Source organism: Gorilla gorilla, chromosome 20 (genome assembly GCF_029281585.2).
Source record: "Gorilla gorilla gorilla isolate KB3781 chromosome 20, NHGRI_mGorGor1-v2.1_pri, whole genome shotgun sequence".
NCBI classification, from domain to species: Eukaryota; Metazoa; Chordata; class Mammalia; order Primates; family Hominidae; genus Gorilla; species Gorilla gorilla.
The window spans coordinates 18330001-18469318 of NC_073244.2; the positions used below are offsets into that span (position 1 = coordinate 18330001).

At 44.0% G+C, this 139318-nt stretch overlaps 4 protein-coding genes and 2 pseudogenes across 13 annotated transcripts in view; 1 reads left to right on the forward strand and 5 right to left on the reverse strand.

The window, feature by feature from the left end:
* Positions 1-3933, reverse strand: part of LOC101154200 (zinc finger protein 44) — a 24523-nt gene extending 20590 nt beyond the window's left edge. The window contains exon 1 of one of the 2 annotated variants that reach the window (XM_019016078.4): positions 3678-3933. In XM_019016078.4, coding sequence (XP_018871623.2) covers positions 3678-3680 — 3 coding nt within the window. In that variant the 5' untranslated portion in view covers positions 3681-3933. Of the gene's footprint in view, positions 1-2219; positions 2389-3677 lie in introns of those variants that run through there. The other variant, XM_055371742.2, reaches the window with a different exon arrangement.
* A 22723-nt stretch (positions 3934-26656) lies between these two features.
* Positions 26657-56412, reverse strand: ZNF563 (zinc finger protein 563). 6 transcript variants are annotated; one of them, XM_031003879.3, is made up of 5 exons: positions 42587-42795; positions 31681-31807; positions 30439-30499; positions 28593-28996; positions 26657-28474 (listed from the first exon to the last, which is right to left on the reverse strand). In XM_031003879.3, exons 1-5 carry the CDS (start codon positions 42587-42589, stop codon positions 28380-28382), a joined length of 690 nt encoding a protein of 229 aa, XP_030859739.2. In that variant the 5' UTR covers positions 42590-42795; the 3' UTR covers positions 26657-28379. The 6 variants fall into 6 exon arrangements, with proteins under 6 accessions (XP_030859739.2, XP_030859738.2, XP_004060123.2 ...); XM_031003878.3 differs by lacking the exon at positions 42587-42795 and adding an exon at positions 56307-56412 and having other exon boundaries at positions 26657-28996; XM_004060075.5 differs by having other exon boundaries at positions 26657-28996; positions 42587-42776.
* LOC101133657 (zinc finger protein 442) lies at positions 55813-82453 on the reverse strand. Of its 3 annotated transcripts, none has more exons than XM_019014881.4 (4): positions 73605-73816; positions 61000-61126; positions 60023-60083; positions 55813-59330 (listed from the first exon to the last, which is right to left on the reverse strand). In XM_019014881.4, the coding sequence occupies exons 1-4, from the start codon at positions 73605-73607 to the stop codon at positions 57713-57715; spliced, it is 1809 nt and encodes a 602-aa protein (XP_018870426.3). In that variant the 5' UTR covers positions 73608-73816; the 3' UTR covers positions 55813-57712. The 3 variants fall into 3 exon arrangements, with proteins under 3 accessions (XP_018870426.3, XP_055227721.1, XP_055227723.1); XM_055371746.2 differs by lacking the exon at positions 73605-73816 and adding an exon at positions 81962-82453 and having other exon boundaries at positions 57387-59330; XM_055371748.2 differs by lacking the exon at positions 73605-73816 and adding an exon at positions 71615-72435 and having other exon boundaries at positions 57387-59330.
* On the forward strand, positions 81973-82123 carry LOC109024117 (small ribosomal subunit protein uS14-like; annotated as a pseudogene).
* A 5700-nt stretch (positions 82454-88153) lies between the features above and the next one.
* Positions 88154-95502, reverse strand: LOC101133966 (zinc finger protein 799-like; annotated as a pseudogene).
* Positions 95503-98862: 3360 nt separating this feature from the next.
* Positions 98863-110676, reverse strand: LOC101133993 (zinc finger protein 799). 2 transcript variants are annotated; one of them, XM_031004505.3, is made up of 4 exons: positions 110291-110676; positions 102443-102569; positions 101749-101809; positions 98863-101352 (listed from the first exon to the last, which is right to left on the reverse strand). In XM_031004505.3, exons 1-4 carry the CDS (start codon positions 110291-110293, stop codon positions 99711-99713), a joined length of 1833 nt encoding a protein of 610 aa, XP_030860365.1. In that variant the 5' UTR covers positions 110294-110676; the 3' UTR covers positions 98863-99710. The 2 variants fall into 2 exon arrangements, with proteins under 2 accessions (XP_030860365.1, XP_004060125.2); XM_004060077.4 differs by lacking the exon at positions 110291-110676 and having other exon boundaries at positions 102443-102593.
* Positions 110677-139318: the final 28642 nt, after the last annotated feature.

Genomic DNA, 139318 nt, shown 5'->3' on the forward strand with positions numbered 1-139318 from the left:
TTACAGGAGGGAAGGAAATTGTAAGTCCGTTCTATTTTATAGCTCAACAAGAAAAGCACAAGTATCCATCCATCTCAGATAATAAACATCAGTTACTACTTCCATAATAATGAAGCCTTTAGTAAACAAAGGATATTTAAGTTCTTTAGCTATTGCAAAGTCCCACAGAATGTTGCATTAATCTGCCAAGTCCAGATAACAGGAACAGACCAGACTTATCCACTGTCCCAAGTTCTCCAGCCTAAAAAGAAGAGAAACTAAAGTTTTGGTAAAGCTTTATAATTCAATCAAATACCTACCACACATTCTTGTGAAAATATATTCATTTTTCTGCAGCCAAAATGGAAGAGTTTTCCCAAATTTTTCCCTTGGTAGTATTTACACTGCTAAGCCCTGAAATTCCATTTGAAATCATCCAATAAAAGACCTGAGAAACCTATTACATGGTCTCTGGGGTAATAAAAGTAAATAAAAGTTTTTTTAAAATGCTCCAGCCTGGGCGACACAGTGAAACCCCGTCTCTACCAAAAATACAAAAATTAGCCAGGTGTGGTGGTGCACGCCTGTAGTCCCAGCTACTTGGGAGGCTGAGGTGGGAGGATCTCTTGAGCCCTGGAGGCAGAGGTTGCAGCAAGCTGAGATCGTACCACAGCACTCCTGGGTGATAGAGGGAGACCCTGTCTCAAAAAAAAAAAAAAAAGAAAAAGGCTGGGTGCAGTGGCTCACACCTGTAATCCCAGAACTTTCATTGGCTGAGGAGGGAGGATCACCTGAGGTCAGGAGTTCAAGACCAGCCTGGCCAACAAGGTGAAACCCTGTCTCTACTTAAAAATACAAAATTAGCCAGGCATGGTGGCATGTTCCTGTAATCCCAGCTATTTGGGAGGCTGAGGAAGGAGAATTGCTTCAACCTGGGAGGCAGAGGTTGCAGTGAACCAAGATAGTACCATTGCACTCCAGCCTGGGCAATATAGTGAAACTCCATCTCAGGAAAAAAAAAAAAAGAAAAGAAAAGAAAAAAAGTTTTTAACAAATGGAATAGGGCCTGGGTCCAGTGGCTCATGCCTGTAATCCCAGCACTTTGGGAGGCCAAGGCAGGAGGATTGCTTGAGCCCGGGACTTCAAGACCAGCCTAGCAACATGAGGAAACCCCATCACTACAAAATACTCAAAAATTAGTAGGGCATGGTGGGCATTCCCAGCTACTCCGGAGGCTGAGCCCAGGCAGTCTAGGCTGCCTAAGCTGCAGTGAGCCATGATGGTGCCACTACACTCCAGCCTGGGCAACAGAGGGAGACCCTGTCTTATAAAAAATAAAAATAATTTAAAAAAAGGAATAGAAAACTACATATATATAATTTGTTTTCTGAATTCCAACTCTTTCTGGCCTCTTTAGAAACACTTTATCTTCTCTATCAATCTCTAATGATAGGATGCCCTTTACCGTTAATAAAAAATTAAATTTGAAATAACTGAACAAATCTTTTCAGGGTAACTAACCCAGGGTGGGGCAGAACTGACTGGAACACAGACAAGTCTCACTCAACTGTCAGGTCAGGTCGTTCTATCGCCTGGCACATCCGCCAGCCCCACGGTGCTCATTGAAGTGCTCAGCAACCACATTCCTAGGAGACACTGCCTTATGTCTTTTTCAGGCTCATGCAAAACCTCATTGGGTGGGTTTTCCAGTTTTTAGATACAGTTTTCTAGCTTCACACTCGGAGAGAGTCCAGAAGGCAGAAATCATTTGTCTTGTCCCCTGAATAACACCATCCAATTTTCTGATAAGCCATGTGTCACCAAGGAATGGAAACTAGGCTTGGGGAAAAAAATGTCAATGTCCCAGAGGTTAGGTTTTTTTTTTTTTGGAGACAGAGTTTCCCTCTTGTCGCCCAGGCTGGAGTGCAATGGCGTCATTGTGATTTCGGCTCACTGCAACCTCCACCTCCCAGGTTCAAGTGATTCTCCTGCCTCAGCCTCCCATGTAGCTGGGATTACAGGCACCTGCCACCATGCCCGGCTAATTTTTGTATTTTCAGTAGAGATGGGGTTTCACCATGTTGGCCAGGGTGGTCTTGAACCCCTGACCACAGGTGATCCGCCCGCCTCGGCTTCCCAAAGTGCTGGGATTACAGGCGTGATCCACCGCGCCCAGCCCAGGGGTTAGCTTTTTATAGGAATGATATACCAGAAGATTCCTCCCACCCCAGTGCATCCACCTGATCCTTTGGGAGGCCCCACTCCAACACCTCAGGCTGTCCTCTGGGAAGAGTGACCCAAGGGCCGATATCCACTAGGCCCTCCATGAGATTGGCAGCTGCCAGCATCTTAGGGTAGCCCCAGAAAGTTCCATAACACAGGGCATGGAAAAGATACAGGGTGGGCTGAGGTCACATCACCCTGTAAAGGACATTCTGAGAAGGCATCTGTGCCTAGGGGAGATAAAAGAGGCACAAAGGTTTGGTTTTTCTTACAGCAGAGTGTCAGGTGGTTATTCTCTTCTTCCTCACATGTGAAATGTTAAGGAAAACAAAATAAATCCGTTTAAAAAGAGCCATACATTGCCATCTGAAAACAAACGACAAAATTCTGTGTCTATTTGAAATATCGTCTTGCTGACAAAGGGTTCATAACGTTACTGGGAATTGAGGAGTGAAGTTAGCATATGGAAGGCTCTGGAAACCAAATGATTTACTGTTAGCCCCAAGAGGAGTTAGGATGAAGGGACAGGTCTCAAAGACCCTGATGCCCATATCTTTGAAAGCCTCGGAGGGGAAATGGTCGCCCTTGGAAAGAAAGGACTGAAGAGCACAGAGACCACAGCTCCTTCCACACACAAACCCCACACACGAGTCTGGTTTGTGCCTAGTGACCCTCCCATCGTCACCGTGCAGCCTCCTCACTGGGCTCACAGAACTGCGAGCCAGGCTGGAGGCGAGATTGCAGTTAGATATTCACCAGGTGCCCTCAGCCCCGCTGCCTCACGGGGCCGCCTCCCTGAGAGTCAGGTCACAGCAGACGCTGACCGCCAGCTTCCCCATTGTGCCTGGGGATAAGATCTCTGAGAGTTGCTCAAGAGTCGTCTAAGTTCTTTCTCAGATCTTGAATTCCAGCGGAAAGGCTGGCGCCAAGCAGGCTGAAGACCCCACAAGGAAGCCCACTCAGCAGCAGAATGCGGTTTCTTCACCTCCAGTCCCAGGATTCACCCCTCACTTCCCCACCAACCAGCGACCCCACATCCCAACCACCCCCGTCCAGACCCCTAAACACCCCATCCCCAAACCTCTCACGGAGGCGGATCTAGGGTGTCCTCTCCTATTAAACCGTTTCTGCTGCAGCCCTCGGCGTCCGGGTGCAGTGACTTGGGCTGCGAACCTGTACTGGTTCCGCCGCACAATCGGGAGAAGCGGGGCTGCGGGCGCGGAGCTGCCCAGAGAGGGTCGCCGGGGCCGGGGCCGCAGTCGCAGCTCAGGGACGGGACAGGACGCCCGGGGTCTCGGCTGCCGGCCCAGCCCCACCCTGCGGCCAAACGGACCGAGGACCGAGGTGCGCAGGGGGGGCTCAAGTCCTAGACCCCAAAGACGCTGCGGCGAGGCCCGGGTCCCGCCACAGCCGGTTCCGACTGGTTCCGACCAGCCATTCGCCCTGCCTCAGGACGCCGGGCCCCGCACACTCACCATTTCCCGGCTGTGCGGTGTCCCGGGTCCTCCAAACTCCCGTAGCCAGGGTAGGTCCCAGCGCGACAAAAGCCACCACAGATGTCCCAGGGCGTCTCTCAGTGACAGAATACGGAACAGAGGTCACCAGGGTGAAGAGGCCACTAGCTCCTGGAACGTCACACCCTCCTCTCTGCCGCGCGCCTGATTGACAATTCTCAGGAACCCGCCCACGACTTTGATTGGATAGCCCTCCAGGTCCCGCCTCCTGGGCACTGAGTGACAGAAGAAGCGATCTCACAGTGCTGAGTGCAGCCGGATGAACAGGTTCCAGACCCGGCCCCTGGCAGGGCGGGCTTCCTCCCTGCGTTGTGACGCGACCCGTCCCGGGAAACGTTTGCCTTAAAGCGGAATTTCCTACCTGTACGCAGTGGCCCCTTTTTGCTTCTTTCTCCTGAACAGTTGTGTGCAAGGAATCCCAGACTCACTGTCCACTGGAGCCATCCCTTGGCCTCAGAGCAGGAGGGCAGCCGAGGCCACACAGGCCACACTGCAGCAGCGGGGGACAGGGGGTGGGTGGGTGGAGGGGGGCTGCTGATGTCCTCCAGGGACCAGGAATTTGGGATGAGGCTTTTGCCTGCAAGGTGAAGCCTTTCTTCCACTATAAGCGCTGGATGGGTTCTTTCTGCGCGCTACGCAAATAAAGACCACGGTATTGCAGTTAAAAAAAAAAAGTTTAATAAACACTAGGCCAGCTACGATACGTGAGAGACGGAGTTACTACTCAAATTATTCTCATCCAAGGTCCGTAGGTAGGGGTTTTTCAAGGGCAGTTTGGGGGAAAGGGTGGAGGTAGCTAGGCTTGCTACTGACTGGTTGGGGTGGGGATGAAATCACTGGGGATGGAATCTGTCCTCTTGGCAGGGCGTGGTGGCTCACCGCTGTAATCCCAATACTTTGGGAGGCCTAGGTGGGAGGATCGCTTGAGGCCAGTAGTTCAAGACCAGCCTGGACACAGAGTGAAACTCCGTCTCTATACTATATTTAAGGGAGGAGACCACCCCTCATATTGTCTTATGCCCAATTTCTGCCTCCAAAGAAGAAGTAAAAACTAAAAGGCAGAAATGAAATCCACAGGCAGATAACCCGGCTTGTGCCCTGGGCTGGGTAGTTAAAAATCAACCTCTGACCTAACTGTGTTATCTATGATTCCAGACATTGTATGGAAAAGCACTGTGAAAATCCCTGTCCTGTTCTGTTCAATTCTGGTTACCGGTGTATGCAGCCGCCAGTCACGTATCTACTGTCTCCATCAATCACGACCCTCTCACGCGGACTCCTAGTTGTAAGCCCTTAAAAGGGACAAGAATTGCTCGCTCGGGGAGCTCGGTTTTTGGAGACGTGAGTCCGCCAATGCTCCCAGCCCAGCTGGATAAAGCCCTTTCCTTCCACAACTCGGTGTCTGAGGGGTTCTTGTCTTCGGCTCGTACTGCTACATATTTAAAAAAGAAAAAAAGAGGCCGGGCGCGGTGGCTCACACCTGTAATCCCAGAATTTTGGGAGGCCCAGGCGGGCGGATCACCTGAGGTCGGGAGTTTGAGACCAGCCTGACCAACATGGAGAAAGCTCGTCTCTACTAAAAATACAAAATTAGCTGGGCATGGTGGCACATGTCTGTAATCCCAGCTACCTGGGAGGCTGAGGCGGGAGAATCACTTGAACCCGGGAGGTGGAGGTTGCGGTGAGCTGAGATCGCGCCAAAGCCAAGATCGTGCCTTTGCACTCCAGCCTGGGCAACAAGAGCGAAACTCCGTCTCAAAAAAAAAAAAAACAAAAAAAAGACCAAAAAAAAAAAAACCTGTCCTGTTATGCTGAATCACTTTTGGTTGGGGCCACAGGAGCAGAGTTGGCAGGTGCAGGTGGTGTCAGACATGCAAAAAAAAAAAAAACAAAAAAACAAAAAACTGAAAATACGTCTAAAAATGCTAATCTACAATAGTGGTATCTGCAGAAGTAGCTGGCAATCTATGTCTACACTTTAGCAGCATTCCGATTCCTTTCATCCCTCAGCCTGATGGCCATTCATTGGTTTTTCAAAGGCAGTTGAGTTTTGGGGAAGGCTTATTATCGTTTAAGCTATCTTCCAAAGTTAGCTGGGCCTAAGAGCCCAGGATTAAGGGAAAGAGAAGACAGAGGGTTGGCAGGGGTGGGGGGCGGGGCGGGGCAGAACGGGTGTTGGCTCAGATCTCTTCCACTGCCATAATTTTCTCACTGATATAATTTTTTTGCGATCTATTCATTTTCATCCCAGAAAATAAAAACACATCAACAATGAAATGAAATGTGTGAAAAAACTGGAATTATAGGGCAGCATGGTTGTTTTTTGTTTTATTTTGTTGTTTTTGTTGTTGTTGTTGTTGTTGTTGTTGTTGAGATAGAGTCTCACTCTGTTGCCCAGGCTTGAGTGTAGTGGCGCGATCTCGGCTCACTGCAACCTCCGACTCCCAGGTTCAAGCGATTCTCCTGCCTCAGCCTCCCGAGTAGCTGAGACTACAGGTGCACACCACCATGCCCAGCTAATTTTTGTTTTTTTAGTAGAGACAGTGTTTCACCATGTTGGCCTGGCTGGTGTTGAACTCCTTACCTCAGGTTATTTGCTTGCCTCTGCCTCCCAAAGTGCTGGGATTCCAGGCATGAGCCACCACACCTGGCCTGACAGCATGTATTCTATTAAAGGAATCAGAAGAGAAGAAAAGAAAAAATATCTCGTTCAGGGACGTAAGCAGGAAACCCCCTTTCAGGAAGTTAAACAGATTCCCAAGCTTGAGAGCCAGACTCTTGACTCCTGAAATGGAGCCCCAGAGTGGATCAGCACCTGATGATGAGGGAGAGACACTGAAGGATTTAACTCTGGGAGCTCAACTTGCCCTCCTGTACCCTCTGCACAGTGTAGAAACACTCTTTCCTTCAAGACTTTAAACGTTAATGACTTAAAAGCTCCAATCGGAAGCCGAAACATTAGGGAATGAATTTGAAAACATGAGGGTTTCCCCATATTTCTATGAAGCAAAAGTAGAAAACCTAAAACCACCATGAACTGGAAGCTGGAACTAATGGCTAAAAAAGAAAGGAGTCAAACATCAGGTGTCATTCGATGAAATAAAATCTTTATTCAATTTGTAAAAATGGTAGTGTTTCCAGACAGGAAAAATGGGCATGTTTGGAAAATAAGGAAAAGAAATGATATCTGATTATAACTAACGAATAAATGATACTCTTGCCTTCAAAAATCACACACAGACACACACACACACAGACACACACACACACAGAGAGAGAGAGAGAGAGAGAGAAAGAGAGATATCCTATCACCTAGCACTTTGGGAGGCCGAGGCAGGTGGATCACAAGTTCAGGAGTTGGAGATCAGCCTGGCCAGTATGGGGAAACTCCGTCTCTACTAAAAATACAAAAATTAGCTGGGCATGGTGGGGCGCGGTGGCTCACGCCTGTAATCCCAGCACTTTGGGAGGCCAAGGCGGGCAGATCACGAGGTCAGGAGATTGAGACCATCCTGGCCAACACGGGGAAACCCCATCTCTACTAAAAATACAAAAAAATTAGCTGGGCGTGATGGCGGGCGCCTGTAGTCCCAGCTACTCGGGAGGCTGAGGCAGGAGAATGGCGTGAACCCAGGAAGCACAGCTTGCAGTGAGCTGAGATCATGCCACTGCAATCCAGCCTGGGTGACAGAGCGAGACTCCGTCTCAAAAAAAAAAAAAAAAGAAATGCAGAGGATCAGGTCTTATTCATGACCTGCTTAATGAGAAGCTGGATTTGAAGGTCTGTAGTTTCCTGTGAAAGTTTGAGAAGTGCATCTGACAGTGATTAGTGATTCAGCCCAAAGGGTATTTCATACTCCTCACCGGTGAGATAATTGAATCCACAGAGTATCTGAGGTAGGGGAGATCCAGTGGGCTGTGAGGGGCTGGGGCTGGAACTGAAAGCGAAGACTGGCGAGACATCCCCAAGAAGACAATGTGGGCCGGGCGCGGTGGCTCACACCTGTAATCCCAGCACTTTGGAAGGCTGAGGTGGGTGGATCACAAGGTCAGGATTTGAGACCAGGCTGGCCAACATGGTGAAACCCCATCTCTACTAAAAATACAAAAATTAGCTGGGCATGGTGGTGCGCACCTGTAGTCCCAGCTACTAGGGAGGCTGAGGCAGGAGAATCGCTTGTACCTGGGAGGTGGAGGTTGCACTCCAGCCTGGGTGACAGAGCGAGACTCCGTCTCAAAAAAAAAAAAAGAAAAGAAAAAAAAGAAGACAATGTGGATGAAAGCGAGGCCACTTTACCAACACTGGTATGGCCTGGCTCGCTGATCCTCACTATGGGAACGACCACTCATGATAACTGACCAGGAGTGTCTGTGGGCCATTGATCACCACACTCAGGCCCCAGAGCATGCGCACTCCAACCAATCCTCGCAACCTGGAATGAGAGAAAATAGGCACACAGAGAAGTGAGGAAATGGAGGCCCTGTTTGTTGAGCTGGGGATGAATGGGATATGATGGAGGTGAAATGTTTCTGCTTCCCTTCAGGGCCAAAAGACATTATAGGCCATGTGAGACAGAGATGGGCCACACTGTTCAGTTTGGCAGGGATGTTCAGTTTGGCAAGGATATTCAGTACCTGCCATACTGTCAGTGGAAAGTCACAACAAATACCAAAATGTCATCTTTCAAAGGATCCTTGCTTGCACAATTTTAAAACCAGGCCAGGGGTGGTGGCTCATGCCTGTAATCCCAGCACTTTGGGAGGCTGAGTCGGGTGGATCACCTGAGGTCAGGAGCTCCAGACCAGCCTGGCCAACGTGGTGAAACCCAGTCTCTACTAAAAGTACAAAAATTAGCTGGGCGTGGTGGCACACACCTAAAGTCCCAGCTACTCAGGAGGCTGAGGCAGGAGAGTCGCTTGAACCTGGGAGGCAGAGGTTGCAGTGAACCGAGATCATGCCACTGCACACCAGCCTGGGTGATAAAGAGAGACTCTGTCTCAAAAACAAAACAAAACAAAATACCCGTATGAAAACTAAACCTGGCCGGGCGCGGTGGTTCATGCCTGTAATCCCGGCACTTTGGGAGGCCGAGGCGGACGGATCGCGAGGTCTGGAGATCGAGACCATCCTGGCTAACATGGTGAAACCCCGTCTCTACTAAGAATACAAAAAATTAGCCAGACATTGTGGCAGGTGCCTTTAGTACCAGCTACTGGGGAGGCTGAGGCAGGAGAATGGTGTGAACCCGGGAGGTGGAGCTTGCAGTGAGCCAAGATCATGCCACTGCATTCCAGCCTGGGCGACAGAGCAACACTCCGTCTCAAAAAAGAAAAAAAAAATATTCTGTCTGGCCAGACGCGGTGGCTCATGCCTGTAATCCTAGCACTTTGGGAGGTCTAGGTAGGCGGATCACCTGAGGTTAGGAGTTTGAGACCAGGCTGACCAACATGGAGAAACCTCATCTCTACTAAAAATACAAAATTAGCCGGTCGTGGTGGCACATGCCTGTAATCCCAGCTACTCAGGAGGCTGAGGCAGGAGAATCGCTTGAACCTGGGAGGCGGAGGTTGTGGTGAGCCAAGATTGCACCATTGCACCATTGCACACCAGCCTGGGCAACAAGAGCGAAACTCTGTCTCAAAAAAAAAAAAAATCTGTCTATATTTTCAATAAGCAGGTAGTGTGACAGGTTAAGGAGGACAGAAAAAAATAAAAATGGATGCGGAACTTACCCATGATATCACAGCCTTACGCTGGAAGATGGTGGTTTCTTTTTCTTTTTTCTCTTTTTTTTTTTTTTTTTTTTTTTGAGACAGGGTCTCATTCCCACACCTAGGCTGGAGTGCAGTGGTATGATCCTGGCTCACTGCGGCCTTGACCTCTGGAGCACAGGTGATCCTCCCACTTCAGCCTCCTGAGTAGCTGGGACTACAGGTGCCTGTCACCACACCCAGCTACTTTTTGTATTTTTTGTAGAGCCAGGGTTTTGCCACGTTACCCAGGCTGGCAGGCTGGTCTTGAACTCCTAGCCTCAAGGGATCCACCCACCTCGGCCTCCCAAAGTGCTGGGATTACGGGCATGAACCACCACGCCCAGACTGGAAGATGGTTTCTTTCTTTTTTTTTTTTTTTTTGAGATGGAGTCTCGCTCTGTCACCCAGGCTGGAGTGCAGTGGCGCAATCTCAGCTCACTGCACGCTCCGCCTCCCAGGTTCACACCATTCTCCTGCCTCAGCCTCCCGAACAAAATAAAAAATAAATAAATAAATAAATAAAATAAAATAAAATAAAATAAAATAAAATAAAATAAATAAAATAAAATAAAATAAAATATAAAATAAAATAAATAAAATAAAATAAAATAAATAAAATAAAATAAAATAAAAAAAAATAAAATAAAATATAAAATAAAATAAAATAAAATAAAATAAAATAAAATACTGGAGGTCTCAGCACAACCCTGAGAAATCCACACCCTAGAAACAATGTGTGAATGTTAATGCCACCCTTACTACAACATGGAACTTTTTATTTTTCTTACTGGAAAATGGCTAAAAACAGTTTATTGGAGGACTTTATTTTTAAAGAGTTGGGGTCTCACTCTGTGGCCCAGGCTGGAGTGCAGTTGTGTGATCATAGCTTACCGTAACCTGAAACTCCTGAGCTCAAGTGATTTTTCCCAACTCAGCCTCCCAAACAGCTGGAGGACTTTTATACAGGAGAATATAGATAGAAGTAAAGGAAACTCAGTTTGGTTTCATTTATATAATTTAACTTTTCCTAGGTTAAGAAAGCAATAAAGTCTATAAACCTTAAATGGATTTCCCTGAATATGAAAAGTGCAAGAAATAAATTCTACAAATGGAAAGACATAGGAGTAATTTAAGTGGTACGAAGAAGTCTCCTTGAGAAGGTGACATTTAATGTGAGACCTGAAATGTATATTAGTGTAAAAACTCAGGGCACAGCCGGGGAGGGTGGCTCACACCTGTAATCCCAGCACTTTGAGATGCTGAAACAGGAGGATCACTGGAGGCCAGGAGTTTGAGACCGCCCTGGGTAACATAGCAAAACCACTTCTCTACAAAATAATGAAAAAATTAGGTAGGCAAAGCAACACAAGCCTGGGCATGATAGTCACAGATCAGGAGGCTAACGTGGTTAGAATGTTTGCACCCAGAAGGTCAAGGCTGCAGTGAGCCATCATCAGGCCACTGCACTCCATCCTGGGCAACAGAGCCAGAAACGGTCTCAAAACAAAAACAAAAACAGTCAACCAAGAAGTCAATATCTGGCAACAGTGTCTTTCAAAAGTGAGGAAGAGGCAGGGCACGGTGGCTCACAGCTGTAATCCCAACACTTTGGGAGGCCGAGGCTGGCGGATCACCTGAGGTCAGGAGTTTGAAACCAGCCTGGCCACCATGGTGAAACCCCATCTCTACTAAAAATACAAAAATTAGGCAGGCATGGTGGCGCACACCTGTATTCTCAGCTACTCAGGGGGCTGAGGCAAGAGAATAGCTTGAACCCGGGAGGCAGGGGTTTCTGTGAGCCGAGATCACGCCACTGTACTTCAGCCTGGGCGACAAAGGGAGACTCCATTTCAGAAAAAAAAAAAAAACAGGAAGAAATTAAGAAATTTTCACATAAACAAAAACAAGTAGTTTTTTTTGTTTTTTTTTTTAATTTTGTTTTGTTTTTTCAATCATTAGAGGTGTTCTGCATGAAATGCAAAGGGTGCCCTGGAGGTTGAAATTGAAGTACACTAGACACTATTGGGAGGCCTTATGTGAAAATAAAAATCTCAGTAAAAACAAATACATGGACAATGATAAAAGCTAGTATTATTGTACAATAATTTTGAACTTCAGGTTTTGTTTTCTACATAACTTAAGAGCCTAATGTATATAAAATATATTTGTCTAAAAGTGAGTATTATTGTAAGTTGGACTTGGAACTCCATATTTTTTATATAGTTTAAGAGACATGGCCAGGCGTGGTAGCTCACGCCTGTAATCCCAGCACTTTGGGAGACCGAGGCAGGTGGATCACCTGAGGTCACGAGTTCGAGACCAGCCTGACCAATATGGTGAAACCCTGTCTGTACTAAAAATACAAAAATTAGCTGGGCGTGGTGGCAGGCACCTATAATCCCAGCTACTTGGGAGGCTGAGGCAGAAGAATTGCTTGAACCCGGGAGGCAGAGGTGGCAGTGAGCCGAGATTGTACCACTGCACTCCAGTCTGGATGACAGAGCAGGACTCCATCTCAAAAAAAGAAAAAAGGAACGAATGCATTAAAAATATCCTTTTTTTGACACACAAAGTAGAAGGATGCAAATTTATGACATCAACTTAAAAGAGGTGTGAATGAACCTATAATGGTGTAGCATTTTGGTATGTTATTGAAGTTAAATTGGCATCAATTTAGAGTGTTGTAACTTTAGGATAGTAAATGTAATCTCCATGGCAATTATAAACAATACAGCAAGAGCATACACACAAAACAAAATAAGAAGGAAATTTAAATGTTTCACTACAAAAAGCAACTAAAAGCAAAAGAACACAGTAATACAGGAAATGAGGGACAAAAAAGCTATAAGGAATACAGAAAACAAACAGCAGAATGCCGGAAGATCCTCCTTATCAGAAATTACTTTAAATGTTAATGCGTTAAACTCTTCAATCAAAGGATAAGACACCTGACTTTTAATTTGAAAACATGAGGATTTCCCCATATTTTTATAAAGTGGAAGTACCAGATATAAAAGCATTATGAACTGGAAGCCGGAAGCCACGGCTAAGAAGAAAGGAGCCAAACATCAGATGTCATTAGATGAAACAAAATCTTTAGTCAACTTGTAAAAACTGTAATGTTTTCTGCCGCGACATGTGGGCATGTTAGGAAAATAAGAAAAAAAAAAATGATGTCTGACTATAACTAATGAATAAATGATACTATTTCCTTAGGGAACTACACACAGACACAGACACACACAGACACACACACACACACACACACACACAAACACACACAGTCTAAGATCACAGGGCGTTGTTCCTTCCCTGAAAAATAAACTACTGCTCTGTAAGATGCTCCACTCCTCACTCCTCACATTAACTGCTCCTGGAATAATGTCATATTTTGTTGTTTGCAGATAGGCATTAAAAGAGGGTGTAGCGGGCTGGGTGCAGTGGCTCATGCCTGTAATCCAAGCACTTTGGGAGGCCAAGGCGGGTGGATCACAAGGTCAGGAGATCGAGACCATCCTGGCTAACATGGTGAAACTCTGTCTCTCTAAAAATACAAAAAATTAGCCAGGCATGGTGGCGGGCGCCTGTAGTCCCAGCTACTTGGGAGGCTGAGGCAGGAGAATGGCATGAACCCAGGAAGCGGAGCTTGCAGTGAGCCGAGACAGCGCCACTGCACTCCAGCCTGGGCAACAGAGCAAGACTCCATCTCAAAAAAAAAAAAAAAAGGAGGGTGTAGGGCCAGGCGCAGTGGCTCACCCCTGTAATCCCAGCACTTTGGGAGGCCAAGGTGGGTGGATCACGAGATCAAGAGATCGAGACATGGTGAAACCCCATCTCTACTAAAAATACAAAAATTACCTGGGCATGGTGGCACATGCCTGTAGTCCCAGCTACTAGGGAGGCTAAGGCAGGAGAATTGCTTGAACCCGGGAGGCAGAGGCTGCAGTGAGCCGAGATTGCACCATTGCACTCCAGCCTGGTGACAGAGTGAGACTCCGTCTCAGGCCGGGTGTGGTGGCTCATGCCTATAATCCCAGCACTTTGGGAGGCCAAGGCAGGCGGATCACGAGGTCAGGAGTTCAAGACCAGCCTGGCCAACATGGAGAAACCCCATCTCTACTAAAACTATAAAAATTTGCCGGGTATAGTGGTGCATACCTGTAATCCCAGCTACTCGGGAGGCTGAGGCAGGAGAATCACTTGAACCCAGGAGGCGGAGGTTGCAGTGAGCCGAGATCGTGCCATGGCACTCAAGCCTGAGCGACAGAGCAAGACTCCATCTCAAAAAGAAAAAAAGAAAAAAAGAAAAAGAAGGGGGTGTAGTGTGTCAAACTAAGTGGGTGTCAGGGGTTCACTTACAGACTTTGTATATTTTTACAAACTGCAGCAATTAAGTCGTCAATTACTGTGTTGATTTAAATACATATAAAAACTTTCAGACAAAAACAGACGTTCACATTACCATGATGAAAAAAAGTCAGTAATGGTGATTCCTCTGTGAAACTAGAAAAGAAATCCAGTGGTTAAACTTGGCAGCTCCAAGGGTATCATTGCCCCCTAGGACAGTGGTCCCCAATCTTTTTGGTACCAGGGACCGGTTTCACGGAAGACAACTTTTCCACAGACTGAGGGGGAGGGGTGCGGTTTTGGAAGGATTCAGGTGCATTAAATCTATTGTGCACTTTATTTCTATTATTATTACATTGTAATATATGATGAAATAATTATACAACTCACCATAACGTAGAATCAGTGAGAGCCCTGAGCTTGTTTTCCTACAACTAGATGGTCTCATCTGGAGGTGACGGGAGACACTGACAGATCATCAGGCATTAGATTCTCATAAGGGGCGTGCAACCTAAATCCCTCACATGCACAGTTCACAACAGGGTTCGTGCTCCTATGAGAATCTAATGCTACTGCTGATCTGACAGGAGGCAGAGTTCAGGCAGTAACGTGAGTGGCCCAGTTCCTAACAGGCCATGGACCTGTTACTGATCCGTTGCCCAGGGGTTAGGGACCCCTGCCCTAGGCAACATCCTGAAGATCTATTTGAAATACACTTCTTGACTTTTCTTTTTTCTTTTTGAGACAGAGTCTTGCTGTGCTGCCCAGGCTGGAGTGTAGTGGTGCGATCTCAGCTCATTGCACCCTCTGCCTCCTGGGTTCAAGAGATTCTCCCACCTCAGCCTCTTGAGTAGCTGGGATTACAGGCACGTGCCACCACGCTGGCTAATTTTTAGTATTTTTAGAAGAGATAAGGTTTTGCCACGTTGGCCAGGCTGGTCTCAAACTCCTGGCCTCAAGTGATCTGCCCGCCTCAGCCTCCCAAAGTGCTGGGACTACAGGTGTGAGGCACCGTGCCCAGCCTGAAATACATTTCAATACAAGTTATTCCCCTGAATAAAGAATCAGCTCTTATCAAGGCCTAAAGTGATTAAATGCTTGCCAAAAGCTGCCATTGATCTGGTTTTTTTTTCTGCTTTTTTTTTTTTTTTTTTTTTTGAGAGAAGTCTCACTCTTATCCCCCAGGTTTGAGTGCAATGGCTTGATCTTGGCTCACTGCAACCTCTGCCTCCTGGGTTCAAACGATTCTCCTGCCTCTGCCTCTCAAGTAACTGGGATTAAGTCGCCTGCCACCACACCTGGCTAATTTTTGTATATTTTAGTAGAGATGGGGTTTCACCATGTTGGCCAGGCAGGTTTTGAACTCCTGACCACAAGTGATCCGTCCGCCTCGGCCTCGCAAAGTGCTGGGATTACAGGCATGAGCCACTGCACCTGGCAATCCAGTTTTGTTTCATTCAAACTCTCTGTGGCCTGTGACATAGGTGACCACTCTCCCATCTTGAAATACCTTCTCCTGGAGGATTCCAGGAAGGGACACCCAATTCATTCTCCTCCTAAGTCACTGGCCTGCCCAGTCTCTTGCAGGCTTCTCCTCCTGCTAACCTCAGAGGTGGACAGCCATTGGTCTCCTCCTGAGCACTTGTCTTCTGCTATACTTTGCCCCTTACCCTGAAACAAGGTGGCTTCTGCTGGACCCAGGGCATCAAATAGCATCCATATGATAATGTTCTCCAAATTTCATTTAGATCTTTCTCTCAGGCTCCAGATCCAATACCCTGGTCAACACTTCGCTTGTTTGACTCAAACATGCCATGAGTGATTACAAAACATAACCCTTCATTTCCCCTCCAATCATCTCCCCTGGCCTTGCTCCTCTGAGTGAGGGGCAGCACCCAGGGGCTCTGAAAATAGGACTCATCCTTGCCTCTCTTCTCTCCTTCACTCCAACAGAAATCCTACGGGAGCTGCCCCTGCCTGTGTAACTCCCAGTCAACCTTCAGGATTTTTTTTTTTTTTTGAGATGAGTCTCGCTCTCTCGCCCAGGCTGGAGTCCAGTGGCGTGATCTCGGCTCACTGCAACCTCTGCCTCCCAGATTCAAGCAATTCTCCTGCCTCAGCCTCCCATGTAGCTGGGATTACAAGCATGTGCCACCACACCTGGCTAATTTTTGTATTTTTAAGTACAGGCAGGGTTTCACCATGTTGGCCAGGTTGGTCTAGTCTGGAATTCCTGACCTCAAGTGATCAGCCCACCTCAGCCTTCAAAAGCGTTGGAATTACAGGCGTGAGCCATTGTGCCCGGCCACCTTCAGGCTTTGAGAATTAGTCTCACCGGGGAAGCCTCCCTTAACCTCTCAGACTAGTGTGAGAACCCTCTCTACCATCATATTTTAGAGCCACACACTCTTCTCTACTGCGCTGAAGACGATCACCACTGATCCTTTGTTTATGTCCAGAACTGCTAAACAGTGGGATTGATGGGGCCTTTCCCCACCCTGGAACCTGGCTCCAAAAACGCAGCTTGGATTCATAACTAGACTTCTCAATACACAACCTTCTGTCAATATCCACTAACATTACCCAAACCCACGCCAGCACAGCCTCTCTTCAAACTACAACTATGGCTTTTAAGCTGGTCTCCCAGGTCCCCTCTACCGTCTGTTCTCTGCCCACCAGCAGGAGTAAGCTTCTTCAAACACAAGCCAAACATCACTTCTTTGTTCAAAATCCTATAAAAGGCCGGGCGCGATGGCTCACGCCTATAATCCCAGCACTTTAGGAGGCCGAGGTGGGTGGATCACAAGGTCAGGAGTTTGAGACCAGCCTGGCCAATATGGTAAAACCCGATCTCTACTAAAAATACAAAAATGAGCCGCGCATGGTGGCAGGAACCTGTAGTCCCAGCTACTCGGGAAGCTGAAGCAGGAGAATCACTTGAACCCGGGAGGCGGAGGTCGCAGTGAGCCGAGATCGTGCCATTGCACTCCAGACTGGATGACAGAGCGAGACTCTGTCTCAAAAAAAAAAACAACTATAAAAGTGTAACCTATCTTTAAAAGTGTAACTTATCCTATAAAAGTGTAATTTTACTGCCTATCTAACCACGTCTTTTATTACCTCAGCACTCTAACTATGTTCCATGGACCAACACGATGACACGTGGGAGCGAGTTAGAAATGTGGACTCTCACACTCTGTCCCTAACCTGCTGAACCAGAAGCTGAATTTGAAGATCCATAGTTCCCTGTGAAATTTCAGAAGTGCGTCTTACAAGTTTCCCCCTTAACCTGACCCAGCCATAAGGGTATTGCATATTCCTCACCACTGGGGTATTTGAATTAACAGAACATCTCAGGTGGGGGCAGCAAGAGGCTGGGGCTGGGGCTGGGAGAGGAGACAAGTAGACATCCTTAAGAAGATGATGTGGCGAGGGCGAGGCCGCCTTCCCAGCACTGCTATGTCCTGGCCCACTGCTCTTGAAGTGCACGAATGGCCACTCACGGGAACTGATCAGGAGGATGCATGTATGGTCAGCAATGTGCTGAGGCTGTAGCGCTTGCACATGGCAACCAATGTGCTCAGTCTGGGATTCAGGGAAGCGTGTGCACCAGCAGGCGGCAAAAGTATGTGGGTCCTCCTTGCCAGCCAGCCCATACTGCTCGGGGATGGGCTGAAAGTGATGGAGAAGAAGGGTTTTCTTTGCTCTAAGAGGCCAGTGGTAAAGTCACAACAAATAACAAAATGTCATGTTTCATAAGCTCTTTAGCTATACAGCAATTTTAAAACCATCTAAGAATTAAACATATTTCTGGGCACAGTGGCTCACACTTGCAATCCCAGCACTTTCAGAGGCTTAGGTTGGAGGATCGCTTGAGGCCAGGAGCTAGAGGCCAGCCTGGGCAACAAAGTGAGACCCCCATCTCTAATATATATATATACACACACACAAACACACACATATATACACATATATATACACACACATATATATACACACACATATATACACACACATATATATACATACATATATACACACACATATATATACACACATATATATACACACACACATATATACACACACACACACACACACACATATATATATATTAGCAAGTAATGGCAGGATGTGCCTCTAGTTCCAGTTACTTGGGAGGCTGAGGCAAGAGGATGCCCTGAGCCCAGGTTCGAGGTTACAGTGAGCTATGATCATGCCACTGTACTCTATCCTGGTGAGACAAAATGAGACCCTATCTCTAAACAGAAAAATAAAAGAAGAGGCAATTAAACCTACGTGTCTATTAGAAATACACTTCAATGCTGGGCGCGGTGGCTCACGCCTGTAATCCCAACAGTTTGGGAGGCCAAAGCGGGTGGATCACCTGAGGTCACGAGTTTAAGACCAGCCTGGCCAACATGGTGAAATCGTGTCTCTACTAAAAATACAAAAATTAGCTGGGCATGGTGGTGGGCACCTGTAATCCCAGCTACTCAGGAGGCTGAGGCAGGAGAATCACTTGAACCCGGGAGGCAGAGGTTTCAGTGAGCCGAGATCACGCCACTGCCCTCCAGCCTGGGCGACAGAGTGAGACTCTGTCTCGAAAAAAAAAAAAAAAGAAAAAAAAAGAAAGAAAGAAATATACTTCAAGCAACTCAAGAATCCCAGAGAATGCAAAATGGAAAGAAAAATTTTATTAACTGCTTCTATTAAGAAAACACTATTCAACTTATGAACTTTTATGTGAAGAAAATCTGTAAAATATCTCACATCAATTTTTATATGAAAGTAAGAAGTAGGAATCCATAGTGTAGATTCATGTTAAGAATGAGGCACTGGTAAAGAGAAAGAGAATAGAGTTATACATTTTCATTTCTTTCCTATTGCAAATTCTCTGGAGCATTATACATGTCTTAATCTTAATCAGATTTTCCTAAATGACTTACATTTATAGCATTTCTAGACAGCAGGGGTTGGGATGAAGAAACTTCAATCCAGCAAAGTTTGTATATATACGTTCATGGAGGTGACATTTAAGTCATTTCATGAGGAAACTCTTTTTTTGTTTGTTTGTTTTTTTGAGATGCAGTCTTGCTCTGTCACCCAGGCTAGAGTGCAGTGGCACTATCTCGGCTCATCACAACCTCCGCCTCCCGGGTTCAAGCAATTCTCCTGCCTCAGCCTCCCGAGTAACCTCCCGAGTACAGGCACCCACTACTCCGCCCAGCTAATTTTTGTATTTTTAGTAGAGATGGGGTTTCGCCATGTTGGCCGGGCTGGTCTCGAACTCCTGACCTCATGATCTACCCACCTCGGCCTCCCAAAGTGCTGAGATTACAGGCGCTAGCCACCGTACCTGGCCCATTAGGAAACTCTTAAAGTTGTCTGCAGATAGATACTGCACATGGAATTAGTCCTAGTCCTTGGAAAGTTATATGATTTTAATTCAATAGTGTATATTACTGTGAATACGGTATATGTTTCATCTCTAAGCAGGAAATAGAATCCATTAACAGTGTTAATAGTTTTGGGGTTTTGTTTTTCGTTTTTTTTTTTTTTTTAGACAGGGTCTCACTCTGTCACTCAGGCTAGAGTGCAGTGGTGCAATCTTGGCTCACTGCAGCATCGACTTCCCAGGCTCAAGCAATCCTCCCATCTCAGCCTCCTGAGTAGCTGGGACTACAGGAACACACCACCAGACCTGGGTAATTTTTTGTATTTTTTGTAGAGATGAGGTTTCGCCATGTTGCCCAGGCTGGTCTCGAACTCCTGGGCTCAAGCGATCCATCCACCTCAGCCTCCCAAAGTGCTGGGATGACAGGCATGAGCCACCACACCTGGCCAACAGTGTTAATAGTTTTCCAGTTGTTTTGTTTTTAGTTTCCCAGGCAATGAATGCTATTATGGTCAAACATCATATTTGCTTCTTCCATCCCTTTCAACATATTGATCATTGCTTTTTTTTGATATTAAGTAATAGAGGCTATTGTAATAAGTGATTGGAGTGAAACAGACATATTTGCTTTTGCTAGGTTCTGTTCCTCCTTTCACTGGGAAGCCCTTCACTCAGTCCCTCATCATGCTCTGCTCCAAAACACACCTTAACCAGAATCCAACAATGTTCATGTTCAAAATGAAAGACGAAACAAATATTTTCCTAGGCTTAAAAATATGAACATTGAAAGAATTTTTCCTGGCACACCAGCCCTACAAGACCAAAGTCGCCAGGTGCAGTGGCTCGCGTCTGTAATCTCAGCACTTTGGGAGGCCGAGGCTGGTGGATCACCAGAGGTCAGGAGTTTGAGAGCAGCCTGGCAAACATGGCAAAACCCTGTCTCTACAAAAAAAAAAAAAAAATACAAAAATTAGCTGGGTGTGGTGGCACACGCCTGTAGTCCCAGCTACTTGGGGGGCTGAGGCAGGACAATCATTTGAACCCGGGAGGTGGAGGTTGCAGTGGCCAAGATAGAGCCACTGCACTCCAGCCTGGGACAATAGAGGAAGACTCCATCTCAAAAAAAAAAAAAAAATTATTGAGTCTGTCAAAATCCACAGGAAAAAGCAGAGAGCACCATGCAAGACTATATAAGTGGAAAAGACAAACTGAATATGTGTTTCTTCACCTTTCTCCTTGTTATGGATTTACAAGTCAATTGTGTAAAGTAATAAGTAGTAATGGATTGTTAGGCCTACAACATAGAAAAATATAACATACATGTATTATATTTATAAATAACACCATAAAAACTGAACTAAATGACTACCAGTGGAAAAGTAATAATTATAAGAATATATTGTTGAATGTGGAACACTGAGTTGTTACATATGCAACAAAGTACCCCAGAAAGGCAAAAACATAATAGAGCTATAGAGGATAAATATGTGTGTACATCACTGAAATTTAACCACATATTACTGGAGAACTGAGCCTGATTTTGATAAAGTAACATTTACATGACAAACACTAGAGTAATCACTACAAAATCTTAGAACAAATGTAATGAAAAATAAATCATCCTACATTGGAAAGATATACTGGGTGAAGGCAGAATTTACTGTGCTTCCTTAATTAAAAATTGACTTGGGCCAGGTGCAGTGGCTCACGCCTGTAATCCCAGCACTTTGGGAGGCCAAGGTGGGCGGATCATCTGAGGTCAGGAGTTTGAGACCAGCTTAGCTGACATGGTGAAACCCCGTTTCTACTAAAAAAATACAAAAATTAGCTGGGCGTGGTGGCATGCGCCTGTAATCCCAGCTACTCAGGAGGCTGAGGCAGGAGAAATGCTTGAACCCGGGAGGCAGAGGTTGCAGTGAGTCGAGATCACGCCACTGCACTCCAGCCTGGGCAACAAGAGTTAAACTCCGTTTCAAAAACAAACAAAACAAAAAATTGACTCTACATTCATTCCTTCTAACCTCTAACACAGGTAAAACCTCTAACACAGGTACATTCATTCCATAACATATGGGGAGAAGATTTCCCTCATTCATCTAACGTGGAAATTTCCATGTTATACCATATATTTCCACTTCAACCTTGACTCTACTACTAAAATCAGGAAATTCTTGTGCATGTCATGATCTCTTTCTATCCATTTCTTCAACCTCTAACACAGGTACAGAATTACAGGTTAATCATCTCTTTTTCTGCATTGCATTTTCTCAATTTTCTATTATTAGGGAGATCTTTTCCACTTTATTATTTTTAGTTTGTGCTACTTAACTTTCTCATATTTTGGAAGATTTAGTCAGGAACAAAACTTTTAAGTGGCTCAATTATGTGTTTGTTTTGTTTTGTGTGTTTGTTTTGTTTTGTTTGTTTGTTTTTGAAACAGGGTCTCATTCTCTCACCCAGGCTGGAGTGCAGTGAAACAATCTCAGCTCACTGCAGCCTCTGCCTCCTGGGCTCAAACGATTCTCATGCCTTAGCCTCCTGAGCAGCTGGGACCACAGGCATGCGCCACCACGCCCCGCTTTTTCTTTTTTTTTCTTTGAGATGGAGTCTCACTCTGTCGCCCAGGCTGGAGTGCAGTGGCACGATCTCGGCTCACTGCAAGCTCTGCCTCCCGGGTTCACGCCATTCTCCTGTCTCAGCCTCCTGAGTAGCTGGGACTACAGGCGCCCACCACCATGCCCAGCTAATTTTTTGTATTTTTTTTAGTGGAGATGGGATTTCACCGTGTTGGCCAGGATGGTCTCGATCTCCTCACCTCGTGATCTGCCCGCCTCGGCCTCCCAAAAGTGCTGGGATTACAGGTGTGAGACACCACACCCGGCCTTTTTTTTTTTTTTTTTTTTTTTTTTTTGAGATAGAGTCTCGCTCTGTCACCCAGACTGGAGTGTAGTGGTGCGATCTCAGCTCACTGCAAGTTCTGCCTCCCGGGTTCAAGGGATTCTCCTGCCTCAGCCTCCTGAGTAGCTGGGATTATAGGCACCCGCCACCACACCTGGCTAATTTTTGGATTTTTAGTAGACAGGGTTTCGCCATGTTGGCCAGGCTGGTCTCGAACTCCTGACCTCGTGATCTGCCCTCCTCAGCCTCCCAAAGTGCTGGGATTACAGGCGAGAGCCACTGCGCCCGGCCTTTTGTTGTTGTTGTTGTTTTGGTAGAGACAGGCTTTCACCATGTTGCCCAGGCTGGTCTTGAACTCATGAACTCAAGCGATCCACCCGGCTTGGCCTCCCAAAGTGTTGGGATTACAGGCGTGGGCCACCGCCTCGCCTGGCCTCAATTATGTTTATGAATGTTGTGAAGTGGAAATTAATATTACCCCTTCAAATAAACAGGAAGGTGTCAGCATACCACATGGGTCCAAAGTGAGTATGGTTCAGATTGGGAACAAAGCTGTGTGGCAGTAGCTGACCTAAGCCTGGGATCAAATCTAAAGGTTGCCTGAGAGAAACAGGGACTGCATAGGAACAGGTCTTCCATGAACACAGGAAAATGAACAAACTTAGTGCTGCAGACAAGGAGGAATGTGGCCCAGCGCTGCTTGGTAAGTTCATGGTCCAAGGGAGTCTTTGCACTTCTGTGGCTTTTTTTTTTTGAGACGGAGTCTCGCTCCTGTCACCCGGGCTGGAGTGCAGTGGCAGGATCTCGGCTCACTGTAAGCTCCGCCTCCTGGGTTCACGCCATTCTCCTGCCTCAGCCTCCCTAGTAGCTGGGACTACATGCACCGGCCACCACGCCCGGCTAATTTTTTGTATTCTTTTAGTAGAGACGGGTTTCACCATGTTAGCCAGGATGGTCTCGATCTCCTGACCTCGTGATCCGCCCGCCTTGGCCTCCCGAAGTGCTGGGATTACAGGCGTGAGCCACCGCACCCGGCCCACTTCTGTGGCTTCCCCCCCACCCCCCCATTTTCTCATGGTGCCAAAATTCACATAAGATAGAATTTACCTTGGCTGGGCACGGTGGCTCACACCTGTAATCCCAGCACTTTGGGAGGCCAAGGCGGGAGGATCACCGGGGTTCGAGACCAACCTGACCAATATGGAGAAACCCTGTCTCTACTAAAAATACAAAATCAGCTGGGTGTGGTGGCACATGTCTGTAATCCCAGCTACTCAGGAGGCTGAGGAAGGAGAAATCACTTGAACCTGGGAGGCAGAGATTGTGGTGAGCCAAGATAGCGCCATTGCACTCCAGCCTGGGCAACAAGAGCAAAACTCCATCTCAAAAAAGAAAAGATCTACAGGAAGGAGTTTCAGGCCAGCAAGGTCTGGCTTAGCTAGCTACACAATGCATTAGAGCTTCAAGAACTTGAAGAACATGGGAGAATTGGCCTTGGCTGATGCAAAGGAAACATCAGCATTCCTAGAAAAGCTCATGAAACTCATTAAAAAAAAAAAAAAAAAAAGAGGCTAACTTCCAGAGCAAATCCTCCATTGTAATGAATCAGGCATATTCTGGAAGAGGATGCCCAATTGTACCTTCATCACAAGAGTACAAAGAAAGCCTTGGGGTTCATGGCTTGGAAAGATTGCCTTACTCTGGTGCTACGTGGCAATGCAGCAGGTCATAAGATCAAACAAAGCCTCCTCTACTAAGTAAACAATCCGTGGGTCCTTGAAAACAAAAACGAAACTTGCCTGCCCGTGTCCTGACAAAAATACACGAAGACTTGGTTCTACCACTGCTTCATTCCTGATGTGAATTAATACCTTGAAAAGAAGTGGCTGCCACTCAAGGCCCTCCTCATAACTGACAACGCTCCTGGCATCTCTCTTCTCTCTGTTATGCCGATAAAAATGGGGAAGTGATGTTCCTGCCTCCTAAAACTACATCACTGCTACAATTACTTGATCAAAGCATCATCAAGTGCCTCAAGGTGTCTTACACCCACTGGACTTTTGGAAGGATTTATGCTGTCTTGATAATAACCCTCACCATGTCATACAGGATTTATGGAAGAGCTTCCCAACTGCAGAAACGATTGTGTTTATTGCGGAGGCTGTAAATGCCCTACAGCTCAAGACAGCCAAAGTGTGTTGGAAGCCATTATGGAGTGAGGAAGTCAATGATTTCAGGCGCTTTTGCACGATTGATATGATAGTCAGAAATATTTAAATGTTGTAAGGAAAGTTGGTGGGGAAGGCTATCTCTGACACGAGTGAAGACAATGTTGAGGAACACACAGAAGAGCAAAGAAGAAACCCTTACTAACAAGGAACTAGAAGATATGCTGAAATCCTCTATAGATGATGATGATGATGATGTAGATTTAGAAGAGGCAGTGCTGCCAGGCGCGGTGGCTCACGCCTGTAATCCCAACAGTTTGGGAGGCCGAAGCGGGTGAATCACCTGAGGTCACGAGTTTAAGACCAGCCTGGCCAATATGGTGAAACCCCGTCTCTACCAAAAATACAAAAATTAGCTGGGTGTGGTGGCGGGCACCTGTAATCCCAGCTACTTGGGAGGCTGAGGCATGAGAATCGCTTGAACCCAGGAGGCAGTGTTTGCAGTGAGCCGAGATCGCGCCACTGCACTCCAGCCTGGGCGACAGAGTGAGACTCAGTCTCAATAAATAAATAAATAGAAGAGGCAGTGCCATAAGTGGTGGCTCATGCCTGTAATCCCAGCATTCTGAGAGGCCAAGGCAGGCAGATCACTTGAAGTCACAGGGAGTTCAAAACCAGCTTGGCAAACATGGCGAAACCCTGTCTCTACTAAAAATACAAAAATTAGCTGGGCATGGTGGTGCACGCCTGTATTCCCAGCTACTCGGGTGGCTGAGGCAGGAGGATCACTTGAACTTGGGAGGTGGAGGTTGCAGTGAGCTGAGATTGTAATCCCAGCTCCTCAGGTGGCTGATGCAGGAGGATCACTTGAACCTGGGAGGTGGAGGCTGCAGTGAGCTGAGATTGCACCACTGCACTTCAGCCTCGGCGACAGAGTGAGACTCTGTCTGAAAAAAAAAAAAAAAGAAGCAGTGCTATAGATTTTGATACTTGAAAAATCTGAAGGCTGGGTGTGGTGGCTCACCCTGTAATCCTAGTAATTTGGGAGGCCAAGGCAGGCAGATCTCTTGATTCCAGGAGTTCAAGACCAGCCTGGGAAACATGGTGAAACCTTGTCTCCACAAAAAACACAAAAAGTAGCCAGGCATCATGATGTGTGCCTGTAATCCCAGCTACTTGGGAGGCTGAGGTGGGAAGATCACTTGAGCCCAGGAAGTTGAGGCTGCAGTGAGCCATGCACTGTAGGTGACAGAGTGAGATCTTGTCTTAAAAAAAAAAAAAAAAGAAAAGAAAAAGAAAAAAAAAGAAAAATTGGAAGCAGTTTTAGGGCACCTACAGCTTCTACAAGGTGCAAGTGTTAAAGATTATCATCCTCAATTAAGATTCTTCCATGGAACAAAGCCTCCATGTCACCCCAGAGATTACATGCTCACAAACATTGCAAAGTTTAAAAAAAAAAAAAAAACTAGCTTCCTACAATGTTTCTAATTAAATATCTGCAAATATGAAGACAGCCTTCAATGCTTAAAGATCTTCAGTCCTCAAATTGAACAGGTTCTGACATTAGTATTATTTAGACTGCTCCAAAAATTCAGTATCTGCAGTCAGAATCTGTTTCTTCCAATAGAGTTGATCACATTGACATCCTGTCAAGATTCGAGTTAGCCTGAGGTCTCACTGCTTATCTATGGTGTCACACATCTAGCTGACTCAACACATCACAACATTAGGCACGATATTGCAATAATCATCATTACACTTTTGTTGGGTGAATGTTGACACATTTTCAGGTCATTAAACAAAAGCAATCTATGAGTGTTGAAAGAAAGGGTTTATAATGCTCTAGGTGACATGTATTATGTGGGTGGGTCTGTACTGAGTATGTGTAGGGTCTTTCTCATATCATGATTCACTAAACAATATAATAACACAACTATTTACATAGCTTCTATGATGCATGATGTATTTTAACTAATCTACAGATGATTTAGAGTATACAGGAGGATGTGGGTAGGTTACATGCAAATTTTTTTATTGTTATTATTTTTTTGAGACAGGGTCTCATTCTGTTGCCCATGCTAGAATGCAGTGATGTGATTTTGACTCACCGCAACCTCAACCTCCCAGGCTCAAGCGATCCTCCCACCTCAGCTTCCCTAGTAGCTGGGACTACAGGTACATGTCACCACACCTGGCTAATTTGTGTATCTTCTGTAGAGACAGGGTTTTGCCACATTACCCAGGCTGGCCTCTAACTCCTGGGCTCAAGTGATCCACCTGTCTTGGGCTCCTAAGGTGCTAGGATTACAGAGGTGAGTAACTGTGTCTAACCCAAATATGTCTTTTCTTTCTTTCCTTTTTTTTGGTGGGGGGTGGTGTGTGACAGAGGTTTTGCTCTTGCTGCCCAGGCTGGAGTGCAGTGGCGCGATCTCGGCTCACCGCAACCTCCGCCTCCCAGATTCAAGTGATTATCCTGCCTCAGCCTCCTGAGTAGCTGGGATTACAGGCATGTGCCATCACATCCGGGTAATTTTGTACCAAAGATGTCATTTTTAAAAAAGGACTTGGCATGTGTCGATTTATGTATGCCCAGGGGGTGGTAGAACCACGCTCCTGCAAATATTAAGGAATAACTGTATTTGAAAGAAACTGAGGCTTAAAATTAAGGCTTTACTATGTGTTTACATTCATATGGTTTATCTCCAATGAGAATTATTTCTATCTGAAATGAAATAACATTAAAGAATATTTCCCTACATTTCACACATTTATAGAGTATCTCTCCAGTGAGTCCTTTTATGTCTATGCAAGGACCTGAGAGAACTCAATGCTTTTCTACATTTCTTACATTCATATGACTTCTCTCCAGAGTGAATCCTTTCATGTACTTTTTTTTTTTTTTTTTGAGACAGGGTCTGGCTCTGTCGCCCAGGCTGGGGTACAGTGCATCTTGGCTCACTGCAACCCCCACCCCTTGGGCTCAAGAGATCTTCCCACCTCAGCCTCCCAAGTAGCTGGGACTACAGGGACATACCACCACACCTGCTACTTTTTCTATTTTTTGTAGAGACATGGTTTCACCATTTTGCCCAGGCAGGCCTCAAATTCCTGAGGTCAAGCGATCTGCCCACCCTAAATGCTGGGATTACAGGTGTGAGCCACTGTGCCCAGCCTCATGTACTTTTAAGTTACAAAAATGACTGAAGGCTTCCCTACATATTTTACACTCACAGAGTTTTTCTGCTCTGTGAGTTGTTTTATGTTGACAATGGTGTTAAAAAAAAATCGATCACTTTCCCACATTCCTTATATTCATATACCATCTCTCCAGTGTGAGATATTTCATGATTTTGAAAGGAATAAAAATTAGGAAAAGTTTTCCCACATTTACATTTATAGGGTTTCTGTCCAGTGTAAGTTTATTCATGATATCAAAGGGAACTGGAAATATAGAAGGCTTTATAATTGTCTACATTCATATTGTTTCTCTCCAGTGAGTCTTTTCATGTCTTTGACATACACTGGGATAAACAAAGGCTTTCCCACATACCTTGCATTTATTCGGCCCATCTCCCGTATGCATTACCATATGTCTTCGAAAGCTTGAGCTATGAGATAATGCTTTCCCACACTGCTTGCATTCATAGGGTTTCTCTCCACTGTGAGACTTTTCGTGTCTTTGACATACACTGGGATAAACAAAAGCTTTCCCACATATCTTGCATTTATGAGGTCCACCTCCAGTGTGCATTATCATGTGTCTTCGAAAGCTTGAGCTATGAGATAACGTTTTCCCACACTGCTTGCATTCATAGGGTTTCTCTCCAGTGTGAATTCGTTCATGATATCGAACTAAACTGGGACGATCAAAGCCTTTCCCACATATCTTACATTTATGAGGTCGATCTCCAGTGTGCCTTTTCATGTGTATCTGAAAGCTTCCAAGATGATGAAATGTTTTCCCGCATTGCTTACACTCATAGGGTTTCTCTGCACTGTGAGTGGTTTCATGTCTTCGAAGGGAACTGGAAACACTGAAGGCTTTCCCACACTGTTTACATGTATATGGTTTCTCTCCAGTGTGAGTTCTTTCATGTCTTATATAGGAACTGGAATCAGGCAAGGCTTTAGAACACTGCTTACATTCATACGGTTTCTCCCCAGTGTGCATTCTCTCATGTCTTCGATAGGAACTGTAAAAAGGAAAGGCTTTAGAACACTGCTTACATTCATATGGTTTCTCTCCAGTGTGAGTTCTTTCATGCATACGTAATAAACTGGGCCAAAAAAAAGCTTTCCCACACAACTTACATTTATAAGGTCTATTTCCACCTTGCACTACCATGTGTCTTCGAAGGTTTCTACGAGAACTGAAGGTTTTTCCACATTCCTTACACTCATAGCGTTTCTTTCCAGTGTGAGGCCTTCCACGCGACTGAAAGGAGTGATGGTAACTGAAGGCTTTCCCACGTTGTTTATGTGTATGTGGCTTCTCTCCATATTCCTGATACTCATGTGGTTTGTGTCCAGAATCAACTCTGATGTGGCTATTAAGGGATAAATGACCCATTATGACTTCTTCACACTCAGCGCTTTGACATGGATCTTCTCCAGGACAAATGCTGTTGTTCACAATACTATCTCGAATGAGGCTAAATGTTTCTCCACATTGACTACTGTCTTTACTTTCACTGAATCTCTCTACCATATGACATCTGTAAAAAATGAGTAGTACGTTACTAAATAGTTGTTTCTAAATGATTATTTATTTATGTGTATTAATAGGTATTGGATGTACTTTTTTTTTTTTTTTTCCTGAGATGGAGTCTTGCTCTGTCACCGAGGCTAGAGTGCAGCGGCACGATCTTGGCTCACTGCAATCTCTTCCTCCCGGGTTCAAGCGATTCTCCTGCCTCAGCCTCCCAAGTAGCCGGGATTAGAGAGGCATACACCACCACGCCCAGCTAATTTTGTATTTTTAGTAGAGACAGGGTTTCGCCATGCTGGCCAGGCTGTTCTCAAACTTCTGATCTCGTGATCCACCCCCCTTGGCCTCCCAAAGTGCTGGGATTACAGACGTGAGTCACTGCGCCTGGCCAGATATACCTTTTTATCATTACCATGCAAAGTGTAGGCTTCATGCCCTGTTTGAACATGAATGAACTGAATGCTACACAAGACAACCCAACATCAGCTGGGTTTTTTTTTTTTTTCCTTTTCTTTTTAATTAATATATTTATTTTTTGAAACAGGATCTTGCTTTGTCACCAGGCTGGAGTGCAGTAGCAGAACGATGGTTCATGCAACCTTGACCTCCTGAACTCAAGTGATCTACCTACTTCAGCCTCATGAGTAGCTGGAACCATAGGTGTGCACCAACACACTAGGCTAATTTTTTTTTTTTGAGACGGAGTCTTGCTCCGTCGCCAGGCTGGAGTGCAGTGGCACAATCTCGGCTCACTGCAACCTTCGCCTCCTGGGTTCATGCAATTCTCCTGCCTTGGCCTCCCAAGAAGCTGGGGTTACAGGTGCATACCCCCATGCCCAGCTAACTTTTGTACTTTTGTAGAGACAGGGTTTCGCTATGTTGGCCAGGCTGGTCTCAAACTCCTGACCTCAAGTAATCTGCCCGCCTCAACCTCCCAAAGTGCTGGGATTACAGGCATGAGCCACCATGTCCAGCCTCATATGTAAATTCTTATAATATGTTTTAGGAGGAAATTTTTTAAGAATAAATAAATTTAGGCTGGTGCAGTGACTCACACCTGTAATCCCAGCATTTGGGGAGGCCAAGGCAGGCAGATTGCTTGAGCCCAGGAATTCAAGACCAGCCTGGAAAACATGCCAAAACCCTGTCTCTACAAAAAATACAAAAATTAACGAGATGTGGTGGCATGCACGTGTAGTCCTGGCTACTCAGGAGGCTCTGGTGGGAGGGTCACATGAACCTGGGAGGTCGAGGCTTCAGTGAGCCAAGATCATACCACTGCACTCCAGCCTGGGCAACAGAGCAAGGCCCTGACTAAAAAAAAAAGTTAATTTAAAAAATTAAAAAATAAATTTAAGCTGGACTTGTTCATTTTCTTTGTTTTTAAAATTTCCTTTTATTCTGAGAATCACTTCAGAAACATAACTTTCTCCTGTGAGTGCAAATTACCTTAGATTTCTCCTAGGATTTTTGTACTGATCTTCAGTATTCTGTTCTTCCCATATCATTCCTAAAAGGGAGACCCAGAAAATCACTATACATTATTAGAAAATTATATAAAACAGTAAGATTTTATGTATACTGCAATCACACATGATTCTTTCATCAAACTACAGTTAATTCTGTACAGTTTGGGGGTGGAGGCAGAGTCTCACTCTGTTGCCCAGGCTGGAGTGCAGTGGCACGATCTCGGCTCACAGCAACCTCCGCCTCCTGGGTTCAAGCGATTCTCCTGCCTCAGCCTCCCGAGTAGCTGGGACTACAGATGCCTACCACCACACCCAGCTAATTTTTGTATTTTTATTGGAGACAGGGTTTCACCATGTTGGTCAGGCTGGTCTCGAACTCCTGACCTCAAGTGATCTGCCCACCTCGGCCTCCCAAAATGCTGGGATTATAGGCGTGAGCCACCATACCCGGCCTTACAGTTGATTCTTGAACAACACATGTTTGAACTGCACAGCTCCACCTACATATGAATTTTCTTCAGTCTCTGCTACCCCTAAGACACCAAGATCAATCCCTCCTCTTACTTAGCCTTCTCAATGTAAAGATGAGGATAAAGACCTTTTAATCATACACCTCCACTTAATGAATAGTAAATATAGTTTCTCTTCTTTATGATTTTCCTATCATGGATTAATCAACTTTTTTATTATTTTATTTTATTTTATTTTTTTGAGACAGATTCTCGCTCTGTCACCCAGGCTGGAGTGCAGTGGCATGATCTTGGCTCACTGCGACCTCTGCCTCCTGGGCTCAAGTGATTCTGCTACCTTAGCCTCCTGAGTAGCTAGGATTACAGGCATGTGCCACCATGCCTGGCTAATTTTTGTATTTTTAGTAGAGATGGGGTTTCACCACGTTGGTCAGGCTGGTCTCGAACTCCTGACCTCATGATCCGCCCACCTTGGCCTCCCAACGTGCTGGGATTACAGGTGTGAGCCACCGTGCCCAGCCAGTCAACTGTTTATGTTATCAGTAAGGCTGCTGGTCAATGGCGGCTTAAGCTATGGTGGACAAAAAGTTAGATGAGGACTTACAACTTCTTTCAGGGCTGTCACCTCTGAATTCTGTGTTGTTCAAGAGTCCATCATATGCCGTTCCCATATTTCAAATCATTGAACAGCACTGATGACCATGAAACAAATGTCTGTAATTGATTAAGTGAAGACATGATATCATCCTTACTTATACAGTCCAGGTTCCTGATGGTTTCTTGCATCACATATCTGTATAAATTCTTCTGTGATGGACCCAGCAAAGCCCATTCCTCCTGGGTGAAATTCACAGCCACATCCTCAAAGGCCACTGCGTCCTGAAACATCCCACATAGATAGAGGAGAAAGGTTGAGTGACAGTACTGAAAAAGCTATACTCAGTTCATAAACTTCATATGATGCTGTGCTTTCCAAGCATTTATTCAATGACATAGTAAACTCTCTCATATTCTCTCTACACTCACTTTCTCTCACACAGCCATTTTGATGGTAGAATTCAACATGTTTGGTAAAGTTACAGTTGAATAGGAACAGGTCTCTTCTTGGTGAGTTAAATGAGTCTTATTGCCTGCATCACCCTAATGTCTATTTCTGTAGTAGGTTGTAGTTCTTGTCAAAGTCCTACTGACAAAGTCCTACTACCTGTTGTGCAGAAGAGAGCTACCATTAGCAGTCCTGAGACTACATGTCCTTACAAATTCTTATTCTCAAAGTTGGACCTTTTATGGTGTCTAGGAACTGGATTTAGGGAGTGCCCCACCAATGTAACTAATAACAGAGCTTGATTGTATCTAAACTGTTTGTGCAAAAAGTACATTATTTTCTTAACTCCTATGTTCTGAGAGTTTAGAATCTTACAAACTCAGCAGAGGGAGTATATGTGATCAGCCACTGCTGAGTTTGAATGGTTGTCCCCTCCAAAACACATGTTGAAAGTTAATCTGCAAAGTGGGAGTAATAAAAGGTGGGGATTGAAAAGGTGATTGAGTCTTGAAGGTTCAGAGCTCATGAATAGATTAACGTATTCATGGATCAATGGCTTAATGAATAAATAAGTTATCTCAGGAAGGGGACTGGTGTCCTTATAAGATGGAAGAGACCCGAGTTAGGCACTCTGGCCCTTGCCATGTAATGCTTTGTGCCATCTAAGAACTCTACAGAGTCCCCACCAGCAAGAAGGTTCTCACCAGATGCCCAGCCTTAACCTTGGACTTCCCAGCCTCCAGAACAGTAAAAAACAAATATTGTTCCTTATAAATTATCCAGGTTCAGATTATTCTTAAGCAACAAAAAACAGACTAAGCCAGCCACCAAAAAACACTATAGGCACTGGGTCTCTAATGAGAGACCCTGGTAGATAAAATTTCACATGTTTTTTTGCAACTGATTAGTTGGAGGATTCGGCACATCCTCTGGGATTATACTAACAGAAAATCTGGAAGCTGGTAACTGGTTTCCTCTAGACCAAATGTAGTTAAGCATGACAAATAAATAATAAAAGATATTTCACCATCCCAATGGAAAATTTTTTAACATCTTATTGGGTAATGTCAAAGGAGAAGGAAAGAAGGGCAATGAGAGAATGTATTATTAGAAAAGAACTCAATGTTATCTCTTATGAATATTTATAAAATTCCCTAAATAACTAAAACAGACCTAAATAACTAAAAATTACACTACCAGCTGGGCACCACGGCTCATGCCTGTAATCTCAGTACTTTGAGAGGCCAGGGCAGATGGACCATTTGAGCCCAGGAGTTTGAGACCAGCCTGGGCAACATGGTGAAACCCTGTCTCTGCAAAAAAATACAAAAAAAATTAGCCGGGCATGGTGGTGTGCCTGTAGTCCCAGCTAATGGGGAAGATGAGGTGGGAGGATCACCTGAGCCCAGGATGTGAAGACTGTAGTGAACCATTATTGAGCCACTGCATTCTATCATGGGCGATATAGTGAGACTCTGTCTCAAAAAAAAAAATAAAATTACATTATCAAATCTAATAGAAGTCACAACTGTCTAAAAATGCTAAAAAACCTTCTCACTGGCCAGGCGCGGTGGTTCACACCTGTAATCCCAGCACTTTGGGTGGTCAAGGTGGGCGGATCACCTGAAGTCGGGAGTTCAAGACCAGCCTGACCAACGTGGAGAAACCCCGTCTTTACTAAAAATACAAAATTAGCCAGGCGTGATGGCACATGCCTGTAGTCCCAGCTACTCAAGAGGCTGAGGCAGGAGAATTGCTTGAACCCAGGAGGCAGAGGTTGCGGTGAGCCAAGATTGCGCTATCGCACTTCAGCCTGGTTGACAAGAGCGAAACTCCGTCTCAAGAAAAAAAAAAAAAAACCCTCTCACCAACAAAGTGACAGCTTTGCAAAAACAGATAAAGGATTTTGAAACTATAATATTCAGCACCCCATACCATTAATAAAGAGATAAACAAATAGATAAATAAAAGTGAAAAAATGGTAGAAAACCCTTATGGAGTTTTTATTTGCCCTTGGCCCAATCACACCCCACCTCTGCACCAGTCTTGAAGACAGCAGCCTGAGATCCCAGTGAGGAACTCTGGTCACTAATTCTAGAGAAAGCAGATCAGATGTTATTCACAAATTATTGCCTTTGTATTTTCCAATCATTATGGGGATGATCAGAAGGTGTGAAACAAGGCTGTCTTTTCTATTTCATCTACAATGGAATCCAGTTAGGGTCAAACATAAGAAATGCTGAAAAATGGTGCAAAATACACAAATAGCCTGCAACTACTTGAGACAGCAGACTGTAATTAAGACATACATTAAGGCCAGGCATGGTGGCTCATGCCTGTAATCCCAGCACTTTGGGAGGCCAAGGCGGGCAGATCATGAGGTTAGGAGTTTGAGACCAGTCTGGCCAACATAGTGAAACCCCGTCTCTACTAAAAATATAAAAATTAGCCATGCTTGGTGGCGCATGCCTGTAACCGAGTAGCTGCGGCAGGAGAATCGCTTGAACCCGGGAGGCAGAGGTTGTGGTGAGTCGAGATTGTGCCACTGCACTCCAGCCTGGGCAATAGAGCAAGACTCCATCTCAAAAAAAAAAAAAAAAAAAAAAAAAAAGACATACATTAGCCCACCTAAGTCTAAAAGGAAAAAACTGGAGAGAAAATTTCCTTCAGGAATTAGGGTATTCAAAAGCACCCATTATATTGTGGAACTGAGAGAGCCCCATGCACTCACAGGAAAGAACATATTTTCATAGAAGATGTGAGGAGACCCTTATTTTCAGCTCTGGCATGTTTCTACGTTTAGTAAAACAGAAAGTAAATGCTACAGCAGAGTTTTAAACAGCCTTGCTAAGTGTTCAAGGAATTGCTCCACAAGAGCCATCCACAAAGACTGGAAGAGGTCAGGTTTTTGTATGTTTCATCTTTCTTCTTACTTTTAGCTTGTAGCATTCAGGAAATCTCTATCAGAACACAAATGAACACAAGCTAAAGAACACAGACTTCAGTGTGTACATCAGATAGGGAATAGAGTCTCTGCAAACACACTTTGAAAATGTTACTAAACAAATGAATAGTTACAGCCTTCATCAAACAAGAACAGCAAACAATGAAGGGGACAGAATCTGATTTCCAGATGCAAATGTCTACTTTTCAATGCACACAAAATTAGGAAAAATAGAGAGAAACATGAAAATATGGCTCATCAATGGAAAAACCTGAACTGAGATAAACCATCTCTAAGAAACCTCAAACACTGGACTTCTTGAATGAATAAAAACTTTAAAGCAAGTGTCTTAAATATGTTCAATGAGGTGAGGCAATGATGAAGAAAAAACTAAAAGAAAATCAGAAAATAGATTTAAAAAATCAATAAAAATTAGAAATTGAGCAATATAGAACTAATGCAGCTGCAAAGTACAACAACCAAAAGGAAGACTTCACTATAGATGTTCCACAGATGTGAACAACCAAAGAAAAAAATCAGAGGCCAGGTGCGGCAGCTCACGCCTGTAATCCCAGCATTTTGGGAGGCCGAGGGGAGCGGATCACTTGAGGTCGGGAGTTTGAGACCAGCCTGGCCAACATGGTGAAATCTCGTCTCTACTAAAAATACAAAAATTAGCCAGGTGTGGTGGTGCATGCCTGTAATCCCAGCTACTCAGGAGGCTGAGGCAGGAGAATCGCTTGAACCTGGGAGGTGGAGGTTGCAGTGAGCCAAGATTGTGCCACTGCACTCCAGCATGGGCGACTGAGTGAGACTCTGTCTCAAAAAAAAAAAAAAATCAGCTAAAATCAAGATAAAACAATTGAATCTACCCATTCACAGAAGCAGGAAAGATCAGGGGATGAAATGGAAAAAATGTGTGACTGGTATACCTGCCTTGCCAGTAACGTTAAAAGAAGTTTATTAGAGAAAAGAGAAATGATACAGGTTAGAAATTCACATCACATTAAATGAAGACATAAAAAATGATTTACTTTTCTTATACTTACTTGATCTAATAGATATGTTTGCTCAAAATAATAGTATCAACAATGTATTGGGTGTTATAGGTCACAATTGTGCAAATGAATGACAGTGATGATTCATGGAATGAAAGGAAGAAGTTTCAAACAGTTTATTATACCAGCACTACCCCTGAAGCCAGTATAGTGTTTTTTGAAACTGAAGGTCCATTAGTTGTGAATGGTATAATATGTACCCTATGGAATTCACTAAAAAAATTAAGAACCAAGTACTATATTAATAGGATAAGAAAATCATATTCTGTTCAACTAAAATGAAAGACGGAAATAGAGAGGTAGTTGAGCTGGGTGCGGTGGCTCACGCCTGTAATCCCAGTACTTTGGGAGGCTGAGGCAGGTGGATCACAAGGTCAGGAGTTCAAGACCAGCCTGGCCAACGTGGTGAAACCTCGTCTTTACTAAAAATATAAAAATTAGCTGGGTGTGGTGGCGGGCATCTGTAGTCCCAGCTACTCGGGAGGCTGAGGCAGGAGAATCGCTTGAACCCAGGAGACGGAGATTGCAGTGAGCCAAGATCATGCCACTGCATTCCAGCCTGGGCGACAGAGTGACACTCCATCTCAAAAAAAAGAAAAGAAAAAGAAAAAAAGAGGTAGTTGAAAAAACAGACAAGTGCAACAAATAGAAAACAGTAATATACATATACATATTAATTCAATTATGTCAATTACTACATTAAATGTGTATTATCTATATTTACCAGTAAAAAAGACAAGGACTGGCAGAGTAGAATAAAAATACAAAGCCTAGCAATGTGTACATAAAAAACATTTTAAACAGAAAGAGATACATTAAGTAGAGAAATATATGCCATTCTAGCCCTAATCAAAAGAAACATGAAACAGCTCTATTACATTCAGACAAATCGGGTTTTAGATTAAGGAAAATTATAAGGCATAGATAGTGAGTTCAGAATGATAAGGAAAGTCAATCCTACAAGAAGACATAATAATCCTTAATATTTATGCCCATAAAATAGAGGATCAAAATACATAAAGCAAAAAATTACAAAAACCACAAGGCAAAATACACACATCTACAGTTATAGTTGGAAACAACTCATCTCTATCAATAATTCACAGATCAGTTTGTCAGAAAATCACTAATGATATGGCTGAAATCAATAGCACTATTAATCAGCTGGATTTCATTGATACTTGTTTACAGAATCCTTCATTCAACACCAGCAGGGTATATATTCTTCTCAAGCCCACATGAAATAGTCACCAAGATGCACAAAATTCTGAGCCATAACACACACTAGAACAAATGTTTTAAAATAGAAATTCCAGGCCAGGAATGGTGGCTCACACCTGTAGTCCCACCACTTTGGGAGGCCAAAGTGGAAGGATTGCTTGAGGCCAGACTGAGCAACATAGTGAGACCTTGTCTCTATAAAAGTTTAAACATTAGCCAGGAGTGGTGGCATGCACCTATAGTCCCAGATAATCTGAAAGTTGAGGCAAGAAGATTGCTTGAGCTTAGAAGTTGGAGGCTGCATTGAGCTATGATCATGGCACTCCACACTACCAGCCTGTGTAACAGACTACCACCCTGTCTCTTAAAAAAGAGAAAAGAGCTGGGTGCGGTGGCTCATGCCTGTAATCCCAGCACTTTGGGAGGCCAAGGAGGGCAGATCACCTGAGGTCGGGAGTTCAAGACCAGCCTGACCAACATGGAGAAACCCCGTGTCTACTAAAAATACAAATAGCCGGGCATGGTGGCACATACCTGTAATCTCAGCTACTCAGGAGGCTGAGACAGGAGAATCACTTGAACCCAGGAGGTGGAGGTTGCGGTGAGCCGAGACTGTGCCACTGTACTTAAGCCTGGGCAACAAAAGTGAAACCCCGTCTCAAAATAAATAAATAAATAAATAAATAAATAAATAAATAAATAAAAGAAATTATATAAAATATGTAATCAGATTATAAACCAATAACTTAAATATAGTTGAAAAGTCTCAAAAAAGTGGAGATTTAAGCCACAAATTTCTCAAGTACACAGACGTCAAAGAAACTTGTCACATGAAATACAAATATTATGGTGCTGATGGAAAAGGATATATTTTAGCAAAATCTCTGGAATGCAGAAAAGGCAGTGCTTTGAGGGAAACTTAAAGAATCGAATGCATTCTCTAGAAAGTAAAATTCTAAAATCAGTGCTCTAACTTTCCATCTTAGGAAACTAGAGAATAGCAAGATTAATGTAAATCAAGCAGAGGAAAATAACAATGGGAAGAGATATTAATGAAATAGCAATCAAGAAATCAATAGAAAACATCAACAGGCTGGGCGTGTTGGCTCATGCCTGTAATCCCAGCACTTTGGAAGGCCAAGGCGGGCGGATCACGAGGTCAGGAGTTCGAGACCAGCTTGGCCAACATGGTGAAACCCTGTCTCTACTAAAAATACAAAAATTAGCTGAGTGTGGTGGCACGTGCCTGTTAATCCCAGCTACTTGGGAGCCTGAGGCAGGAGAATCACTTGAACCCGGGAAGCACAGGTTGCAGTGAGCCGAGATCACGGCACTGCACTCCAGCCTGGGCAACAGAGCAAGACTCCATCTCAAAAAAAAAAAAAAAAAGAAAAGAAAACATCAACAAACCAACAGATGATTCTCTGAAAAGATCTGTAAAACTGATAAGCCGACAGCACAGTTAACACAGAAAAAAGAGAGGCCATCACTACTAACCCTATGGACATTAAGAGTGCCATGAAAGAATATTAGGAACAACTAAATGCCCACATATTTGATAAATTACATGGAATGGACCAATTTCATAAAAGACACAGTCTACCAAAACTCATAAAAGTAACATCAAGTAATATGAATAGGCCTATATCTATTGAATAAATTGAATCAATAAATGATAAATATCCCAAGAAAAAGGAACAGACCAGGATGATTTCACTGGTGATTTATGGCAAATACTTAGGGAAGAAATGATCCCAATTCTCTACAGTATCTTCCAGAAAACAGAAGTAGGTAGGTAGGTAATACTTTCTTTCTTTTCTTTTCTTTTTTTTTTTTTTTTTTTTTTGAGACGGAGTTTTGCTCTTGTTGCCCAGGCTGGAGTGCAATGGCACTATCTTGGCTTACTGCAACCTCTGCCTCCCAGGTTCAAGCAATTCTCCTGCCTCAGCCTCCCGAATAGCTGGGATTACAGGCGCCTGTCACTAAGCCCAGCCAATTTTTATATTCTTAGTAGAGATGGGCTTCCGCATGTTGGCCAGGCTGGTCTTGAACTCCTGACCTCAGATGATCCATACACCTCGGCCTCCCAAAGTGCTAGGATTACAGGCATGAGCCACTGTGCCCGGGGCAGAGGTAATACTTTCTAATTGATGTTATAAGGCCAACATTGCCCTAGTACCAAAAATAGACAGACATTACAGACATATCTCCACCACTGAGGACATAAGGGGAAAACTGCCATCTTTAAACCTGGAAGCAGGCCCTTACCAGAGATCTGACCTACTTGAACTTGGATTCCCAGCCTCTACTGAGAAATGAACAACTGTTGTTTAAGGCACGTAGTTTATGGCAATCTGGTATAGCAATCCTACGTAATTAAGACAGGGAAGCGCTTTCTCTACCACACATCAAGGCTTTGAAGTCTACAGTAATCAGGAGAGCATGGTGTTAGCAAAGTGATGGGTACAAAGTCCAATGGAAGACAGCAAATTCTGGAACAAGAGCATCTATTTAAGGTATGAGAAACTATGGCACAGCAGGTATTGCCAGGCAGCGATACAAATGACAGCTACTTCAACCCAAAGAACAGGGACAAATTGTTATCTCCAGAAGAATAACCAGTCTTCTGCCTAACACCTCCATATACAATAATCAACTAATTACAGACCTGCCTGTTTTCATGAATTTTTATTCACTCTATTACCTCAGCTTCCATTTTGAATGTGGTTCTACCTTTCTCATACCAGAAAAAGTATTTTAAGAGCCTTGAGACAGTATTCATTTTTCTGTAGTCATCATGGAAGAAAGTTTTTTCCAATTTATTTTCCCTGATGGCATTTTCTCTGCTAAGCCCTGAAATTCTACTGAGATGATCCAATTAAAAACAAAACAACAGCAACAACAAAAAAACAGACCTGGAAAACTTACTACACAGGCTCTGTGTAGTACGACAGAAAAGAAAAGTAAACAAGAATTTTTTAAAGGCATATAGGACTAGATATATATAATTTGTTTTCTGAAATTCAACTCTTTCTTGTCCCTTTAGAAACATCTTATCTTCTCTATCAATCTCTAATGATGGAATGCATTTTACAGATAAGAAAAAACTGAACAGAAATGAGTGAACAAATCTTTTCAAGGTTCACAACCTCAGGGAGGGGCAGTGCTGACTGGAACACAGACAAGTCTCATTCAAGGGTCAGGTCAGGTCCTCCTGTCACCTGGGACATCCCCCACCCCCGTGCTGCTCACTGAAGTGCTCAGTGACTACTCCCTACCCCCAACCACCAGATACCGCACTGTGTACTTTCAGGCTCTTGCACCACCTCACTGGGGTAAGTTATCTTTGACCTTTCGGATAGTTTTTCTTGCTTCACTAGTCTAACAGAATTCAAAGGATGGGAATCATTTCTATTTTACCCCCTCAATACCAGCACCTGAGTGGCTGACCAGCCATGTCTCCAAGAAATGAAAACTGGGCTTGGGGTGAGAAAACTGAGTATCCCAGGGCTTAACTTTTTACAAGAGGATACCAGGGGAATCCTCCCACCACAGGGTATCCAGCTCTTCCCCTGGGAGGCCCCAGCCCTGCATCTCAGGCTGTCCTCTGGGAGGAGTGGCCCAGGGGCTGATATTCACTACCCTCCAAGACAAGGCTGCTGTATCCACTTGATGCCAGTCCCAGGCAGTTATCAAAGCCAGCACCAGGAAAAGATAGTGTGGGCTCAGGACTCATCAGCTGGTGGTTTCCAAAGGGGAACCTCAACCCAAACACTTCCAGATAAGGTGCCTGTGCCCAGGGAAGATAAAAGGAGAGGAGGCGCAGACATTTTTCTTGTTGGTTTTTATAGCAGAGTGGTTAAACCACCTGACAGGTGGTTATTCTCTGCATCCTCACATATGAAATATTCACAAACAAAAATCATATATTCTAAAAAAGAATCATATATTGCTACCTGGGGAAAAAATGACAGTTAAAATACTGCATTTGTTTGAAATACAGCCTGGGGGACAAAGAGTTCATTATGTTGCTGTGAACTGAGGACAGTGTAGAGTCTTAATTAGGGAAAAGGCTAAGGGGAACAGGGGAAAAGGCTGTTAAATTAAAGTCTTAATTAGGGAAAGGCTAAAGGGAACAGGGGAAAGCAGAAAGATAAAGCAAAAAAGCTATAAATCTGCCTATCTTCATGTGCAGAGAATTTAAACAAAAGAGAATGCAGGTAAGTTACGGGTCTAACTTTGTTTTTTTTCTTTTTTTCTTTTCTTTTTTTTTTTTTTTGAGACGGAGTCTCACTCTGTCGCCCAGACTGGAGTGCAGTGACGTGATCTCAGTTCACTGCAACCTCCGCCTCATGGGTTCAAGCGATTCTCCTGCCTCAGCCTCTCGAGTAGCTGAGATTACAGGCATGTGACACCACGTCTGGCTAATTTTTGTATTTTTAGTAGAGAAGGGGTTTCGCCATCTTGGCCAGGCTGGTCTGGAACTCCTGTACATGTCTAACTTTCTTTATGGCCCAAGACATGGCCTTCTTGCTCAGATAACGCACTTAATTCACAGACTTCCCGCTCACCATCAAACGCCTCAATTTATCAAACACCGGGGCTGACAGAGGAATGCAAGTTAAGCTCCCTGCTGCCTTGGCACCCTGCTGCCTTGGCACTATCAATCAGCCCAAGTTCCATTCTATAAAATCACCCGCAAGCCTCTGCTTCTCTCCTGCAGGCTTCCCATGGCCTCCCTTGCGACGGATTTTCCTTCTTTCGCTAATAACTTTACCTACAACTGTCTTAGTAAAAATTCTTTTACCCCGGCGTTACCGGCCCAGATAGCAGTCGTTCCCCTGCGACAGAGAGGAAGTCAGCTTTATGAAATGCAGGGCAAAATCTGGAAATCTAGGGATTTACTGCCAGCCCCAGGAGTTAGGGTGAGGGGACAAGATAAGCATTAGACATCTGCCTTCCCAAACCTTTGAAGACTCAGAGGGACACCGGTCCCCTTTGGGAAGAAAACAGAGACTGAGGATCCCACAGATCACAGCTCCTCACAGGCACGAACCCCACACACGAGTGGGGATTCCCTCCATGACCCTTCCGTGACCCTGCCCCAATCCTGGGGAGATGGGGGGCTGCGGGCGAGGAGCTGCCCAGACAGGGCTCCGAGGCCGGGACCGCAGTTGCCGCGCAGGGACCGGATAGGACGCCCGGGGTCCCGGCTGCCAGCTCAGCCTCACTCTGCGGCTGAGGGGACCGAGGGCCGAGCTGCGCCAGGGGGACTCGGGTCCCAGACCCCGGAGCTGACGGCGGGGGAGGCCCACGTTCGCCGCGGCCGGTTCTGGACGGTTCCAACCAGCTCTTTCCCACTTTTGGGACGCCTGACCCTGCACACGCACCATTTCCCGGCTTCCGGGATGTTCCAGGGTCCTCCCTCTGCCAGTGCGGGTCCCACTGTGACAGAGGCTGCCACAGACGTTCCAGGGCGTCTCTCAGCGACTGAGGCTAGAGCTGAGCGCAGGGGCGTGAAGACGCCGCGGGCTCTTTGAACCTGGCACCCTACTGCCAGCCGCGCGCCTGATTGACAGTTCTCACGACCCCGCCCCATAGCTCTGATTCGATAGGGCTCCAGGTCCCGCCCCCTGGGCACTGAGTGACAGAAGAAGCGATCACACAGTGCTGAGTCGAGCGGGATGAACGAGTTCCAGGCACAGCCCTTGACAGGGCAGGCTTCCTCCCTGTGCTGTCCTGATCCCTCCCAGGGAACATTTGCATTTATGCAGAATTACCTGCCCGTACTCAGCAGGCCCTTACTGCCTTTTCCTCCTGGAGAAGGAATCACAAGTGTTTTGCAGGGAATCCCAGACTCACAGTCCAGTGGAGCCATTCCCCTGGCCTCAGAGCAGTGGGGAGCCCAAGGCCACACAGGCCACACTGCAGCAGGAGGGTGGCCTGATGTCCACCGGGCATCAGGATTTGAGGATGAGACTCTTGGCGGCAAGGTCAAGCCTTCCTCTCTCACCTTGCCTCTCAATCTGCTCATTTTCAGCCAAGGAAATAAAAACAAGTCAAGAACGGTATTAAAATATCAAATGTGTGGAAGAACTGAAATCACACGGCAGCAATAAATGAATGAATGAATCAAAACAAAAATAAAACAGGAAAAAAAAAAAGCAAAAACTTGAACTAGTGCAGATAAGCAGCCTGCTGCCCTCATACTTCAGCAAACGTCCCATTCAGGAGGCTAAATATATGCCCAAACTTGGCAGCCAGACTCTTAACTGTTGAAATGGAACCCCAGAGTGAACCAAAACCTGGTGATGAGACTGGGACACTGAAGGATTTGACTCTGGGAGCTCAACATACTTCCCTGTGCCCTCTGCAGAGTGTGGAATTGCCCCCACCGTCAAGATGTGCATTTTCACCAACAGGAAAGTTTCATGTAAAGTTAGTTTAAGGGCCCGGGGCGGTGGCTCACGCCTGTAATCCCAGCACTTTGGGAGGCCGAGGCGGGTGAATCACCTGAGGTCACCAGTTGGAGACCAGCCTGGCCAACATGGTGAAACCCCATCTCTACTAAAAATACAAAAATTAGCTGGGCATGGTGGCGGGCACCTGTAATCCCAGCTACTCGGGAGGCTGAGGCAGGAGAATCACTTGAACCTGGGAGGCGGAGGTTGCAGTGAGCCGAGATCGCGCCACGGCATTCCAGCCTGGGTGACAGAGTGAGACCTGGTCTCAAAAAAAAAAAAAAAAAAAAAAAGGTTACTTTAAGGTACTGACCTACATAAACTGTCAAATTCATAAACCCTTTACCCAGATTTTCCTAACACATAAATGGTAAATTCTGATTCTATGTGCAGCTTCGTGCTACGTGCAGGCGCGCGCAGGCTGCTGAGGAAGCACCAAAGGGGGCTCCATTTCTCTCCCTTTGCAGCCTTCAGAATGGGCTCGGTGTAGAGTCACTGGTTCAAACTCTGCTGCCCACTCCAGGTGGCTGGGGCTCAGAAAACAATACCCCAAAAAGAAGACCTTGGAAGAAGCCTCAGAAGCAAAAGTTTTTTCTCCACAGAGGACAGAGGAAAAACTTAGTCCCATTCTTGGGACTCTTAGTCCTACTCTTCTATCCAAGGCTAGCCTTAGAAACTAGAATCTCTCTTCTCCAAAGTGGGTCGTAGAATCCAGAACCCTTTTCCCCTAAATCCAGGCATAAAATCAAAACATACTACTCTAACTTTCCATTGTCCTTTCTGTGTAAAAACTGGCCATAAGCAAATTAACTGTCCAACTTTGTTTGATTGCAGGTCAGGGGTGCCCCTGGGGCTTCCCTGGGCCACATTGGAAGAAGATGAATCATCTTGGGCCACATATAAAATACACTAACACTAACAATAGCTGATGAGCTTAAAAATATACAGCAAAAACAAAAATTCCTAATGTTTTAAGAAAGATCATGAATTTGTGTTGGGCTGCATCCAAAGCCTTCCTGGGCCATGGGTTGGACAAGCTTGCTGTAGGTCATAAGACCCTCCATTTCAGAGTGGGTCCTGCCTCATACCGAGAAGGAAGGAATGCATGCTCAGAAAGGCCAAGAACAATCTAGACACACAGGCCTTGTTGGGTTTCCCCACTCAGTCTGTTAGCATTGGATCATACTCTTTCAATCTAATCACATTTCTACACGGCTGTCCATACATTAAGCCTAAGCATTAAAATGAACAATTTCCTTTGTATCTCTGGGTCTTCATTCTGAAGCTTCCCGGATATACGCGTTAAATAAAATTTGTATGCTTTTCCTCCAATTAATCTGCCTTCTCTCCAATTAATTCAGCAAAACATCAGAGGGCAAAAGGGAACGTTCCCCATGGCCTCTGTAAGAGTCTTCACTTGCTTCTCACCAGCACTGATGAGTTAACTGAAACAAAGACCCTCAATTCCACTGTTGGATAAAAAATTGGCAATCTTGGGTTTCTTCCTGTGTCTATATATAAAGTAGTGGAAAATATATATATAAGATATGTAATAGGGATTTGGAAACTGGTAAATGGACTGGGCATGGTGCCTTGGGCCTGTAATCCCAGCACTTTAGGAGGCAGGGGCAGGGGCAGGAGGATTGCTTGAGCCCAGGAATTGGAGACCAGTCTGGGCAACACGGGGAGATCCTGCTTCCTCAAAAACAAAACAAGGCCAGGCGCGGTGGCTCACACCTGCAATTCCAACACTTTGGGAGGCCGAGGCGGGCAGATCACAACGTCAGGAGTTCAAGACCAGCCTGACCAACATGGTGAAACCCTGTCTCTACTAAAAATACTAAAAATTAGCTGGGCATGGTGGTGCGTGCCTGTAATCCCAGCTACTCAGGAGGCTGAGGCAGGAGAATTGCGTGAACCCAGGAGGTGGAGGTTGCGGTGAGCCAAGATTGCACCATTGTACTCCAGCTTGGGTGACAGAGCAAGACTCTGTCTCAAAAACAAACAAACAAACAAAACCAACTTGTAAATAATTATTCCGTTGAGAAACAAACATGCTAACAAACTATTATTTTTACCTTAGCAAACTGTTGTGTAAAACAACTAATTAAATGTGAGCTCTCCTCTCTCCTTGGCTTCAGTCACTCCCTGACCTTCACAGTTCAGGGTTGACATCATGTGCTCTGTGCCTGGGGATGGACATGTCCCATTTATCCATCTGAAACCCCCTCTCAACCCCAGCCCACACCATTGACCCACACAGTCATATCTGTATCTAAATCCTAAGTATTGTATAAATACATTTTCCTTTTAAGCCAACTGGCCCAGGTTGAATTCACCTGTGGTTCTCATGCCCACAGTTTCATTTATTCATTTGAAACAGTCTTCCCAGATAGTAATGTCTTGGGTGAGGACACATCCATTTTATTTGCTTCTGTTCTTCTTAACCTGTGTCACTACCTGCTCAGTGAGGGCACAGACAGAATATTCTAAGTGACTATCACCTGCTGTAAATACTGGAGGTCTCAGCACAACCCTGAGAAATCTGCACCAGAGAAAGGATGTGTGAATAATATTAATGTCACCCCTTACCACAACAGTTAGCTTATTTCTCTTTCTTTCTTTCTTTCTTTCTTTTTGAGACAAGCTCTCGCTCCATCACCTACACTGGAGTGCAGTAGCACCATCATGGCTCACTGCAGCCTCAACCTCCTGGGCTCAAGCGATCCTCCTACCTCAGCCCCCCGAGATGCTGGGACTGCAGGCATGTCCCACCATGCCTGGCTAATTTTTGTATTTTTTTGTAAAGATAGGGTTTCACCACGTTGGCCAGGCTGGTCTAAACTCTTAGACTCAGATGATCCACCCACCTTGGCCTCCCAAACTGCTGGGATTACAGGTGTGAGCCACGCTGTCTGGCCATTTTATTTTCCTTTCTGGAAAAAGGCTTTTAAAAATGGTTTTCCGGTTTTCTGGGGTACTTTCATACACAGCAATACAGATGATAAAAGTAAACATAACACCATTCAGTTTGGTTTCATTTATATGATTTAACTTTTCAACAGTTAAGAAACCAAAACATTCTGTCGACCTTAATTGGATTTCCCTGAATCTAAAAAGTGCCAGGAAAAAAATTCTACAAATAAAAACATGTAAGAGTCACTGAGGTGGTATGAAGAACCCTGAGAAGGTGACATTTAATGTGAGACATGAAATAATATATTAGTGTAAAAACTCAGGGCAAAGCCAGGTGCAGTGGTTCATACCTGTTAGCTCCGCCCTTTGAGAGGCCAAGGCTAGAAGTTCAAGACCAGCCTGGGGAACAGAGTAAAACCACCATATCTACCAATAAATAAATAAATAAATAAATAAAAATTAGCCGAGCATGGTGGCATAGACCTGTAGTCCTAGCTATTCAGGAGACTGAGGCAGGAGGATCACTTGAGTCTAGGAGGTCAAGACTGGAGTGAGCTATGATCACACTGCTGCACTCCAGCTTCGGCAACAGAGTGAGACACTGTCTAAAAAAGAAAGAAAGGAAAGAAAACAAACAAACAAAAAACCCTCAGGGCAGAGGATTCAGGGTAGATCGCAGGGTACCAAGCATAAAGAAGCTGTCTCCCCACCTAGACAACGGTTTTACTGGCAGAATCTGTCGGATGGAGCTATTTTATTTATTTTTATTTTTTGAGACAGAGTCTTGCTCTGACACCCAGGCTGGAGTGCAGTGGCACAACCTCAGCTCACTGCAACCTCCACCTCCTGGGCTCAAGTGATTCTTGTGCCTCAGCCTCCTGAGTAGCTGGGATTACAGGTGTGTACCACCACACCCAGTTAATTTTTTGCATTTTTAGTAGAGATGGGGTTTCGCCATGTTGGCCAGGCTGGTCTTGGACTCCTGAACTCAAGAGATCCACCTGCCTCGGAAAGAGCTGGGATTGCAGGTATGAGGCACCACACCCGGCTTGATGGAGCTATTTTAAAACACTACAGTTGGCCAAGCACAGTGGCTCATGCCTGCAATCCCAGCACTTTGGGAGGCCGAAGTGGGAGGATCACCTGAGGTCGGGAGTTCGAGACCCACCTGACCAACATGGAGAAACCCTGTCTCTATAAAAATACAAAATTAGCCAGGCATGGTGGCACATGCCTGTAATCCCAGCTATTCAGGAGGCTGAGGCAGGAGAATCGCTTGAACCTGGGAGGCGGAGGTCGCGGTGAGCCAAGATCACACCATTGCACTCCAGCCTGGGCAACAAGAGTGAGACTCCATCTCAAAACAAAACAAAACAAAACAAAACAAAACAACACACTACAGTCTACTGAAGCCTTGAAAATTCCAGAAAATGATTTGGATGGTAAACTGTGGTTAACTGTGGCCATTTCAACATTCAGCATAGGACCAGCTGGACTTCTCCCCACTACCTCTGTTGCAGGCAGCCATGCACATGTATTTTCCTCCAGTTTGGCAGTGGGGTCTCTCAGGAGTGTGGCTATGAACTCTAGTGCTGCCATGATGGGGCTCCAGGACATCTCGTTGTGATGTTTACAGTGTGCTTTCCACAGGACACTTCATTCTGGTGAAGGGACTAATGTTTAAATGTCAATCAGTGACCAGGTGTCCCTCACAGGAAACTTGGTGGTTATACTGGCCGATGTCCTTGTGGCTCTTGTGTGACATGCATCCAGTTGATTTCTTTTTTTTTTTTTTTTTTTTGAGATGGAGTCTCGCTCTGTCACCCAGGCTGGAGTGCAATGGCGTGATCTCAGTTCACTGCAACCTCCGCCTGCTGGGTTCAAGCGATTCTCCTGCCTCAGCCTCCCGAGTAGCTGGGATTACAGGTACCCGCCACTACACCTGGCTAATTTTTGTGTTTTTAGTAGAGGCAGGGTTTTACCATGTTAGTCAGGCTGGTCTCAAACTCAGGTGATCCACCTGCCTCAGCCTCCCAAATTGCTGGGATTACAGGCATGAGCCACCATGCCTGGCCAGCATCTAGTTAATTTCTATCAAAATAGCCACTCTATACAGAGCCTTGACCTGGAAATAAGTTGGAATTAGGTGTAGCAGTCAGGTGAGACATGTAGGAGGGCATTGAGCAGGCCAATATATGCACTGTGGGAGCTTCAGAAGGAGAAGAGAGAGAGAGAAGGTGAAGGGAGAATATTTTGAGAAATAATGGAAGAACACATTCTAAATTAAGTGAAAGCCATGGATGTAGACATCCAAGAAGCTCAACGAACTCTAAGTAGGATGAATACAAAGAGAAACGCATAAATGCACATTATACTAAAGCTGTCAAAAGCCAAGGACAACAAAGAGAATCTTGAAAGCAGCAAAAAAGAAGTGATTCATCACATATAAATGATCCTTCATAAGATCAGTAGATTTCTCATGAGAAATGTTGGAGACCAGAAAATAGTGGGCAGATGTTAATCAAAGTGCTAAAAGAAAAATAAATGTGGCCAGGTGCAGTGGCTCACATCTGTAATCCCAGCACTTTGGGAGGCCGACACCGGCAGATACCTTGAGGTAAGGAGTTTCAGGTCAGCCAGGCCAACATGGCAAAACCGGTCTCTACAGAAAATACAAAAATTAGCCAGGAATGGTGGCATATGCCTGTAAACCTAGCTACTCGGGAAGCTGAGGCAGAAGGATCGCTTGAATCCACGAGGCAGAGGTTGCAGTGAGCCGAGATCATGCCACTGCATTCCAGCCTGGGGAACAGCGTGAGACTCTGTCTCAAAAAGAAAAAAAGAAGAAGAAAAGATAAGAAAATGTAACCAGGCATATAGTCACAGCTACTCAGGAGACTGAGGTAGGACCACTTCGGCTTAGGAGTTCAAGATCAGCCTGGGCAATATAGTGAGACCCTATGTCAAACATAAAAACAAAAACAGTCAGCTAGGCATGGTGGCTCATGCCTGTAATCCCAGCACTTTGGGAGGACAAGGTGGGCGGATCATTTGAGGTCAGGAGTTCGAGACCATCCTGGCCAACGTGGTGAAACCCTGTCTCTACTGAAAAAAATACAAAAATTAGCCAGGCGTGGTGGCGCAAGCCTGTAGTCCCAGCTACTCGGGAGGCTGAGACAAGAGAATCACTGGAACCTGAGAGGAGGAGGTTGCAGTGAGCCAAGATTGCACCACTGCACTCCAGTTTGGGCGACAGAGTAAGACTCCATCTCAAAAAAAAAAAAAAGTCAACTACGAATCTAATATCTGTCAATACCGTTTTTCAAAAGTGAGAAAAAAATTAAGACATGCCCACATGAAAAAACTGAGGTAGTTTTAAAAATTATTATTAGATGTGCTCTGTGAGAAATGCAGAGTATTTTGCAGTTTGAAATAAAAGAACACTGGGAAAAAAAAAAGAAAAGAACACTGGACGGTATCTGGAAGGTGTAGGTGGAAATAAAGATCTTAGTAAAAAGAAATACATGGACAATTATAAAAGCTAGTATTTTTATTTATTTATTTGGGACAAGGTCTCACTTCCATTGCCCAAGATGCAGTGCAGTGGCACAATTTTGGCTCACCGTAGCCTCGACCTCCTGGGTTCAGGTGATTCTCCCACTTCAGCCTCCTGAGTAGCTGGGATTACAGGTGCATGCCACCAGGCCTAGCTAATTTTTTGTATTTTTAGTAGATCTGCAGTTTTGCCATGTTGCCCAGGCTGGTCTTAAACTCCTGACCTCAAATGATCCGCCTGCCTCAGCCTCCCAAAGTGCTTGGATTACAGGCATGAGCCACTGTGCCCAGCCTTAAGGGCTTTCTTATCATTGATTACTTTATATGAAAATGAATTAAACTCACCAATAAAAAGGCAGAGATAAGGAGAATGGGTGAAAAATACGATCCAACTGTATTCTGCCTACTAGAAACTCATTTTAGATCTCAAGACACAAATAGGTTGAAAGGGAGGGCATGCAGAAAAATATTCCATGCAAATAGTAATCCAAACAGAACAGGGGTGGCTACATCACTATCATACAAAATAGAATTTAAGCCAAAAACTGTTAAAGGAGACAAAGAAGAACACTATTTATAAAAGAGTCAATACATACAGAATATACAACAACTATTAACATACTTGCACTAAACAACAGAGGCCCAAAATAAATGAAGTAAACATTAACAGAAATGAAGAAGAAATGGAGAGTTCCACAGTAAGAGTTTGAGACTTCACACTACATTTTCAAGAATGGATAGAATAATCAGATAGAAGATCAATAAAGAAATGAAATAACTTCAACAACACAATAAACAAAACAGACAGACATAATGACATATACAAGCATACTCCACCCAATGACAGTAGAATACACATTCTGGTCAAGTGCACATGGAACGCTCTCTAAGACAGACCACAATTAGGACATAAAACACAAAAGCTCTTCATACAATACTAAAAACTGAGATAATAAGATGTATCTTTTTCTTTTTGAGACAGGGTCTTGCTCTGTCACCTAAGTTGGAGTACAGTGGCATGACCACAGTTCACTGCAGCCTTGATTTCCCAGGCTTAATAATCCTCCCACCTCAGCCTCCTAAGTATTTGGGACCACAGGCTGGAGTGCATGCCATCACACCTGGCTAATTTTTTCAAATTTTGTAGAGATGAGGTCTTACTATGTTGCCCAGGCTGGTCTTGATCTCCTGAGCTCAAACAATCCTCCTACCTGGGCATCCCAAAGTGTTGGGATTACAGGCAGGAGCCACCATATCTGGCCTCAGATGTATATTTTTCAAATACAGTGAAATAAAACTACAATTATTGGAAAAAAATACACAAATAAGTGTAAATTAATTCACTCTTCAACAACCAATGGGTCAAATGAGAAATTGCAATAGAAAATACTTTAAGACCATGAGACTCTGTCTCAAAAAATAAAAAAAAAAGAGGTTGGGGGTGGTGCCTCAAACCTGTAATCCCAAAAGTTTGAGAGGCCAAGATGGGAGGATTGCTTGAGACCAGGAGTTTGAGACCAGCCTGGGCAACATAGTAAGACTCTATCACTACAAAAAAAATTAAAAAGTCAGCCAGACACGCACATGCACCTATAGCCCCAATTACTTGGGAGGCTGTGGCAAGAGGGTCACTTGAGCCCAGGAGTTGGAGGCTGCAGTGAGCCCTGATTAGGCCACCACACTCCATCCTGAATGATAGAGTGAGATCATGTCTCAAAAATTAAAAAAAAAAAAAAGGAAAAGAAAAAGAGAAAATACCTTAAGACCACTGAAAACAAAAATCTAACACATCAGAACTTATGAGATGCAGCAATGGCAGTGCTAAGAGAAAATTTTATAGCTTTAAATGCATTAATTGCCTGGGTGCGGTGGGTTACACCTGTAATCCCAGCACTTTGGGAGGCCAAGGCGGGTGGATCACAAGGTCAGGAGTTCAAGACCAGCCTGGCCAACATGGTGAAACCCTGTCTCTACTAAAAATACAAAAACTTATCCAGGTGTGGTGGCAAGCACCTGTAATCCCAGTTACTTGAGAGGCTGAGGCAGGAGAATCGCTTGAACCGGGGAGGTGGAGGTTGCAGTGAGCTGAGATCACGTCACTGCCCTCCAGCCTGGGTGACAGAGCGAGACTCTGTCTCAAAAGGAAAAAAAAAAGAGCATTCATTGAAAATGAAGAAAGAACTCCAATAAGTATTCTAATTCTTCAGTTTAAGGAACTAGAAAAGGAAGCGCAAACTTCTTTAAAAAGGTAGGAGACAAACTGGGTGTGGTGGTACATTCCTATAGTCCCAGCTGCTCAGGAGGCTGAGGGAGGAGCATTGCTTGAACCCAGGAATTCTAGGCTATAGTGCACCATAATCATGCCTGTGAATAGCCACTACACTCTAGCCTAAGCAACACAGCAGGACCCTGTCTTTAATATTTTTTAAAAGGCACTACAAAGAAGTAAATAATAAAGATTAGAGCAGAGATAAATCAAAAGATAATATAAAAACAACAGACAATATTATTGACACCAAAAGTTGGTTTGTGGAAACAAAATGGAAGAAGAAACAAGTTCTAATTCATTTTGTGAGGCCAGCCTCACTTTGAGATGAAAGCCAAGAAAAGACATTACAAGAACAGAAAAAGACTACAGAATATCTTTTATGAATATTGAAGCATAAATTCTTTTTTTTTTTTTTTTTTTTTTTTTTTGAGATGGAGTCTCGCTCTGTCGCCCAGGCTGGAGTACAGTGGCGCAATCTTGGCTCACCGTAAGCTCTGCCTCCCGGGTTCACGCCATTCTTCTGCCTCAGCCTCCCGAGTATCTAGGACTACAGGCACCCACCACCATGCCCGGCTAATTTTTTGTATTTTTAGTAGAGACGGGTTTCACCGTGTTAGCCAGGATGGTCCTGATCTCCTGACCTCGTGATCCACCCGCCTCAGCCTCCCAAAGTGCTGGGATTACAGGCTTGAGTCACTGCGCCCGGCCTATTGAAGCATAAATTCTAAACAAAATACTGGCAAATGTACTTCAGCAGCATATTTAAAGGATTATAAATATGGAATTTGTTGGCCAGGAACAGTGGCTCATGCCTGTAATCCCAGCACTTTCAGAGGATGAGGTGGGCAGAGTGCTTGAGCCCAGGAATTCGAGACCAGCCTGAGCAACATGGCAAAACCCTGTCTCTACAAAAAATACAAAAATTACTTGGGTGTGGTGGCATGTGTCTGTGGTCCCAGCTACCCAGGAGGCTGAGGCAGGAGTATCACCTGAGCCCGCACCACTCCATTCCAGCCTGGGCAACAGAGTGAGACATTGTCTCAAAAAAAAAAAAAAAAAAAGTGGGATTTATTCCCAGAATGCAAAAGTGGTTCAATATACAGCAATCAATGTAATGTACCACATTAAGGAAGAAAACGCAAAAAACACATTTATCATCTCAAATGATACAGAAAAATAATTTGACAAAATTAAATACCTTATGTTCCTTTTAAAAAATACATTTGATAAACCAGGAATGGAAAGAAACTTCCTTAATAGGAAAAAAGTCACATATGAAAAACCTGTAGGTAACATGGTCAATTTGAAAGACTGAAAGCCTTCCCTGTAATATCAAGAAGACAGGATGCCCACTTTCAACAGTTCTATTCAATATACTAATGGAAGTTATAGCTACAGAAATAAGGTAAGAAAAAGAAATAAAAGGAATCCAAATTGGAGAGGAAGAAGTAAAATTATCTGTGTTTACAGATTACATGATTCTATGTGGAGAAAACACTGAAGACTTCACAAGGGAAAAATAAAATTTTACAGCTTATAAAACAAATGCAGCAATGTTGCAGAATATAAAATCAATACACAAAAATCAGCTGCTAACAATGAATAAACAATAGACTAACAATGAATAAACAATCCAAAAAGAAAATTAAGAAAATAATTTTAGTTATAAAAGCATCAAAAAAAGTAAAACACTTAAAAATAAATGAAACCAAGAAATCAGTGATGTGTACATTGAAAACTACAAAACATTCTTGAAGCAAATTAAGGAAGATAAATGAATGGAAAGATATCCCATGTTCATGGATTCTAAGACTTACTATTGCTAAGATTAAAATACTACCAAAATCAATCTACAGAATCAATGTGATCCCTATCGAAATCCTAACAGCCTCTTATACAGAAATAGAAAAGCCTATTCTAAAATTCACTTCAAATCTCTAGGGATCTCTAATACCAAAATAATCTTGAAAAAGAACAATGTTGAAGAATTCACACTGCCTTATTTCAAAACTTACTACAAAGCTACAGTGATCAAAACAGTATGGTACTGGCATAAGGACAAACAGATAGGCCAATGGAATAGAGTAGACAGCCTAGAAATAAATGCTCATGTATAGGGTGAAATGATTTTTGACAACAGTGCCAAGACCATTCTTTGGTAGAAGGACAATCTTTCAAAAAATGGTGTTGGGAAAACTGGATATCTACATGCAAATAATAAAAGTGAACCATCACATTACATCATGTATAAATAGTAACTTATATTTAATCAAAGACCTATACTTAAAAGCTAAAACTATAAAATACTTAGAAGAGGCTGGGTACAGTGGCTCATGGCTGTAATCCCAGCACTTTGGGAGGCCAAGCAGATCACTTGAGGTCAGGAATTGGAGACCAGCCTGGCCAACATGGTTAAACTCTGTCCCTACTAAAAATACAAAATTTAGACAGGCGTGGTGGTGGGTGCCTATAATCCCAGCTACTTGACTACTTGGGAGGCTGAGGCACGAGAATCGCTTGAACCTGGGAGGTGGAGGTTGCAGTAAGCCAAGATCATGCCTCTGCACTCCAGCCTGGGTGACAGAGGGAGAAAAAAAAAATACTTAGCAGAAAACATAGGGGAAAATTTTGTTAAATTTGGCAATGATTTATTGGATACGACATTTAAGGCACAGACAACCAATAAAAGATAAACTGGACTACATCGAAATTAAAAACTTTTGCGCACCAAAGGACAATCTCAAGATGAAAAGAAAACCTACAGAAAGGGAGAACACATCTGCATATCACATATCAAATAAGGGCTTAATACCCACAGTGTATAAAGAATTCCTACAACTCTCTTCCAAGCACTTGGGAGCTGAAAACAAAAAGAAATTTTCTAAATATTAAAAACTAAAAATTTTAAATAAGAATTCCTATAACTCAACAACAAAACACAAATGACTCAATTTTAATGAGCAAAGGATTTTAAAACAAACTGGTTCAAAAAATATATAAACAACCAACAAAAACAAAAACCAATGCGCATTATTATTGGTCATTAGGGAAATGCAAATCAAAACCACAATGAAAAACCAGTACAGAACCATTAATTGGCTATTATGAAAAAAAAATACGACATAACCAGTATATGTGACAATGTGGAAAATAGAAACCCTTATGCATTGCTGGAGAGAATGTAAAACATTGTAGCCACTTTGTAAAGCAATATACCTGTTCCTGAAAAAGGTTTACACCAATTATTCTGTGAACCAGCAATTACACTCCTAGGGATACATATATCCAAAAGAATTGAAAGCAGGGACTCACACAGACATATACATACCACATCCACAGCGGCCTTATTGATAGCAGCCAAATTATTACTGTGGAAACAACCCATGTTTATCAACATAAAAATGGATAAACAAAGTATGCTTTAACCATACAGTGGAAATTTATTCAGACACAAAAACAATGAGTTCCTGATACGTGCTACCACATGGATAAACCTTGAAAACGTTCTAAGTGAAATAAGCCAGACATGGAAGGACACATGCATACTTCCACATATCTCTCTCTATGAATAGTCAAATTCACAGACAGAGAAAGTAGAATGGAGATTATCAGTACTTTGGGATAGGATGGAATAGGTAATTACATGTATGGAACACTAAGTAGATAGAGCAAGTAGCACAGTAACACGTATAAAATGATCCCTTCCTGTGTGTATTCCAGTTTGTACCAGCACTGTAAGAGACTTCCAGATGAGCAGTTCCAGTGGTTAATGTTGGTAGTTCAAAGGGTAACACTGCCCTCTAGGCAACATCGTGGAGGTCTATTTGAGATATATTTCACTACAAGCTATTCTCATGAATACTTCAATGAAACAGCTCTTATCAAGGCCCCCAGTGACCAAATACTTACCAAAATCTACAGTCAACCCTTTTTCCTTGTCTTATTCAAATTCTCAGTGACCTGTGACACAGCTGACCACTCTCCCCATATTGAAATACCTTCTTCTGGAGGCTTCCAGGAGAAGAAACCCATGTTTTCCTCCTACTACTTCATTGGGTGTTGGAAACCATTATGGAGTGAGGAAGTCAATGATTTCAGGAGCTTCTCCACTATTGATGAAGTATCAGGAATATCTCAAATGCTGCAAGGGAGGTTGGTGGGGAAAACAATCTGTGACATGCTTGAAGACTTTATTGAGGAACACATTGACAGGACAAGAGCGCCGCCATCTTTATAACACCCCACAATCCTAAGCTTTAAGTTTCTATTTGGCCACCTGGCCAAAACTGAAAATGTCAGCCCCGCCCATAACTTCAACAGAGAATAACGGCCCTAACTGTAACAGAACAGCCAGGACTTCCCCAACCCCTCCCTAACAGAATTTTGTTTCAAAGCACACTTCTCCACTGGGCCCTTTAAAAAAGCCTCAGGCTGTAAGAGAAGTTTGCCCCTGACCCTGCCGCTGGAAGCCCTTTTCAGGTTTACTCTCAATAAACCTGTCTCAACTGTTGAGCCACCTTCTCATCTCTCCTTTCCATGCCTGGGATTACAGGCATGAGCACTTTGGGAGACCAAGGCAGGCAGATCATCTGAGGTCAGGAGTTCGAGACCAGCCTGACCAATATGATGAAACCCCGTCTCTACTAAAAATACAAAAAAAAAAAAAAATTAGCTGGGCGTGGTGGCATGCACCTGTAATCCCAGCTACTCGGGAGGCTAAGACAGGAGAATTGCTTGAACCCGGGAGGCAGAGGATGCAGTGAGCTGAGATTGTGCCATTGCCCTCCAGCCTGGGCAATAAGAGTGAAACTCTGTCTTAAAAGAAAAAAAAGAAAAAAAGAAACTGTAACATTCTAGGTGACATGTACTATGTAGGCAGGCCTGTGATGGTTGGGTCTGTTCTCAACAGCATAGGATTATTTTCATTCATGATTCTCTAAAAAAAATACAATAAAATGACTATTTACATAGCTTTTACAACACATGAGGTATTTTAGTAACCTACTTTTTATTTTTACTTTTACAAAAGCTTTGGGTTGGTGAAAAATTAAGTAATCTAGGCATGATTTATGGGATGCAGGAGGATGTGGATAGGTTACATGCAAATGTCATTTTATAAAAGGAACACAGCATCTGTGGATTTAGGTATGCTTAGGGGGTCTGGAACCAATCCCCTGCATATGGTTAGGGGATAACCATATTCAAAAGAAACATCTTAAGGCTTTACCATGTGTTTGCATTCATGAGGCTTATCTCCTATGTGATTTCTTTCACGTTTCTGAAATGAAATAAAATTAATGAATGCTTTCCCACATTTATAGAGTATCTCTCCAGTGAGTCCTTTTATGTCTATGCAAGGAACTGAGAGAACTCAGTGCCTTCCCACATTCCTTACATTCATGCATCTTCTCTCCAGTGTGAGTTTTTTCATGTCCTCGAAGGAAACGAGAGCGAGTGAAGGCTTTACCACATTGTTGACATTCATAAGATTTCTTTCCAGTGTGAATTCTTTCATGTCGTAGAAGGCAAGTGAGCCAAGAGAATGCTTTCCTGCATTCCTTACATTCATATGGCTTCTCTCCAGTGTGAATCCTTTCATGGACTTTTAAGTTACCAAAATGACTGAAGGCTTTCCTACATGTTTTACACTCATAAGGTTTTTCAGCCGTGTGAGTCCTTCTATGTTGAGAAAGGTACGTGAAACAACTGAATGCTTTCCCACATTCCTTACACTCATATGGCTTCTCTCCAGTGTGAGTTGTTTCATGATTTTGAAAGGAATAGAAATCAATAAAGGCTTTCCCACATTTACATTTATAGGGTTTCTCTCCAGTGTGAGTTGTTTCATGTCTTCGAAGGGAACTAGAAATACGGAAGGCTTTACCACATTCTTTACATTCATAGGGTTTCTCACCAGTATGAGTCCTTTCATGTCTTTGAAATACACTGGGATAAATGAAGGCTTTCCCACATACCTTGCATTTGTGAGGTCCATCTCCAGTGTGCATTATCATATGACTTCGAAAGCTTGAGCGATGAGATAACGCTTTCCCACACTGCTTGCATTCATAGGGTTTCTCTCCAGTGTGAGTTCTTTCATGACTTTGCAGTGAACTAGGACAATCAAAGCCTTTCCCACATATCTTACATTTATGAGGTCCATCTCCAGTGTGCCTTATCATGTGTCTTTGAAAGCTTCCCAGATGATGAAATGCTTTCCCGCATTGCTTACATTCATGGGGTTTCTCTCCAGTGTGAGTTCTTTCATGTATTCGAAGGGAACTGGAAACACTGAAGGCTCTTCCACATCGTTTACATTTATAGGGTTTTTCTCCAGTGTGAGTTCTTTCATGTCTTACATAGGAACTGTAATCAGGGAAGGCTTTGGAACAGTGCTTGCATTCATATGGTTTCTCCCCAGTGTGTGTTCTTTCATGTCTTAGATAGGAACTGTAAATAGGGAAGGCTTTACAACACTGCTTACATTCATACAGTTTCTCTCCAGTGTGAGTTCTTTCATGCATATGAAATAAACTAGGCCAAAAAAAGGCTTTCCCACACAACTTACATATATAAGGTCCACCTCCACGTTGTACTATTATGTGTCTTCGAAGGTTTCCCGAAGAACTGAAGGTTTTCCCACATTCCTTACAATCATAGCGTTTCTTTCCAGTGTGAGGTCTTTCCTGTGTTTGAAAGGAGTGGTGATAATTGAAGGCTGTCCCACAATGTTTATGTGTATGTGGCTTCTCTCCATATTCCTGACACTCATCTGGTTTGTGTCCAGCATCAAATGTGATATAGCAATTAAGGAATGAACAACCCATGATTTCTCCACACACACTGCTTTTACATGGATCTTCTCCAGGAGTTTTTTCATTCACAGTACTATCTGGCTGGCGACTTTCACTAAACCTCTCTACGATATGACATCTGTAAAACATGAGAAGTATATTAATAAAGGTTTATTTATAAATGACTTTATATTTATTAGTAGGTACTGGATTTACATTTTTACATCATCATGCAACGTGTAGGCTTTATGCACTGCTTGAACATGAATGGACTGAATGTTGTACAAGATAACTCGACCCCAGCTGTTTTCTTGACAATGATAAACACATGAAATTTTTTTTTTTTGAGATGGAGTCTTGCTCTGTCACCAGGCTGGAGTGCAGTGGCGTGATCTCAGCTCACTGCAACCTCCGCCTCCCAGGTTCAAGTGTTTCTCCTGCCTCAGCCACCTGAGTAACTGGGACTACACACATGCGCCACCACGCCCAGCTAATTTTTGTATTTTTAGTAGAAACGGGGTTTCACCATGTTGGCCAGGATGGTCTCAATCTCTTGACCTTGTGATCGCTCGCCTTGGCCTCCCAAAGTGCTGGGATTACAGGCGTGAGCCACCGCGCCCAGCCGAATTCTTAATATTGTTTCTAAGGGAACTATTTTTGCAAACACTGAATAGTTATATCACATTTAAGTATATGTTTCTGGAGAAAATTTTATAGGAATAAATAAGTTTGTACTGGGCTCGTTCATTTTCTTTGCCTAGTTGTATAATTTCCTGTCATCCTAAGAATTGCTCCACAGATATATGTCTTTCTTTTGTGAGTGCAAATTACCTTAGGCTCCTCCTGGGATTTTTGTGCTGATCTTCAATGTTTGTGTCTTCCCATTTCATTCCTAAAAGGTGGACACAGAAAAAACACTGTAGATTATTATAAAATTCTAAAAACACTACAAGATTTTATGTACAACGGAATCATGCATGATTCATTCACTGAATTATAGCTGACTCTTGAACAACATAGGTTTGTACCTCATAAGTCCACTTATTTTATTTTTTTTAAGATGGAGTCTCGCTCTGTTGCCCAGGCTGGAGTGCAATGGTGCAATCTCGGCTCACTGCAACCTCCACCTCCTGGGTTCAAGCCATTCTCCTGCCTCAGCCTCCCAAGTAGCTGGGACTACAGGTGTGCGCCACCACACCCAGCTAATTTCTGGATTTTTAGTACAGATGGGGTTTCAGGCGGGTTTCGAACTCCAAACCTCAGGCGATCTGCCTGCCTCGGCCTCCCAAAGTGCTGGGATTACAGGCGTGAGCCACCACACCTGGCTCACAAGTCCACTTATATATGAATTTTCTTCAGTCTCTGCTACCCCTGGGACACCAAGACCAATCCCTCCTCTTACTCAGCCTACTCAATGAGAAGACAATGAGGATGAAAACCTTTATGATGATCCATTTCAACTTAATGCACAGTAAATACAGTTTATCTTCTTTATGATTTTCTTAACATTTATTTTCTCTAGCTTACATTATTATGAGAATATAGTAGGCAATATATGTGACAGACAATATGTGTGTTAATTGATTGTTTTTGTGACCAATAAGCCTGCCAGTCAACTGAAGGTTAAGTTGCAGTGAACAAAAAGTTATATGAATATGTACAACTGGTTGGGGACCCAGCACCACTTAACCCTGTGTTGTTGAAGGGTCAACTATATCCCCTTTCCATATTTCAAATCATTCAACAGCATTGATGACCAAGAAAAAAAGTCTCTAATTGACTAAGTGAAGACATAATGTCATTTTTACCTATACAGTCCAGGTTCCTAATGGTTTCCCACATCACATCTCTGTACAGACTCTTCTGTGATGGACCCAGCAAAGCCCACTCTTCCTGGGTGAAGTTCACGGCCACATCCTCAAAGGCTACTGAATCCTGAAACACCCAACATGTACAAAGGAGTAAGGCTGAGACTGATAGTACCAAAAATTTACACCCACTTCATAAACTTTGCATACTATTGTTTCTAAGCAATGATTCAATGACATGGTAAATCCACCCTTATTCTCTGTCTACAATCACTTTCTCCAACACAGCAATTCTGATGCTAGAATTGAATGTTGTTGTACACATAATAGTCAAAGAGGAACAAGTCTCTTTTTGATGACTTAAATGAGTGAATTTTATTGCCAGCATCATCCCTAATGTCTACTTTATAGTGGGTCTGTATTTCCTGTCGTGACAAAGTCCTACTACTTACTGTACAAGAATAGGAGTCCTGAGATTGTATATATTAACAAATGCTGGTTAACAAAATTGGATCCTTCGTGTACTCTAGGCACTGGATTTATAGAGGGTCTCCACCAACATAACTAATAACAGGTGCTGAGTGTGCATAAACTGTTTATGGAGAAAGTATAGTATTTGCTTAACTCTTACCTTCTCTTGGGGAGCTTGGAATTTTGTTACATGCTCAGCAGTGGGAGCATAGCTGATCAGCCAATGCTAGGTTTGAATGTTTGTCCCCACCAGAATGCATGCTGAAACTTAATCCCCAATGTGACAGTAATGAAAGATGGGGCTTGAAGAGGTTATTGGGTCTTGAGGATTTGGATCTCAAGAAAATCAAGATTAATCCATTCTTGGATTAATGGCTTAAAGAATAAATGGGTAGTGACAGAGTTGGACTTATGTCCCTATAAGAAGAGAAAGAGACCTGGGCTAGACACTCAGCTCCCTCATCACGTGATGCCCTGTGCCACACAGGGACTCGACAGAGTCTCCACCAGCAAGGAGGTTCTCACCAGATATCCAGCCTTGACTTTGGACTTCCCAGCCTCCAGAACTACAAAATACATACATTGTTTCATTTAAATCATCTAGCTTCAGGTATTCTGTTATAAGCAACAAAAAACACACTAAGGTAGACACAAAGAAACACTCTGGGCACTGAGTCTCTAATGAATGACATCCATAAATAACTTTTCAAAATGTTTATTGCAACATGTTACTTGGGGATTCAGCCCATCCTATGTGATTACACTAAGAGAGAACATTTAGAAGCCGGCAACGGGTTTCCTCTAGATCAAATGTAGCAAAGCAAGACAAAAGACTAATAAAATATGCTTCACCATCCCAATGCAAGAATTTTAAACTTTTTATTAGGTAATGTCAAAGGAGAATAATGGGGACAGATTGCGCATGTTCTTAGAAAGAACTCAATGTTACCTCTCATGAATATCGATAATATTCCCTAAATAGCTAAATCAGAACTTTAGTAGTCAACAAAAAAAGATATCCCCAAAACTAACAGAAGTCACAAATGTATAAAAATGCTAAAAACTTTCTCACCAACAAAGTTACGGCTTTACAAGAACAGATAAAGAATTTTTTTTTTTTTTGGGTGGGGAGACAAAGCCTTGCTCTGTTGCCTAGGCTGGAGTGCCCTGGCACGATCTCGGCTCACTGCAGTCTCTGTCTCCCAGGCTCAAGCAATTCTCCTGCCTCAGCCTCCTGAGTAGCTGGGATTACAGGCGTGTGCCAGCACACTCAGCTAAAACATTTATGATGATTCATTTCAACTTAACGCACAGTAAATATAGTTTATCTTCTTTATTATTTTCTTATTAACATTATTTTCTCTAGCTTACTTTACTGTGAGAATATAGTACGCAATACGTATGACAGACAATATATGTGTTAATCAATTGTTTTTGTGACCAATAAGCCTGCCAGTCAACTGAAGGTTAGCTGTGGTGAACAAAAAGTTATATGAATATGTACAGACCTCAAGATTAAATGAGAAAAAAAATACGTATTAAAGACAAAACTAGGCCAGGCGCGGTGGCTCATGCCTGTAATCCTAGCACTTTGGAAGGTCGAGGCAGGCGGATCACGAGGTCAGGAGATCGAGACCATCCTGGCTAACACAGTGAAACCCTGTCTCCAGTAAAAATACAAAAAATTAGCCGGGCGTGGTGGCGGGCACCTGTAGTCCCAGCTACTCAGGAGGCTGAGGCAGGAGAATGGCATGAACCGAAGAGGCGGAGCTTGCAGTGAGCCGAGATCGCGCCACTGCACTCCAGCCTGGGTGACAGAGCGAGACTCCATCTCAAAAAAAAAAAAAAAAAGAAAGAAAGACAAAACTAGTATTTTAAAGAGTAACAAGGTCTTTTTCAGATTTAATGAGAATTTTTTTTTTTTTTTTTGAGACGGAGTTTCGCTCTTATTGCCCAGGCTGGAGTGCAATGGCACAATCTCAGCTCACCACAACCTCCGCCTCCTGGGTTCAAGCAATGCTGCTGCCTCAGTCTCCCAAGTAGCTGAGATTACAGGCGCACACCACACGCCCGGCTAATTTTTGTATTTTTAGTAGAGACGGGGTTTCACCATGTTGGTCAGGCTGGTCTCGAACTCCTGACCTCATGATCTGCCCGCCTCAGCCTCCCAAAGTGCTGGGATTACAGGCATGAGCCACCATGCCCGGCCAAGGATTTTCTTAAGTAAGAAAATAAAGGCCGGGCGCAGTGGCTCACACCTATATTCCCAGCACTTTGAGAGGCCAAGGCAAGTGGATCTCTTGAGCCCAGCAGTTCAAGACCAGCCTGGGCAACATGGTGAAACCTGATCACTACAAAAAATACAAAAATTTGTCCAGGAGTGGGGGTGCATACCTGTAGTCCCAGCTACCTGGGAGGCTGATGCCTGTAGTCCCAGCTACCTAGGAGGCTGAGGTGGGAGGATCACCTGAACCCAGGGAAGTAGAGGCTGCAGAGAGCCTGGATGACATCACTGTACTCTAGCCTGGGCAACAGAATGAGACCTTGTCTCCCCTCAACCTCCCAAAACAAAGAAAAGAAAGTAGATTCCAAATGAGGAGTCTTCCAAATTCAACTATATTAAAATTAGGCATAGTGGCTCACACCTTTAATTCCAGCATTTTGAGAGGCTGAGGTGGGAGGATCCCTTAAGCCCAGGAGTTTGGGGCTGCAGTGAGCTGTGATGGCACCACTGCACTCTAGCCTGGGGTCACGGAGCAAGATTCTATCTCAAAAAAAAGTCCATCAAACTGTAGAATGAAATAAAAAGATAAACCACCATCTGGAAAGAAATACTAGCAATCCTTCCATGTGAAAACTGGTTAGTATGTACAGTATGCTTAAAAACAAAAAGAAAGGCCAGGCGCGGTGGCTCACGCCTGTAATTCTAGCACTTTGGGAGGCTGAGGAGGGCAGATCACCTGAGGTTGGGAGTTCAAAAACAGCCTGAGCAACATGGCAAAACCCTGTCTCTACTAAAAATACAAAATTAGCCGGGCATGGTGGCGGGTGCCTGTAATCCCAGCTATTCAGGAGGCTGAGGCAGGACAATCCCTTGAACCCAGGAGGCAGAGGTTGCAGTGAGCTGAGATCGCTCCATTGCACTCCAGCCTGGGCAACAAGAGTGAAACTCCGTCTCAAAAAAAAAAAAAAAAGAGAGAGAGAGAGAGAAACAAGGCAATAATATCCAAATAAATTAAACATGAAAAAAGACTGAAAATTACTTCACAGAAGATGAAAGACCACAAAGAAAAAAATGCTCAACACCAATGCTAATCAGCAAAAACCAATGGAGATATATAAAACATAAATCTTTACAAGGCATAAACACACACACATACATGGTCTGAGAGCTGATCTACACCTGCTATTAGGATTTCCTCATAAATTTAAACTCTCCATAATCTACAATACAACAATTTTTTCCCAATGAATAGTATCCCAATGAGTTAAAAAAGTCATGAAGTGTTAGCACTTAGGGACAAAAAAAGAATATTTTCAACAACATCATAAGGTTAACCTGAAAGAACTCAAGTCCCACAAACAGTGAAATGTGTGAGGACTTGGTGACCCACAGCCTCAGACAACAGCATATGTCAAACAGATTGAAGCAAATAAACAAATCAAAAACCTTTTCATCGTATTTTCTCCCCTCTCCTTTCATCTCTTCATGTCTTTGGAGTCAATTAAATATTTTTCATTATTCCAATTTGTTTATTTTCTTTGCATTTTAGTTCTATTTTTTTTGCATTACATTTTAACAAGCTGCTCCTGGGAAGCGGTTCTCATACTTTATCTGCATTACAAGCATCCAGAGGACTTAACGCAGATTATTGGATCCTACCTCCAGAATTTTTTTCTTTTTTTTTTTTTTTTTTTTGACAGAGTCTCGCTCTGTCGCCCAGGCTGGAGCGCAATGGCGCGATCTCGGCTCACTGCAACCTCCACCTCCTGGGTTCAAGCCATTCTCCTGCCTCAGCCTCCCAAGTAGCTGGGATTACAGGTGCCCACCACCATGCCCAGCTAATTTTGTGTATTTTTAGTAAAGACGGGGTTTCGCCATGTTGGCCAGGCTGGTCTCGAACTCCTGACTTCAGGTGATCTACCCACCTTGGCCTCCCAAAGTGCTGGGATTACAGGTGTGAGCCACCATGCCTGGCCCTACCCCCAGGATTTCTAATTCAGTAGGACTAGAGTATAATCCTGAAATGTGCATTCCTTTTTAAATTTTGATGTTGTTTGTACATATTCACGGGGTACAGGTCTAATGTTGCCACAATGATATAGTGCATTGTGGTGAATGAAGCCAGAGCCTTCAGTGCATCCATCACTGCAGCAAAGCACATGCACCCACCAAGCAACTGCCCATCATCCACCATCCTCCACCCTCCTAGAGTCTCCACTGACCATCATTCCACACTCTGCTTCCATGTTTACACATTATTTACACGTGGGAGGTATATTTGCCCACTTTTTTTTTTTTTTTGAGATGGAGTTTCGCTCTGTCGCCCAGGCTGGAGTGCAGTGGCGCGATCTCGGCTCACTGCATCCTCTGCCTCCTGGGTTTAAGCAATTCTCTGCCTCAGCCTCCCAAGTAGCTGGGATTACAGGCACCCACCACCATGCCAGGCTAAATTTTTTTGCATTTTTAGTAGAGACGGGGTTTCACCATCTTGGTCAGGCTGGTCTTGAACTCCTGACCTCATGATCCACCCGCCTTGGCCTCCCAAAGTGCTGGGATTACAGGCGTGAGCCACCGTGCCCAGCCTACTCACCCACTTTTAAGTGAGTACATGTGGTATTTGTCTTTCTGTGTCTGAATTGTTTTGCTTAAGATAATTGCCTACCAATCCATCCTTGTTGTCACAAAGGACATGATTTCATTCTTTTTCATGGCTGAATAGTATCCCAATGAGTATACACACCATGTTTTATTTATCCAATCCTCCACTTAGGTCGATTCCCTTATCTTTGCTTTGTGAATAGTGCTGCAATATGCAGATGAGTGCAGGTATCTTTTTGATGTACTGATTTCTTTTCCTTTGGATAGATACCCAGTAGCATATCTGAGATACTCAGCATAATACTGAGCGCATATTAATGGTAACATTAACTAACTGAAAACAGAAAAGAGGCAAAACTATGCTTCTGGATAAATACACACTGAATCTATAATGAGCAACAAAATACAAACTCTAGGTCAGTTATGCTTCTGACCTGTAGTGTCTTACCTCACACAACTTCTGACAACAAATGTATGGCATCTGCTGAACACCAATTCTCCAACAAAAACTGGTATCCACCCCACATTAGTACAGACCCCAAAAGTTGAGGGTTGAATGTCACAACCCATCAGCCACCAGGCAGATGCCAGTGGCAAGCCCCAGAGACCATCCTTTTAATCAAATGTGTATAAAACCAATGACTCCCTCTACAGGGTCAATAATGTGCCAAGCCAACCCACAGAACTCAGCAAGTCACTCTGCTTAAGGTTGTCAGTTTGTTATAAAGCATATCTCAAGAATAGCCAAAAAGAGAGAGGCACAGCAAAGGAAGGGGAGGGACTGGCAAACCTTCCCCTCTTGGCTGACATTACCCACCCAGCAAATCCAAATACATTTTTTATTATATCAAAGACCCAGATAAACTCTCAGATTCATAAACCCTTTTTCCATCAGGCAGAATCAAAAGGTGTCTTTCTCTAAATCAGCCGTGACAGACTTTTTAATTTGTACTGATTATACCAACTGAGTGAATGCAAAACCAGGCTGCTGATAATGTTGAATTTTACCCAAGGCCTGTAATTCTAGTAAATAAGTAAGATGACAGAAAATCACCTCAACTCCCCAAGCCCAGTTCTTTGTGTTCTGGACAAGCAGCCGTAAAACAAAACAAAACAAAAGCACCCTTTGCTTACATAGATTATGCCCCTCCCCCCTTTTCTAAACTATAACTCAGCCAGATAAAGAACCTCCAAATTCCCATTTTTTATCTTATGATTAGCTAAGCAGTTTTGTCTTCACTGATCATACTGAACAAAATACATCTAAAGAAAACTTTGCTTAAGTTTCTCTCCTTGCTCCAGGACCGTGAACTTTGACTCATCCTCAGTCTGAGCCAGCACAAAACCCCTCCTTCATAACCCATCTTAAGAACAGACTTAGGTTAGAGCAAAACACTCTCTGAACTAGAATCTGATTCTCGGCCCGGCATGGTTGCTCACACCTGTAATCCCAGCACTTTGGGAGGCTGAGGCAGGCAGATCATGAGGTCAGGATATCGAGACCATCCTGGCTAACATGGTGAAACCTCATCTCTACAAAAATACAAAAAATTAGCCGGGCGTAGTGGCATGCGCCTGTAGTCTCAGCTACTCGGGAGGCTGAGGCAGGAGAATCACTTAAACCCGGGAGGTGAGGTTGCAGTGAGCTGAGATCACGCCACTGCATTCCAACATGGGCAACAGAGCTCTCGAGACTCTCATCTCAAGAAAAAAAAAATCTGATTCTCACCCTCCATCCTGCCCTCCCCTTCGCATCTTCCTTCTAATCTTGGTTGCTCTTCCCTTAGCAAGAAAAGAACTTTTCTGCCCAACCTTAGAGATGCCTCAGATCTTTATTTTATTTTATTTTTTTTGAGACTGAGTTTCACTCTTGTGAGCCACCGCGCCCGGCTGGGATGCCTCAGATCTTATACTTGATGCTTTTCCGTTTTGCAGTACTCCTTTAGAATGAAGTCACTTCTTAGCTAAATCCAGATTTATTTTAATTGAGAATGTCTAGCAACAGCCCCACAACAGTAACAAATACAACCTCAAACAGGGAATCACCCCAACCGCCTCAGCTTTCTAATGCTCTGTAGCTTCTTTAAGTATAAAAGGCTTCTCCCATGACTGGAGTGATCCGGAGGCTCCCAGGAAGAACCAATTTAAGTGGGCCTTCAATAACCTCCCTTTGCAGGCTCGAGACTGGCCTCAACTGGGAGTCACTGGCCTCAGGCCTCTCCACCCCACTCACTTCCTCCCATGCCTTACATGGAAAGTTACTTGGTTTAGTTAGCATTTATTTATTTATTAGTTAGTTTAGTTAGTATATATTTATTTAGAGATGAAGTCTCACTCTGTCACCCAGACTGGAGTGCAGTGGTGTGATCTCAGCTCACTGCAACCTACACTTTCCAGGTTCAAGTGATTCTCCTGCCTCAGCCTCCCAAGTAGCTGGGACTTCAGGTGTGGGCCACCACGCCCGTGGTGGTGGTGGGCGCCTGTAATCTCAGCTAATCAGGAGGCTGAGGCACGAGAATCACATAAACCTGAGAGGTGATGCTCGCAGTAAGCCAAGATTGTGCCATTGCACTCCAGTCTAGGCAACAGAGCAAGATTCCATCTCAAAAAAATAAATAAATAAAAAATAAAGGTAGGCTGGGAGCGGTGGCTCAAGCCTGTAATCCCAGCACTTTCGGAGGCTGAGGTGGGAGGATCATTTGAGGTTGGGAGTTCAAGACCAGCCTGATCAACATGGAGAAACCCCATCTCTACTAAAAATACAAAATTAGCCGGGCATGGTGGTGCATGCCTATAATCCCAGCTACTCGGGAGGCTGAGGCAGGAGAATCGTTTGAAACTGGGAGGCAGAGGCTGCAGTGAGCCAAGATTGTGCCATTGCACTCCAGCCTGGGCAACAAGAGTGAAACTCCGTCTCAAAAAAATAAAAAATAAATAAAACTAAACAGGAAAAGCACAAGTATCTATCCATTTCAGGCAACAAATACCATTTAATTACTACTTTCATAATAATAAAGCATTTAGTAAATTAATAATATTTGAGTTCTTTAGCTGTTGGAAAATCCTGTGCCACAGAATTTAGCAATAATCTGTCAAGTATACATAACAGGAATAGAACAGTTATCCACTGTCCTAAATTCCCCACCCTAAAAAGGAAAGAAACTAAAGTTTTGGTAAATCTTTATAATTCAATCAAATAACTACCACATTTTCTGTTAATATGTGTTCACTTTTTCTGCAGCCATAAAGAAAGTACGACCAAACATTTTTCCTTAGTCATACTGTCACTGTTAAGCCCTGAATTTCCATTTGAATAATCAGAGAAACTTACTTGACAGACTGGGGGAAAAAAAAGTAAATGAAGGGTTTTTTTGTTTTTACAAAAATTGGACCTCCCCCTCCCCCTCCCCCTCTCCCTCTCTCTGTCCCCACGGTCTCCTTCTCCCTCTCCCTCTCCCTCCACGGTCTCCCTCTGATGCCGAGCAGAGGGTGGACTGTAGTGCCGCCATCTCGGCTCACTGCAACCTCCCTGCTGGATTCTCCTGCCTCAGCCTGCCGAGAGCCTGGGATTGCAGGAGCACGCCACCACGCCTGACTGGTTTTCGTATTTTTTTGGTGGAGATGGGGTTTCGCCGTGTTGGCGGGGCTGGTCTCCAGCTCCTAACCGCGAGTGATCTGCTAGCCTCGGCCTCCCGAGGTGCCGGGATTGCAGACGGAGTCTCACTCACTCAGTGCTCAATGTTGCCCAGGCTGGAGTGCAGTGGCGTGATCTCGGCTCGCTACAACCTCCACCTCCCAGCCGCCTGCCTTGGCCTCCCAAAGTGCCGAGATTGCAGCCTCTGCCCGGCTGCCACCCCGTCTGGGAAGCGAGGAGCGTCTCTGCCTGGCCGCCCATCGTCTGGGATGTGAGGAGCCCCTCTGTCCAGCCGCCCAGTCTGGGAAGTGAGGAGCGCCTCTTCCCGGCCATCATCCCATCTAGGAAGTGAGGAGCGTCTCTGCCCGGCCGCCCATCCTCTGAGATGTGGGGAGCGCCTCTGCCCCGCCGCCCTGTCTGGGATGTGAGGAGTGCTTCTGCCCGGCCGCGACCCCGTCTGGGAACTGAGGAGTGTCTCTGCCCGACCGCCACCCCATCTGGGAGGTGAGGAGCGTCTCTGCCCCACCGCCCCGTCTGGGAAGTGAGGAGCATCTCCACCCAGCAGCCGCCCCCTCCAGGAGGTGAGGGACAGCCCCCGCCCGGCCAGCCGCCCCGTCCGGGAGGGAGGTGGGGGGCAGCCCCCGCCCCGCCAGCCGCCCAGTCCGGGAGGGAGGTGGGGGGCAGCCCCCGCCCAGCCAGCCACCCGGTCCGGGAGGGAGGTGGGGGGCAGCCCCCGCCGGGCAGCTGCCCCGTCCGGGAGGTGGGGGGCGCCTCTGCCCAGCCTCCCCGTCTGGGAGGTGGGGGGGGCCCCTCTGCCCGGCCGCCACCCCGTCTGGGAGGTGTACCCAGCAGCTCATTGAGAGCGGGCCATGATGATGATGGCGGTTTTGTCGAGTGGAAGGGGGGGAAGTGTGGGGAAAGGAAAGAGAAATCAGATTGTTGCTGTGTCTGTGTAGAAAGAAGTAGACATGGGAGACTCCATTTTGTTCTGTACTAAGAAAAATTCTTCTGCCTTGGGAAAAAAAAAAAAATTGGAGGCTGAGGTGGCAGATCACTTGAGGTCAGGAGTTCAAGACCAGCCTGGCCAACCTAGTGAAACCCCGTCTCTACTAAAAATACAAAAAAAAAAAAAAAAAAAAAATTAGCCAGGTGTGGTGGTGCAGGCCTGTAATCCCAGCTACTCGGGAGGCTGAGGTGGGAGGATTGTTTGAACTCAGAAGGCAGAGGTTGCAGTAAGCTGAGATCGCACAACTGCATTCCAGCCTGGGCAACAGTGCGAGGCTCCGTCTCAAAAAAAAAAAAAAAAAAAAAAAAAGGAATAGATGGCTACATATATGACCTGTTTTCTGAAATCTAACTATTTCTGGCCTCTATGGAAATACTTTCTCTATCAATCTCTAATCTTATAGTTAATAAAACGTTGAAGCTGAAAAGAGTGAGTATCTCTTTTCAATGTGACAACCTCAGGGATGGGCAGTGCTGACTGGAACACAAACAAGTCTAACTCAGGTGTCAGGTCATCCCATCTCCTGGGATATTAGTCACCCCCATCTGCTCAGTAAAGTGCTCAGTGACCACCCACCACCACCCCAGGAGATACTGCACTGTGTGCTTTTCAGGCTCATGCACACCTGACCTGAATGGGAGGTTCTTGCACAACTGGAATGAGTGGGTTCTCCAGTGCTTACATATTGTTTTCTCTCTTCATTAGTCTGAGAGTCAGGAAGGAAGAAATCATTTCTGTCTTCTCCCCCAAATGCAATCATTCAACTGGCTGACCAGCCTTGTGTCCCCAAGGAATGGAAACTGGGGTTGGGGAAGAACAAGGTGATTGTCCCAAGGGTTAGCTTTTTATAGAAATGGTATACCAGAAGATTCCTCCCATCCCACCCAGGGCATCCAGCTGTTCTCTGTGAGGCCCCACCCCAACACCTCAGGCTGCTCACTGGGAGAAATGACCCAGGGGCTGATATTCACTGGACCCTCCCAGAGACAGGGCAGCTGTGTGTATCTTGGGTCAACCCCAGGCAGTTCTGAAACAGAACCAGGAAAAGGCAGAGAGTGGGCTGAGAACACATCACCCCATAAAGTTTCTAAAGGGGACTCTCAATGTTGAGAAGGTATCCGTACCCAGGGGAAAGAAAAGAAGGAGAGGCACAAAGGTTTTTTTGTTTGTTTGTTTGTTTGTTTTTTACAGTGGAGTGTCAGGTTATTCTCTGCTTCCTCACATGTGAAATGTTCAGGAACACAAATCTTTTAAGAAGCCGGCCGGGCGCGGTGGTCACGCCTGTAATCCCAGCACTCTGGGAGGCCGAGGCGGGCGGATCACCTGAGGTCATGAGTTCGAAATGAGCTTGGCCAACATGGTGAAACTCCGTCGCTACTAAAAATACAAAAAATTAGCCGGGTGTGGTGGTGGGTGCCTGTAATTCCAGCTACTCGGGAGGGTGAGACAGGAGAATCTCTTGAACCCGGGAGGCGGAGGTTGCGGTGAGCTGACATCGCACCATTGCACTCCAGCCTGGGCAACAAGAGCAAAACTCCATCTCAAAAAAAAAAAAAAGAAAGAAAGAAAGAAAAAAAGAAGCCATCCATTGCTCTCTGAAAACAAAATGAAAATTAAAATACTGGGACTCTGAAATTTAGCACGGGTGGGGCGGAGGAGGGAGGAGTTCATGATGTTGCTGTGAACTGAGGAGGGAAAGTTAGCCTGCGTAAGGCTCTGGAAACCAAGGGAGTTACTACCACCCCTAGGAGGAGTTAGAATGAGGGAACAGGGTAGTGGATTTGAGACCCTGCTACCCTCATCTCTGAAAAACTCGAAGAGGAATCAGTCACCCTGCGAAGAAAAGAAGGGACTGGGGACCCTGCAGACCACAGCTCCTCCCGTGCACAAACCCCACGCAAGAATCTGGATTCTGATTGCAGTTAGATATTAACCAGGTACCCTGAGCCCCACTGCCTCGCGGGGGCCGCCTCCCTGAGAGTCAGGTCACAGAAGACACTGACCGCCGGCTTCCCCATTGTGCCTGGGGATAAGATCTCGGAGAGCTGCTCGAGTTGCCCAAGTTCTTTCTCAGATCTTGAATTCCAACGGAAAGGCTGGCGCCAAGCAGGCTGAAAACCCCACGAGGGAACCCACTCAGCAGGAGAATGCGGTTTCTTCACCTCCCGTCCCAGGATTCGCCCGTCACTTCCCCACCAACCAGCGACCCCACACTTCAGCCGCCCCTGTCCAGACCCCTAAACACCCCCATCCCCAAACCTCTCATGGAGGCGGAACTGGGGTCTTCTCTCCTCTCCCCCTATTAAACTGTTTCTGCTGCAGGCCTTGGAGTCTCGGTGCAGTGACTCGGGCCGCGAACCTGTGCCGGTTACAGCCGCACAGTCTGGGAAGACGCGGAGCTGCGGGCGTGGAGCTGCCCCAGAGAGGGCGCCGGAGCCGGGGCCGCAGTTGCTGCGCAGAAACGGGACAGGACGCCCTGGGTCCCGGCTGCCGGCCCAGCCCCCACCTCCCACCCCGCGGCCGAGGGGACTGAGGGCCGGCTGGGCCAGGGGAACTCGGGTCCGCAGACCCCGCAGTCGCCGCGGGGACGCCCGGGTCCCGCCACAGCCGGTTCTGGCCGGTTCCAACCAGTCCTTCGCCCTGCCCCAGGACGCCGGGCCCCACACACTCACCATTTCCCGGCTTCCGCGGTGTCCCGTGTTCTCCCCAAGGCTCCCCGCTGCCAGAATAGGACTCAGCGTGACAGTGCCTGCCACTGACCTGCCAGGGCTTCTCTCAGCTACAGAGCCAGGAGCGGGAGCTCAGAAGGGTGTAGAAAGCTCCACCCTCCTCCCGGCAGCGCGCCTGATTGGCAGTTCCCAAGAACTCGCCCCCAACACTGATTGGGTAGAGCTCCAAAATTCCGCCCCCTCAGGGAACTGATTGACAGAAGAAGGATCTTACACGGCTGAGTGGAGCGAGATGAAGCGGTTCCAGACACAGCCCTTGATAGGGTGGGTTTCCTCCCTTCGCTGTGACCTGACCCCTCCCAGGGGACATTTGCATTTAAGCGGAATTTCCTGCCTGTACTCAATGGGCTCTTCCTGCTCCTTCTTCCTGGACGGGGACCCACAAGTGTGTGCTGGGAATTCGAGACTCACTGCCCAGTGGAGCCATCCCCTGGCCTCAGAGCGGTAGGGGAGGCCCAGGCCACACAAACCACACTGAAGCAGGAGGGAAGGCCTGGTGTCCTCCAGGGATCAGGAATTTAGGATGAGACTGCTGGCTCCATGGTCAAGCCTTTCTCCCACCTTATCTCTCAATCTACTCATTCTCAGACCAGAAAGTAAAAACACATCGACAATGAAATAAAATTGTTAAATGCATGGAAAATCTGGAATTATATGGCAGTAATCTTCTATAAAGGAATCAAAAGAAGGGAAAAGAAAAAACCTGAATTAGTTCAGAGAAATTTCAGCCACAGTTCAGCAGGAAACCCCCTTTCAGGAGGTTAAACATATTTTCAAGCTTAGAAGGCAGATTCTGACTCCTGAAATTGAGTCCCAGAGTGTGTAACCAGCAGCTTAGCAGCTGAGTCTCAAACCACGTTTTAAACCTTTTTTTCTTCTTCTTTCCCTTTTCCTCTTTCCCCTCCTGATCTCAAGATAATAACTTCGAGATAAACTGCATAGATGTTACCTCTCATCTTAAAATATAGCCTCAGAATATGCTGTGAACTTCTACTCCCTTTCCTTTCCCATACTACACTGCCATGCCTTATGCACATTTATTTTTATTTTATTTTTTTGGAGACGGAGTCTCACTCTGTCACCCAGGACAGACTGTAGTGGCGCAATCTTGGCTCACTGCAACCTCCGCCTCCCAAGTTGAAGCAGTTCTCCTGCCTCAGCCTCCCGAGTAGCACACTGAACTACAGGTGCACGCTGCCATGCCCAGCTAATTTTTTTGTATTTTAGTAGAGACAGGGTTTCACCATGTTGCCCAGGCTGGTCGTGAACTCCTGAGCTCAGGCAATCCACCCGCCTCGGCCTCCCAAAGTGTTAGGATTACAGGCGTGAGCCACCACGCCTGGCCTATGCACATTTATTTACCTAAATACTTATTAAGCACACACCATGCTCTCTTATTTGGTCATATATTTCCTTAGAAGCTTCAGGGGTTGGATCTTGTTAGGTACCAGGCACCTCTGGAATTCTCTTTCCAACAAAAGATTACTTCAAAGACGGAACCCACACCCAGCTGAAGAGTGACTACTATCGGGGAAACCAGCCCCCAATATTTCAACATAGGTTCTATTTTCCCTAAGTGTCGGCCCATCTGAGAAATTAAGAGAAAGAGTACAAAGAGAAGAATTTTACAGCTGGGCCTCAGGGGGTGACATCACATATCAGCAGGTTCCATGATGCCCACCTGGGCCGCAAAACCAGCAAGTTTTTATTAGGGATTCTAATAGGGGAGGGGGTGTATGAACAGGGAGTAAGTCACAAAGATCACATGCCTCAAAGGGCAATAAAAGATCACAAGGCAAAGGCAAAATTAGAATTACTGATGAGGGTCTGTGTCCTGCCGTGCATGCATTGTCTTGATAAACATCTTAACAGGAAACAGGGTTTGAGAGAAGACAACCAGTCTGACTAGAATTTACCAGGCTGGAACTTCCCAATCCTAGTAAGCCTGAGGGCACTGCAGGAGACCAGGGCGTATTTCAGTCCTTATCTCAACTGCATTAAGACAGATACTCCCAGAGCAGCCATCTATAGACCTACCCCCAGGAATGCATTCCTTCCCCAGGGTCTCAATTATTATTATTATTTTTTTTTTTTTTTTGAGACAGAGTCTCACACTCTGTCCCCCAGGCTGGAGTGCAGTGGCACGATCTCGGCTCACTGCAACCTCTGCCTCCTGGGTTCACACTGTTCTCCTGCCTCAGCCTCCCAAGTAGCTGGGACTACAGGCGTGCGCCACCATGCCCGGCTAATTTTTTGTATTTTTAGTAGAGACGGGGTTTCACCATGTTAGCCAGGATGGTCTCGATCTCCTGATATTGTGATCCCACCCGCTTCAGCCTCTTAAAGTGCTGGGATTACAGGCATGAGCCACCACGCCTGGCAGGGTCTCAATTATTAATATTCCTTGCTGGGAAAAGAATTCAGTGATATTTCTCCTACTCACATGTCCGTCTATAGGCTCTCTGCAAGAAGAAAAATATGGCTTTATTCTGCCCAACCCCACAGGCAGTCAGACATTATGGTTATCTTTCCTTGTTCCCAGAAAATCGCTGTTATTCTGTTCTTTTTCAGGGTGCACTGATTTCATATCATTCAAATACAAATGTTTTACAAACAATTTGTACAGTTAATGCAATCATCATGGGGTCCTGAGGTGACATACATCCTTAGTTTACAAAGATGACAGGATTAAGAGATTAAAGACAGGCATAAGAAATTATAAAAGTATTAATTTTGGGAACTAATAAATGTCCATGAAATCTTCACAGTTTATGTTCAGAGACTGCAGTAAAGACAGGCATAAGAAATTATAAAAGTATTAATTTGGGAAACTGATAAATGTCCATGAAATCATCACAATTTATGTTCTTCTGCCATGGCTTCAGCAGGTCCCTCCATTCGGGGTCCCTTACTTCCCGCAACAGACTACAAGATTGACTGCAACTAATGTATAACCTGGCAGGATCCACGATGGAGTAGTCCCTTCACCAAATGGGACAATAATTCAAGAGGGGCAACCAGAGCAAGTCACACCACCTGGTACCTCTAGCCCCGCTTGCCTCTTCTGCATTCCAAACCCTTTCTTTAAAAACCCCGGGTTCTCTCCACAAATTGAACAGTGGAGTTGCTTTCTGCTCTTCCCCTGCTAGGACAGATAATAAAGAAATCTCGTTCCCTCTTATCACAACTCGTTATGATTTTGACTTCTTTCCACACGTGGTGAGCAGCCAGACCCTTTTGCCGGTTACAAGTGGGATCAGCACCTGGTGATGGGGCAGGGGCACTGAAGGATTTAGGGATGAGGGAGCTCAACTTGCCCTCCTGTGTCCTCTGCGCAGTGTGAAAATGCTCTCTCCTTCAAGACTTTAAATATTAATGAATTAAATGCTCCAATCAAAAGCCAAGGCATTAGAATTTGAAAATATAAAGATTTCCCATATTTGTATGAAATACAAGTGTCACTGGTAAACTGAGTTCTTTCTCTAGTTTGTATGAGTCACAAAGAAAGAATACCTAATGGAACAAAAAAAAAAAGGCAAGCAGGATTTATTTTCTGGCCAGAGAAGGAGAAGGGGTCAGAGTCAGCTCTTGCTCCAAAGACACTTCCTCCTCCTAGAGCTGTGGGAAGCTGGGGAATTTTTAGCAGCTAGATATGGGATGGGGAAGTTTGTAATATGGGCAGAAAGGAACTTCAGATGTTCACATATCATAAACATGTCTCTTTATACCACACATGTTCAAAAGGCCAGCCGGGTGCAGTGGCTCACGCCTGTAATCCCAGCACTTTGGGAGGCCGAGGCGGGTGGATCACCTGAGGTCGGGAGTTTGAAACCACCCTGACCAACATGGAGAAACCCCATCTCTACTAAAAATACGAAATTAGCCAGGCATGGTGGTGCACGCCTATAATCCCAGCTACTCGGGAGGCTGAGGCAAGAGAATCGCTTGAACCCAGGAGGCAGGGGTTGCAGTGAGCACTCCAGCCTGGGCAACAAGAGCGAAACTCCATCTCAAAACAAAACAATGGGCCGGGCGCAGTGGCTTACACCTGTAATCCCAGCACTTTGGGAGGCTGAGGCGGGCGGATCACGAGGTCAGGAGATCGAGACCATCCTGGGTAACATAGTGAAACCCCGTCTCTACTAAAACAATAAAATAAAATAAAAATTAGCTGGGCGTGGTGGTGCATGCCTGTAATCCCAGCTACTCAGGAGGCTGAGGCAGGAGAATCACTTGAACCCAAGAGGCAGAGGTTGCAGTGAGCTGAGATCGTGTCACTGCACTCCAGCCTGGCGACAAAGCTAGACTCCATCTAAAAAAAAAAAAAACACGACGAGAAAGCTGCCGTGACTTTCTTCTGTGGGTGGGGATTTTCATCTTACAATAAGGTATCAATGACCTAAACCAGCAGTTCCTAACCTTTTTGGCACAGGGACTAGTTTCTTAGAAGATAACTTTTCCATGTACTGGAGTGGGGATGGTTTTGGGGTGATTCAAGTACATTACATTGATTGTGCACTTAAATATTATTACATTGTAATATATAATGATGTAATTGTACAGCTCGCCATACTATAGAATCAGTGGGAGCCCTGAGCTTGTTTTCCTGCAACTAGATGGTCCCATCTGGGGGTGATGGGGGACAGTGACAGATCTTCCAGAATCTCATAAGGTGCATGCAACCTGGATCCCTTGTGTGCGCAGCTCACAATAGGGTTCGTGCTCCTATGAGAATCTAATGCTGCCTCTGATATGACAGAAGGCAGAGCTCAGGTAGTAATGTGAGTGATGGGAAGTGGCTGTAAATACAGGTAAAGCTTTGCTCACTCGCCCGCTGCTCACCTTCTGCTGTGTGGCCTAGCTCCTAACAGGCCACGGTCTGGTACCGATCCATGGCCCAGGAATTGGGGATCCCTGATCTAAAGGCAACAAGGGGTCACTGGTTCTGGTTTACTCTGGTTTTGAGCAGGCCTTATCTTATTCTGATAATTGGCAAAGGGTCCTGAAGCTCCCAGGCCATCTGGAGTCCTAGTAAGCTAGCATACCTAAAGATAAACAGACTAGGAAAAAAAATGTTATCCACTTTTTCAGAAAATAATTAGCGGCTGGGCATGGTGGCTCACGCCTGTAATCCGAGCACCTTGGGAGGCCGAGGCAGGTGAATCACGAGGTCAGGAGTTTGAGATCAGCCTGGCCAACACGGTGAGACCCCGTCTCTACTAAAAATACAAAAATTATTTGGGTGTGGTGGTGGGCGCCTGTAATCCCAGCTACTCGGGAGGCTGAGGCAGGAGAATCGCTTGAACCCGGAAGGCAGAGTTTGCAGTGAGCCAAGACCGCACCATTGCACTCCAGCCTGGGCAACAGAGTGAGACCCCATCTCAAAAAAAAAAAAAAAAAAAGAAAGAAAAGAAAAAGAAAATAATTAGCCATTTCAGCTGTTTTGCTTTCTCAGCTATTTGTCCAGGACTGGCCCAGTAACAAAAGTACCAGATATAAAAGCATCATGAACTGGAAGCTGGAACCCATGGCTAAAAGGAAAGAAGCCAAACATCAAGTGTAATTCAATGAAACAAAATCCTGAATCAACTTGTGAAAATTGTAGTGTTTCCTGACAAGACAAATTGGCAAGTTTGAAAAACAAGAAAAAAAATGATGTCTGATTATAACTAATGAATGATATTCATGCCTTTAAAAATTACACACACATGCACACACACACTCACAATCTATTATCACAAGACTCTGTTCTCTCTCTGAAGAATCAACCATCTTTCTGTAAGATGCTTCATCAACCTTTCACATTAACTGCCTTTGGAGTAATATTATATACTTACTTTTTCCTAGACAGTTGTGAAAACAGGGTGCAGTGTGTCAAAGGTGGTGTCAGGGGTTTATGTACAGATTTTGCATATTTTTACAAATTGCAGCAATTAACTAGTTCATTACTGTGTTGATTTAAATTCTTACAAAAGCTTCCAGACAAAAATAAACACTCATATAACCATGAGGAAAAAATTCAGAATAGAATAGAGTCCAGAAATAAGGCCACACACCTATGACCACCTGATCTTGGACAAAGCTGACAAAAACAAGCAATGGGGAAAAGACTCCCTATTCAATAAATGGTTATGGGTTAACTGGCTAGCCACAGGCAGAAGACTGAAGCTGGACCCCTTCCTTACACCATATACAAAAATCAACTCAGGATGGATAGATTTAAATGTAAAACCTCAAACTATAAACACCCTGGAAGAAAACCTAGGCAATACCATCCTGTACACAGGAACAGGCAAAGATTTCATGGCAAAGACAACGAAAGCAATTGCAACAAAAGAAAAAATTGACAAGTGGGATCTAATTAAATTTAAGAGCTTCTGCACAGCAAAAGGAACTATCAACAGAGTAAACAGACAACCTACAAAATGGGAGAAAACATCTTCAAACTATACATCTGACAAAGGTCTAATATCTACCACCTATAAGAAACAAAGAAATTTACAAGAGAGGCCGGGCGCGGTGGCTCACGCCTGTAATCCCAGCACTTTGGGAGGCCGAGGCGGGTGGATCACGAGGTCAGGAGATCGAGACCATCCTGGCTAACACGGTGAAACCCCGTCTCTACTAAAAAATACTAAAAATTAGCCGGGCGTGGTGGCGGGCGCCTGTAGTCCCAGCTACTCGGGAGGCTGAGGCAGGAGAATGGCGTGAACCCAGGAGGCGGAGCTTGCAGTGAGCCGAGATCGCGCCACTGCACTCCAGCCTGGGCGACACAGCGAGACTCCGTCTCAAAAAAAAAAAAAAAAAAAAAGAAATTTACAAGAGAAAAACAAACACCACCATTAAAAAATAGTCAAAGGACATGAATAGACATTTTTCCAAAGAAGACATACATGCAGAGGCCAGGGGTGGAGGCTCACACCTGTAATCCCAGCACTTTGGGAGGCCAAGGTGGGTGGATTACCTGAGGTCAGGAGCTTGAGACCAGCCTGGCCAACATGGTGAAACCCCATCTCTACTAAAAATACAAAAAAATTAGCCAGACATGGTGGCGGGCGCCTGTAATCCCAGCTACTTGGGAGGCTGAGGCAAGAGAATCGCTTGAACCTAGGAGGTGGAGGTTGCAGTGAGCCCAGATAGCATCACTGCACTCCAGCCTAGGTGACAAGAGCAAGACTCCATCTCCAAAAAAAAAAAAAAAAAGAGAAAAAAGAAATACACTTCAATCAATACAATCATCTAGAGGAATATAAAAGACAAATTTTTATTAACTGATTTCATCAAAAAAACTACCTATTCAACTCATGAATTTATGTGTCAAGAGAACTTATTTACAGAATTCTCTCACCTCGATGTGTTTTTTTCTGAAAGTAAGATGTAGGAATCCATAGTCCAGATCCACTTTAAGCAGGAGGCACTGATAAAGACAAGAGTTATACCTTTTATGACAATTCTTTGGTGTTCCAAATTTTCTGGCACATTTTGCATGAGTGAATTTGGATGTGAGTTTTCTTTTTTTGGAGATGGAGTCTCGCTCTGTCGCCCAGGATAGAGTGCAGTGGCACGATATCAACTCACTGCTACCTCTGCCTCCGGGGTTCAAGCAATTCTTCTGCCTCAGCCTCCTGAGTAGATAAGACTATAGGCACATGCCACCATGCCCAGCTAATTTTTGTATTTTTAGTAGAGACAGGGTTTCACCATGTTGGCCAGGATGGTCTTGATCTCCTGACGTCGTGATCTGCCTGCCTTGGCCTCCCAAAGTGCTGGGATTACAGGCGTCAGCCACCGCACCCGGCCGGATCTGAGTTTTCTAAATTACATTTATAGCATATCTAGCCAGTGTGAGTTATGACAAGGAATCGTCAATCTACCAAAGTTGTATTAATATGTATACCCATGGAGGTGACACTTACGTCAACTGACACTTACATCATTTCATCAGGAAACACAGACAGATGCTGCACATGAAATTAGCCCTAGGCTGGACGCAGTGAGTGGCTCACGCCTGTAATCCCAGCACTTTGGGAGGCCACAGTGGGTGGACTGCTTGAGTTAAGGAGTTGGAGACCAGCCTGGGCAACATGGCAAAACCCTGCCTTTACCAAAAACAAAAAAAAATTAGCCAGGCATGGTGTGGCGCACACCTATAGTCCCAGCTACTTGGGAGGCTGAGGTGGGAGGATTGCTTGAGCCCGGGAGGCGGAGGTTGCAGTGAGCCGTGATCCCCCAATTACACTCCAGCCTGGGTGACAGAGTAAGACTCCATCTTTAAAAATAAAAGAAAGAAAGGCTTTTACCTGAGCGCAAGATGGGTCACCAGCTGTACTGGAGCCACCGGTTCTCACTCTTGTCGCATCTGTTCAAACCAGCATGGTCTGATACGGAAATATGGTCTCAATATGTGCCGCCAGTGTTTCTGTAAGTATGCGAAGGATGTAGGCTTCATTAAGTTGGACTAAATGACCTTCCTTCAAAGGGTTATCCAAAGCGTCTACCCAACGAAAAACCAGGATAGTTCTTTGTATATAAAATAAACATTTTTTTAAAACCTTCAAAAAAAAAAAAAAAAGAAATTAGCCCTATTTCTCAGAAATTTATATTTTGCAAGAAATGTGATTTTAATTCAATAGCATACAGTACATGTTATTGTAAATGCAGTATACGTTTACTCCATAAGTAGGAAATTCACTCCTTCCCAAGTTTTAATGGTTTTCTAATACTTTTAAATGTTTTGTCTTTAGTTTCCCAACCAAATATGGCTATCATCTCTAAACACAATAATTTTTTTTCCATCCTAGTTTTTATATTGTTTATTGATTTTTGACAATAAGTTTTATAGACTACTGTAATGGTGAGAGGAATGAAATAGAACTATTTTATTTATTTATTTATTTTTTTGAGACATGGTCTCACTCTGTTGCCCAGGTTGGAGTAAAGTGTTGCAATCATGACTCTATAGCCTTGACCTCCTGGGCTCAAGTAATCCTCCCGCCTCAGCCACCTGGGTAGTTGGGATTACAGGTTAAAAACACCATGCCTAGTTAATTTTAAAATTTTTTCTAGAGATGGGGTGTCACTATGTTGCCCAGGCTGGTCTTGAATTCCTGGGCTCAAGTCATCATCCTGCTTTGGCCTTCCAAGGTGCTGGGATTACAGGCATGAGCCACTGTGCCTGGCTATGTTTCCTTTTGTTAGCTTATGATCCTCCTTTTCAGTGGGAAGCCTGTCACACAACAGTTTCTTATCATGCTGTGCTCTGAAACATACCTTAACCAAGAATCCTACATCAAGGAAAGCTCATGTTTAAAATGAAAGACAAAACGAAGTCTTTTTCAAGAATAAAAACATACATATTGAGACGATTTGTTCCTACCACACCAGACCTACAAGAAAGATGAAAGAAAGTCCTTATGTCTGAAACCAAAGGATGGCAAAATCCGCAAGAAAAGAGAGAGAGCACCATTAAAGATCATTATATGAATATAATATACAGACTAAATGTATATTTCCTCACCTTTCTTCTCCTCATGGATTTACAAAGCAACTGTGTAAAATAATAACTAGTTGGTGAATTCCTGGGCCTAGAACACATAAAAATGTAATGTATGTTTTATATTCACAAATAACACTGTAAAAACCTGAGTTAACTAAATGACTACCAAGGGGAAAGCAATAATTATAAGAAAGTACTGCTGGATGTGCAACCTTAAGAGTTGTTACACATGAAACGAAACACCCCAGAAAGGCAAACATATAATAGAGCTATACAGGATAAATATGTTTTTGTTTTTGTTTTTTTTGAGATGGAGTTTTGCTCTTCTTTCCCAGGCTGGAGTGCAATGATGCGATCTCAGCTCACCACAACCTCCGCCTCCTGGGTTCAAGCAATTCTCCTGCCTCAGCCTCTCGAGTAGCTGGGATTACAGACACCTGCCACCACGCCCAGCTAATTTTTGAATTTTTAGTAGGGATGGGGTTTCACCATGTTGGTCAGGCTGGTCTCAAACTCCTGACCTCAGGCGATCCGCCCACCTTGGCCTCCCAAAGTGCTGGGATTACAGGCATGAGCCACCGCGCCCAGCCACGTATCTCTTTTTCAACATTGACTCTGCTATTAAAATCAGAAAACTATTTCTTGTGGAGATCATGATCTCTTTCCATTCATTTCTTGAACTTGCAGCCCAGGAACAGAATTACAAGTCAATCATCTCTAATTTTGCATTGTATTTTTTCAATTTTCTATATTTCAAAGAGTCCATATCTGGAAGAAAGTGGGAGGAATTAGGTGAGCTGACTTTGTATTTTTCTTTATATGGATGGCCCATTTCATTTAGCATAATATCTGCAAGGTTCACCCATGCTGTAGCATATGCCACATTTTCCTTCCTTGAAGACTGACCAAAGTTCCATTGTATGCATACAATACCATCTGTCAATAAACATGACAGTTGCTTTCATGGTTTACCTGTTAGTAAATTATGCTGCTATTAATATGGGTTTACTTTCTTTGAGACCCTTCTTGTAAAAGTATTTGTTTACATGGCCTAGTCCATTTGTCCTCCTTGGAAAAACATTTCAGACCTTCTGCCTGCCACCAACCCTCTCCGATGAGGGCCCACCAGGCTTCAGGGAAGGCCAGAAAGAAAGTGCCCTATGCACACCTGGCACATAAAACCCTTCTTACCTCTTTGAGACCCTTCTTTTAATAATTTTGGGTAGATTCCAGAAAGCAGAAATGACAGATCATATGCTGTTTCAATTTTGGATTTCTTGATGTTCTATCATACATTTTTCAACAGCGGTTGTACTATGTTGCATTCCCACAGTGTTCAATCTAATGAGTGTGTCATTGTGGGTTGGTTTGTTTGTTTTGAGACTGAATCTCGCTCTATCGCCAGGCTGGAGTGCAGTGGCACAATCTCAGCTCACTGCAACCTCTGTCTCCCAGGTTCAAGCGATTCTTCTGCCTCAGCCTCCAGAGTAGCTGGGACTACAGGCGTGCGCCACCACACCAAGCTAATTTTTGTATTTTTAGCCCAGATGGGGTTTCACCATGTTGGCCAAGATGGTCTTGATCTCTTGACCTCGTGATTCACCTGCCTCAGCCTCCCTAAGTGCTGGGATTACAGGTGTTAGCCACCGCGCCCGGCTGTCATTGTGGTTTTGATTTGCATGTCCCTCACGATGAGTGATGCTAAAGATCTTTATGTAACTATTGTCTATTTGTATATGCTCATTAGAGTAAGTCCTTGACCTATTTTTTAACGGGGTTGTGTTTTACACAGCTTGGGCTACTAAAACAAAATACTAATATAAATACTAATCTATACCCTCATTGAATGGTCCTAGCACACTTGTCAAAAATTATTGGACTTGAATTGCAAAGACACATTTCTGTGCTGTTTATTTTGCTGCACTGGTCTACTTCTGTGTCGTTATGTTAGTACCAAACTTTTTTTTTTTTTTTTTTGAGACAGAGTCTCGCTTTGTCACCTGGAGTACAGTGGCACAATCTCGGCTCACTGCAACCTCCACTTCCCGGGTTCAAGTGATTCTCTTGCCTCAGTCTCCCGAGTAGCTGGGATTATAGGCATGTGCCACCATGTCTAGCTAATTTTTGTATTTTTAGTAGAGACAGGGTTTCACCATGTTGGCCAGGATGGTCTCGATCTCCTGACCTTATGATTCGCCCACCTCGGCTTCCCAAAGTGCTGGGATTACAGGCGTGAGCCACCGTGCCTGGCCCAAACTTTTTATCAGCACAGATTTGCAGTTAAGTTTTGAAATCCAGAAGTTAGAGCCTACTAACCTAGTTCTTGTTTTTCAAGACTGTTTTGTCTATTCAGAGGCCCTTGAGATGCCAAATGTAAAAAATGAAAAAATGGGGAAAAATGGTTCCTAGAAATAAATCAAGAGGTCAAAACTATAACTAAAAGGACAGCAGAGAGTAAAAAGTGCTATTATTCAATGAGAAGTAAGAATCTTAGATTCTTAGAAAAGGGGCATTTAACTTTGGAAAGTAGGCTCAGTAAGAACAAACTAAGCATTCGCACACAAAAACAGAAAAACAGAAACGAAATGAAGTTCCTGGAAGTGTTAGAGCTGCTCCTATAATGGTGAAAATGATCCTTCTGGATCATGATAAACTGAATATAAGGAATGAGAAAGCATTAAGAGTGTGGCTAGAGGACACGTCACAGAACCACATCTCTATTGATAGTAAAATGATACATGAAAAAAATTAGCCTCTATAAGCACCACAGTGAGACAGTTGAGAAGAGCGAGAGGAAGGAGTTTCAGGCCCATGAAATCTAGCTGGGTCAGCTAGGTAAAGCACTACAGACACAAGAACTTAAGGACCACAGGAGAACTGACACTGGGTGGTGACAAGGTGGGAGGATCTCTTGAGCCCAGGAGTTCAAGACCAGCCTGGGTAACAGCAAGACTCCATCTCTACAAAAAAATTTAAAATTAGCTGGGTGTGGTGATATGCACCTGTAGTCCTAGCTACTCAGGAGATTGAGGTAGGAGAACTGCTTGACCTGAAGAGTTGAGGCTGCAGTGAGCTATGATCATGCCACTACACTCCAGCCTGGGCAACAGAGCGAGAGCATGTCTCTTAAAAAAAAAAAAAAAAAAAAAAAAAAAAAATCCCAAGGCGCGGTGCCCCGTGGCTCACGCTGGTAATTCCAGCACTTTGGGAGGCCAAGGCGGGCGGATCATGAGGTCAGGAGATCGAGACCATCCTGCCTAACATGGTGAAACCCCGTCTCTACTAAAAATACAAAATAAAATTAGCCAGGTGTGGTGGTGGGCGCCTGTAGTCCCAGCTACTCGGGAGGCTGAGGCAGGAGAATGGCGTGAACCTGGGAGGTAGAGGTTGCAGTGAGCCGAGATCGCGCCACTGCACTGCAGCCTGGGCGACAGAGCGACACTCCGTCTCAAAAAAAAAAAAAAAAAAAAATCCCAAAAGAGTTTCTCATAAAAAACGGACTACCTTCCAGAGCAAGTCCTCCATCATAATGAATTGGGCATGTTCTGAAAGATGATGCCCAATAGTACCTTCATCCAAAAGAGTGTGAACCAGGGCGCGGTGGCTCATGCCTGTAATCTCAGCACTTTGGGAGGCCGAGTCGGGTAGATCACCTGAGGTCAGGAGTTCAAGACCAGCCTGGCCAACATGGTGAAACCCCATCTCTACAAAAATACAAAAATTAGCCAGACGTGGTGGCAGGCGCCTGTAATCCCAGCTACTCAGGAGGCTGAGGCGAAAGAATCCCTTGAACCCAGGAGGCGGAAGTTGCAGTGAGCCGAGATTGTGCCATTGCACTCCAGCCTGGGTGACAGAGCAAGACTCCATCTCAAAAAACAAACAACCAAACAAACAAACAGTGTCAAGCAATCCCTGGGGTTCGAGACCAGGAAAGATCACCTTACTCTGGTGCTATGTGGCAATGCATCGGGTCACAAGAATAAGCCAGCCTTATCTACTGAGCAAACAATCACTAGATTCTCTAAAACAAAAGCAAAACTTTGTTGCCTGTGTGCCAGCAAGAACACAAGAAGACTTGAATCTACCAATGCTTCATTCCTGAAGTGAAAAACTACCTTGAAGAAAAGGGGATGCCACTCAAGGGCCTCCTCATAATTGACAATGCTCCTGGCCATCTCTTTATGCTGATAAAAAATGTGGAAGTGATGTTCCTGCCTCCTAAAACTGCATCACTGCTACAACCACTTAATCAAGGCATCAGGAAGATTAAGGTGACTTTCACCTTTCTCACCTGTAGGAGGATTCATGTTGTCTTTTAATTTTTTTAGAGATGGAATCTATGTTGCTCAGGCTGGTCTCAAACTCCTGGGCTCAAGAGATTCTCTTGCCTTGGCCTCCCAAAGCACTGGGATTACAGGGGTAAGCCACTGCGCCTGGCCCAAACTCATGTTGTCCTGATGCTACCCATGACTGTACCATAGTGGATTTATGGAAGAGCTTCACAACTGCAGATGCCATTGTGCATATGACAGAGGGTGTAGATGTCCTAAAGGTCAAGACAGCCAAAGCATGCTGGAAGCCATTATGGAGTGTGGAAGTCAACGATTTCAGGGTCTTTCTCAGGTATTGATACGGTAGTCAGGAATATCCCAAATGTTACAAGGCAAGTTGGTGGGGAAGATTATCTCTGACTGGACTGAAGACAATGTTGAGGAAAGCATAGAAGAGCATACAGAAATCCTTACTAACAAGGAACTCGAAGATATGCTGAAATCCTCTACAGATAAGGATGATGATGATGCAGAAGATTTAGAAGAGGCTGTCCAGAGATGTGGACACTTGAAAAATTTGCAGCAGTTTTTGGGGCATCTACAGCCTCTGCAAGGTGCAAGTATTAAAGATTACCATCCTCAAGTTAGATCCTTCCATGGAAGAAAGCCTCCATTTCACCTGAGGGATAACATGCCAACAAACACTGCAAGGATTTTTTGATGATTTAAAGGAAAAGAAGAACCGGCTTTCTACAATGCTGTTTCTAACTAAATATCTGCAAATATGAAGACAGACCCTTCAATGCTTACAGATCTTTGGCCCTCAAATTGAACAGATCCTGACATTAGTACTATTTAGCCTCCTCCAAGTGTCAACATCTGCAATCAGAACCTGGTTCTTCCAACACAAATGATTGTCCAGACATCCTGTCAAGATTCAAGTTAGCCTGATGTCTCACTGCTTATCTATTATGCCACACATCTAGTCACCCCTACGCGTAATATTAGTCACCATACAGCAATCAGCATTATCATAATCATTATACTTGGGTAATCAAGCAAGAAGGATTAGAATTTTGGTATTAACATGCTCTTGAAGAAAATTAAACAAAAGCAATCTGCCAGTGTTGAACAACAACAACAACAAAAAACTATAATGTTATAGGTGACATGTACTATGCAGGTAGGCCTGCAATGGTTGGGTCTGTCCAGAACATGTATAGACTTCTATCATGATTCCCTAAATAAAACAATAAAACAACTATTTACATAGTTTTTACAATGCATGAGGTATTTAATCCAGAGATGACTTAGAGTGTACAGGGAGATGTGGGTAGATAACATGCAAATATGTAATTTTATAAAAGAAACTTGGCATGTGTGGATTTAGGTATGATCAAGGAGTGCTGGAATTAATCCCCTGCATATGTCAGGGGAAAACTGTATTTGAAATAAACTGAAATCACTTAAGCCTTCACCACATGGTTTACATTCATAGAGTTTATTTCTTTTTCTTTTTTTTTATTTTTTTTGAGATGGAGTCTCACTCTGTTGCCAGGCTGGAGTGCAGTGGCACCATCTCAGCTCACTGCAATCTCCGTCTCCTGTGTTTGAGCCATTCCCCTGCCTCAGCCTCCAGAGTAGCTGGGACTACAGGTGCGCACCACGATGCCTGGCTAAGTTTTTGTATTTTAGTAGAGACAGGGTTTCACCATGTTGGCCAGGATGGTCTCGATCTCCTGACCTCGTGATCCGCCCACCTCGGCCTCCCAAAGTGTTAGGGATTACAGGCATGAGCCACCGTGCCCAAGCCATAGAGTTTATTTCCAATGTGATTTGTTTAATTTTCTCAGGTAAAATAAAATTAATGAATGCTTTCCCACATTCCATACATTTATAGAGTATCTTTCCAGTGAGTCCTTTTGTGTCTGTGCAAGAAGCTGAGAGAACTCAATGCTTTTCCACATTCCTTACATTCACATAGCTTCTATGCGGTATGAGTTCTTTCATGTCCTTGAAGGAAACGGGAATGAGTGAAGGCTTTACCACATTGTTTACCTTCATAAGGTTTCTCTCGAGTGTGAATTCTTTCATGTTGTAGAAGGCCAGTGAGCCAAGAGAATGCTTTCCTGCATTCCTTACATTCATACGGCTTCTCTCCAGTGTGAATCCTTTCATGTTGCTTTAAGTGACCAAAATGACTGAAGGCTTTTCTACATGTTTGACACTCATAAGGTTTTTCTGCTGTATGATTTTTTTATGAAGAGAAAGGTACTGGAAACAACCAAATGCTTTCCCACATTATTTACATTCATATGGCTTCTCTCCCATGTGAGTTGTCTCATGATTTTGAAGGGAATAAAGATCAATAAGGCTTTCCCACATTTACATTTATAGATTTTCTCCCTAGTGTGAGTCCTTTCATGTCTTTGAAATCCAATGAAATAAACAAAGGCTTTCCCACATACCTTGCATTTGTGAGGTCCATCTCCAGTGTGCATTGTCATGTGTCTTCAAAAGCTTGAGCTATGAGATAACGCTTTCCCACACTGCTTGCATTCATAGAGTTTCTCTCCAGTGTGAGTTCTTTCATGACTTTGCAGTGTACTGGAACAATCAAAGCCTCTCCCACATATCTTACATTTATGAGGTCCATCTCTAGTGTGCCTTATCATGTGTCTTTGAAAGCTTCCCAGATGATCAAATGCTTTCCCACATTGCTTACATTCATGGGGTTCCTCTGCACTGTGAGTGGTTTCATGTCTTTGAAGGGAAGTGGAAGCACTGAAGGCTTTCCCACATTGTTTACATGTATAGGGTTTCTCTCCAGTGTGAGTTTTTTCATGTCTTAGACAAGAACTGTAATCACGGAAGGCTTCAGAACACTGCTTACATTCATACGGTTTCTCCCCAGTATGTGTTCTTTCATGTCTTAGATAAGAACTGTAAAAAGGAAAGGCTTTAGAACACTGTTTACATTCATATAGTTTCTCTCCAGAGTGAGTTCTTTCATGCATACGAAATAAACTGGGCCAGAAAAACGCTTTCCCACACAACTTACATTTATAAGGTCCATCTCCATGCTGCACTGCCATGTGTCTTTGAAGGTTTCCCAAAGAACTGAAGGACTTCCCACATTCCTTACAATCATATGGTTTGTGTCCTGTGTGAGAAATTTTATGGGTTTGAAACGAGTGGCAATAACTGAAGGCTTTCCCAAATTGTTTACGTGTATTACGCTTCTCTCCATATTCCTGATACTCATGTGGTTTGTGCCCAGCATCAACTCTGATGTGGCAATGAAGGGATGAAAGACCCGTGACGACTTCTCCACTCATTGTTTTCACATGGACCTACTCCAGGAGGAGTGTGCTTGTTCACAACAGTATCTCCAATCTGGCTAGATGTTTCTCCACAATGACTACCGTCTTTACTTTCACCGAAGCGCTCTACCATATCGCATCTGTAAAAAATGGGAAGTATATTACTAAAGGTTTGTTTATAAATGATTTTATATGTATTAATAGGTATTAGATGTACTTTTTTTTTTTTGAGATGGAGTTTCACTCTTGTTGCCCTGACTGGAGTGCAATGGTGCGATCTTGGCTCACCGCAACCTCCACCTCCCAGGTTCAAGCAATTGTCCTGCCTCAGACTCCCAAGTAGCTGGGATTACAGGTATGTGCCACCACGCCAGGCTAATTTTGTATTTTTAGTAAAAACAGGGTTTCTCCATGTTGGTCAGGCTGGTCTCGAACTCCTGACCTCAGGTGATCTGCCCACCTCGGCCTCCCAGAGTGCTGGGATTACAGGCGTGAGCCACCTCTGCAGTGACGCCATCTCTGCTCACTGCAACCTCTGTCTCCCAGGTTCAAGCGATTCTCCTGCCTCAGCCTCCCAAGTAGCTAGGACTACAGGCACACACCACCATGCCCAGCTATTTTTTGTATTTTTAGTAGAAACAGGGTTTCACCATGTTGGCCAGGCCGGTCTCAATCTCTTGACCTCGTGATCTGCCCACCTCAGCCTCCCAAAGTGCTGGGATTACAGGCGTGAGCCACCACGCCTGGCCAAAGGTTTGTTTATAAATGATTTTACATGTATTAATAGGTATTAGATGTACATTTTTAACATTATCATGCAAAGCATAGGCTTCATGTGAAGCCTGCTTGAACGTGAATGGACTGAATGCTGTGCAAGATAACTAAATGGCAGGTGCTTTCCCAATGATAATATTCATATGGGGATTCTTAACATTGCTTCCATGAAACTTATTATGCAAACACTTGAATAGCTATGAAACAATTAAGTATATGCTTTTGGAGAAAATTTTCTAAGAATAAATAAATTTAAGCTGGGTTTGTTCGTTTTCTTTGCTTCTTTGTAAAATTTCCTATCATTTGAAGAATGACTCCAGAGGCATATCTTTCTCTTGTGATTGCAAATTACCTTACATTTATCCTGTGACTTTTGTATTGATCTTCCCTGATCTGGTCTTCTCATTTCATTCCTAAAAGGTAGACCCAGAAAAAATTTTTACAAAATTATAGAAAAACTGTAAGATATTATATATAGTGCAATCATGCAGGATTCATTCACCAAACTACAGTGGACTCTTGAAAACAGTTTTGAATTGCTCAAGTCCATTTATATGCAAAATTTCTTCAGTTTCTGCTATCCCTGAGATAGCAAGACCAGTCTCTCTTACTCAGCCTACTCAATGTGAAGACAATAAGGATGAGAACCTTTATGAGCATCTACTTCCACTTAATGAATAGTAACTACAGTTTCTCTTCCTTATGATCTTCGTATCACCATTTTCTTTTCTTTTCTTTTTTTTTTTTTTTTTGAGACAGAGTCTCGCTCTGTCACCCAGGATGGAGCGCAGTGGTGCGATCTGGGCTCACTGCAAACTCCGCCTACCAGGTTAAACGAATTATTGTGCCTCAGCCTCCCAAGTAGCTGAGATTACAGGCATGTGCCACCATGCCCAGCTTATTTTTTTTTGTATTTTTAGTAGAGATGGGGTTTCGCCATGTTCACTGGGCTGGTCTTGAACTCCTGGCTTCAAGTGATCCGCCTGCCTCAGCCTCCCAAAGTGCTGGGATTATAGGCATGAGCCACCGCGCCTGGCCCATATTGCCATTTTCTTTCTTTAGCTTATGTCATTGTGAGAAATATATAACATATACGACATACAATATATGTATTAATCAACTGCTTATGTGACCGATAAGGGTGCCAGTGAACATTAGGTTAAACTGTGGTGGAAAAAAGTTATATCAGGATGTACAATTGCTTGGGGGGCCGACACCCCTAAACCCTGTGTTATTCCATGGTCAACTAGACCCCCTTTCCATATTCCAAATCTTGAACAGCATTGCAGATCAAGAAGCAAATGTCCCTAATTGACTAAGTGGAGATACGACACCATCCTTACCTACACAGTCCAGGTTCCTGATGGTTTCCTGCATCACATCTTTGTAGAGATTCTTCTGGTAAGGACCCAGCAAAGCCCACTCTTCCTGGGTGAAGTTCACAGCCACATCCTCAAAGGCAACTGAGTCCTGAAACATCCCACATATGTAGATGAGGGAAGCAGAGACTGACAGTACTGAGAATCTATACTTACCTCTTAAATTTCCAGGGTGCGTGGTTTCCTTCTTTTTTTTTTTAGGCAGAGTCTCGCTCTGTCGCCCAGGCTGGAGTGGAGTGGCGCTATCTTGGCTCACTGCAAGCTCCGCCTCCCGAGTTCACGCCATTCTCCTGCCTCAGCCTCTCGAGTAGCTGGGACTACAGGGCCTGCCACCACGCCCAGCTAATTTTTTCTATTTTTAGTAGAGACGGGATTTCACCATGTGAGCCAGGATGGTCTTGATCTCCTGACCTTGTGATCCACCTGCCTCAGCCTCCCAAAGTGCTGGGATTACAGGTGTGAGCCACTGCACCTGGCCAGGGTGTGTGGTTTCTAAGCATGACATGGTAAATCCACTTTCATTTTCTGTCTACACTCACTGTCTCCCACATGGCAATTCTGATGCTAGAATTAAATGTTTGCTAAGGCAACAACTGAATTGGAACAGGTCTCCTGTTGGTAAGTGAAGTCAGTATTATTACATGGACCTTAATGGCTATTTCTACAGTGGATCTGCAGTTCTTATCAGGACAAAGTCCTACTCTTTATTGTGCAAAAGAGTTAACATTAGCAGTCCTGAGACTACATATCCTTACAAATGCTTGTTTACAATGTTGGACCTTTTATGGTGTCTAGGCACTGGATTTAGGGAGGGTCCCCACCAATGTGGCTAGTAAAAGGGACTGAGTGTACCTAAACTATTATGCAAAATAATAAGGCATTTGCTTAGTTCCTATATTCCTCTGAGAATTGGAATTCTATTTCATGCTCAGCAGAGGAAGTGCACCTGATCAGCCACTGCTAGGTTTGAATGTCTGTCCCCTCCAAAACACATGTTGAAAGTTAATCTCCAATGTGAAAGTAATAAAAGGTGGGGCTTTAAGAGGTGATTGGGTCCTGAGGGTTTGGACTTCATAAACAGATTAATCCATAATGGCTGAGTGAATAAATGGGTTATCTCAGGAGTGACACTGTGGTCACGTCATGAGAGGAAGAAAAGATCTGAGCTAGACGCTCAATCCCCTCACTATGTGATACTCTGTGCTACCTAGGGACTCTGTAGAGTCCCCACCAGCAGGAAGGTTCTCACCAGATTCCCAGCCTTGACCTGAGACTTCACAGTCTCCAGAACTGTAAAAACTAAGTATGATTTCTTATCAATTGCCCAGGTTCACTTATTCTGTCATAAGCAAAAAAAAACAAGAGAAAGACAGTCATGAGGAAACACTCTGGGCACTGAGTCTAATGAACACCCCTGGTAGATTACATTTCATATTCTTTGTTGCAACTTGTGATTAGGGGGATCTGGCCCAGCCTATGTGCAATTACAGTAAGAGAATATTTGGAAGCTGGCAACTGGTTTCCACTAGATCAAATGCAGTAAAGTAGGACAAAAGACTAATAAAATATACTTCACAATCCCAAGGGAAAAATCTTAAACTTATTATTAGGTAATGTCAAAAGAGAAGGAAAGAAAGGGTGGATTGCACATGTTCTTAGAAATAACTCAAAGTCATCTCTTATGAATATGTATAATATTCCATAAATCCCTAAAGCAGACCTTTAGTAGTCAACAAAAATGACATTACCAAATCTAAGTCAAAAATGTCTAAAAATGCTTAAAACTTCTCATTAAATGACAGCATTATAAAAACAGATAAAGGATTCTTAAGTTATAATATTCAGCACCCCATAAAATTAACAGAAAGATAAAGATAAATAAAAATAAAAGTGAAAATGGAAGGAAAGCCTTGTGGAGTTTCTGTTTGTCCTAGGCCCAATCCCTCCCCACCTCAGTGCCAGTCTATATATATATATATATATATATATATATATATATACACACACACATATATATATACACATATACACACACACACACACACATATATATATATATAATTTTTTTTTTTTTTTTTTGGAGACAGAGTCTCACTCTGTCGCCGAGGCGGGAGTGCAGTGGCGCGATCTCGGCTCACTGCAAGCACTGTCTCCCAGGTTCACGCAATTCTCCTGCCTCAGCCTCCCCAGTAGCTGGGACTACAGGCGCTCGCCACCATGCCCGGCTAATTTTTTGTATTTTTAGTAGAGATGGGGTTTCACTGTGTTAGCCAGGATGGTCTCGATCTCCCGCCCTCGTGATCCACCCGCCTCGGCCTCCCAAAGTGCTGGGATTACAGGCATGACCCACCATACCCAGCCATTAACCTCAATTCTTTTTTTACATATATTTTACTTTGTTTCAGAGACAGGGTCTCGCTCTGTCTCCAGCCCAGGCTGGAGTGCAGTGGCATGACCTAGCTCACTGCAGCCTCGAGCTCCTGGGCTCAAGTAATCTGGTGATCTCAGCATCCCTAGTAGCTATGACTACAGGCATATACCACCAAGCCTAGCTATATTTTCCTTTTTTCTTTTTTTTTTTTTTTTTTTTTGCATAGATGAGGTCTCACCATGTTGCTCAGACTCGTCTTGAAATCCAGGCCTTGGTTGGGCATGGTGGCACACACCTGAAGTCCCAGCTACTTGGGAGGCTGAGGCAGGAGGATCTGTTGAGCCTAGGAGTTGGAGATGGCAATGAGCTATAATCACACCACTGTACTCCAGCCTGGGCAACAAATTGAGATCCCCATTTCCAGGAAGGAAGGGAAAGGAGAGGAGGGGAGGGGAGGAAGAAGAGAATGGAAGGGAAAGGGGAAGGGGGAGGGGAAGGGGAAGGGGAAGGGAAAGGGAAAGGGGAAGGGAAAGGGGAAGGGGAAGAAGGAAAATCCAAGCCTCAAGCAATCCTCCCATCTTGGCCATTCAAAGTGCTGCCATAACAGGCATGAGCGACCATGCACATTCCACTTTCATTTTTGAGGATCCACTCTCATAATCTAACCTAATGCTTATCATATCTCAAAAAAACCATTGGCTAATACTGCCACATCAGGGAAGTGGAAAAATAAGATTTTATAAGGACATAAACATTTATTCCACAATAAGTGATTTATTAGTAGCTTTTTATCATTTTCTAAATACTCTTCATGTTAATCCCTTATCAGATATATAATTTGGAAATGGTTTCTCCCATTCTATGGGTTACCCATTTACTCTGTTAATATTGCCTTTTGATGCCAAAGGTCCACAAAGTCCAAATTATTTTTTCCCTTGTGGGTCATGCTTTTGGTGCCAAATCTAGGAAATCATTGCCAAATTCACTGTAATACAGCTTTTGCCATGTATTTTCATCTAACAGTTATACAGCTAAGATGGACACTCAGGTATTTCGTTCATTTTAACTTCTGTACGTTAGGTATGGGTACAACGTCATCCTGTTGCATGTGGATGTGCATTGCCCAACAGCATCATTCTACAGAAACACTAAGCTATCCCCCATTGAATAGTCAGAGCAGACTTTTCAGAAATTGTTAGACTTTATGTAACTTATTAGACTTTATTAGACTTTGTGTTATCTTGTTGCATTGTCTATTTCTGCATTATTACGCTAGTACCAAACAGTTTTTATTAGTATGGATTTATAATAAGTTTTGAAATCAGGAAGTGTGAGTTCACCAACTTTGTTCTGGCCTTTTTTTTTTTTTTTTTTTTGAGACAGAGTCTCGCCCTGTTGCCCAGGCTGGAGTGCAGTGGCATGATCTCAGCTCACTGCAACCTCCACCTCTCAGGCTCAAGTGATTCCCCAGCCTCAGCCTCCTGAGTAGCTGGGATTACAGGTACGCGCCACCATGGCCGATTAATTTTTGTATTTTTAGTAGAGATGCGATTTCACCATGTTGGTCAGGCTAGTCTCCAACTGCTGACCTCGTGATCCACCTGCCTCAGCCTCCCAAAGCGGTGGGATTACAGATGTGAGGCACATCTGGCCATTGTTCTGGCTTTTGAAGACTGTTTTTGTTCATTCAGAGACCCTTGAGATGTCATATATAAAAAAATAAAAAATGTTAAAAAATGGCTCCTAAGAAGGAATCAAGTGGTCAAACCTATCCCTAAAAGGCTAGCAGGGGACAAAAAGTGGTATCTCTCAATAAGAAAATACAAACCTAAGATGTTTTGAAAAGTGGTGTTATCACCTTGGAAAGTTCATCATAAGGTAAGAACAAACCAAGAAATCACACACTAAAGCAGAGAGAAGCTGAAGTTCCTCAAAGTGTTAGAGCTGCCCCTACAGTGGCAAAAATGATCCCTCTAGTTCATGATAAACTAAGGATAAGCATTAAGTGTGTGGCTAGAGGACACGTCACAGAACCACAGCCCTACTGATGGTAACATCATACTTGAAAAAACACTTAGCCAGGCCAAGCGCAGTGGCTCACTCCTGTAATCCCAGCACTTTGGGAGGCCAAGGCGGGTGGATCACGAGGTCAGGAGTTCGAGATCAGCCTGACCAACATGGTGAAACCCAGTCTCTACTCAAAAGACAGCTGGGTGTGGTGGCGCACACATGTAATCCCAGCTACTCAGAAGGCTGAGGCAGGAGAATCACTTGAACCCAGGAGGTGGGGGTTGCAGTGAGCCAAGATCATGCCACTGTACTCCAGCCTGGGCGACACAGCAACACTCCGTCTCAAAAAAAAAAAAAAGAAAGAAAGAAAACAAACAAACAAAAAACATTTAGCCTCTATGAGCATCACTGTGAGGGGGCTGAGGAGAGCAAGAGGAAGGAGTTTGAAGCCAGTAAGTTCTGGCTAGGCTAACTATGCAACACAGTGCAGCCCAAGAACTTGAAGACCACAGGAGAATTGGCATTGGCTGATGCCAGGGAAACAACAGCATTCCTAGAAGAGCTCATAAAACAGAAAAAAGAAAGACTATCTTCCAGAGTAAATCTTCTATTGTCATGAATCAGGCATGTTCTAGAAGATGCCCAATGGTACCTTAGGTCACGAGTGCAGGAACTAGGGTTCGAGGCCTGGAAAGACCACCTTATTCTGGTGCTGTCAGGCCATGCATTAGTTCATGAGAACAAGCGAGGCTTTGTCTACTGAGCAATCACCAGGTTCTTTAGGACAAAAGCAAAACTTGCTGGCCTGTGTCCTGGCAAGAACATAAGAAGGCTTTCTTCTAGCAATGCTTCACTCCTCATGTGATGGAATACCTCAAAGAGAAGGGACTGCCACTCAAGGTCTTCCTCAGAATTGACAACACTCCAGGCCATCTCTCCAATCTCTTTGTTTTGCCTAAAAGAACATGCAAGTGATATTTCTGCCTCCTAAAACTACATCACTGCTGTGTCACTAGATCAAGGCATCATCAACTGCATTCAAGTGACTTACATCCATCTGACCTTGGCTGATTTCTTGGAGTCTTGATGCTAACCTTGAATGTGCCACAGTGGTTTTATTGAAGAGCTTCACAATTACAAATACAATTGTGCTTATTGGGAAGGCTACAGATGCCCTAAAGCCCAAGACAGCCAATGCATGTTACAAGCCATCATGGGGTAAGGGAGTCAATGATTTCAAGGGCTTCCCCACTATTAATGCAGTTATTAAGAATATGTAAAATGTTGCAAAAAAAAGTTGATGGAGAACGCTCTCTGAAATGACTGACGATGACGTTAAGGAACACACCAAAAAGCAAAGAGAAACCCTTACCAGCTAGGAACTTCAAAGTCTGCTGAAATCCACTACAGATGATGATGAGCTAGAAAACTTAGAAGACACAGAGCCATTGATTTGGACACTTGAAAAGTTTGCCACAGTTTTTCAGTAGGCAAAGGTGAAAGAGAGGTACGATCCTCAAAGATCCTACAATGGAACAAAGCTTTCACTCCACCCGAGAAATAACAACATGCCTATAAACACTGCAAGATTTTTTTTTTAATGAAGCAAAGGAAAACAACTAGCTTCCTATAGCTAAGCATCTGCAAAGAAGATGGAACATTCAATGGTTACAGATCTTCAGCCCTCAAGCCAAACAGATCCTAACATTAGTATTACATAGCCTCCTCAAATGAGTCCACGTCTATAATCACAAGTTGGTTCTTCCAACATAGATGATAGTCCTGATGGCCTGTCAAGATTCAAGTTAACCTGATGTCTCACTACTTACCCACAATGCCATACATCTAGTCATCTCAACACATCAAAACATTGGGCGCCACAGAATCGTCATCGTTATAATCACTATACTTGGGTTATCAAGAGAGAAGACCCAGGGTTTTGGTAAGTGTTAACACATTAAACAAAAGCAATATGTGAGAGTTGAAGCAAAGAAACTTCAATGTTCTGGCTGACTACACTATGTTGATAGGCTCACGATTACTGCATCTATACTGAAAATACATAGACTCTTTTCCTTATCATGAGTCCCTAAACAATACAATAGAACAACTATTTGCAAAGCTTTTACAATGCATGAGGTATTTTAAGTAATCTAGACATAATTGAGAGTATACAAGAGGATGTGGGTAAGTTACATACAAATATGTCATTTTATAAAAGGGACTTGACATGGCTCACGGAGTGCTGGAACCAATACCCAGCAGGTATCAAGGGATGACTGTACTGGAAACAAACTGAAACTACTTAAGGCTTTACCAAGTGCTTACATTCACAGGGTCTATCTCCAATGTGTTTCATACAAGTTTCTGAAATGAAATAAAATTAATAAATGCTTTCCCACATTCCATAAATTTAGAGAGAATGCTAGTGTGTCTTTTTATGTCTATGCAAGGAACTGAGAGAAGCAAATGCTTTCCCACATTCCTTACATTCATATGGGTTCTCTCCAGTATGAGTTTTTTCATGTCCTTGAAGAAAACGGGAATGAGTGAAGGCTTTACCACATTGTTGACATTCATAGGGTTTCTCTCTCATGTGAATTCTTCCATGTCGTAGAAAGCAAGTGAGCCAAGAGAATGCTTTCCCACATTCCTTACATTCATACGGCTTCTCTCCAGAGTGAATTCTTTCATGTACTTTTAAGTTACCAAAATGACTGAAGGCTTTCCTACATGTTTTACACTCATAAGGTTTCTCTCCTGTGTGAGTCCTTCTATGTTGAGAAAGGTATTGGAAACAACTGAATGCTTTCCCACATTCCTTACACTCATATGGCTTCTCTCCAGCATGAGTTGTTTTGTGATTTTGAAAGGAATAGAAATCAATAAAGGCTTTCCCACATTTGCATTTATAGGGTTTCTCTCCAGTATGAGTTGTTTCATGCCTTCGAAGAGAACTGGAAATACGGTAGGCTTTGCCACATTGTTTACATTTATAGGGTTTCTCTGCAGTGTGAGTCTTTTCATGTCTTTGAAATACACTGGGATAAACAAAGGCTTTCCCACATATCTTGCATTTGTGAGGTCCATCTCCAGTGTGCATTGTCATGTGTCTTCGAAAGCTTGAGCTATGAGATAACGCTTTCCCACACTGCTTGCATTCATAGAGTTTCTCTCCAGTGTGAGTTCTTTCATGACTTTGCAGTGAACTAGGACAATCAAAGCCTTTTCCACATATCTTACATTTATGAGGTCCATCTCTCGTGTGCATTACCATGTGTCTTTGAAAGCTTCCCAGATGATGAAACGCTTTCCCACATTGCTGACATGCATAGGGTTTCTCGTCAGTGTGAGTTGTTTCGTGTCTTCGAAGGGAAGTGGAAGCACTGAAGGCTTTCCCACATTGTTTACATGTATAGGGTTTCTTTCCAGTGTGAGTTCTTTCATGTCTTAGACAAGAACTGTAATCAGGGAAGGCTTTAGAACACTGCTTACATTCATACGGTTTCTCCCCAGTATGTGTTCTTTCATGTCTTAGATAGGAACTGTAAAAAGAAAAGGCTTTAGAACACTGCTTACATTCATATGGTTTCTCTCCAGTGTGCGTTCTTTCATGCATATGTAATAAACTGGGCCAAAAAAACGCTTTCCCACACAACTTACATTTATAAGGTCCATCTCCACGCTGCACTGCCATGTGTCTTTGAAGGTTTCCCAAAGAACTGAAGGACTTCCCACATTCTTTACAATCATATGGTTTCTTTCCAGTGTGAAGCCTCTCATGTGTTTGAAGTGAGTTGTGGTAACTGAAGGCTTTCCCACGTTGTTTATGCGTATCTGGCTTCTCTCCACATTCATGATACTCATGTGGTTTGTGCCCAGCACCAACTCTGATATAACAATTAAGGGATGAATGACCCATGGTGATTTCTCCTCTCATACTGCTTTCATACGGACCTACTCCAGGAAGAGTGTTCTTGGTCACAATACTATCTTGAATCTGGCTAGATGTTTCTCCACATTGACTTCCACCTTTACTTTCAACAAATCTCTCTAACACACGACATCTGTAAAAAATGGGAAATATATCACTAAAGGTCGGTCTATAAATCATTTTATAGGTATTAATAAGTATTGGATATACATTTTTAACACTATCATGCAAAGTGCAGGCTTCGTGTCCTGCTTGAACGTGAATGGATGGAATGCTGTGCAAGGTAACTCGACCCAGGTGTTCTCAAGACAATCACATTCATATGTGGATTCATAATATTGTTGCCATGGGAACTATTTTACAAACACTAAATAGCTATGGGACATTTAAGTATATGTTTTGGAGAAAATTTTCTAAGAATAAATAAATTTAAGCTAGGCTTGTTCATTTTCTTTGCTTCTTTTTAAATTTTCATGTCATTCTCAGAACGGCTCCAGGGACATATCTTTCTCTTGTGAGTATAAATTACCTTAGATTTTTCCTGGGATATCTGTATTGATCTTCAATGTTCTGGTCTTTCCATTTCATTCCTAAAAGGTATACACAGAAAAATCATTACAAATTTTTACAAAATTATAGACAAACAGTAAGATTGTGATGTACACTGCAATCGTTCAAAATGCACTCACTGAAGTACAGCTGACTCTTGAAAAACAGAGGTTTGAACTGCACAAGTCCATTTGTATATACATATATATATGAATGTTCTTCAGTCTCTGCTACCCAAGACACTAAGACCAGCCCCTCCTCTTACTCAGCCTACTCAATGTGAAGACAATGAGGATGAAAACCTTTCTGAGGATGCACTTCCACTTAATGAACAGTAAATATAGTTTCTCTTCCTTATGATTATCTTTTTAACACTTTCTGTTTCTAGCTTACTTTACTGTGAGAATATACGATGTAATAATACGACATAAAATATATGTATTAATCACTGCTTATGTGACTGATAATGCTGCCCATCAATAGTAGGCTAAGATGTGGACAAAAAGTTATATGAAGATGTACAACTGCTACAGGAGCTGGCACCCCTAAACCCTGTTTTTTTTTTCCCAGGGCCAACCATATCCCCTTTCCATATTCCAAATCTTTGAACAGCACGAATGACCAAGAAACAAATGTCTCCAATTAAATAAGTGGAAATGCGATGTCATCCTTACCTACACAATCCAGGTTCCTGATGGTTTCCTGCATCACATCTTTGTAGAGATTCTTCTGACAAGGACCCAGCAAAGCCCACTCTTCTCGGGTGAAGTTCACAGCCACATCCTCTAAAGCCACTGAGGCCTGATCCATCCCACATGTACAGAGGAGGAAGGGTGAAAATCACAGTACTGAGAATCTATACTCACTTCATAAATTTCACATGATGCTGTGGTTTCCAACCATTTTATTCAATGACATGGTAAACCCACTCTTATTCTCTGTCTACACTCACTTTCTCCTACACAGTAACTCTGAAGCTACAGTTAAACATGTTTGGTAAATTAACAGTGGGATAGAAACATGCCACTTGTTGGCGAACTGAGTCAGTGAATCACATAGCCTGGATCACCCCTAATGTCGATTTCCACAGTGGGTCTGCAGTCCTTGGCACGATAAAGTCCTACTACTTATTGTGCAAAAGGGAGTTACCATTAGCAGTGTTGAGACTGTGTGTCCTTACAAATGCTTTTTCACAAAGTTGGGCTTTTCGTGGTGTCTAGACAATGTATTTAGGGGAGGGCCCCAGGAGCGTAACTAATAATAGGGGTGGAGTGTGCCTAAATTGTTCATGCAAAAAAAATACAGTATTTCCTTAACCCCATCTTCCTTCTGAGAGTTTGGAATTTTGTTATATACTCAGCACAGGGAGTGCACCTGATCAGCCACTGCTAGGTTTGAATGGTTGTCCCCTCCAAAATGCACACTGAATGTTAATCTCCAAAGCGGCAGTAAAAAAAAAAAAAAAAAAAAGGGGGGGTTTAAGAGGTGATTTAGTCCTAAGGGTTTGGACCTCATGAATAGATTAATCCATAACGGGTGAATGAATAAATGAGCTATCTCATGTCCTTCTGAGAAGAGTAAGAGATCTGAGCTAGACACTCAGCTCCCTCACCATGTGATACTCTATGCCACCTAGGGACTCTGCAGAGTCCCCACCAGCAAGAAGGTTCTCACCAGATGCCCAGCCTTAACCTCGGACTTCCCGGCCTCCAGAAATGTAAAAATTAAATATTGTTTCTTATAAATTACCGAGGTTCAGTAATTCTGTTATGAATAACAAGAAACAGGCTAAGACAACTACAAAGAAACACTCTGGGTATTAGGTCTATAATGAACTTTCTGGGTAGATAACATTTCACATTTTGTTGCAACTTGTTATTTGGGGGATTTAGCCCACCCTATGTGATTATACTTACAGAGAATATTTGGAAGCTGGCAACTAGTTTCCTTTAGATCAAATGTACTGAAGTATGACAACAGACTGAGAAAAGATATTACACCACCTCAAAGGAAAAATTTTAAACATTTTCTTGAGTAATGCCAAATGGGAAAGAAAGAAGGGGAAAGACTGCACATATTCTTAGAAAGAACTAATGTCATCTCTCATGAATATTTATAATACTTACTAAGAAACTAAAACAAACCTTTTAGTAGTCAAGAAAAATTACATTACCAAATCTAATAGAACTCACAGTATCTAAAAAATGCTGAAAGCCTTCTTTTTGAACGCTGCAGCATTCAAAAACAAATAAAGGATTGTATTTGGCACCCCGTACTATTAACAGAGAGATAAATATATGTATAAAGAAAAATGAAAACTGGTAGAAAAGTCTTGTGGAGCTTTTATTTGTCCTTGGCCCAATCCCTCCCCCTATCAATGCCAGTCTTGAACACAGCAGCCTGAGTTCCCGGTATAGAACCCTGGACACTAATTCTAGAGACAGCAGATCAGATCTTATTTGCAAATTATTGCCTTGCATTTTCCAATCTGTATAAGGACTATCCCGAGGTCTGAAACAAAGCTGTCTTTTTTTTTTTTTTTTTTTTTTTTGAGACGGAGTCTTGCTCTGTCACCCAGACTGGAGTGCAGCCACACAACCTTGGCTCACTACAACCTCTGACTCCCGGGTTCAAGTTATTCCACCCTGCCTCAGCCTCCTGAGTAGCTGGGAGTACAGGCATGCTCCACCACATCCGGCCAACTTTTGTATTTTTACTAGAGACGGGGTTTCACCCTGGTGGCCAGGCTGGTCTCAAACTCCTGACCTCAAATGATCCGCCTGCCTTAGCCTCCCAAAGTGCTAGGATTACAGGTGTGAGCCACCGTGCCCAGCCAAGGCCCTCTCTTCTACTTTATCTACCATACAACACAATCAGGGTCAAATTGGGCAGGAACTGCATGAAAATGTTGCAAAATACACAAAAAGCCTGTAGCCAACTGCAAGAACAGACTATGATTAAGACATACAGTAGATCAACTAAGTCATGGAGAAAAAGAGCTGAAGAGAAAATGTCCTCCAGATATCAGGGTACTCAAAAGCACCCAGGTATCCTGGGGAATTGAGAAAGCCCCATGCATGCACAGTAAAGAACACATTTTCACAAAAGACACCGGAGAAGAAACCCTCATTTTCACTTCTGGCTGATCTGTAGGTTTAGTTAAGCAGAACATAAAGCATAAGTAGAGTATTAAACAGCCTGGCTAAGTGTTCAAGGGATGCCCCAGGCACAGAGCCATCCACAAAGACTGGAAGAGGTCAGGCTTTTGTATGCTTTATCTTTTTTACTAGCTCTAGCATTCAGGAAATCTCTGCCAGAACACTGGATGAACACACACTAAAGAACAGAGATGTCAGTTTCTACAACAAATAAGGAATACAGTCTGTGCAAACATACTTTGAAAATGTTATTAAACAAATGAACAATTACAGTCTTCAACACACATAAACAGAAAACAGTGAGGAAAGAAGAAGAATCCAGTTTTCAGAATTACCCCATTGTAACATTGAGATGTCTACTTTTCAACACAAAATTATGAAGAATACAGAAAAACATGAAAATATGGTTCATCAATTGGAAAAAATATAATTGAGATAAGCCACCTCTGAGAAACCTCAGACACTGCACTCACTGAATAAAAACGTTAAAGCAACTATCTTAAATATGTTCAATGAAGTAAAGGCAATGATGAACAAATAACTAAAAGAAAACGAGAATACAGATGTAGAGATAAAATAATACCTATTAAAAAGTAGAAATTAACTGGGCGTGGTGGCTCACGCCTGTAATCCCAGCACTTTGGGAGGCTGAGGTGTGTGGATCACCTGAGGTCAGGAGTTTTGAGACCAGCCTGGCCAATGTGGTGAAACCCTATCTCTACTAAAAAGGCAAAATTAGCTGGGCATGGTGGTGCACGCCTGTAATCCCAGCTACTTGGGAGGCTGAGGCAGAAGAATCACTTGAACCCAGGACATGGAGGTTGCAGTGAGCCGAGATCGTGCCACTGCACTTCAGCCTGGGCAACAAGAGCGAACCTCTGTCTCAAAAAAAAAGGGATAGAAATTTAGCCATATAGAATTTATGCAGCTGCAGGGTACAACTAAAATGAAGACATCATCACAAGTGTTCAACAGATGTGAGCAGCCAAAAAAAAAAAATCAGTTAAAATGATGATAAATGAATTGAAATTAATCTAATAGGGAAAAAAAAAAGGAATGAAACTGAGAGAACGTGTGACTGGTGTACTTGTCTTGCCAATAATGTTAAAAGAAGTTCATCAGAGAGAAGAAAAATGATACAGGTTAGAAACTCAGATCATACACACACACACACACACACACACACACACACACACACACACACACACACACAAATATACACATATGCATATATATGAAGAGCATTAGAAAATAATTCAATGAAGGCACAAAAATTATTTCCTTTTCTTATTCCTATTGGATATCATAAAGGTTTGTTCAAAAAATAATATCAACAATGCATTGGGTGGTTATAGTTTATAATAGGGCAAATGGATGACAGTGATGTTAAATTGGGTGGGAGGGAGGAATGCTGAACACTGGGTTATATGAGCATTACCCCAAAAGCCAGTACAGTGTTACTTAAAACTGAAGGTCCATTTGTTGTGAATGGTTTACTCCAAATGCTAGGGAATTCAACAATGAAATGTTAAGAAACAACAGCCTGTCACAGTGGCTCAGCCCTGTAATGCCAACACTTTGAGATGCAAGACAGGAGGATTGCTTAAGCTCGAGTTTGAGCCCACACTCAGCAACACAATGAGACTCTGTCTCTACAAAACATGTAAAAAAAAAAAAAAAAATTAGCCAGGTGTGGTAGCCTGCACCTGTAGTCCCACCTACTCAGGAAAGCAAGTAGGGAGGATCTCCTGAGCCCAGGAGTTGGAGGTTATAGTTAACTATGATTGCTCCACTGCACTCTAGCCTAGGTGATAGAGCAAGACCCTGTCTCATAAAAAAAAAAAAAAAAGGAAGAAAGAAAGAAACAAAGAAACAAGTACACTTACCATACTATTAGAAGAAAATACAATCATATAGACTCCTCAGTTAAAATAAAAGGAGGCAGAAAAAGGAAGTTGAAAAAAACCGACAGGATAACAAATGTAAAACAATTATATATGTACACATGAATCCAGGGATATCAATAACCACTTTAAATGTGTATTATATGAATATACCAATAAAAGAAGACAAGGACTGACAGAGTAGAATAAAAAAAAAACAAGATCCACCAACGTGTGCAAGAAAACTATTTTTTTATTCTCTCAAGAAAACTATTTTAAGTAGAAAGACACAGGTACATTAAATATAAAGGTATGAAAAGATATACTCCATTCTAGCCCTAATCAAAAGCCATATGGGGCTGGGCATGGTGGCTCATGCCTATAATCCCAGCACTTTAGGAGGCCAAAGCTGGCGGATTGCCTGAGGTCAGGAGTTCGAGACCAGCCTGGCCAATATGGTGAAACCCCATCTCCACTAAAAATACAAAAGAAAAAAAAAATTAGCCAGGCATGGCGGCACGCACCTGTAGTCCCAGCTACTTGGGAGGCTGAGGCAGGAGAATCACTTGAACGCAGGAGGCGGAGGTTGCAGTGAGCTGAGATCGTGCCACTGCACTCCAGCCTGGACAACAGAGTGAGACGCTGTCTCAAAAAAAAAAAAAAAAAAAAAAAATTGGTCTTAGCTGGAGGTGGGGGCATTGGCCTCAGGCCTCTCTGCCATAGTCAAAGCTACTCTCTTACTCTTCTATGCTTTACATGGATATTTCAAAACAAAATACTCATGTTTGATGAATCCAGGAAAATCACTCAAATTCAGTGTTTATGTCTATGGGTGGGAAGGAAATTGTAAGGCACTGATATTTTATACCTCAACAGGAAAAGCCCAAATACCTATCCCTTCCAGACAAGGAATGTCATTTAATTACTATTTCCATGATAGTAAGTGATATAGTTAAAAATAATTATATTTTACTTCTTTAGCTGTTGGAAAGTCCTGTCCCACAGAATTTAGCATTCATCTGTCAAACCCATATAACAGGAACAGAACAGATTTCTCCATTGTCCCAAAATCTCCACCCTTTTAAAAAGGAGAACTGAACTTTTGTTAAATCATTTTAATTAAATGTACCTACTACACCTTCTTGTAAAAATGTATTCCTTTTTTGCAGCCATAATGGAAGAGGGTTTTTTCCTTGGTAGTAGTTATACTACTAAGTCCTGAAATTCCATCTGAAATCATCCAAAAAAACAAACACTCCTGAGAAACATACTACACAAGCTCTGGGGCAAAAAAAATAAATAAAGGTTTTTAAAAAATGGAATAGAAGATTACATATACCATTTATATTCTGAAATCCAACTCTTTCTAGAATTACTGATACAATTTATTTTCTGAAGTCCAACTCTTTCCAACTTTGGGTATACTTTGTCTTCAAAGTATACAATAACAATCTCTAATCATAGGATGTATTTTAAGGTTAATCAAAAATTTAGGCTGAAAAGAGTAAACATATCTTTTCAAGCTAACAAACTCAGGAATCAGCAGTGCTGACTGGAACACAGAAAAGTCTAATGCAACAATCAGGGTGGGTCATCCTATCACCTGGGACATCCCTTAACCCTCTTCTGGTCATCACCCTCCCAGGAGACACTGCCTTGTGTGCTTTTCAGGATCTTGCACTACCTCAACGGGCAGGTTCTCCAGTCCTTAGATATAACTTTCTACCTTTTAAGTCTGAGAGAGTCCAGGAAGCAAAAATCATTTCTGTTTTTTTTCCTGTGGAATATGACCATGAAATTGGCTGTTCAGTCATGTGTCTCCAAGGAATGGAAACTAGGGTTGGGAAGAAAAGGTGAGTGTCCCAGGAGTTAGCTTTTTACAGGAATTATATACCAGAAGATTCCTCCCATCCCAGTGGATCCAGTTGCTCCCCAGGGGGCCCCACCCCCATCTCAGGCTGTCCCCTGGGAGGAGTGACCCAGGGGATGATATTCACTAGACCCTCCAAGAGACTTGGCAGCTGTGGACATCCATTTTTTTTGAGACAGGGTCGGCCTCTGTTGCCCAGGCTGGGATGCAGAGGCACGATCATAGCTCACTGCAACTTCAAACTCCTGGGCTCAAGCCATCATCCCACCTCAGCCTCAGGAGTAGCTGCGACTACAGGTGCCAGCTACCAAGCCCAGCTAATTTTATTATTATCATTTATACTAGAGACAAGGTCTTGCCATGTTGCCCAGGCTGGTCTGGAACTACTGGGATCAGGCAATACCTCTGCCTTAGCCTCCCAAGGTGCTGGAATTACAGGAATGACCCACCGTGTTCAGGAACCCAAAATAATTCTTTCAAGAAAAAGCCATACATTGCTAGCTGAAAACAAGATGACAAACTAGTGAAATATCGCCTGGGGGCCAAACAGTTCATACTGTTGCTGTGAATTAAGGACAGAAGGTTAGCCTGGGGAACCTTGGTTTCTCTGGAAACCAAGGTTAGTCTCTGGAAACCAAGAGATTTGCTGCCAGCCCTAGGAGGAGTTAGGATGAGAGAACACAGAGGTGTATTTGAGACCCTGCTGCCCACATCTCTGGAAGACTCAGAGGGGAAACGGTCGCCCTTGGAAAGAAAGAAGGCACTGAGGACCACGGAGACCACAGCTCCTCCCACACACAAACCCCACACACGAGTCTGGATTCTGCCTGGTGACTCGTCGTCACCGTGCAGCCTCCTCACCGGGTTCACACGAACTGCGAGCCAGGCTGGAGGCGAGATTGCAGTTAGATATTAACCAGGTGCCCTCAGCCCCGCTGCCTCACGGGGCCGCCTCCCTGAGAGTCAGGTCACAGCAGACGCTGACCGCCAGCTTCCCCATTGTGCCTGGGGATAAGATCTCTGAGAGCTGCTCAAGAGTCGCCGGAGTTCTGTCTCAGATCCTGAATCCCAGCGGAAAGGCTGGCGCCAACCAGGTTGAAGTCCCCACGAGGGAGCCCATTCAGCAGAATGCGGTTTCTTCACCTCCTGTCCCAGGATTCACCCCTCACTTCCCCACCAACCAACGACCCTACACCCAGCCGCCCCCGTCCAGACCCCAAATCCCTCAGGGAGGCGGATCTGGGGTGTCCTCCCCTCTCTGGCTATTAAACCGTTTCTGCTGCAGCCCTCAGCGTCTCGGTGCAGTGAGTCGGGCCGCGAACCTGTGTTGGTTACAGCCGCACAATCTCGGGAGACGCGAGGCTGAGGGCGCGGAGCTGCCCAGAGAGGGCGCCGGGGCCGCAGTTGCCGCGCAGGAATGGGACAGGACGCCCGGGGTCCCGGCTGCAGGCCCAGCCCCACCCTGCGGCCGAGGGCCGACCTACGCCAGGGGGACCCGGGTCCGTAGATCCCGAAGTCGCCCGTGGGGAGGCCCGGGTCCAGCCACAGCCGATTACGGCCGGTTCCACCCAACCCCTCCCCCGCCTCGGGACGCCGGCCCCGCACACGCACCATTTCCCGACTTCCGCGGTGTCCCAGGTCCTCCGGACGGCTCCCGCTGCCAATGCGGGTTCCCGCGGGACAAAGGCTGCCACAGAACTTCCAGGTCGTCTCTTAGCTACAGAGCCGAGCACCGAGCGCCCAGCGCAGGTGGGTGGAGGAGACGCCGCGGGCTTTTTCAACCACACACTCCTCTGGGCAGCGCGACTGATTGACAGTTCCCACGAACCCGCCCCACGGCCCTGACTGGATACGGCGTCAGGTCCCGCCCCTTGTGGACTGATTGACAGAAGAAGCGATCTTCCACAGCTGAGTGGAGCCGGATGAGCAAGTTCCTGACACAGCTCTTGGCAGGGCGGGCTTCCTCCCGGCACTTTGATCTGAATCCTCCCGAGGGATATTTGCACTTAAGTGGAATTTCCTGCCTGTACTCAATAGGACCTCCTGCTTCTTCCTCCTGGACACGGACTGACAAACCAATTATACTTTTTTTTTTTTTTCCCGAGAGAGAGGAGAGAGAGGAGAGAGAGAGAGAGAGAGAGAGGGAGAGAGAGAGGGAGAGGGAGAGGGAGAGGGAGAGGGAGAGGGAGAGGGAGAGAGGGAGGGAGGGAGGGAGAGAGAGAGAGAGAGGGTCTTGCTCTGTCGCTCAGGCTACAGTGCAATGGTGCGAGGCTCACTGCGACCTCCGCCTCCTAGGTGGGTTCAAACAATTCTCCTGCCTCAGCCTCCCAAGTAGCTGGGATTACAGGTGTGCGCCACCACACCTGGCTAATTTTTGTATTTTTCAGTAGAGGCTGGGTTTCACCATGTTGGCCAGGCTGGTCTCGAACTCCTGACCTCGTGATCCGCCCACCTTGGTCTCCCAAAGTTCTGGGATTAGAGGCGTGAGCCATCGCGCCTGGCTCCAATTATACTCTTTTTCAATGAAATTTTTCAAAATAGTTCAATGTACAATTAAATTATTTTTTACTATAGTCACTCTGTTGTGCTAGCAAATACTAGGTCTTATTCATTCTTTGTAACTATTTTTTATACCTATTAACCATCCCCACTTCCCCCATAACTACTCCTTGCTACTACTTTTCCTAGCCTCTGGTAACCATCCTTCTACACGTTTTTGGTTGTTTGAGATGGGGTCTTGGTCTGTTGCCTAGGCTGGAGTGCAGTGGGGCCATCATGGCTCACTGCAGCCTCTACCTCCCAAGCTCAAGCAATCCTCCTGCCTCAGCCTCTCAAGTAGCTTCAGATTGTTCACTGTTGGCATATAAAAATGTTACTGATTTTTGTATATTAATATTGTATCCTGCAACTTTACTGAATTTATTTCTCAGTTCTAATACTTTTTTGGTGGAGTCTTTAGGTATTTCCAGATATAAGATCATATTATATGCAAACAAGGATAATTTGACTTCTTCCTTTCCTTCCCAATATAGATGCCCTTTATTTCTTTCTTTTTTTTTTTTTTTTGGTCTTATTCCTCTAGCTGGGACTTCGAGTACTGTGCTGAACAACAGTGGTAAAAGTGGGCATTCTTATTGTGTTCCAGATCTTACAGGAAAGGCTTTCAGTTTTTCCTCATTCATTATCATACTAGCTGTGGGTCTGCCATATATGGCTTTTATTATGTTAAGGTATGCTGCTTCTATACCCAGTTTTTTTTAGGGTTTTTATCATGAAGGGATGTTAAATATTATCAAAAGCTTTTTCAGTACATATTGAAATGATTATATGGTGTTTGCCCTTTATTCTGTTGAAATGATACATCACAGTGATTGATTTGCATATATTGAACCATCCTTGCATCCCAGGGATAAATCCCACTTGGTCATGATGAATGATCTTTTTGGTGTATTGTTAAATTCAGTTTGCTAGTATTGAGTTGAGGATTTTTGCATCAATATTCATCACTGACACTGGCCTATAGTTTTCTTTTTCTGACATGTCTTTGTCTGGTTTTGGTGTCAAAGTAATATTGGCTTTGTAAAATAAGTTTGGAAGTATTGCCTTCTCCTCTGTGTTTTGGAATAGTTTGAGTAAGATTGGTATTAGTTCTTTTTTAAATGTTGGTAGAATTCAGCAGTGTAGCCACTGGGTTCTGGGGTTTTCTTTGCTAGGAGACTTTTTATTATGGCTTTGATCTCATTATTTGTTATTGGTCGGTTCAGGTTTTTTATTTCTTCATGGTTCAATGTTGCTATGTTCTATCTGCCTAGGAATTTATGAATTTCTAGGTTTTCCAGTTTATTGGCATATAGTTGTTCTTAGTTGCATTAATGATCCTTTGAATTTCTGCAGTATCAACTGTAATGTCTCCTTTTTCATCTCTAATTTTATTTATTTGGGCCTTTCTGTTTTTTTCTTAGTCTACCTCAAGGTTTGTCAATTTTGTTTGTCTTTTCAAAAAACCAACTTTTTGTTTCATTGTTCTTTTCTATTGTTTCTTCATTTCAAATTCATTTATTTCTACTCTGATTTTTATTATTTCTTTTCTACTAATTTTGGGTTTGGTTTGCTCTTGCTTTTCTAATTCTTTAAGATGCATTCTTAGGTTGTTTATTTGAAGGTTTTCTTCTTCTTTTTTTTTTTTTTTTTTTTTGATGTGAGTTTTACTTCACTCTTGCAGCCTAGGCTGGAGTGCAATGGTGCAATCTCAGCTCACTGCCACCTCTGCCTCCTGGGTTCAAGCAATTCTCCTGCCTCAGCCTCCCAAGTAGCTGGGATTACAGGCACCCACCACCATGTCTGGTTAATTTTTTGTATTTTTAGTAGACAGGGTTCCACCATGTTGGCCAGGCTGGTCTTGAACTCCTAAGCTCAGGTGATCCACTCACCTCGGCCTCCCAAAGTGCTGGGATTACAGGTGGGAGCCACCGCACCCAGCCTGCAGGTCTTCTTCTTTTTTGATGTAGGTGCTTATATCTATAAACTTCCCTCTTAGTACTGCTTTTGCTGTATTCCATAGGTTTTAGTATGTTGCATTTTCATTATCATTTGTTTCAAGCAACTTTACAATTTCCTTCTTAATTTCTCCACTGACCCATTGGTCATTCAGAAGCAGATTGTTTAATTTCCATATGTTTGTATGGTTTCCAGAATTCCTCTTGTCATTGATTTCTAGTTTATTCCATGTATTCTATGACACAATTTAAATTATTTCAATATTTTGGAGAGTTTTTTTTTTTCTTTTTTTCTTTTTTATTTTTTCTTGATCATTCTTAGGTGTTTCTTGCAGAGGGGGATTTGGCAGGGTCACAGGACAATAGTGGAGGGAAGGTCAGCAGATAAACAAGTGAACAAAGTTCTCTGGTTTTCCTAGGCAGAGGACCTTGCGGCCTTCCGCAGTGTTTGTGTCCCTGGGTACTTGAGATTAGGGAGTGGTGATGACTCTTAACGAGCATGCTGCCTTCAAGCATCTGGTTAACAAAGCACATCTTGCACCACCCTTAATCCATTCAACCCTGAGTGGATACAGCACATGTTTCAGAGAGCACAGGGTTGGGGGTAAGGTCACAGATCAACAGGATCCCAAGGCAGAAGAATTTTTCTTAGTACAGAACAAAATGAAGTCTCCCATGTCTACCTCTTTCTACACAGACACGGCAACCATCCGATTTCCCAATCTTTTCCCCACCTTTCTCCCCTTTCTATTCCACAAAACTGCCATTGTCTTCATGGCCCATTCTCAATGAGCTGTTGGGTACACCTCCCAGACGGGGTGGTGGCCGGGCAGAGGGGCTCCTCACTTCCCAGTAGGGGCAGCCAGGCAGAGGCGCCCCTCACCTCCCGGACGGGGTGGCTGGCCGGGCGGGGGGCTGACCCCCCCCCACCTCCCTCCTGGATGGGTTGGCTGGCTGGGCGGGGGGCTGACCCCCCACCTCCCTCCCGGACAGGGCGGCTGGCTGGGTGGGAGGGCTGACCCCCCCACCTCCCACCCAGACGGGGCGGCTGGCCGGGCGGGGGGCTGACCCCCCACCTCCCTCCCGGACGGGGCGGCTGGCCGGGCAGAGGGGCTCCTCACTTCCCAGTAGGGGTGGCCGGGCAGAGGCGCCCCTCACCTCCCCGACGGGGCGGCTGGCCAGGTGGGGGGCTGACCGCCCCACCTCCCTCCCGGACAGGGCGGCTGGCCGGGCAGAGGGGCTCCTCACTTCCCAGTAGGGGTGGCTGGGCAGAGGCGCCCCTCACCTCCCGGACAGGGTGGCTGGCCGGACGGGGGGCTGATCCCCCCACCTCCCTCCCGGACGGGGTGGCTGGCCGGGTGGGGGGCTGACCCCCCCACCTCCCTCCCCGACGAGGTGGCTGCTGGGCGGAGACGCTCCTCACTTCCCAGACGGGGTGGCTGCTGGGCGGAGGGGCTCCTCACTTCTCAGACGGGGCGGCTGCCGGGCGGAGGGGCTGCTCACTTCTCAGACGGGGCGGTTGCCAGGCAGAGGGTCTCCTCACTTCTCAGACGGGGCGGCCGGGCAGAGACGCTCCTCACATCCCAGACGGGACGGCAGGGCAGAGGTGCTCCCCACATCTCAGACGATGGGCGGCCGGGCAGAGACGTTCCTCACTTCCTAGATGGGATGACGGCTGGGAAGAGGCACTCCTCACTTCCTAGATGGGATGGCGGCCGGGCAGAGACGCTCCTCACTTTCCAGACTGGGCAGCCAGGCAGAGGGGCCCCTCACATCCCAGACAATGGGCGGCCAGGCGGAGACGCTCCTCGCTTCCCAGACGGGGGGGCGGCCGGGCAGAGGCTGCAATCTCGGCTCTTTGGGAGGCCAAGGCAGGCGGCTGGGAGGTGGTTGTAGCGAGCCGAGATCACGCCACTGCACTCCAGCATGGGCGCCATTGAGCACCGAGTTAACGAGACTCCATCTGCAATCCCGGCACCTCGGGAGGCCGAGGCTGGCAGATCACTTGTGGTTAGGAGCCGGAGACCAGCCTGGCCGACACAGCGAAACCCCGTCTCCACCAAAAAAATACGAAAACCAGTCAGGCGTGGCGGCGCGCGCCTGCAATCGCAGGCACTCGGCAGGCTGAGGCAGGAGAATCAGGCAGGGAGGTTGCAGTGAGCTGAGATGGCAGCAGTACCGTCCAGCTTCCGCTCGGCATCAGAGGGAGACCGTGGAAAGAGGGAGAGGGAGGGGGAGGGGGAGGGGGAGAATTTTGGAGAGTTTTAAGACATGCTTTTTGAACTAACATATGGTCTATCCTTGAGAATGATGCATGTGCTTGGGAAAAATATGTGTATTCTGTAGCTGTTGGATAAAATGTTCTGTAAATATCTATTAGATCCATTTGATCTACAGTGTAGATTAAATCCCATTTAATCTTTCTTTTGTCTGATTTTTCAGTATACATTGAGATAATCTTTGTCGATTTACTGTCTGGAAGATCTATCCTGTGCTGAAAACAGGGTGTTAAAATCTCCAGCTATTATTGTATTGGTCTCTCTCTCTTTTATTTTTAGTTTTGTTTTTTTTTGAGACAGAGTTTTGCTCTTGTTGCCCACGCTGGAGCGCAATGTTGCAATCTTGGCTTACTGTAGCCTCCTCCACCTCCCAGGTTCAAGCAGTTCTCCTGCCTGCTGGGATTACAGGCGTGAGCCACCATGCTCGGCCCTCAGTGTCAGTCTTAAAGACAGCAGCCCGAGATCCCAGTATAAAATCCTACTCACTCAATTATCACCTTTGTATTTTCCAATTGGTATGGGGACTTTCCAAAGGTCTGAAACAAGGCTCTCTGTTCTATATCATCTACAATAACTCAGTCCCGGTCAAATTTGGCAGGAATTGCCTAAAAATGTTGTAAAATACATCAAAAGCCTGCAACCACCTGGTAAAACAGATTATGATTATGACATACCATCTCTGATGGTTAATACTGAGTGTCAACTTGATTGGATTGAAGGATACAAAGTATTGATCCTGGGTGCCTCTGTGAGGGTGCTGCCAAAAGAGATTAACATTTGAGTCCCTGGGCTGGGGAAGGCAGATCCACCATTAATCTGGTGGGCACAATCTAATCAGCTGCCAGCGAATATAAAGCAGGCAGAAAAACATGAAAAGGAGAGACTGGCCTAGCCTCCCAGCCTACATCTTTCTCCCATGCTGGATGCTTCCTGCCCTCGAACATCAGACTCCAAGTTCTTCAGTTTTGGGGCTTGGACTGTATCTCCTTGCTCCTCAGCTTGCAGACAGCCTATTGTGGGACCTTGTGATTGTCTAAGTTAATATTTAATAAACTCCCCTATATAAATACATATATATATATATATATATATATATATATATATATATATATATCCTATTAGTTCTGTCCCTCCAGAGAACCCTGACTAATACACCATCTAAATCCTAGGGGAAAAAAGTTGGAGAGAAAATTTCCTATAGAAACTAGGGTATTCAAAAGCACTCAGGTATACTGGGGAATTGAGAAAGCCCCATGCATGCATGCACAGGAAAGAACACATTTTCACAAAACACATTGTAAAACCCTCATTTTCAGCTCTGGCTGATCCCTAGGTTTAATTAAACAGAAAATAAATGCTAAAGTAGGGTTTTAAACAGCCTGACTGGGTTTTCAAGGAATGCCCCAGTACAGAGCCATCCACAAAGACTGAAAGAGGTAAGGTTTTTGTTTGTTTCATCTTCTTCTTTCTTTTAGCTTCTAACATTCCAGAAATCTGTCAGAACACTGAATGAACACAGAGGAAGAGACATCAGTGTCTACAATGAATAGGGACTACAGTCTCTGCAAACACAGTTTGGAAATGTTACTAAACAAATTACAGCCTTCAACAAACATAAATAGCAAACAGTAAGCATAATTTTGTTTTGATGCAAACAAAATTATGAAGAATACAGAGAAACATGAAAATGTGGCTCATTGATGGAAAAAGTTTAATTGACATAGGTCATCTCTGAGAAACCTGACACTGGATTTACTGAATTAAAACTTTAGAGCCGGGCGCGATGGCTCATACCTGTAATCCCAGCACTTTGGGGGGCCGAGGGGGGCAGATCACCAGGTCAAGCGATTGAGATCATCCTGGCCAACACGGTGAAACCCCATCTCTACTAAAAATACAAAAATTAGCTGGGTGTAGTGGCATGCGCCTGTATACCCAGCTACTCGGGAGGCTGAGGCAGAATCGCTTGAACCCGGGAAGCGGAGGTTGCAGTGAGCCAAGATTACGCCACTGCACTAATGTCTGGCGACAGAATTGGACTCTGTCTCAAAAAAAAGAAAAAAAGAAAAAAAAAAAGGCCCGGCGCAGTGGCTCACGCCTGTAATCCCAGAACTTTGGGAGGCCGAGGCAGGCGGATCACGAGGTCAGGAAATCGAGACCATTCTGGCTAACACGGTGAAACCCCATCTCTACTAAAAATACAAAAAAAAAAAAAAATTAGCCGGGCATGGTGGCAGGCGCCTGTAGTCCCAGCTACTTGGGAGGCTGAGGCAGGAGAATGGCGCGAACCCGGGAGGCAGAGCTTGCAGTGAGCCGAGATCGCGCCACTGGACTCCAGCCTGGGCGACAGAGTGAGACTCCATCTCAAAAAAAAAAAAAAAAAAAAAAACTTTAAAATAACCGTCTCAAATATGTTCAACAAGGTAAAAGCAATGATGAATAAAGAACTAAAAGAAAACCAGAAAACAGATGTAGGGATAAAATAATATTAATTAAAAAGTAGAGGCCCGGCGCGGTGGCTCATGCCTGTAATCCCAGTACTTTGGGAGGCCAAAGTGGGCGAATCACGAGGTCAGGAGATCGAGACCATCCTGGCTAACATGATGAAACCCCGTCTCTACTAAAAATACAAAAAATTAGCTGGACATGGTGGCGGGTGCCTGTAGTCCCAGCTACTGGGGAGGCTGAGGCAGGAGAATGGCGTGAACCCCGGAGGCGGAGCTTGCAGTGAGCGGAGATCGCGTCACTGCACTCCAGCCTGGGCGACAAAGCGAGACTGCTTCTCAAAAAAAAAAAAAAGTAGATATTGAGCCATATAGCATTTATGCAGGTGCAAGGTACAACAACTAAAATGAAAACATCACTACAGGTGTTCAACAGTTGTGACTAACCAAAGAAAAACATCATCTAAAATGAAGACAAAACAACTGAAATTACCCAGTCTGAGAGAGGAAAAAAGGAACAAGGATGAGAGAATGTGTGACTGGTATACCTGCCTTGCCAGTAATGTCAAAAGAAGTTCATCAGAGTGAAGAAAAAGGATACAAGTTAGAAATTTGGGCTGGCTCAGTGGCTCATGCCTATAATTCCGGCACTTTGGAAGACCCAAATGGTAGGATTGCTGGAGCCCAGGAGTTCAAGGCCAGCCTGGGCAACATGGTGAAACTCCATCTCTATAAAAAATAAAAAATTAGCCAGGCATGGTGGTGCACATCTGTGATACAGGCTACTTGGAAGGCTAAGACAGGAGGTTAACTTCAGCCCAGGAGATGGAGGCTGCAGTTAGCTATATTCCTGTCACTGCACTCCAGCCTGAGTAACAAAGCAAGACCCTATCTAAAAAAAAAAAAAAAGAGAAAAAAAAACAGAACTAGAACAAATTCTGGTCACACACACACAAACATATATACACAAATACATACAAACATACATATGCGAACTACATAAAATATATGAAAAGAATTAAATGAAGGCACAAGAAAACTCTTTCCTTTTCTAGTTCCTATCTGATGTAATAGATGTTTGTTCAAACTAATAATATCAACAATGTATTGGGTAGTTTAGCTTATAATAGGGCCAATGAATGACAGTGATGTTATCTGGGATACGAGGGAGGAATTTGGAACACTCTGTTACACAGGCACTATACCAGAAGCCAGTATGATGCTTTGTAAAACTAAAGGTCCATTCATTGTGAATGGAATACTCAAACTCTAGGGAATTTACTGATAAAATTTAAGAAACAATAGCTAGTTGGGTAGCTCATGTGTGTAATCCCAGGACTTTTAGGAGGCCAAGGTGGGAGGATTACTTGAGCCCAGAAGTTCAAGACCAGCATCAGCAACATAGTGAAACCCTGTCTCTATAAAAATTTTAAAAATATCTTGGGCATGGTGGCACATACTGTAGTCACAGCTACTTGGGAGGCTGAGGCAGTGGGATCTTGAGCCCAGGAGTTTGAGATCACAGTCAGCTATGATTGTGCCACTGCACTCCAGCATGTATGAGAGACCCTGTCTCAAAAACAAAAAAGATTCTGTCTCAAAAGAAAAGAAAAGAAAAGAAAATGAAACAAGTAGTATAGTATAATAAGTCTACTTACTCTACTTCCATTTTCATAAAATTTCATTTCACATAGTAATAGACTTACTATACTAATAGAAGAAAGAAAGAAAATGGAATCATATTAAATGCTCAGTTGGAAGGAAAGGAGGCAGAAAAAAAGAAGTTGAAAAAACAGACAAACATAACACAATTACATATGTATGTAGTAATCCAACTATATCAATTGCCATTTAAACATGTATTATCTATAGATACCAATATAAAACAAAGATTGATAGAATAGAAGGAAAAAACAAGACCCATGAATGTATAAAGAAAACTATTTTAAATAGAAAGACACAGATACATTAAATACAATGGTATAAAGAAATATATGCCATTTTAGCCCTAATCAAAAGGAATATGGAACAGGCTACATTAGATTCAGATAAATCAGGTTGTAGATCAAGGAAAATTACAAGAGATAGAGATAGTTCATAATGATAAAGTGCTCAATCCTAGAGACATAATAATCCTTGATATGTATGTCCAGAAAATAGAGCATCAAAATGCATAAGGTGGCTGGGTGTGGTGGCTCACGCCTGTCATCCCAGCACTATGGAAGGCCGAGGTGGGTGGATCACCTGAGGTCAGGAGTTCGAGACCAGTGTGGCCAACATAGTGAAACCCCATCTCTACTAAAAATACAAAAAATTAGCTGGGCGTGGTGGCAGGTACCTGTAATCCCAGCTACTCGGGAGGCTGAGGCAGGAGAATCACTTGCACTCAGGAGGCGGAGGTTGCAGTGAGCCGAGATCGCGCCATTGCACTCCAGCCTGGGCAATAATTGTGAAACTCCACCTCAAAAAAAAAAAAAAATGCATAATGCAGCAGTCCCCAACCTTTTTGGCGCCAGGGACTGGTTTTGTGGAAGACAATTTTCCCATGGAATTGTGCTGTAGGGGAATGGTTTCTGATGAAACTGTTCCACCTCACATCATCAGGCATTAGATTCTCATAAGGGGCGCACAACCTAGATCCCTTGCATGTGCAGTTCACAACAGGGTTCGCGCTCCTATGAGAATCTAATACCGCCACTGGTTTGACAGCATGTGCAGGCGGTAATGCTTACTGCCTGCCGCTCATCTCCTGCTGTGCCACCCGGTTCCTAACCAGCTACAGACCAGTACTGGTCCACAGCCTGGAGGTTGGCAACTCCTGGCATAAGGCATAAATTTATAAAACTGCAAGGCAAATACACAAATCCATAATTATAGTTGAAGGAGAACAATTCCCCTCTATCAATAATTGATCAATTCAGTAGAAAAATCACTAAGGACATAGCTGAACTCAACAGCATCATTAATCAACTGGATTTAATTCATATGTATTTATAGAATACTTCACTCAACACCAGAGTACACATTCTTCTCCAAACTACATAACATATTCACCAGGATGGACTATATTCTGAGCCATAAAACCTACCTTAACAAATTTAAAATAGATATTCTGTAAAGTATGCAATCTAACCATATTAGAATTAATCTAGAAACCAGTAACAGAAACACAGTTGAAAATCTTCCAGAAAGTCGACATTTGAACAACAAACATCCAAAATACATGAAAGACAAACCGAACTGTCATGAGAAATTTAAATATTCTGAAGTTGATGAGAAAACTATATCTTAGGGCCAGGCACAGTGGCTCACGCCCATAATCCCAGCACTTTAGAAGGCCAAGGTGGGTGAATCACTTGAGGTCAGGAGTTGGAGACCAGCCTGGCCAACATGGCAAAACCCTGTCTCTACTAAAAATACAAAAAATTAGCTGGGCATGGTGGTGCACACCTGTAGTCTTAGATACTTGGGAAGCTGAGGCAGGAAAATTGCTTAAACCCGGGAGGTGGAAGTTGCAGTGAGCTGAAATCATGCTACTGCACTCCACCCTGGGCAACAGAGTGAGACTGTGTCTCAAAAAACAAACAAACAAATATATATATACACATACATACATACATACATACGTATACACATACATATATATACATATGTGTCTGTGTATATATCAATGTCTGTGTGTGTATATATATATATATATATATATATATACACACATATATATATATATATATCTTAGCCAAAAACACTTTTCATAGAGATGAGATCTATATTCCCCAGGCTGGTCTCAAATTCCTGGGCTCAAGTGATCCTACCACCTTGGCTTCCCAAAGTGTTGGGATTACAAGCATGAACCATAATGCCCAGCCTTAGCAAAATGTTTGAAATGTAGCAAAGGCAGTGTTTAGAGGGAAATTCAAAGAGAATGCAAACTCTGGAAAATAAAGATCTAAAATCAATGCTCCATTTTGAGAAACTAAAGTTCCATTTTGAGAAACTAAAGAAAGAACTCCAAGATAAATCACTCAAAGGAAAATTACAATGAGAATACATTAATGAAATTGCAAACAAGATATCAATTAAAAACATCAATAAAATCAAGAGCTAGTTCTTTAAAAAGACCAAGAACATTGCTAAACCCAAAGCCAAGCCAACTCAGAAAAAAAAGGGGGCCATCACTACTATTCCTATGCACATTAAAGTGACCATAAGGGACTATTCAGAGCAATTGCATGTCTACAGATTTGTTTAATTACATGAATGGGCCAATTCCCTGAAAGACAAAATCTACCAAAACTCACAAAATTAGACCCATGTAATACGAATGGGCATAATCTATTTAAAAATTTGAATCACTAAATAACAAATGTCCCAAGAAAAAGGAACCAGACCAGGATGGTTTCACTGGTGAACTCTGGCAAACACTTATGGAAGAAATGACACCAATTTTCTACAATCTCTTCTGAAAAAGAGAAGCAGAGAGAAATCATGTTATAAGGCCAACATTGCCCTTACACTGCAACTAGACAGATGATACAGACATATCTCCGCCATGTAAGAATATAAAAGGAAGACTGCTATCTGCAAACCAAGAAGCAGGCCCTTACTAGAGACTTCATCTGCTTGAACTTGGAAACCCAGCCTCTACATCTTTGAGAAATGTTTGTTGTTTATGGTATGCAGCCTGTGGTAATCTGTTATAATAGCTTGAAGTGACCACACATCAAGGCTTTGAAGTCTATAGTAATGAGGAGAGTATGGTATTAACCACAATGACTAAAAGAGAAACCAATGGAAAATAGCCAATTCTAAAACAAGATCACCAATTTAAGACACAAGAACCTATGACACGCAGGTATTAGCAGGCAACGATATAAATGGGAGACACTTCAACACAAAAGACAGGGACAAATGGTTATCTTCAAGAGAAAAATCAATTTTCTGCTCATCATCTTCACATACAATAATCAACTAACTATACACCTACCTGTTTTGTGAATTCTTATTCACTTGATATTGCCCCAGTTTCCATTTTGGTTTTTCGTTTTTGTTTTTTTTGAGGCAGACTCTCACTCACTCTGTTGTCCAGGCTGGAGTGCAGTGGCTCGATCTCAGCTCACTGCAACCTCCACCTCCCAGGTTCAAGCAATTTTCCTGCCTCAGCCTCCTGAGTAGCTGGGACTATAGATGTGCACCACCACACACAGCTAATTTTTGTATTTTTAGTAGAGACAGGGTTTTACCATGTTGGTCAGGCTGGTATCAAACTCCTGGTCTCAAGTGATCTGCCAGCCTCAGCCTCCCAAAGTGCTAAGATTACAGGCGTGAGCCACTGTGCCCAGCCCAGCTTCCATTTTGAATTTGCTTTGAACACTCTCCAAGCAGAAAATGGGTTTGTAATCTCAGATACACTTTCTTGTTCTCTACCTCCTCCTCCTTCCTCAATGTGGTTGATCCAGATATCTCCCTTACGTAACCATCTTTCTGTCACCATGTCCCTATGGGACAGCTAAATACAACTTGCCCAACTCACCCTCCACAGCCCACATGGACTGCAGACATGCGTAGCAGTGACCACCTCTCAGTCAAAGCTGGATTCTGGGGAACTTGCGCATACTTCCTTTTAAACACACCAATTAGAACTCCCCAAGAGAAACCTGGTTGGATAACCCCTGGGCCCCAATAAAGTCTTCAGCTCATGAGTCCCCCTCCCTCTCTTGTTCCGCACATACTGGTCAAGTGTCCATGTAACTCAAGACCAGTAACTCTTGGTCTTCGAGGCATGCTAATCTCTTCTGTCTAGGATGTCTATGTAAATGCACTGTTTCTATTATTTCCTGTATTTTGTTGAGTTGCCTCTTCTATGTCGCACCTGACCAACACATCTGAACCTAAGTTCTATCCAGGTCAAAGTTCTCTTGGTAGGATTGTCTTGGCTGCGGCTGTCTTGGTAGAAATAAAATAAAAATTGGTCAGAAAAAAAAAACAACCACAAAATGTCAGCAAAAACAAGTGTTCTTGAAGAGGAACACTTGGTCACTAGTCTGACATTTAGGCATTATTAGGCCCCGACCCGGAAAAAGAAAAACCTAAAGGGTCACATTTGGCTGGCTTCCAAATTAATCCACCTGGGGGAGGTCTTCTGATCCACGGCCCACATCCTGTCCCTGAGTAAACAATCTTATCCTGGGCTGGGGGTGGTGGTTCACGCCTGTAATCCTAGCACTTTGGGAGGCCAAGGCAGGCAGATCACCTGAGGCCAGGAGTTTGAGACCAGCCTGACCAACATGGAGAAACCCTATCTCTACTAAAAATAGAAAATTAGCCAGGCATGGTGGTGTGTGCCTGCCTACTCGGGAGGCTGAGGCAGGAGAATCGCTTGAACCGGGGAGGCAGAGGTGACGGTGAGCGGAGGTTATGGCGAGCCGAGATCACACCATTGCACTGCAGCATGGGCCATAGAGCAAGACTCCGTCTCCACAAAAAAAAAAAAAAAAAGAATCTTATCCTGAGTCCCTCAAATCATATTGTGAGTTCTTCAAACTGCTGATGTTCTCATTAACGTGTAACCTACTGACATCAAAAAGGATCCTGATTTGTTTCTAAATCATGAAGTTTTCCTGATTGTCTTCCATGTAGAACCTTTTAGCCTGTATGTTGTCATGTGTAACCAATGTTTATAACCTCTGAATTGTACCCTCCAATGAAAAGGACAATTCACCAATGAGGAGTCCCCCTCCCTTCTCCTAAAGGTTCTTAGGAAAGCGTCTGATTTGTAATGGAGGTTGGAACACATCCAAATTTGTTGGTGTGTCTTCCTGGGTCAATCCTCAAATTTGGCCAGTAAACTTACATAAAATGACTTCTACCTCAATAGCCTTAATTTAGGTCAACAGAAGGCTCTCAGAAAGGCACAATTTCAGAAAATGAAAGCCCACAAGGGAAAAACGTTCTGCACCAATGCTAATCAGTAAAAACCAATATATACTCATATGGAGATAAATAAAAGATAAGTCTTTGTAAGGAGTAAACACACATGCATACACGGTCAGACAGGTAATGTACACATGCCATTAGAATTTCTTAGAAAACTTAAATTCATCCATAATCTACGACCAGTAGTGGGAATATTGAGGAGAGAAAGTTACCCCCTGGGGAAGGCTCTGGAAACCAAGGGACTTACTGTGACCCCTGTAAAGAGTTAGGTTGAGGAGACAGGACGGTGGATTAGACAAGATGGTGGACTTCAGACTCTGCTGTCCAGGGGAAGGGTCCGCAGACCGGGTAGTCGCCCGTAGGGAAGTCTGGGTCCTGCCCCAGCTGGTAACGGCTGGTTCCAATCAACCCCTCCTCCCGTCTCCGGACCCCCAGGCCGTGCACACGCACCATTTCCTGGCTTCCACGGTGTCCCGGGGTCCTCTCTGCGGCTCCTGCGGCCTGTGCGGGTCCCAGTGTGCCAGAGGCTGCCACAGAACTTTCAGGGCGTCTCTTAGCAACAGAGCTGGGAACCAAGCGCAAGGAGTGGAGAAGATGCCCTGGGCTCTTGGAACCTCACAGCCACCTCGCGGCAGCTCCCTTATTCACAGTTCTCACGACCCCACCCCACGTCCCTGATTGAGTAGTGTACCATGTCCCGCCCCCTGGGGAACTCAGTGACAGAAGAAGGTATCTCTTGGTGCTGAATGGAGGCAGAAAAACAGGTTCCAGACTCAGACTCTCACAGAGCGATCTTCTTGCCTAGTGGTTCCTAGTGCTGTGACCTTATCCCGCCCCAGGGGACATTTGCATGTGGGCATAATTTCCCGCCTGTACTCAATGAGCTCTTACTACCTCTTCCCCTGGACAGATCACAAGTCTGTGCTGGGAATCCCAGACCACTGTCCAGTGGAGCCATCCCCTAGCCTCAGAGCAGGAGGGGAGCCCAGGCCACACAGGCCACCCTGCAGCAGGAGGGAAGGCCTGATATCCCCCAGGGATCAGGAATTTCAGATAGGGCTGCTGGTGACATGGCCAAGCCTTTCTCCCACCTTATCTCTCAGTCTACTCATTTTCAGCTCATAAAAGCACATCAACAATGAAATAAAACTGTTACATGCATGGAAAAACTGGAATTATAAGGCAACTGTCTTCTATAAAGGAATCAAAAGAGAAGAAAGGAAGAAGCATGAACTAGCTCAAAGCAGCAGCCTGCTGAACCCACAGTTCACAAGCAAACTCCCTTTCAGGAGGTCAAACAGATTCCCAAGCTTAGGAGCCAAACTCTGACTCCTGAAACAATCTAGTGATGAGGCAGGGACATGGAAGCATTTAACTTTTGGCACTCAACTCGCCCTCCTATACTGCTTGCACACTGTGGAAACACTCCTTTCTTCAACACTTTAAATGTTAACGAATTAAACACTCCAATCAAAACCTGAAACATTAGACTTTGAATCTGAAAACATGAGTTTTGCCATGTTTTTAAGGACCAGACATAAAAGCATTGTGAGGCCAGGCGCAGTGGCTCATGTCTGTAATCCTGCCTAGCACTACGGGAGGCTGAGGTGGGCGGATCAGCTGAAGTCAGGAGTTCGAGACCAGCCTGGCCAACATGGTGAAACCCTGTCTCTACTAAAAATATAAAAATTAGCTGGGCGTGGTGGCACGTGCCTGTAATCCCAGCTTCCCGGGAGGCTGAGGCAGGAGAATCACTGGAATCCAGGAGGTGGAGGCTGAAGTGAGCTGAGACTGTGCCATTGCACTCCAGCCTGGTGACAAAGCGAGACTCCACCTCAAAAAAGGAAAAGCATCATCAACTGGAAGCTGGAATCCATTGCTAAAAGAAAGGAACCAAACATGAGGTGTCATCAGATTAAATGAAATCTTCTATTTTTAAAAACTGTAGCTTTTCCTGACAGGGAAAATGGGCATGTTTGGCAAATAAGAAACAAACGATGTCTGATTATAACTCATCAACAAATAATTTTCATGTCTTAAAAAATGACAGACATACACACACACAGTCTATTATCACAGGATTCTGTTCCCTCCTTGAAGGATAAACTACTGCTCTGCAAGATGCTCCACCCTTCACTCCTCACATTAACTGCTGCTAGCATATTATATTTATTTGTTCCAAAACAGGTATAAAAAGAGGGTTCAGTGTGTCAAACTACATGATTGTTAGAGGTTTATGTACAGATTTTGTATATTTTTACAAACTGCACCAATTAAGTAGTTGATTTATGTTGTTTTTGTTTTTTGTTTGTTTTTAGACAGAGTCTCACTCTGTTGCCCAGGCTAGAGTGCAGTGGTGCAATTTCGGTTCACTGCAACCTCCGCCTCCCAGGTTCAAGCGACTCCCCTGTTTCAGTCTCCCAAGTAGCTGGGATTACAGGCATGCATCACCACTCCCGGCTAATTGTTTTTTGTTTTTAGTAAAGACGGGGTTTCGCCATGTTGGCCAGGCTGGTCTCGAACTCCTGACCTCAAGTGATCCGCCTGCCTTGGCCTCCCAAAGTGCTGAGATTACACGCATGAGCCACTGTGCCCAGCCTACTGTGTTGATTCTTACAAAAGCTCTAGGACAAAAATAAACGTTCACGTTACCATGATGAAAAACTCAGGAATGGTGACTCCTCGATTCCTCTGAAAAACAATTTTTTTTAATCCTAAGAGAAGCTAGGAAGTCTACAGTAAATGGCTGGAGGTGATCCCTGAGAGAACACATTTTGGTGGAAAAGGTCACTCATGGAAAATACCAAAATTTATATGTAGCAGTTTAAATATACTATGGGAAACATTGCGGTTACATTCTTCAGTTACCTCTATGACAGCACGATGGTTTTTTTTTAGGTAGGGTGTTTCTTTTTGGTTTTCTTTTAAAAAAGAAAACTGTAGGCTGGGCGCAGTGGCTCACGCCTGTAATCCCAGCACTTTGGGAGGCCGAGGTGGGCGGATCACGAGGTCAGGAGATAGAGACCATCCTGGCTAACACGGTGAAACCCCATCTCTACTAAAAATACAAAAAATTAGCTGGTCGTGGTGGCGGGCGCCTGTAGTCCCAACTACTCGGGAGGCTGAGGCAGGAGAATGGCATGAACCCAGGAGGCAGAGCTTGCAGTGAGCCGAGATCACGCCACTGCACTCCAGCCTGGGCAACAGAGCGAGACTCCATCTCAAAAAAAAAAGAAAAGAAAACAAAACTATAAATCTTTCCCCACAACTGTAAATCTTTCTCATTCATAGAGATATCTTCCTAAATGTGCTACTAAACTTATATTTATATTTTCACCATTTCAGTGTGACTTCATTTTAATGCATGCGGTTATAAGGGTCTCAGTTGCTCTTCTCTGCAGGTCAATATCTGTTGCGGGAAGTCAGGGACACCGAATGGAGGGACCGGCTGGAACCGTGACAGAAGAACATAAATTGTGAAGATTTCATGGACATTTATCAGTTCCCAAAATTAATACTTTTATAATTTCTTACGCCTGTCTTCACTGCAATGTCTGAACATAAATTGTGAAGATTTCATGGACATTTATCACTTCCCAAATGATATTCTTATAATTTCTTATGCCTGTCTTTACTTTAATCTCTTAATCCCGTTATCTTCATAAGCTGAGAATGTACGTCACCTCAGGATCACTATTGTACAAATTGATTATAAAACATGAAATCAGTGCACCTTAAAAAAGAACAGAATAACAGCAATTTTCAGGGAACAAGGGAAGATAACCATATGGTCTGACTGCCTGCAGGGTCGGGCAGAATAGAGCCATATTTTTCTTCTCGCAGGGAGCCTATAAACGGATGTGTGAGTAGGAGAAATATCACTGAATTATTTTCCCAGCAAGGAATACCCTGGGGAAGGAATGCTTTCCTGGGGGGTGGTCTATAAACGGCCACTCTGGGAGTGTCTGTCTTACGTGGTTGAGATAAAGACTGAAATACGCACTGGTCTCCTGCAGTACCCTCAGGCTTACTAGGATTGAGAAATTCCAGCCTGGTAAATTTTGGTCAGACCGGTTCTCTGCTCTCAAACTGTGTTTCCTGTTAAGATGTTTATCAAGACAATACGTGCACAGCGGGACAGAGACCCTCATCAGCACAGCGGGACATAGACCCTCATCAGTAATTCTAATTTTGCCTTTGCCTTGTGATCTTTATCGCCCTTTGGAGCATGTGATCTTTGTGACTTACTCCCTGTTCACACACCCCCTCCCCTTTTAAAATCCCTAATAAAAACTTGCTGGTTTTGCGGCTCAGGGTCGTCATCACGGTCCTACCAATATGTGATGTCACCCGTGGAGGCCCAGCTGTAAAATTCCTCTCTTCGTACTCTTTCTCTTTATTTCTCAGACCGGCCGACACTTAGGGAAAATAGAAAAGAACCTACACTGAAATATTGGGGGCTGGCTCCCCCGATAAATATCCAATTTTCCTAGCACCCTGTTGAAAAGACTTTCCCCATTCATGTATCTTGGCCTATTTGTTGAAAATCTATTAACGGTCAATGAAGGGTATCTTTGTCTGTTTCTGCTGATATAATGAAATACTATAGATGGGGTAAATTATAAGGAACAGAAATTGGCCAGGTGCAGTGACTCATGCCTGTAATCCCAGCACTTTGGGAGGCTGAGGTAGGTGGATCACCTGAGGTCAGGAGTTCAAGACCAGCCTGACCAACACTGAGAAACCCCATCTCTATTAAAAATACAAAATTAGCTGGTCATGGTGGCGCATACCTGTAATCCCAGCTACTCAGAAGGCTGAGGCAGGAGAATCACTTGAACCCAGGAGGCAGAGTATGCAGTGAGCCAACATCATGCCATTACACTCCGGCCTGGACAACAAGAGCGAAACTCCATCTCAAAAAAAAAAAAAGGAACAGAAATTTATTTTTCACAGTCCTAGATACTGGGAATTCCAAGATAAAGGTACTAGCATCGGGTGAGGGCCTTCCTCTTGGATCTTCTGGAGGGAAGAAATGCTTGCATCCTCACAGGGCAGAAGACAGAAGGGCAAGAGAGGGCAAACCCCATCCATCAAGCCCTTGTAGTGGCATTAGTTTATTCATGAGGACTTTGCCAAAAGGCCAAAGGCCTGCCTCCCAAAACTGTTTCACTGGGGATTAAATTCTAACCTATGAATTTTGGAGGGGAAATAAGCATTCAAACCATGGCAAAGGGGATGATTTCTGGACTCTCAGTTCTGTCTTATTGATCTGTGTATCAGACATTTTTCCAGTAGGTCTGGCTACTATAGTCCTTGACCTGATGATGGAGAGCTCCACCCCATTCCACGATTGTCATGCACGGATAGAAATGGTCCTAAAACCTCCAGAAGATCTCTTTGACATACTCTTAGACAACATAGACTTACTTCTATTTTGGGATAGCTCCTGTAGATGAATTGTTAAGGAAAACATAATAATGGGTTATGCAATATTTTCTTTCTTTGTTTTTTGAGACAGTGTCTCACTCTGTCGCCCAGGCTGGAAGTACAGTGGTGTGATATTGGCTCACGCAGCCTCTGTCCCCCTACTCAAGCAATGCTCCCACTTCAGGCTTCCGAGTAACTGGGACGACAGGCATGTACCACCACACTCAGCTAATTTTTTAACTTTTTATAGCAACAAGGTCTCACTCTATTGCCCAGGCTGGTCTCAAATTCCTGGCCTCAAGTGATTCTCCTACCTCGATATCCCAAAGTGTTGGGATTACAGGCATGAGCCATCATGCCTGGCCTAGGCAATATTTTCTCTACATGAAACACTTGAGGCATACTCTTCACTCACTGTAAAATCAGTATGAGCCTAGAGCTCATAGCTCTTACTACATCTTGCACGCTGACAAACGGGAAAACTGCCTCTACTGACACAGACTGCAGATATGCTTTTGGAATTCCTTATGCAACTGGCACAATTTGAAAAATCTGTGGATTCACAACTTGTTCTGGTATACCCACTGCCGACAGACACATAACTGGGCTATTTTTTTTTTTTTTGAGATGGAGTCTTACTGTGTTGCTGGGGCTGGAGTGCAGTGGTGCGATCTTGGCTCACTGCAACCTCTGCCTCCCGGGTTCAAGTGATTCTCCTGCGTCAGCCTCCCGAGTAGCTGGGATTACAGGTGGCCACCACTATGATCAGCTAATTTATTTTTGTATTTTTAGTAGAGATGGGGTTTCACCATGTGGGCCAGGCTGGTCTTGAACTCCTGACCTCGTGATTCGCCCACCTCGGCCTCCCAAAGTGCTGGGATTACAGAGGTGAGCCACCGTGCCCGGCCCATAACTGGCATACTATTACAGATGATTTCCCTCCCTATTAAAATGGCCACTGTTCACTGTCTAGTCCATACTACGGAGATTTATACTATATCTCTAGGGAATGATAGGGCTCAAAAGATTGCTAAATAGGAAGCCAAAAATGGTACCTTGTTCTTTCCCAATCCAGTTTGCAAAACTGCCTTTACCCATGACTGATATTATCAAGTAAATGTCCCATAATCTGAGAAGATCTATAGATACAAAAGGGAAAAATAGTATTGTAGAGATTATACATTAGGCCAGTCACACTCCCTGTGCTATTAATACTTTCCTTCAATCTTTTCCCTTACACAAATCTCTCACCAAGTTGGACATAGAGGCAGATGGGAAAGAGTTAAGAAAACAAAAGACAACTGACTGGCCTGGCATCTACAAAATTACTGACCCACTTATTTCTCAGTGCATTACTTGTAACCCACCCAATTTCTGGATGAAGCTCACAAATTTCACAGAATCCTCCAACACCCACACTGACCCTCCCAGCACTCCAAATGGATGGTTTATCTACAACTTGAGTCAATTCTCATTGTTTAGTGATTGTCTCCATGTTTAGTGGATGGGCGCAATGCTATACAGCTAGACATGATGATGCCATGAGTGGTAAATAATTAATTATTGAAATTATTCCTGGTTTTAGTATTCTTTTGTGGACAGAACAAAACCAAGGAGGTAATTTCATATGTGCTGCTGAAGCGAGCACAACCAAGGAGGTAATTTTATAGCTGATATAAACCACATTCTTGCAAAAACTACAGAAGACTTATTAAAATACATACCATCCTTAACCAGCAGAGCAAAGGGAATATAAAAATCTAAACATAAAAAGGACTTTAGAGAAACAGCTGTCAAAACACTGGACTTCAATGGCCAGAAACATTAGCCCTGACCCTTATAAAAATCTGAAATACTACCAACAGTAGACATGGATTACCTCCTTTTCTGTAGTTTTTGGGTTTTGGTTGCACTGTAGCTATTGGTATATCTAAACTTTACATTCCTGGATTGAGTAAATATTCTTGGGAATGAAGTGAACAATATGATGCTATGACTAGCTACATATGAGAACTAACCAGTGGCCAGGCGTGGTGGCTCATGCCTGTAATCCTAGCACTTTGGGAGGCCGAGGCAGGCGGATCGCTTGAGGTCAGGAGTTCAAAACCAGTCTGGCCAACATGGTGAAACCCTGTCTCTACTAAAAATACGAAAAAGTTAGCCAGGCATGGTGGTGGGTGCCTGTTATCCCAGGTACTTGGGAGGCTGAGGCAGGAGAATCGCTTGAACCCGGGAGGCAGGAGGATGCAGTGAGCTGAGATCATGCCACTGCACTTTAGCCTGGGCGACACAGTAAGACTCTATCAAAAAAAAACAAAAAACAAAAAAAAACTAACTAGTATATTTGGAGCATGTCATCAACAGGTTAATAAAAAAATGCCATCACTTTTGACCAAAAGATGAGGTATTTCCAGGTGTGGTGGCTCAGGCCTGTACTCCCAGCCATTTGGGAGGCCAAGGTGGGAGGATAACGTCAGTCCAGGGGTTCGAGACCAGTCTGGGCAACATAGCAAGACCCTGTCTCTGTAAAAAAAAAAAAAAGAAAAATTAGCTGAATGTGGAGATATGTCTCAGTAGACCTAGCTACTCAGGAGACAGAGGCAGGAGCATCACATGATCCCAGAGTTTCAAGGCTGCAAGGGGCTGATCATGCCAGTGCACTGCAGCCTGGGCAACAGACTGAGACCTTGTCTATAAAAAAATAAAAATAGGCCAGGCACAGCGGCTCACGCCTGTAATCCCAGCACATTGGGAGGCTGAGGCAGGTGGATCATTCAAGGTTGAGAGTTTGAGACCAGCCTGGCCAACATTAAACCCCATCTCTACTTAAAAATACAAATATTAGCTGGGCATGGTGGTGGACGCCTATAATCCCAGCTACTCAGGAGTCTGAGACATGAGAACCACTTGAACCTGGGAAGCAGAGGTTGAGTGAGCCGAGATTACACCACTCCTCTCCAGCCTGAGCGACAGAGTGAAACTGTGTCTTCAGAAAACAACAAGAACAAAAGAATATCACTCAGGCATAAAAAAGCAATGAATTACTGACATATGCTACCACGTGGAGGAAACTTGAAAACATGCTAAGTGAAATAAGCCAGACACAGAAGGACAAATATTATATGCTCCACTTATTTATTTATTTTTTTGATTCGTTTTTTTGAGACAGAGTCTCACTGTCACCCAGGCTGGAGTGCAATGGTGCGATCTCAGCTCACTGCAACCTCTGCCTCTGTGGTTCAAGTGATTCTTTTGCCTCAGCCTCCTGAGTAGCTGGGACTACAGGCGTGCACCACCACACCCAGTTAATTTTTGTATTTTCAGTAGAGACGGGGTTTCACCATATTGGCCATGCCGGTTTCGAACTCCTGACCTTGTGATCCACCTGCCTCAGCCTCCCAAAGTGCTGGGATTACAGGCGTGAGCCACCACGCCCAGCCCTAGATGCTCCACTTAGTCAAATTCACAGAGCAAGAGAGTAGACTAGACGTGATCAGGGATTGAGTGTAGAGAAGGGAAGTTGTTTTTTAATGGGTACTGAGTTTCTGTGTGGAGCGATGAAAATCTAGAGATAATTAGCTGTAATGGCTATAACACATTGTAAATGTATTTAATGCTCCTGAATGACACACTTAAAAATGATTAAAGTAGAAATTTTATGTTAGTACATGTTACTTCAAGACAATTTATGAACAAAAGAAAAGACACAATTCAAGCTACTATATATGAACACAACAATATCTAGAAGCACTGGATGGAGGTTGGTGTGGTGGCACATGCCTCTAGTCCCAGCTACTCAGAGCCTGAGGTGGAAGGATCGCTTGAACTCAGGAATTCAAGCCCAACAGGGGCAACTAGTGAGACCCTGTCTCTTAAAAAATAATAACAATGATAATAATAATAACAATAATAATAATGCACTGAACGGAAAAAACAGCAGAGGAGATATTGCTGAAATAAAGATAAGTGAACCTCAAAAACTAGGAGTATAACCGATTTAAAATATAGCACTCAGACAAAAAAAATGAACAGAACCTCAGTGAGCTGTGTAATGGGACAATTGTACAAGGACTCCTTGAAAGACAGGAGTAAAAACAGAACAAACAAAAAATATTTCCATAAATACTTCAGGCCGAGCACAGTGGCTCAGGGGTTTATTGAGCTTTTTGGATCTCTAGGTTTATAGTTTTTATCTAATTTGGAAAATATTTGCTGTAATCCCAGCACTTTAAAAGGCTGAGACAGGCAGATCATGAGGTCAAGAGATTGAGACCATCCTGGCCAACATGGTGAAACCCTGCCTCTACTAAAACTACAAAAATTAGCTGGGCGTGGTGGCAAGTGCCTGTAGACCCAGCTACTCAGGAGGCTGAGGCAGAAGAATCATTTGAACCTGGGAGGCGGAGGTTTCAGTGAGACAAGATTGCGCCACTGCACTCCAGCCTGGCAACAGAGCAAGACTCCATCTCAAACAAAAACAAAACAAAACAAAACAAAACAACAACAACAAAACTAGCAGTAACAATATGTTTTACACAGGAGTTTGAGACCAGCCTGGGCAACATGGTGAGACCCCATCTCTACAAAAAAAATTAAAAATTAGCCAGATTGCCAGGCGTGGTGGCTCACACCTGTAATCCCAGCACTTTGGGAGGCCGAGGCGGGCGTATCATGAGGTCAGGAGATCGAGACCATCCTGGCCAACACGGTGAAACCCCGTCTCTACTAAAAATACAAAAAAATTAGCTGGGCTTTGTGGCAGGCCCCTGTAGTCCCAGCTACTCAGGAGGCTGAGGCAGGAGAATGGCAGGAACCCGGGAGGTGGAGCTTGCATTGAGCCGAGATCCTGCCATTGCACTCCAGCCTGGGCAACAGAGCGAGACTCTGTTGCAAAAAAAAAAAAAAAAAATTAGCCAGGCATGGAAGCTCACACCAGTGGTCCCATCTACTCAGGAGGCTGAGGTGGAAGGATCACTTGAGCCTTGGAGGATGAGGCTGCACTGAGCCATGTTCGTGCCACAGTACTCCAGCCTGGGTAACAGAGTGAGACCCTGTCTCAAAACAAACAAACATTTGTCACATATTTTCCAAAACAGATAAAAATTATGAACCTACAGATGCAAAATGCTTAACAAACCACAGGCACAATATATATCAACAAATCTACACCAAGACACAGCATCAAATTGCTGAAAACCAGGTATAATAAAAAATTCTTAAGAAACCAGAGAAAATAGACACCTTAACAACAGACAACCAAATGTAACATTGATTACATACTTATTATCAGAAACAATGCAAACCGGAAGACAATGGAGTAACATCCTTAAAGAACTAAAAGAACAAGGATATCAACAAAGAATCTTATATTGAGCAAATAATATCTTTCCAAATGAATGGAAAATACTTTATTTAGTCATAATAAATGTGTTTGCAATCAGCATATTGGCTCATTGAGAAAGGTACAGCCGGGTGTGGTGGCTCATGCCTGTAACCTGAGCATTTTGATAGGCTGAGGTGGGTGGATCACCTGAGGTCAGAATTTCAAGACCAGCCTGGCCAACATGGTAAAACCCCATCTCTACTATAAACACAAAAATTAGCTAGGTATGGTGGCGCATACCTGTAGTCCCAGCTACTTAGGAGGCTGAGGCAGAAGAATCACTTGAACCCAGGAGGTGGAGGATGCAGTGAGCCAAGATCGCGTCACTGCACTCCAGCCTCGGCGACAGAGTGAGACTCCGTCTCAAAAAAATAAAGGTCCAGCTGGGTGCAGTGGCTCACGCCTGTAATCGCGACACTTTGTGACGCTGAGGCGGGAGAATTGCTTGAGTCCAGGAGTTCAAGACCAGCTTGAGCAACACAGCAAGACTCCATCTCTACAAAAAAATTAAAATGGCATGGTAGTATGTGCCTGTCCAGATCACTGAATCCGTAAAAAAAGAAAAACAGGCCAGGTGCGGTGGCTCATGCCTGTAATCCCAGCACTTTGGGAGGTCGAAGCAGGCAGATCACCTGAAGTCGGGAGTTCGAGACCAGCCTGACAAACATGGTGAGATCCCATCTCTACTAAACATACAAAAATTAGCTGGGCGTGGTGGCGGGCGCCTGTAATCCCAGCTACTCGGGATGCTGAGGCAGGGGAATCACTTGAACCCGGGAGGTGGAGAAAGCAGTGAGCCACAAGATCATGCCATTGTACTCCAGCCTGGGTGAGAGAATGAGATTCCATCTCAAAAACAAAGCAAAACAAAACAAAAACCAAACAAACAAAAACCAAACTGGCTGTCTTACTACTGGGGTGGCTGAGTAAGTCCTCTAAACTACTATTCCTATCAAATGGTCCTTGGACACACCCTTAGAGTTTTCTCTTCCCAAGATGATTTTTCATCTTGGTAATATGGATAGACTGAGAATTTTCCAAATCTTTTTGTTTCAGTTCCATCTTGATAATTCCATCTCCAGTCAAGTCTTTCCTTACATTAGTATATGCAGTCAAGAGGAACCAAGCTGCCTTTTTCAACACTTCTTAGAAATGTTGTCAACTCAATATCCAATTTCATCACTTCCTAGTTCTACTTTCCACAAAACTAGCACAGGACCACGATACACAAAGTTCTCTGCCACTTTATAAGAAGAAATCAACTTTTCTCCATTGTGTAATAACATTAACCTCAATTCTCTTTTTACATATATATTAGTTTGTTTCAGAGACAGGTTCTCACTCTCTCTCCAGCCCAGGCTGGAGTACAGTAGCATGACCTAGCTTACTGCAGCCTCGAACTCCTGGGCTCAAGTGATCTGGTGACCTCAGCCTCCCTGGTAGCTATGACTACAGGCATATACCACCAAGCCTAGCTAAATTTTCCTTTTTTCTTTTTTTGTAAGGATGAGGTCTCACTATGTTGCCCAGACTGGTCTTGAAATCCAGGCCTCGGTTGGGCATGGTGGCACACACCTGAAGTCCCAGCTACTTGGGAGGCTGAGGCAGGAGGATCTGTTGAGCTTAGGAGTCGGAGGTGGCAATGAGCTATAATCATGCCACTGCACTCCAGCCTGGGCAACAAATTGAGATCCCCATTTCCAGGAAGGAAGGGAAAGGAGAGGAGGGGAGGGGAGGAAGAAGAGAAGAGAAGGCAAGGGAAAGGGGAAGGAGAAGGGGAAGGGGAAAAGGAAGGGGAAGGAGAAGGGGGAAAATCCAAGCCTCAAGTGATCCTCCCATCTTGGCCATTCAAAGTGCTGCCATAACAGGCATGAGCGACCATGCACATTCCACTTTCATTTTTGAGGATCCACTCTCATAATCTAACCTAATCCTTATCATATCTCAAAAAAAAATTGCCTAATACTGCCACATCAGGGAAGTGGAAAAATAAATAAAATTTTCTACAAACATTTATTCCATAACAAGTGATTAGTAGCTTTTTATCATTTTCTAAATACTCTTCATGTTAATCCCTTATCAGATATATAATTTGGAAATGGTTTCTCCCATTCTATGGGTTACCCATTTACTCTGTTAATATTGCCTTTTGATGCCAAAGGTCCACAAAGTCCAAATTATTTTTTCCCTTGTGGGTCATGCTTTTGGTGCCAAATCTAGGAAATCGTTGCCAAATTCACTGTAATACAGCTTTTGCCATGTATTTTCATCTAACAGTTATACAGCTAAGATGGACACTCACGTATTTCATTCATTTTAACTTCTGTACATGTTAGGTATGGGTACAACGTCATCCTGTTGCATGTGGATGTGCACTGCCCCACAGCATCATTCTACAGAAACACTAAGCTATCCCCCATTGAATAGTCAGAGCAGACTTTTCAGAAATTGTTAGACTTTATGTAAATTATTAGACTTTATTAGACTTTCTGTGTTATCTTGTTGCATTGTCTATTTCTGCGTTATTACGCTAGTACCAAACAGTTTTTATTAGTATGGATTTGTAATAAGTTTTGAAATCAGGAAGTGTGAGTTCACCAACTTTGTTCTGGCTTTTTTTTTTTTTTTTTTTTTTTGAGACAGAGTCTCGCCCTGTTGCCCAGGCTGGAGTGCAGTGGCGTGATCTCAGCTCACTGCAACCTCCACCTTTCAGGCTCAAGTGATTCCCCTGCCTCAGCCTCCTGAGTAGCTGGGATTACAGGTACGCGCCACCATGCCCGACTAATTTTTGTATTTTTAGTAGAGATGCGATTTCACCATGTTGGTCAGGCTAGTCTCCAACTCCTGACCTCGTGATCCACCTGCCTCAGCCTCCCAAAGTGGTGGGATTACAGATGTGAGCCACCACATCTGGCCATTGTTCTGGCTTTTGAAGACTGTTTTGTTCATTCAGAGACCCTTGAGATGTCATATATAAAAAAATTAAAAATGTTAAAAAATGGCTCCTAAGAAGAAATCAAGTGGTCAAACCTATCCCTAAAAGGCTAGCAGGGGACAAAAAGTGGTATCTCTCAATAAGAAAATACAAACCTAAGATGTTTTGAAAAATGGTGTATCACCTTGGAAAGTTCATCATAAGGTAAGAACAAACCAAGAAATCACACACTAAAGCAGAGAGAAGCTGAAGTTCCTCAAAGTGTTAGAGCTGCCCCTACAGTGGCAAAAATGATCCCTCTAGTTCATGATAAACTAAGGATAAGCATTAAGTGTGTGGCTAGAGGACACGTCACAGAACCACAGCCCTACTGATGGTAACATCATACTTGAAAAAACACTTAGCCAGGCCAAGCGCAGTGGCTCACTCCTGTAATCCCAGAACTTTGGGAGGCCAAGGCGGGTGGATCACGAGGTCAGGAGTTCGAGATCAGTTCGAGAACATGGTGAAACCCAGTCTCTACTCAAAAGACAGCTGGGTGTGGTGGCGCGCACATGAAATCCCAGCTACTCAGAAGGCTGAGGCAGGAGAATCACTTGAACCCGGGAGGTGGGGGTTGCAGTGAGCCAAGATCATGCCACTGTACTCCAGCCTGGGCGACAGAGTAACACTCCGTCTCAAAAAAAAAAAAAAAAAAAAGAAGGAAAGAAAGAAAAGAAAAGAAAAAACACTTAGC

Bases quoted from the DNA above. Each gene is read 5' to 3' on its own strand.
- ZNF563 (XM_004060075.5), bottom strand. The intron at 30,500-31,680 runs GTAAGGATGATA...TCTCCCTTTTAG, and splicing joins CAGGAACCTGGACTGTATAA to GAATGATATGGGAAGAACAG. The intron at 28,997-30,438 runs GTAATTTGCACT...CATTTTTTACAG, and splicing joins AATCCTAGGAGAAATCTAAG to ATGTCATATGGTAGAGAGAT.
- LOC101133657 (XM_055371748.2), bottom strand. From the start codon at position 71,692: ATGATTGCATTTGGGGGAGAAGACAGAAATGATTTCTTCCTTCCTGAC. The intron at 60,084-60,999 runs GTAAAAATGACA...TCCACCTTTTAG, and splicing joins TAGGAACCTGGACTGTATAG to GAATGAAATGGGAAGACACA. The intron at 59,331-60,022 runs GTAATTTGCACT...CATGTTTTACAG, and splicing joins AATCCCAGGAGGAGCCTAAG to ATGTCATATCGTAGAGAGGT.
- LOC101133993 (XM_004060077.4), bottom strand. From the start codon at position 102,578: ATGGATCAGGCCTCAGTGGCTTTAGAGGATGTGGCTGTGAACTTCACC. The intron at 101,810-102,442 runs GTAAGGATGACA...TATACCTTTTAG, and splicing joins CAGGAACCTGGATTGTGTAG to GAATGAAATGGAAAGACCAG. The intron at 101,353-101,748 runs GTAATTTATACT...CATTTTTTACAG, and splicing joins TATCCCAGGAAAAATCTAAG to ATGTCGTGTGTTAGAGAGAT.